We start from the raw sequence: 144,179 nt of genomic DNA on the forward strand, positions 1-144,179 counted from the left end.
CAATAATAAATTGTAATCTCTTAACATACAGAAAACATCAACCTCTTAAAATGAGATATCTATGAGTCTCCTTTTGAGGAAATGTATTCATTAATTTAATTATTTAATATATGATATTGCATTTGTATTTTTATAATACTTATATTTGTATTTTGATTTTATTAATTACAGATTCAACATATGCCCATAGATCTTGGCTGTCCAATTGTACATGCAAGCTGTGCTGATCCATATGTAGCATTGTTGTCGGAAGATGGTCAAGTGATGTTATTGACACTTAGAGAAGTAAGAGGTACAGCAAGATTGCATGCTCAAGCTGCCAATCTACTGTTTGTAAGTTTATTCACATTTTATAATTAATATTACATAAATGTTTCATACACATACATAAAATATTCTTAACATGTATACAATATGTATGTGTTTAGCGCCCTCAAATAGAGGCATTATGCGCTTATAGAGATGTAAGCGGGATTTTTACAACGCAATTACTTGAAAACGCGGATGAAGAACATACTGAAGAAGAATACAATGTAGAGGAACCGTCTACACTTAGCAATATCGACAATGAAGACGATCTGTTGTACGGCGATGCTCCAGCATTCCAAATGCCTGCACCATCACATTTAAAAGCATCGGATGGCACTATTAAGAAATCACCTTGGTAAAATTTTTATTTAGCTATTCATTATACAATATTTTTCTAAAGTGTTTGGTCAGATTTTATATTTTATTAACTACTTTTTTTTTATTAAATTAGAATATTGAAAAAATAAAATATATATGACTAAATATTTCTTAAGCACATTCTACATCTCTGGTATTAAAAAAATCATGTATTAATACATTTTTATATGGATTTTTATAGGTGGCAAAGGCATTTGCAAGAAATTAAATCTACATACTGGTTACTTGTATACAGAGACAGCGGAACACTGGAAATTTATTCCTTACCTGATTTACGATTATCTTACCTTATTCGTAACTTTGGCTATGGCCAGTACGTGTTACACGACAGTATGGAATCTACAACTTTGCAGTCAGCACCGATCAATGAGATCCCTCATCCTGATATGCAGGTAATTTATCTATAAATGTATCTTTGTAAAAATTCTAAAAATCTTGTGCTTTTCATAATATCTATTTTTGTAGGTTCGTGAAATTCTAATGGTTGCTCTTGGACATCATGGAAATCGGCCGATGCTCTTGGTACGTCTCGATTCGGAATTGCAAATTTATCAAGCTTACAAGTATCCAAAAGGATATCTAAAATTGAGGTTTAAGAAATTGGACCATGGAATAATCCCGGGACGTTTAAGGTTTGAGTAATTCTAATATACATATATATTCATATTCTATATTTTTTAATATATAAAATAACATAATTTATATATATTATATATAGAGCATATATACATATGTATAATTACTATATATAATAATATACATTTGATAATATATTGAAATAAATGTTATTTGCATCAAAATGGAGCATGCTTTTAATTGAATTTCCTTGGCAGTCCAAGACCCAAAGAAGAAGATATTCCAAGGACCAGAAACGTCACTCGCATCTGTGTCATGCGTTACTTTAGTAACATTGCTGGATATAATGGAGTATTTATCTGCAGCGATTATCCACATTGGATATTTTTAACCGGACGCGGTGAATTACGTACACATCCAATGGGCATTGACGGTCCCGTTACATCTTTTGCGCCTTTTAATAATATTAATTGTCCTCAAGGTTTTCTGTACTTTAATAGAAAGGTATGTTATTTTCATAGTATATTTTATAATAAGATAATAAGATAAAACAAAAGATGACACATAGATGTTATTTTCTAGGAAGAACTAAGGATATGTGTTTTACCGACTCATTTGTCGTACGATGCTCCATGGCCAGTTAGGAAAGTCCCTTTGCGATGCACTCCTCATTTTGTTACATATCATCTTGAAAGCAAGACATACTGTGTTATAACAAGCACAGCTGAACCTTTGAAAAGTTACTACAGATTTAATGGCGAAGACAAAGTATTAACACAAAAATATGTTATATTTTTCGATATTTTTCAGAATATTTATCAATATTTATTTATCAAATATCAAAGGTGATTAAAAATTAATATTCATAAATGCGTTTTTTTTTATTAATTAGGAATTTACAGAAGAAGAGCGTCTAGAAAGATTTCTTTATCCGTCTCAAGAACAATTTTCCATTGTACTATTTTCTCCAGTTTCATGGGAAACTATTCCCAACACAAAAATCGAGTTGGATCAATGGGAACATGTCACTTGCTTAAAGAATGTATCTTTGGCTTATGAAGGAACGAGATCTGGTTTGAAAGGTTACATAGTATTAGGAACAAATTATAATTACGGCGAGGATATTACAAGCAGAGGACGAGTAAGTTCTATATTTTATCAAAAATATCTTTAAGCTTTATCAATTTTAATATAATCTTATTTTTTAAATTTTCAGATACTCATATTCGATATAATTGAAGTAGTGCCTGAGCCTGGCCAGCCATTAACCAAAAATAGATTTAAACAGATTTATGCAAAGGAACAAAAGGGACCTATAACTGCTATAACACAAGTATCAGGATTTTTGGTGTCAGCTGTTGGTCAAAAAGTATTATATCCCTGTTTTAGATTTATTTCTATAAGAATTATATCTTTTATAAATATTATTAAAAATTGTTTTATTGCAGATTTATATTTGGCAATTGAAAGATAATGATCTAGTTGGAGTCGCTTTTATCGATACTCAGATCTACATTCATCAAATGCTTAGTATAAAAAGTTTAATTTTAATAGCTGATGTTTATAAATCTATTAGTTTACTAAGATTTCAAGAAGAATATAGGACACTTTCTCTTGTTAGCAGAGTGAGTATAATTTACTAATTTTAAATATACATGAATTACATATTTATGAAAGTTTGCATTTAAAATACATAATTTATTCTATTACAGGATTTTAGACCGGCGGAAGTGTACACAATAGAGTATTTAATTGATAATTCAAATTTAGGTTTTATTGTAGCTGATGGAGAGAGTAATTTAGCTTTATTTATGTATCAACCGGAGTCCAGAGAAAGTTTAGGAGGTCAAAAGTTAATTAGAAAGGCGGATTTTCATCTTGGACAAAAAGTAAATACTTTCTTTCGTATTAAATGTCGGATCACTGATCCAGCAAATGATAAGAAACAGTTTTCTGGTGCTGATAAAAGACACGTTACTATGTATGGTAAGTCCAAATATGTATTTTAAAAATAGTGTATCTTTTTAATGGGATATTTTAAATATTTAAATATTCTTTACACATATATATATATTAGGACCTTGAATAAGTTCTCGCTGTTTTCCAACATATGGTGTTAACAGAACTTGCACTGCGTGCATGTAGTTGAAGACATATCGATAAGAAACTACGATAAGCAAGCTTGAAATTCAGTGTATGTCATCTCGCCGAAGTGTAAACAACTTTTTGTTTCATAGTGTTAAACATGTCGAGTTTTGTGCCAACAAAAGAGTATTTGCGGGGAATTTTATTGCACTACTTTATTCAAAGAAAATTTGCAGCTGAAGCACACAGAATTCTTGTTGAGACTTACGGTATAAACCATGCTCTATCGGAAACATGCAGAGATTGGTTTAGACGCTTCAAAAATAATGATTTTGATGTTGAAGATAAAGCAGAATTGGAGGCATTACTGCATGAAGATTCATGTCAGACGCTAGCTGAACTTGTAAAATCATTAGGAGTTGATTACACAACAGTTTTTAAACGTTTAAAATTATTTTTTTAAATAAAGCATTACTTTTCACGACAAAAACAGCGAGAATTTATTCAAGGTCCTAATATATATATATATATATATGTGCGAATTTATCCTTTTTTAACATTTTAGCATCCTTGGATGGTAGCCTTGGTTATATTCTACCGGTTCCAGAAAAAACATATAGGAGATTGCTTATGTTGCAAAATGTACTAGTTACGCACATCTGTCATATTGCGGGCCTGAATCCGAAAGCTTATCGGCAAGTTTTAATTACAATTATATACAGATATATTTGCTAATTACTTCACTTGCTAATTTAATTAGTAATTGAGAATTTTTTTTTCTTGTATTTAGCACATACAAAAGTTATATACGAAATCAAGGAAACCCGGCAAGAGGCATTATTGATGGTGATTTAGTTTGGCGTTATCTATTCTTACCGAACAATGAAAAAGCAGATTTAGCAAAGAAAATTGGAACGCGAGTTCAAGAGATTATCGAAGATATTATCGAGATCGATCGACAAACGGCTCATTTTTAATTGCAATTGTATTATATTTATGTAGCCAATCTATTTTTTTATATTTTGTATTACTTTTACATTAAATAATGTAAGATATCCTTTGACTATAGCCGTATTTCAATATACATATTGCAATACGGCCCCTATAGAATATGTATGTACATCCTGAAATTATATTCACAGCATATCCTGCAATTGTTTAATTCATGTATCATATTATATTATTAATTGCATCTAAATTATTGCAATTTAATATCAAATAACAATAATTTTTATTATTAAATAATACAGATATAATTTATCAAATTTTATTATATTTTATAAAAATTGGTAATATATTTATAATAAAATTTTTTGCCATATATATATATTATATATATATATATATATATATATAAGCTCTAAAATTTATGCAAAATTAAATAAATAATAGAAATTATTTGCATTACTGTAAAAATATATCTTCCTAAATGAGACGACGATCTACGTTGCCCTCATTATCGCCTGGAAAGAGTATCACTGAAAGACGGTTAACTTTACGAAGAGAAAGTCCAAAATGTACGTACTAGTTAAAGATTTTGTAATTAATGTACAAATGTAAAATAAAATTGCTCAATTTTTTTAAACAAATATATGATTTATGTAAAGATAATTATGTGAGAAAGTTTTATTATAGACTAAGATTTCACAGATTACGGTTTCATATTACTTATTGATCAAACAATTCTTGAAACCTAATCATATAGAGTTCCTTGAAAATTATTCTTTATTCTTTATTTCCTTCAAAAAATTAAAAAATTTGATTTTCTAAGACAACAGTAAGTATATTTCAATGTTAATGTCTGTACTAATTTAATCATATTTAACAATTTTTGTATTATGTACTTAGTGGCTGTTGAACCATCATTGTTAGAAAGAAGACTTTACGAAGCATTTGATGTGTTTGATAATGCTAGAAGTGGAGAGGTAGATGTTAGAGATTTGGGAACTATAATTAGAGCTTTAGGTAATGTTCACAATACAAATTTCTAATAATTGTATATATATTTTTTATAAAATAGATACAATTAAAATTTTATTATATTATTTAACAGGATGTGTTATCACAGAAGCTGAGTTACAAGAAATACAAGTAGAAGTTGAAGATGTTGAAAATAATTGCGTACCAGTAAATAGATTTGTAGAATACATGAGCAAGGCAATCAATGAACGCAAGTGTGTTTAAATAAAATCTTTTCCATTATAAAAAAAAGTAGCAAATGCATGATCAGAAAGGGATAATATAATAATTTATACTTACTCGGTACCTAGATTCAAACCAGCAGAACCAGAAGAATTATTGAAAGCGTTTCAATTATTAGATCCTGAAAATCGCGGATATATCATGAAAGAGGATTTAGAAAAATCAATTATGGAAATTGGGGAGCCATTTACAAAAGAAGAAGTGGCCGATATGATGGCTGTAGCCTGCGACACGGAAACTGGAAAAATTAATTATGAACATTACATCAATTTGCTGATAGTGTGTAAAAATATAGATTTATTCTAATATTGCTAAAATTTCTTTCGACAAAAGTTTACATTTTATTTGAAAGATTTGTCGTGTTATTAAATTTATCATTTGAGATCTTCATCCAAGATATAAAAATTATAGGTAAAAATTCCTGAAAACATTAATGTATATAATATTGTGGATGAAATGGAAGCTGCAAAATTGGCAGAGCTGCCTGTAAAGCATAAATGGGAAAGAATTTTATTTCAGCGAGATAGTACCTAACATAGAAATATATATATATTATTTCAGTAAAAATAATTTTCATGAAAGGGAGATATATGATATCAATATAAAAAAAAAAGTTAAAATCTGTGATTAGAAAAGTTATTCTATATTTTGTAATATATATATAATATATATCCAAAAAATACATATATCCATTTTTTTAATCTAACATTAATATAAAACATTAATATAAATAATATATGAAATATCGATGGTAACACACATTGGAAGTATCAAGAATATTAAAATCCAGAATAAAATAATTTATAACTTTGAAAATATTGGAGGGTCACCTTTAACAGCCTGTGCCATAGCTGCATTCAAAAAATCTTCACTTTGAAGCATTGCCCTATTATGCATTGCCTGTGGAAACAAATACCAAAAATATACTATTGAAACAACTTTTCAAGTATAAGGAATTATTTCATGTGTTATTTATTTATAGTAAACAATAACTAAATTTTTATTGCATTTTAGGTGGAATAATCAGGAAAAAAGTACTCACAATATGATCTAATCCCTCTTGGACAGAATGATCTCTGGAATATACCAAGCTCATTTTTGAACCTTGCACTGCAACTGGACTCTTGCTTGCAATATCTTCAGCAACTTCTATTGATTTATTCAATAAGCTAAATAAAGAATACAAATGTCATTTTTAAAATTCACATCGTTCTATTTGAACAATCATTACAAACTTATTATTTCTTGTTTCAGTGTATTTGTTTTCTTACCTCTCCTCGTCATCTAACATGCGGCTTATGAACCCACTTTCTAGTGCTTCAGCAGCTGGATACTTTCGCGCTGTATAGACGAGCTCTCTTACCAAGCTGTCAGATCCTACAATTTTTGGAAATCTCTGAAGCGTACCTACATCGGCTGCCATGCCTATATCAACTTCCTTTATTTGAAAATATGCATTAGAAGAAGCATAACGTATATCAGCTGCGGATATCATGTCCATGCCTGCACCAATGCATGCTCCGTGCACAACAGCTATCACAGGTTTTGAGCACTGTTAAAATTATTCTGTGTCGTTAATTTGATCATACAAGTTAAAGAGACATAACGAAATATTTTCTTGGTGAAAACTAGAATGTATAGAAAATGCACAAATCATACTTAATATACCTTTATAAATTACATTAATTATCTGTGTGAATAACAAATTACCTTTTCTATAGCAGTAAATGACTCTTGATAATCCTTAATTTTAGACTCCAATAATTTAGATCTGCGTGCAATATCCTCGTGTTCTATTAAACTTTGACCCATTTCCATCACTCCTTGCAAATCAATTCCTGCAACATCAGATTGTGAGATTATAAAATAAATTTTTTTTAGTATTTTTATTAAATGAATAGGTATGTATATAATACTTGTTATATTTATTTTACTAATTTACCTGCACAAAATGTCTTGCCAGCAGCTGACAGGATAATTACTCTACAATCTGGATTCATTGACAATCCCTCAAAACATTCTTTAAATTCTCTAAATGAAAATAATTTGTAAAAATGTAAGAGTTTTTTTACAGTTCAATAATGAAATGACAAGACTGATAAGAGATCACCTACTTCCACATAGTTGAGTTCATTGCATTTAGTTTCTCTGGCCTATTCAGCTTGACCATGTAAACAAATGGTTTTGGGATAGTTATCACTAACGTTTTATATGTCGGTGACATCTCCATAGAATATCTCATTGCAGAAGCAGCTTGTAAATCTATAAGTATCAGTATATATACAATAAATACAATTATCGCATAATAGCTAGATTTCTATAACTAAAATTTAAAAATTATTTAATATAAAAAATATAATAACTCAAAGAAGAAACATTTGATTACATAATTAATTAAAAATCTACATATTATTGAGAATTTTTTAAATAATATACTAGATTTAAAAAAAAAAACTTAAACAGAAATACAATTTATGACATTAAAATCACTCTAAAATTATCACTAAATATAACTTTTCAGTTATTTATGATTTTAATATTGATATATTGTGACTTCTGATTAGGCAAGGATAGTAATTAAGTATCTATGTAACTTACATTTTCCAAATGATCCCAAACTATTCTTGACGATATTTATTGCCATGTCCTAAGTGTTCAACAAACAGACATGAAGTACAATAAAGTATAAAGCTAAAATAAAAAGTACAAAGTACAAAGTGCAAGTATATTTATATACAAATATGCAGTGATACTGGTACACGTTAATCAATTACATATTTCGATAAAAAGTGAGAATCATTACGTGGGCGTCGTCATACTGAAAATTAAACACTAGTACAATGCAAGGCTACGTTCGAAAATACTACCCGAGTGCCTCCGAGTATCATTTTATCTTTGTTGTTCATCCGAATATCAAACAAAGACAAAATGATACTCGGGGATGCTCAAGTAGTGTTTTCGAACGCAGCCTAGGAACTTAATATCCAGTTTTTCATTATCTGGTTAACTTGTGGTTAAACTTAACCTGATGTTTTACCCAATAACTTTAAAATTCATTTTTGACATTATTATAAGTAAAACCTATTAGATGAAATATCAGCTTAAGCCTAACTATATAAGTTAACCGGATAATAAAAAACTGGACCTAAAAGTCTTTTTGTATATCAAACTTTGTAAAATAGTCCACGTTTTCATGGTTCTCTTCTATACTATTAAGTCGGAATCATGGCCTCTGCCTCTACACGCTGGACTGGACGTGGAAACATTTTTACCGCGTGCGGCAAAATGTGACGCGGTAGCCAATAAGCTTACAGCTGCTAAAAATGTTCATTAGTTACCTCGTCGCATTTTGCCATGCGGGGTCTACAATAAAAGTCGCAACTTTTATAGGGTCTTAATAAGTCATAAACAATTGATCAATCATAATCAATTAATCTTCTTACATTCAATTGTAATTGATTAATTTTCTACGACTTCTATTGTAGACCCCGTGCAAGCATTTCCGCGTTCAGTTTGCAGAAGCCATCAGACTACACTGTATATACACATTAAAGATTGAACAATTGAAATTTGACCAATTAAAATAAAAAATAAAAAATTCTTTTGTCCTTATTGATCAAATGTCAATCTTTATAAACCTTTTGCTACATTCTTCGTAGCTCGAGCATGACCAGTCAGAAGAAAGAATTTTTCAAATGACCAATCAAAAAATGTTTTAAAGTATTTGCAGCATCGTATTGAACGTACTCTTAAGCCTATTTTACAAAGGGCTTTATGCTTCAATGCGTGGTTTGATTCCGGCTTTACGTGGGTTTAGAATTTTAGATCATAATTAAGTGTACGGACTCTGTAGATGTGTTACTCAAGATGTCATGAACCAATCAGAGAGCCTTATTATTAGCGTCTGACTATTTAAATTTACAAACAGACTATGCCTAACGACTTAAGTGTGAATTAAGAAACTGATAATATATAGACATATTAAACTTGTATATGCATTTAAAACTCAATATATATAAAACTTAATTTTTTTAATTATGATTTTTATATGTTATCGTCCAAGTTTGATACATAATAAATAGAGATAACTGAAGAAAAAAAAAAGGTAATTTTGCGACAGTACATAAGATATTATAATAAGTATACATGGACTATTTATATAATAAAAAATTGTGAATACATAACAATGTATTAACAAAATTTTTGTATACGTTAATAATCGCAAATTTATATCAATTGTCGGTAATGTAAGATTCTTCAATTACCTTCAAATCCTCGGGAACTCTTTTTATAAAATTTGGCCAGGGATGATGTACGTAAATATCTATTGGAGATAAATAAAAGTGAAAAAGTAAGCGCATAAAGCTTTTCCTAAGATTTCGTTAACACATGAATATTAATATGTATAATTATAATGATATGCAATCTTCATGAAAACTAATCTTTAAATTTGATGAAATTAGTGTTGCCATGTAGTACAAAATTTGGTTCACAAAATTACATGGGGTGCGTTCCACTTAAAGTTTGCAGTGCTCGCATACATTATTATTTCATCTTTGTTTAACATTTGATGTCAACAATGATTTTGGCCCCTCTGAATCTTACAAAATTAGTGAAAAAAGTTGTTCCTTGGAATCTAAAAATAAAATAGTAAAAATAGTTTTATATCTCCTAAAACGTGGAGAAAGTAGATCTTTTTTATATTATTATATCATATCTCTTTTGTGTAAGCCAAATTTGTGTATATCATAGAATTTATCATGAATCAAACGTATTACAAAAGTTAATGCATAAACAATATCGAATATTTGGTCCTGAATAGTTTCGGGTTTCAAATCAAGAATTTTATCCTGAAATTCGGGTATCCGGATATTCGAGACACGTCCGACTCAATCCGATCATTTTACCCGATCCGATTCGTATTTTTAGGTACTTGTATACTTTTGGTATATATATGTCTATACTTTGGGTACGTTCTGAGTTATTCATGAAACACATAATATAATATATGATTTATCTCTATATTGTTTACTAAATAATAAAGAAGGATAAAATATGATTATCATGCGCTTTATCTGTAAAATAAATTTAAAACACATCTTTTGTGATTGTATCTCATATATGATTTTATATACATTTTTTCTTTAACTTTATATATATATATATAATATATCTGTCAGCTAAAGTTCTTTTATATATATATATATATAATTTTATTTTATAAAAATATTTTATACATAAATATAAAAATGTACGTTTAAAATTTTAATATAATTTAAAAAATATTTTTTTATGGTCACAAGATAAATAAAAATTAATTCAATGATTGTTCATAATCTGGAATGAGCTCTCTATGACAGATGGAATATCAACCATCCTTCTGTATTTCTATTTCTACACGTTCTTTTCGTTCGCATTTTTACTCTAAAGAATACTTAAAATTGAGCCGAAACATGTAAAAATATATTAACTCGAAATATTATATTTAGTTAACAAGTTTTTTAAAAATATTATCTTTTTTTATTTTTGCTCATCATTTTCACGTGCGACTTCTAGAAACTCTTTTTTATTTAATTTTTGTCAATAATTGTTGTAATTTTTATTGGGAACTGATAATATTACTGCAACATGCAATGTTGCAGCAATGTTGCTCTAACTTTTATACTGTAGGGTGAATTGTGATTATCGTAATATCTTCGATATTATAATCTTTTTATTATATATTTATGCATGATATTTCATAACTTCGAAATATTAGAACAATGATAGCGCAATTTTAATTTCAAAAATTTTAAAAAGTCTGATTTCTTTATTTCTTGGAGATTTAAGAGATATTCAATTTTATAAAGGACTACTATACATTTTGTTTTTAGTTTATTTGATACAAAAACCTAAAATTCTAAATATTTTTAAGTTCGAAACTTAGATTTGAAGAGAGAGAGAGAGAGAGAGAGAGAGAGAGAGAGAGAGAGAATCTATTTTACTTCAATTATTATATTTTCTATCATTTTGTGTTGCATTCATGATGTAATAATTATCGTTTTAATTTTAAACCACATAATTTTGTAATAATTATCTTTTAATAGCTTTGCAAATATGTAGTTTAACACGTATATTTTTAGAATTTAGAGACGATTGTATCTCGGAATTATATACATTATGCATCTAGTGGAGATTGAAATGTCATCGCTCTTCAAACGAAGTGATGAAAAGTTGGAAGAAGAAAATATACGGGTGGAATGAAAAAAGGACAAATACCAGCGGAATGTCCAGTTTTTACGTGGCAGTTACTTATCGTAAACGAGCTAAGATTCTCATATAGAATAGCGGAGAGATTTTTCGATCCTCAGTCGCGATTGCTTCCAAAGATAAAATGCAATGCTCATCATTCTCGAACAAATGTAATTGCGATGCGGCAGCTATAAACTCTTCATAATTTTATCGGCTATTTATTCGTAATTCGTTACATTTGTTTTTATATTAATTATGAAATTGTTTATTCACGCCTGTCAGTTTCTTTGATAATTTGTAAAATTATTTTACTGTATTTTCATCGTAAGCATAGTTTGCTTTAAAATTCTTAAAAATAATAAAAAATAATAGAACTTTTGTCTTTTATATTAAATTTATCAATTCCTATAAAGGCTGAAATCTTGCAAACATTTATAGCGCAATTTAATTTAATTTATTATGCATTACCTTATAAAAAAATGTACAATTATTAATAAATGAGTCTCCGTAATCATTTATGCAATTCTTCTATAATATTACTGAACAGGAAGCTGTATTGTATTACGCTAATTATTACTCTATTTCTAAATCTATTATCGTCGTTCGTTTATTCTTGTGTTAATTATTCTGAACGCTATTATATGAACGCTAAAATAGCGCGAATAATGACGCGTTAAAGAATACTTAGTTTCTCGAATGTAGATGGCAAAGTTTATCAACTGTCATGTCTACACGAAAAAAAACACCAACCTTGGGTGTGATGCCCTTTTTCTATCTTACACTTACAAAGAACAAATGTCAGTCAGTTTTGAAATCGACGTACAGAATCTTAATGACGTCTCGTCATATTCGACATCGAGCAACGGCGGACTTAGTTAAACCTCTGATCGAGCATCTCAAGTGAAACAGAATATATATACTGTATACTTTAAATAAATTATTTAGTTATGAAATCATTTTACGTACTATTATTGATTATGTAACTTTTAATTCATTTATTAATGGTTATACAATAAAATCAGAAACAAAGATACAAGTGCACTAACAAAATGATTTATGTGAATTCATTATTTATTTTATATGAATTTATTACTGATTTTAAACGTGTTAATAATAGTAAATTTAATCTTGCCGAAAATTTTGGTCGTAATTATTTTGTACATTATTTATTTTATGATCATTAAACAGATGTTTTTCGACGCACAAACTGGTGACGTGCAACTTGTTATTAATTAAACTATGTGTTTAATGTATGAATACAATACATAATTAATAATTTATTTTATTACAATAAAAATATATAATGTATAATCGATAGAAATAATATGATTCTTTTTAACAAGTTAATGCAAAACTGATGTGCATATTTGAATTTTATACTGTGACAGTATTTTTTATAACATAAAATTTGCCAAATTTTTTATAAGAGTATTAGATAAGAAAAACGATAAATAGTATTATTAAATAATAATTATATGGATGTTACTACTTAATATGATGATATTTATGGAGAGAATGGTGAACTGAATACCGGGAAAAAGAAAATGATGAAAGAAGTAGCATCCTACGAAAAACCTGTAGGTGTCATTGGCTTAAAAGGAACTTGAAGAAGTTTAAATTACTGTCAGCTGTGCGATAGCTATTATGTTTTAATGCAATTAACCCACGATAATCTCTGCATTATTACCACATGGCAATATCAAAATGAATTACTCCTAAATCTTCTTCAATGTTTTTTCTTACCATATGGCAACGAATTATCAGTAGCACAATAAGTTTGGTAAAATTTGTCGCATCTATAATATTTAAAAAAAGCTTATCAAAGATATAATATCATTTTTTTACAATTCTTTTTCTGTTTTTCTTTATTCTATAACGTGGAATTTATTTCTATTAATGTATATGCATTAAATATATACATAATTTTTTTCTCATGTAGTGTTAATATGTGTAATCCATTACTATTTTTGTAATTGTTATAGATTTAGGCTTCAAGACAGCATCATGCTGGTACCTCATCTTTTGAAAAGCATTTCTTTCATTATTGTATATTATTTTATATTTACACACTTAGACCTCCCTTGTTAGCTTTTACACTTCAATAAAAATTATTATTATTATTATATAATTAATTAATTTTAAAAAAAATTGTGCATGCGTGAGCGGGACAGGAGACGGGAGCATGCGGTGGGGGAAAGAACGAAAGAGCGGAAACATGCGCGGGAGAAAGACGCAACCAGGGACCGTAGTATGACGAACGCGAGGCAACCGGCGACGATGGTGCGGGCAGTCTGCGCACGGACATCGATCGAGGTTCACGTTCCATCCACTCCCCGAAATTTCCAATTGTTTCTCGAGTCGCGATTACCGATACGTCACGTACAACGAGGAGAAAGATAGAAGAAAGATATAAGGAGGAAGAAAAAAGAGAAATAGAGAGAGAGTAACAGAAAAAGAAAGAAAGGAAGAGTGAGGAAGATAGAGAGAAAGATAGAGAGAGAGAGAGAGAGAGAGAGAGAGAGAGAGAGAGAGAGAGAGAGAGAGAGAGAAAGAGAGAGACATGCCGCGGTATCCTATGCGGCAATCGTGAATTGCGTGCGCCGTGACAGTGCGATGACACCTGTGCCTTTCCGAGAGGAACGAACCGTCAGTACCGCATCTGTGGGGGTGTTTTTCCGCGCTGCACCATAGGAATTTTGTATAGCGACCGGAAGACGTTGGTTCACCACTGTCTTCTTCGCGTCCGGCAGAGGTAAGTGTATTCGACACAACGGTCACATGACGTTTCTGTGAAATAAAAGGGGTTATATTGTGTTGTATTAATTATAATTGATCACTTATTGCTACTTTTTGATTATTTATTTAAACATGGCGCTTAAGCAGCGACAGTAGCGTGTTAATGCAACTCTGGGACTCCCTTCTGTTACCCTAGGTATGATGAACCATTACTGCGGTATTCCCTCGCAGAAATCTAACACAGGCCAGTTTAATGTTAGCCAATTTATTACTGAAAGACAGAAATAAATTATTTATTTGGATTACTAAAGGTACTGAATAACAGTGATTTTAATATTTAAAATGAAAATACATATAATAAGTAATTACTGCTTTCTTTTTTGTATTAGCCGGTATTAGATTCTGTATGAAGTTATAATAGGTTATACACGTGGTACAATCTTTTCAGTTTATTCTTAATGATACAATTGTTAGTAAAAATCCATAATATAGACAAATATTTGTAGCATAACACAATGTTATCGCTGGAATGTTTCCATGTTCGTATCAACAGTTTGAAGTATCGAATCAATTGCCAGCAATTATAGTATTTCTAAATATGTTTTTAAAAAAGACGGACATTCCATAATCTTTTTGTGATTTCTTTAACAAAGTCTTTAAAATAGTAGAGCTTTATAACAACATGAGTTTTGAGTGTGTAAATGTTAATGTCACATCAACTGGTATGTAAATAATATAAGTCTCAGATTAAAGAAAGCATAATTGCCGTAATAATTTGTACATCGTCTTAATAGTGTCGAAATTAAGTACAAAAAAAAAAATAATTACGGATTAACGACGGGTGAATTTTCACGTTATTGTGAAATGTCGCAATTTATCACATCTACCGCAACGCCTTCGTGAAAATAATGACTCCGGAGTGAAACATTTTACCGCAATGGAACGATTATAATTTCAATGTTCTCGCATTTGCAATCTCGAACATGATTGTGAAACATCTACGGCTGCGTTAGCAGTGGCGATATGCGACAGACAATAATGGTTAATTGGTAATAACGTCTGCAATAAGACGAGCACGATCGTGTATCTTCACGCCTCTCCGAGAAGCGCGAGAGAAATGCACAGCGAATAGAATTACACACATATCCTGATAGTTCGAGATAAACAGATCTTATTCCTTTTAAAACATTTATTTGAAAATTATATTTTAAAAAATATTGTCTGTTGAATTAGGTCGAAATATTGAATTGATTTAAAAGTTGGTTTTATTTATTTTATTTTTATACCAAGTGAAAGCAAAGTTAAATATTTTCAAAGCGAATTGCCGCTCTTCTTCTTCAACTGGAAAGATTTATTTTACAAGAGTTGATTAAAGCAATTGACCGAAGGGCGCATCAAAGTTCATATGCTTGTTGTTCTAAATTTCGCCGATAGTTAAGAACGGAGTTTTTGTTCTTTAACCTGTGAGATTTATCTCTATGAAAAATACTTGCGCCTATACTCATCTTTGTGTTTTCAGTTATCCGTAAGTGTCCTTAATGCAATGTAATGTTTCTTATTTTTACCGCGTTACACATTCGGGAAAAACTTTAAACTCGTGTTTAATAAATCACGCGTTCTATATGTTGAACTGGGAATAAAGGTAGAATTATGGAAAGATCGATAGCGACGCATTCATTTTACTGGACTATAAGCGCTCGTATAAATTGCAAAGCACGTGAAAGCGGTCGATTCGCTTTTATACCTATCGCAACGCCATTTCACACGTTCAGTGCATCCTCGTGGCCATATAAACGTCATGTATACGTACTTCTCAGAACGTATAATATTCATTTACTGTAATTTAGCAAGTTTCCGTCGCAATGTAATCGTCCCCGCATACTTTTTTGATAAATTTAGATTTATTATATGTAACACACGCATGTAGTACAAAATCAATATCGCAGACTTTAGCGTAAAATGATTTTCGCTAAATGCAGAAGCTGCCTATACCGGATGCGAATCTGAAATGGGATAAAGAAACGGATAAAGTTACAGCAGATTGGAGCAAAGCGCGCGTATATATACAGGCCCGTTCGACAAAGTGTTCCTTGTTCCAATATAAGCATTATCGTGATTCTCGGTATCGAAATTATGCACGACGTCGTGTAATGTAAAATACGGGTTCGTTAATTTTGCGCTGCAATTATTATTCCGGGCGGGCGATTTAAATACGACCGGGGTGTAAAAATTCAAATTACACGCGAAATCTTGTTATCTTTTCATCTTTAATCCCCATTGACAAGGCAAGCTTAATAGACTCGTGCGCAATAACTTAGTTGACGTACAAGCTGTATCCTCGTGTTTAATATGCAAAAGGTAGCGAATGGTTCCACTTAAATCGTGACGAGTAGCTTTCGCAAGGATTAACGATTACCGTCGCTCTCTAGGAATCGCCGTGGCTGCCCTCCAAAGCGAGCGCCATATTCACGCTGTATCTCTCGTCAACGTTTTTGTAAACGTTATTTTCTTGCGGAAATCTCTGGTGGCCATCTGTCAGAGGCACTCCGCTCCCGTGCGCCTCTGATGCGCTACTCGCTAGGTCGCGATAACCGCGAGTAAACCTGCTCGACGCGTTCTCGAGGTTTTTAATTGCGTTACTCGCGATTTACATTACGATGGAGCAATCTTTCTCGTGGGTTTTAATCGGTTCGAGAAATCCTTGAGGCGTTTAAGTTAACGTGTGCCCTCCCATTAGCCCCAATAAAATTAGGTTTTATAACATCAATGATACGTCGTCCGTTTCAATCTGTTCGTTGAACGAAACGAATCGTATATTTTCATACGGTATAAATACAATGTGAAAATTAAGATATGGGTGTATTTAATGTTGTATGTTTTTGCGATATTATGACACATTATTACATAACGCACATAAATATATATAAATATGAACGCCGCAGAAGCGAATTTAAGATATAATCTTAAATATCATGAATTACAAAAATTACTTGGGATACGCAACTTGGATGGGTAACTTTGCGTTTTAAACTTAATTTACTTAAAATTACCACTTGGTGGCTTCATTCACTTTTACGTAATAGCGTCCAGTTGTGCAACAATTTCTGCAACAATTTATTTTTTTCTTTCCTTTCTTCCCTTTTGCGAACTGCAGTACAGCGTTATCCATCGAGATGGGCGAAGCTGAGTGCATCGAACTCGGCGCATCGAAAGTAAGCGCAACGATAGGTCACTGTTACGTGTGGGATTCATTACAGATTTTTACGAGGGTTACTTTCTTCCACAGGCGAGAGATTTACAACCTTACGCCTCCATTGCGTACTTCTAATCTTACGATTTACGGGTTACGTCATGTACGTTCTCATGCAAAACTTTCCGTACACAGATAATGTCGTTGCGAGAAAAATTGTATAAATAAGCAGTATATCTTTTCTTAATTCCGGGAGTAGTGAAAATGATTAAATGCCATAAATGCGGACGTATTATAAATTCAGCGCACAAATAGAAGTAATAACGTTTTGCGAAACAAATTAATTAACGCTCGCGGTAATGAACTAGAAACTTTAAAATAGAATAAAGTGGTCGCGCAGAAGTAAATGATGTAGGGAAAGTAGCTCGGCTCTAAAACTTAAAAGGCATAAATTTAAACATGAAACACAAACTATAATATATTTTACTTCATATCTTTATTTTGTAGTATGAGAAGAGTAAGTAGGTACATATAGCAGGAATATAATTGCTCTGCTGTAAAAGCAGAGAAAATTAAAATTCATACATCGTTTTAGGTTTGATATATTGTTTATTATTTTACATTCACAGTAAATTAGAGCAAAACAACATTTTTTATCGCTTCAGATTTGACATTTTGCTTTACATTCGACAAAAAAATACTGCCTTTTTTGGATGACGCGAAAACGACAGCTCCGGAAATTCCGGAGTGTGTTGCTGATGACGTCCCGCGATGCATCGCTGCATTGCTGTCGGGCGCGGTGCGTTGTCGAGCAAATAAAAGAGAAGAAAAAAAAACGAGAGGGAACACAAATGCACGGTCGCTCCTATCGTAAATCATCGTCGAAAATACAATAATATGAGAGGGAAGGGATACGCGCTCGCGCCATAAACCAAATCGCATCGGTTGACTCCGCTTGACCTTTGAGTCTGGTTGACCTTCTTAAGGAGCTTTTGTGCGACACATTTTGGTCGCTTTATGCCTTTTTTCGACAGATCCCATCGCGCGGGGCCACCGGTTTGCAATTTTAAATAGATGCGTCTGCCGAGATATCCATTGAGGTTCCGCAGATTTGAGAGATGATAGGCTAGATATGCAGAGCACATCGTCTCGCTGGCCTCGAGGGGCAGATTATTCTGGAATTTTGATATTTGAGGTTGAGACAACAAGGAATTATTATATATATATATATATAAACAAGTTATTAATATACACTTCAATCTATGAAACAATGTTACAAAATCTCAATTAGAAGTGGTACTCTTTTCTTATCAACGCGATGTTTTAAATACCAATGCATTTAATTTACGATTGCGTGTTGCTAATTTTGAGAATTATCTGATACTTAGCTATTACGAAGTTAGTGTTAGAAATTCTCTCTCAGCATTTTACGCTTCGGATAGCCTTGATATGACTACACCAAATAATTATATATGAATAATACGCCTGACTTTTCAAATGCTAGCTTTCGCTTTTGTTCCCGCTCGAAATAGTCCCGCCCTGTGCCGAATCACGCACGCGCGATCATAAATTGATAATATCAGTGAATTAGTTAGCGCGGTCGGGTTAGTTTGCATAGCACAGTGCAGCGCGTAACTGTAGAATGGAATCGCGTTGTACACGCGCATACTTATCAGCTTATTTTGTTATCCTAAGCAGCTATTTAACCAGCGTATCTTGGAACATTAATCCAACTTCCAGAATTACTATCAATATATATTAATATATCATATATTATAATTATAATTATTTATTTTTTGTTTATATCGAGAGATTATTTAGTCCTATAATACAAATGTATATGTTACAGACGTAATCATTTTATTATTTTATAATTAGCATTAAACTTCGATCTATGATAATTAATCATAGTTAAACGAGGAAATACACGAAACGCATGAAAAGCTTTTTCATACAGATTAACAGTTTATCTAATAATTCTGTTATGTCCATTTCTATCAATCTTCGATTAATCTTTGATCTTGATTTAATTTACTTTTCGTCATACTTAGAAGAAAGATAAAAAATAAGTTAAAGCGAGGTTAAAGTTAATCTTTATTGATAAAAATGTACAAGAGTCGCTCACTGCACTTGTCACAGCGTCAGAAACGACCAACGTGCAATCGTTTTCGCGTGCGTCACTCAATCTAAACAAAATCTCCGTCCACTCTGCACTCGCTATTGTTGTGTAAGAGGAATTTCATTCTGCCTAAATGCATCTCGGGACCACCCGAGTGACCCGAGTAGGGCGGCCCACGGCGAGATCTCATCAACTTTCGTTCCCTATTATAGTCGTTTCAAGCGTGACACTTGGACAATAAACGCCTCCGCGACGATGTAACGTCGCACCTGTCCATAATCGATGGAAGTACAACGGAATGCATCCGCATTTTGTTTATGCATCTGTTTACCTGTACGGTAACAATTTTCAACTCAAAAGCGTAAGTCGAGAATTTTATTTTCATCGCCTCTCGTCGCTATACCTCCTCCCTCTTCCACACCACGGTCTTGACCGTTCTCGTGCTGCAGTTATCAGATCGTGCTGCACATATTGGGATACTTTCTCGGGGCCCGTCTCGCGTCTCTCAACATTCATGCCATGCCGCGTCGCACCAAGCGCCTGAAACGCAGTGAAAGTATTCGGAATTCTTGCGGTCAGTTTGACTCGCGAGCTCGCCACCGAGGAAACTTACGCAATCCGTAGAGTAACAGGTGTATTGCATGTGCAATAACGTGTCTGGAAGGATTCAGAGGTCGTTTGTACTCATAGGCGGAACGGACACACTACTACTGCTACGTGATGCGAGACATCTTAGAAATGAGAGTTACAAAGCGCGATTGATAAATTATTTCGTCGTAAACACCAATGTCGTTAATTGAATATTCGCGTCAAAGCGCGCGATCATCCGTGAAATTCACCTCCAGGGAAACACGACATTTGCCATCGCACTGCAATCGAGAGTTAACGTTACAGTTGGTGCATCGCGACAATGACACCGTCGCTCGCAAAAAAAAAAAAAAAAAATTGCGCGGATAAAAATCTTTTCGGGCTGGTTCTCAGCGATTTCACGATTTCACGACTTCGCGAAGACGCAAGCTGAAGCTCATTCTTACGAGATTGCTCGGATATAAATATATCGCGCGGCCTCCTACCGTATGGTGCAGATAAAGCTGGTTTTGCGTTTCTTTGATTTTACCTGAGTCGTAAATCAACTGCAAACTTGTTGCGACATTCAATCTGTAGCAACTATATACTGGTATTTTTCCAAGGAACACACACCGAGTCAAGAGAAATTCAAAATGATTTTATTTTGACGCCTGAAAGTCAAAATAATTATATTTTTCATTACAAAATTTTATTTTGATTTCTTTTTTTTGTTAGCTTCTTTTTGTATGTTCCTTGGGATATTGTCGTTGTGTAAATATTATATATTATAAAAAAACTGCGCACGACGACATCTTAACAATACTAAACTGTCGTTAAATTAAAGATCGGGTGCAAGGTTAGTTGCAATGTAAGGAGAACAAGTTCAAATAGTGTCAATTTGACGTATATTGATCGATTATTGATGAATTTAAGTCCACTTTGACATGATTTAGTCAATATGATATTATTTTGACTTTCTTCTTGTCTCCTGGGTAAGGGTTACCATATTTGAATTACTAGAGGAAAAAGAGAAAAGACATTATATATACTTTAAAAAGTAAATGATCTGAGGATAGAAGGAGGGAGTACACTCTAAAAAATAGCGGTGTGAACAGACATTATGCGGTGTCTATATAATTTTTACCGTGTTAATTTAACACCAACACGGTAAGAATTATATAGACACAACACGGATGTTAAATCTACACCCCAAAGGTGTTAAAATTCCGACATTTTCTTAGAATGTATGATTTTTTAATATTATAAATTTGGATATATTTAAAGAAATAAAGTTTCTGAAATATAATTTTATACAGTTTATAAGTTTTTTTAATGACTAGAAGTTTTACGACGTCGAAAAGAGTACGGCTGGGTGATCTTAATCGCAAGTCGGTCGCAAACTCGTTGCGATAGCCAATCTGAAGCGTCAATGGTGCTATTAACGCTCCAGATTGATTGCCGCAACAAGCTCGCGCTCTCGGCTTGCGACTAACGTATAGAACCAGCTTAAGGAGACGAAACGGGATTAGTTTTTCTGCGGGTTCAGAAAACCAGCAAGGTTAAACGTGGCGCGCGATCCGAAGAGTCGGAGGAGACACGAAAAGGATACTTCGCTGATCCACCGGATGCACGCGATCATTGCGGCGCGCGGCTCGTTCGACATGCATCGAGCATGTACCCGATTCTGTTTTCGCTGCAGAGCGAAGCGAGAAAGCTTGCGTTTTCAAGCGAGACGAGAGCGCAAGGTTAATCCAGTCGCTCGTTCGATGCTAATCGCGCTGCCCTCTTTAATCGTTTGAAAATCGACGTCGCAGGTGTAAAATTCAACCAGAATCGACTGTACACCTTGAGATTTTCTCTTCGCAAGAAAACTTTTAAGAAATTCCAGATTTTCTTATCTCAAATGTCATGTAATTAAATGTGTTTTAACCGCTTCGCTATGCAGTACGTGTGACACGTTAATATTGATAAACAGATAGTATCTCGTTTATTGTTATCTGGAATATCCGGCTTGTTATATTCGAATCATCTATAATTCAAGGAAAACATATAAAAAATCAAAATAATTTCATCTTAATGTTTAACGTCAGTATAAACTTGACAAACTTTACAATAAAGAATCATCATTTTTGCTTTTCAAGTCGAAATAAAATCATTTCAACTTCCCTCGGACTTGGCGTGCTTCTTATTGAGAACATTTATACACAAATTACGATTATTACGTGAGAGTGAGAAGCACTAATCTTTTTTTATACGTTGCTTCGCGAAGGTGCTGGTTGCGTTACTATTAAGGCGTAACTTTATACACGAAGCCAAGAAAATGTCGGTTGATCCTGTTCACTCGCTCCGGCAGAATTTTTCAGCTTATAAATAAATAATAGGATTTAGCCAATGAGAGGCGAGAGGCGGCCGAACGTCATTGAAACGGAGTTCCGTGCATCGACCTCTTGTCGTTATCCGAGCGCGAGCGCTTATAATCGCCGCGACGTAACTAAACGTAATTAAACACAGCGCACGTAGAACTGGATATATACGAACCAGCTTAGAATTATATATTATCGCCCGATGCACGGCCATACGTAACTGCAGTACGCTCTCAGGTGCAAAACGCTCCAGTTGCAAAATGTTGTTTGGAATACCTGTACATTAAATCATCATTCCCGCTAATAACATACAGTAATGCACCATTAAATTACCGATAACACTCGCGGTAATTCTAATTTGCGATAATTACGAACAGTTTTTACAGTACCATCGCACGTGGACTATGCCTATATATATAAAAGCCTGTTTTCCTTAAACGCGCAGCGTTTCGCGTGCCGCGCGCGGCTGAATTATTAACGGAGATTAACGGACGGTTACTCCAGGTCGAAATTGTCGTGTCAACCGTGCGGTTAATTATCCGCTAATCCTACATTCCTATAACGGGTTCCCCACGTTTACGCGCCGTAATAGACGCGGATTTGCGTTTACGTTGTTGTATTATGTCATTATCGCGTGCGTTTGCCGCGCGTATCGCACTTTTCTATACCCCGGAGTCTCCCGGCCGGCCGTCATCGGCTCGCTCACCGAACGTATACGGATCGCTTTTTCAGATCGGGACGGGGTCAGGATTCGGCGGTGCGACAACGCACGCGAGTGAAAACCTCGAAATAGCCGCCGCGGGGTAGAAACTTCGGGTTATAGTTAGCTCCTCTTATAGTTAGCCGCTGACTAGCGCGCTGCAGAATGCGAAACGAGTATGCTTCTTTCCTCTTTCCTTCTACCTGCGAGCTCATTTCAACGCACGCGTGCGCGTTTCCATTCCTTCCTCCTCCTAATTCTCGCTTCTAGACCTCGCCGATTTTTTTCTTCCTCTTTTTTTCTTTTTGCTATTTTCTTTCCTTCTCTCTCCTCTAGTCGTTGCAAGTGTTCATCTTCCTCTCTCTCTCTCTCTCTCTCTCTCTCTCTCTCTCTCTCTCTCTCTCTCTGTCGATCCGAACTCGCGCAGTAACGGAATCTCGCGCGATGGGGTGGAAGGGATAAAATGAAAAGGAAACGAGAAAAGGGGGTGGGAGTGCGGAAGGGGAAGGAAAGAGCAAATCTACATGCTGCGCGGATGTACTCTCGATGCGACGGATATCCATCTAGAATACGGCCGGCCCGTCGCGCGGATGCTGGAAAGTGGACCGCGCATCCTACTGCCGCGGGCACCATTTACGAAGCATCGTTTATTTACATAAATAGATGACCATTTATACGTCCGTCCGCTAAATATTATATTCGCCTCATTGGCTGCCACGTTAGTTAAATATAATTCGCTTCGGGTGAGGTGTTTTCCCGTCGACATGACTAATACGCCTTCGTATCAGCTACTGCAACGGACATCATGATATTCCAGCTTATTAATTACGTTCTCATTAGAAATAAATGATTGCTAAAGTTTATTAGGGTTGCCGTTAAAAGCACGGCAAATTTATTAAAGATGAAGAAGGATGAGTTCATAGCTAATAAATCTTTGCTTTGCTTTACAGCTGTTTAATGAAATTAATTAATTAATTTAATTTAACACATGAATTTAATATAATAATTTAATATAATGTGCAGCACAGTAAAAAATATAATATATTATAATATAATACATATATATGTCATGTAATCATCTTGAAAATATCGCAGGAATGATAATATTGCAAATTGACATCTCAACAATCTCCACGTAGCTCCATCTCGAATCAATAATTCTCTCCATCTCTCGCTTGCGAGTTTCGAGAAATATATTCCAAGTATTACAAGGGTGATTAATCAAGCAGCGTTACATAGAGGTATTTAAATTGATTAGCCAGAAATACGCGAGAAATAAATCCGTCCCATTCTTTTCGTTTTCGTCATTACTTTATCGTCGTCGTAAATCGTGGCGAGAAGATATCAGCGTGACACGTACTAAAAGGTTTGTACACCTCCTAAGTACTCCTTTTACTCGGGGCCCAAATTATAACCAGATCGAACTATCGCATTTATCATGCCCGACAGAGACATAAATTTAATCAACGTCGTACCTTTAACACCTCTGTGATGCGTTAAAGCACACGCTGTATCTATTCGCGTTGACGTTTGACACAGGTACTCGGGTATTTAACTAATTGTAGGTATCGATATTCTATGCGAGTATTATTATATAAAAAATTATCAGTTAAAAAATTAAAAAATAATAAACCTCCCAGGTCAAGGCCATTATCAGTTAATATCGAACAAAAAATAATTTTCATGTTAAGATTATAAATAATATTAGAGATTATAAATAAAGATTATAAATAGAGATTATAAATAGAGATTATAAATAGAGATTATAAATAAAGATTATAAATAAAATTCAGTTCAACGAAAAAAAGTATTTATCACAAAATAGAAAGGTTTTAGTGTCTAATAATATTGTTGTGTAAATTTTACAATTTTTAGTTCAAGCAAACTGCGCGTCGATTGTTTATTAATAATTATAAATTTTCGAACACAATTCTAAATTGAAACTGGAGTGCATGGTATTATAAATTAACAAATAATTTAATATTTATGATACTAATGAACATCTTTAAAATATTTTAGAGGATTATTTGTGTTAAAATGATAAATGCATATGAATAAATAAAAAACTATTTTATATCATTGATATTTGGAAAAATTAATCGAGTGCTTTGTATAATAAAAATTATATTTGCTTCATAGAAAATTATTCCATACAGACAATTTTGATCACGTATTTTCGACCAAAGCAGATCTTAAACATTTCATATGATACATATCTCTAATTCTGCAAAAATCGCAAGTTGAAATCTTTTTTTAATCTTGGAATCACAAAAATCATAAATAGTAATAAGGAGTAATATAACGTGACATATTAAATTGCCATACAATTTACTAATATCTATTAATATTAAGCATTTTGTAAGAATATTAATAATTTGATATTAATGAGAATTTTAAGACTGCGAATAATTTTTGAAACAAAAATCCTTTCCCGGATGCATATTTTAGTAATTTTCAATCCCGGTGTAAAAAAACAGACGGAAATCAACCGGAACCAACAGTATCATACTTTACTCTCGGCCGAGGATGAGCAATCAAGCAGTGAACATCTGGCATTATTTTTCACGCTGTCACTATCGCAGCTTCCGGCCATTTTATACCTACCTATCTGCCTGCAGTTCGCTTTTATGAATTAGCCGCGTCTGCTTTCCTCGATCGTTCCGAGCGCGAATCAACTCTTTCGTCGCGCTCGTTCTTCGTGCTTCTTACCTCTCCGATCCCAGGGTGTACCTCGATAGAAGCGCTGCACTTTTACGCTTACCGGGATTCAAGTTCGCGCGCGCGCGCCTTCAAGTATAAAACCGGCTGGTATAAGCAGCTTGGTGTTGCACCTACACGTATCGCCGTGCGCGGCTAAATGAATTCAGACGGTTATAGCTACTGGATACGGAGATTACGCCGAAGGTAATCCCGATCGTATTCTGCAGGAAAAGCCGGCCTTCGACTCTCCGCATCCTTTTTTTTTTTCCTCGATTTTCCCTCCTCCCTTCGTCGCTATCGTCGCGCTAGCCCCTGCAGGCCAGCCCTCGTCCTGCCTTCCCTTCCTCTCGTACTCTTACTCCTTTCCTCTTCCTTCTCTCTCCTTCTTTCTTCCTTCTCCCTTCCCCTCGCTATAACCATAAGAGCGAACGGAGGAAGCGACCGATTAAGTTTTTGTTCGTTCGAGAATTAGAGGTCGAGCGAAGCTGATGTCGAGACGGCGAGAGCGAGGCGAAAGAAAGAGGAAAACGAGCGAGAAGAGGAGAGGAGGAGCGATCTGCTCCAAGAAGGAACGTATACGCGAACCGTCGAATGGGCCGATTCTGAGTTGCTCTCGATTCCTCTCTCTATAATGTTAAGGATCGTCACGGATTCGGGAGAGTCTCCTCGCTTCACGGGACACGAGACCTTTGTCTTCTTTCCCACGGCAAATCTTTACTTTTCCGCTGGCGACGCGTCTTGATGTTCGGCGCCGTTCCCTGCGTTCCCTAAAACGCGATCGAATGACGACGTCATCGATACAACGAAACCAATACGAGGAACATCTTCTTTGAAACTAACGTCAGGACAGAATTTGCGATATCACGCAAACCGGCTATACGAATAACTGTTTTGCGCTAATCATCACGTGGATACTGAATCTGCTAGTGAAGTACTTAGTCCGATCGGTTGCAAAACGGTTCGCAAAGTAATAATACGTTCTTGCGCACAGATTATTTTCCTTGACATAATTTTTCGCGTTATCCGTCATTTGCGAAAGGCCTAATTTATTCATCGACACACGGCAGCCATATAATTTGTATTTAAGTATAGATTATATATTAACCGACGAGGAAATATTTACTCCGCGACACTTTATTATAGCGACATTACTTTTTATGAACTTTTCAGTATGCAATCCTTCGTCAGTATAGAGATCGGAATTGAATTACGCGCTCTTGACATATCGGTAGGGTTCGATTGGAAACTTTTACGTACTGTTTTACGTACGTATTGTTTCGTTCTTTATTTTATTATGAATATCCGCCTCTGCTGGAACACAATACAACCTTCCCTCTCCCAAGTCTTTCTCTCACGTTCTTCCTCTGTCTTCTCCTTGTCTTCCATTCATCACACATGCAGGGGGTGAACCATATAATTTAACCACCTTGAATATTTCCGTTGTTAGCGGACCGATGCAAATTTTTGTCGTTCTGAATAATCTGATCCACATGTGCGCTGACAATAATATAGCAAGACGCATCTTTTTTTCGATGATCGCACAAAAAAAAATTACCTTTGACTTTTCTCAAAGGAATATATTCTAGTCTTTTATTACATAGAGCGCGAAAAAGTAGCCTATTTTGGGAAATTTAAAAAAAAACGCGTTCTGAATGAGTCGAAAAGTATATTATAAATTTGAAAAAATATATTTAACGCTTTAAATATAATTATTAATTAGAATATAAAGAACAAAGATCTCTAATTAAAACAATATCCAGGTCATACAACAGATTCTTTTTTTACTTGAAATGCTTATACTTTTCACTCTTTTTCAGTCTACACTTGATAATAGTTACCTTTGAGTACATTGATACAGGGTATTAAACACTATATACAATTGTAAAATATCTATATCTCTATTATTTTATCAAACAATCTTTTTATAAATGATGATTAAGTAATGATTCTTATATCTAATAATCTTTTAGAAACTTTGAGACCTCTTAATTGTTAAAAACATGTAAAAAAAGTCGATTTTTTTCAAATTCTAGGTCAATATTCATAGTCTTTATTTTATATAAGACCGTCTTAAGTCCTAATATCTTAAGATGCTTATATGGTTCTCTGATTGATTCATGACATCTTAAGATGGCCCTATAAATATAAAAAAGATCTCTCTCTCTCTCTCTCTCTCTGATTATGAATACCACTCCTAGATCAGACGATCGTATCAGTCCACTAGCAACAAATACGTATTCAAAATGTGGTCAAGTCAATTTTGTCTTGAATATCAGGCGAGATATACGGTATAGCGTCCCAGCGCTAATTACTTACGCTCGTTACTTCCATATCATTGAATTTAAAAAATGATAGATCTTTTCTTCGAAACAAAGGACAAGCTGTTTTACTCGGACAAAATGTTCCGAAGGTCGTGCGTGTCGGAAATGTTCACTGCGGCAGCGGCGCGGCTGCCAGTGGATCTACATTCTTGTTCATGCGAGAGCCGCAGGTAATAGCGCGCGCAGGATGCAGGGGCGTGTACGCATAAATAAGGCAACATGCGTTTCCACACATCTTATATACCTGATCTTTCGTCAAACACGCGTTCCACCTGCTGACCCCCACGCGCAGGGTCAACCGGCACGCGCCGGTATATCTACCACGGGGTGATATATCCTTTGCTCGTTGTATCGTTATCCGTTGGAATTGCTTTTGCGCAACATCGTCCCTGCATACCGCTTGCGTATCCAGTTCTCGTTTCTTACATCGATGCGTATATTGATATCGATTATCATTACTGCGGTGAGATGTTCCAATGCGCCGTCTATAATGAACGGAGTAAAAAATAAGTGTGTACCTAAGAAATTGCCCAATCACAGTCAAATGTGAGAGGAGTAATCGACTGTGATTGATCAATTTCTTACTCTTACTTCTTACTCCGTGTATATTGCAGAGACGATGGATAAAGCTCATCGCACGTCTCGAGAGAGACCGAAGAGAATCCGAGGAGCGCACAAAGAGGTCGACAGAAAATCAGAATGACTTTAATTTGATTCTTGTGACGTCAATAAACAAATTTTGTAACGAGAAAGAAAAAAAATCATTATTTTGATTTTCTTTCGACTCGACGTCTTCCCGAGGAGAACATTCGTTTTCGACTATTTTCCGAGATTAACAAGGTGTGTTTTTAGATGGAGCACGGTGGAGCAGCGGATAACGTCGGCCAATAAAACTTATCGGTATTAAAGGTATATATATATATATATAAAAAGATGCGTGCTCATGCATCTTTCACTATTACACGCACGCATGCGCGTTTACATCACGGGAACAGAAAAGCTTATTTTACGCGCGTATATATATGTATGTATACGTGTAGATATATGCCTAGTTTTTCCTCACGCACCGCGTACACTCCATCCAGATGAATGATGCAGCGCGTTCCTCGCGCCGTTGCACAAAGGATTCGGTCCGCACTGTCTTTGATTCACCTGATTTTGCATCCTCTCGCAATCGCGCATTCATATACACACGTAAGAAGCCTCCTCGAAGTGTTTGCGGCATGATGCAGCCTTACGCGGTACACTGGCGGATTAGAGGGAACAGTTACAACGACTGTTGCGATCTAGTGTACCTCGATAAGCCTCGATAATGGTCAACTTTGGATAAGAAATGCCGTCTCGTATCATCATTTCCATTCAGAGACAATTTCTCTATCGGGCTGCATCCTGCATATGAGTGGTTACAGAATGTATCGTGTCATCTTCACCGCGATCACGCGCCAATTATTTCATCGTTATATCGCTATAAATTAGTAACTCATCTTTTATTTCAATAAACAAATCCTATAAGAAAAATTTAAAACCCTATTTTGTGCAGAGGACTGTATAATCGTGCACGTATTATAAAAGAAACGTATTCCTGTGTGTTTCATATCAATATGCAAATTTGTGCCCTTTTTTATGAATAATTTATTATTTAATTTAATAATGAATTATTATTTTTAATGAAAAACAGATTAAAGAATAGAAAGTGAATGTGATAAAATTTTAATTTATTTTCCATGCATATGAATTATTGTAATATCATTACGCTTATAAAATAAGATTTAAGGGTGTTCGTATATATCGCTAATCCTTATCAGTAATCTTATATAATCGTTGTTATCATCATAAATTAGAAACTCGCGCGACTCGATGTTTTAACTTGTTGATTACTGTGTGACGTTACGATGCAATAATAGTAGATTAATGTTGAACTTGCAGCCCAATGTACATTTCGGAATTTAATATTTTGCCGACGATGCGGTATGTGCGCCGAGAAAAAGAATTGCATCACCACAGAAACATAGTCCTGGCATTATCAAACTGGTTTCGCGAAAAGGATGCAAAATTTCTGGCGTATTAAATTTTGTACGATCTCTTTGGAAAGCGTTCCATTTTCGAATGGTGTTAACCATCAGTGTCGACGCTTTCCCTTGTCTATAGTGTGAAATTAAGTACGTTTAAAATTTACTTATTTTATTTTATATGAATTTAATGATATAATGAATCTAATCTTCATTGATTTTCTCTCTCTCTCTCCCTATCTATTTATAGTATCAGTCATAAAAGAGAAATGTTACACGCAAGAAATTTGACTATTTCGGACGCAACTTTCTCGGACTTCACTTTTGCCTGCATACAGCCTCAGATAAGAAGAACCGAGTCCGATATCCCCTCGTCATAGATCACACGGTTATTTTTAGGTGGAATATTAATTGCAAATTTTTGAAGCAGCTGTATATCCGCGGAAAAGGAAGAGGTCCCGCCACGCGATGCGGGCACAAACGTACACCGTGTACGATGAGTGAATGCATAATGGTGAATCATATCTTCACCGAAGAAACTAGATCATTAAGCCATGCAACCTTGGGTTTCTTGCCAAGTTCAGTGCACTGTCCGGTCGACTACGCTGAATATACCTATCCCGGCAGTATTTGCTTCTCTCGCGTCTCTCCTTCCAAGGTCTAGTCGCGTCTTTCCCTCTTCTTCTTTCTCTTTCGCGCGATGTTTCGCTTTTCTCTCTTCGCATCTTCCTCCCGGTTTCCCTTCCGCGGCATACATGCGTGAGTGCGTACACGCGCGTATAGATACACGAAGAAGACTGAAGCCTCTCTATGCCCGTCCCTCTCTCTCTCTCTCTCTCTCTCTCTCTCTCTCTCTTTCTTTTCCTCTTTTCCTCCACGGTGTGACCGCTGCGCGTTTTTCTACGCGCCACCATCGCCGGCCGTCCCGAGATACGAGGAGCCATCTAAGCTTATCCTAGTTTTTGCCTAGGCCTAACCAAGTCGCAACGAGAAAGTCTAGCCTGCTGTTGTATTTCAAGCCATCTAAGGCGTCGGACTACCCTTCCACCTTATACGATTATATCCACCGCGCTGTGCTGCACTGCGCGAATCCAGATGCGGCGAGCTGTAAGTAGAGAAGGATGAGGAGACGGAAGGGCCTTCGCTTCTCGGACGGTGATAATGACGTGAAATACGCCTTTATCTTCTATCGTAAATACTTCATTGTTTGTATTTCTTACTCAGTACCCAGGCTATCTAGCTTGTTCAGCAACAGCAGGTGCAGGAGAGGAAAAACGCTATTAAATTGACACGAGAGATCCTATTCGCAGGAAGTATTTGAAAAATAAATTCAACGTCGGAGTAATATATTTAATGAAACGTTGACTATTTTATTTTCACTGTACTTTTGTATTTATCGAAAAAAAAACTCAAATTAAAAAAAATTTTTTTAATTTCTGGTTTTATTTAAAGATTTCATGATCGAAAGGATTATTACATACTTTCATCTCTCTCTATGACTTCGTAACATTTATAAAAATCGTTGAAGAAGAATCCGTTGAGTTCCGAAATATTTGATATTTTTTTTATTTTTATGTTGTATTAACATTGTAAACTAGAAATTCATTTTATATAAAAAAATCTTATTACCGCTCGATTTAGATCGTTTTTTCTTTATACTTTGCATTGCAAAAAACGAACGAAATCTATTAATTATTACACTACTATAATGTGATTCAAATGTATTTATAAGGAAAAGAAAAAGACCTTTCGAACATGGACGTTAAAGATAGTAATGACGTACGCCATTATTTTCTATTGTAAATCTTTGATGGGGGCTTTTCTCTTTGAAAGCGGGGTCATCTAACCGCAACTATCTGGTGGTAGCGTTATAAAGAAGAAGAGAAAGAAGCTATCCCTCCCCCTCCCCCAGTTAAGAGAACTGTCATACTTTTACGATACTTTTGTGAAATTTTATGTATTTACATACTTCAGAAGCTCTTTGAACCGTGGATTCAAAGCTCTTTTACGACGAATCAGTTTCTCGTCTATTATATCATGCTTGCTGAACGCCCCTTTCTTTATCCCATTATTTTTAAAATCCTATATATCCGTAATAAAATTTTTGAGAAATAAAAATAAACTTCTTTCGTTAAATGAATTAACGTTCTGAAAAGCACACGTATCTACACGTGAGTCAGAAGAGGCGATAGCGGATAGAAGGGTCTTCCGGACAGGAAGTACGCGTCGGGCATTCTGTATCAGAGATATATAAAACACGGCAATAAACCCAATTATCAACGTCTTAATGAAACACGAAGTTCCAGCTTCAACAAGACCAGGAAGTTTCTTGTTTTTCGTGGCTCGCTGCAAATTCTCTCCCTCTCTCTCACCGTTGATTTTACAGTGGAAAGCGGAACTGCAAGCATTGTGGCATAAAGTTTATCGCCCGCTGAGCAAGCTTCTTAACAAAACTAAACTTACGTCGAATATAATTTTCTGCATCTTTTTTAAAAACCACCACGCTCTTCAAAACAAGTAAGGTAACAAGGCTTTAATAGTTACGAAAATTACGTCGCGCGTGAAACGGTACGGTATTACGACACGCGAGCTACTATTACGCGAAATCTTCCAAATACCTACTTCCAACGTTTTATGACAGTATAAAAAGGGGTATAAATGTGGAAAGCGTAACGGGCATGTTATTAGTATTTTAATCTTCTTCACATGAGTATCTTTGGTTGCGGGAATGTGTAAGTTGTATTATATATTAAGTAATATTCCAGACATTTTTGCGCTTGCATGAGCACGCATAGATGTCTTTAGAACCGCGTGTCTCTCGAGCAAACGTTATGACAAATATTGCTCATTTGTTACAACAATGACGTAACTCAAATTTGTCACTTTTTAGTTGATTCATTGATTGCAAAAAAGAATGGAGAAGCATAAGGAAAATTAAGAATATATATACTCTTAAAAAACATCCTTTCATTTCTCTGCAATTAATTAGACAATTCAAATTATTATGCCAAAATTGATTGCATTTTAAGATGAATATTTTAATGATTCCCAACGTTCAACTCATTACTCAAATCGTTCTGAAAATCTTTGCATTTGAGTGTCGTTGTAGCAAATAAGCGACACATCTCTCTTACCAATCATTCTTTTTCTTTTTTTAATATCCGTATATTTCACTGACAGAGATAAAATTACATTAAAAAGTAAAATTACTTCCGTTGTTATTATGTTCTACTAAAAATAATTGAAATAAGATTGCGTTACTTTTTCTACTGTGAAGACCTACTTTACGCTAAGAACACGAGATCTTCGTGTAAAAAGAATAATACATATAGAAAATAATAATAACAAAAATAAATAGTATACGTATATATTCTGTTCACATGTATATTTATCGAAACTATTTCTTTTAAACTTCTATCACGCCGATATAGAAATAAGGAACAGCAAAGTGCTCGAGCCAAGATAGCCGATACTTATTATCGAAGTACGAGGCCTCTTCGAAAAACGAATATAAGCCCTCGTAACGTCACCCTTATGCTGCGCAACATCCGATATCCTTCCGTCGGCCTCTCGTTACTCGCATGGACAATGTAATACAATACCTGCGATGTAGCAGGCGTGCTTAAATGAAGCGATCCTCCCTGGCGATCAGCGCGTGTGCGTTCAATGCGCATGTATATACAATCCACGGATAATCAATCCCTAAATGCGTCGAATGTAAAAAAGCTCGGGAGGGCCAATTTCCATCGAAAATAGAAATCGAAAATAGAAAGGCACACGTTCCTCTTAAAGTGTATAAGGAGAATGCATCGTCATTTCGACGCTCGCGGCATTTCGCGCGATTATATAGCTTCCGACTCGATGCTGACTCGCGAATAAAAAGCCACGGAAGCAGAAGTCATAACGGAGCATGAAACACAGACGTGGCGTAGTTGTACATAACGGGCATGCATATAAGTCAGCAATAGGACATAAACTCCCCGTGCACAATTGCAAAAATATAACTCTCTAGAAATAGAGGAGAAAGAGAAAGAGGAGCCGTGTGAATAATGTACTGTCGATAACACCTCTTCACGGCTGTTTATTAGAAACGGAAGGATTATTATGCCGGATAGAGGAAATAAGGGCTAAAGTTAGTGGCATTCTATTACCAATTAGTCGCACGTTTAACGTAGCAGATATCCGCGATAATAAATCTTAATATCCAATCATTAAGTTGCATTCTTTGCAATTATTATTATTATTACAGCTTGTACGGTAGCATGGCACGTTGTTATATGCATACACTGTAAAAAATAAAATGTTAATTTTAACTCAAAGACGTTGAATGGATTTTTTGAGACATGCAGAAATGTTAAAATTAACATTTTTGTGTTAATGTTAACATTTTTGCATGTCTCAGAAAATTCACTCAACATCTTTGAGTTAAAATTAACATTTTATTTTTTACAGTGTATAATATATACCTATACATATATATATATATATAATAAGTATTCACATCACACACATTTTTTTATACGTTTTATATGTAAAACCTTTCCTCAATTCACCATTCGTTGCGAAATTTTCGTTGCATTAATATCACTTGATAAAACAAATTCTCAGCTTTAAAAATCTGTTTTTCTAATTGCAAAATGATAATTTTTAACGGAGTTATGAGCAATCAAAATCAGAATATATACTCCTTTACTTAACTTGCGATTAACCCAAAAAAAAAATCGAGAGAAAGAACATTAAAAAGCGATTTTGTACAGAAAGCTTCAAGCTTTCACACTAGATAGTCGAAAATTCTCGTAAATTTTTGTTGACCACGTGAAAGACCCACGAAGTAAAAAGAAATTTTTTTATCTTTTTCAGCTCGCAGTTTTTTATATGTAAAAATTACTAAACTGACAGAAACTCAAAAAATATAGTAACCTTTCGCGAAAGTAGAAATTTCAAGCTTTTAAATCGCTCTTTTAGAATTCAATTTCTTTCATTTCCAACGAAAATATTGTAAAATGAAGGTCCCTTTATATATGTAAAAAAAACTTTTTCCCCAACCCAATATTGTATACTTACAAAAAAATGTTTCAGAAAGTGCCACTTCTCGCATTTGAGGAGTTCTAGATTTTAAATTCTAAACAGATGCGAATAAAATGTGTATGTGTGTGTATGTGAATATACCAAGTACGTATAGAATAGACGAACACGCATCATTCATCCTACTTTGCGATGTCGTTTACTACACATATATGTTGATTTCCATTTCGCTGTGTGAACCTCATTGAGAACTTAATCGCATGTGCGTACGCCGGAAATACCTCTGGGTTCTCCAATATGTCTGCGTGAGACACGAGACTCGTTGCGGAAGTGCAGCTCATGGAATGCAAATCTACCATGGGTATATCTCCTAAAATATCAACGTCGATGAGGTGGAAACAAGAAGGACTTATTCTTCTATATTTACCTCGTATATAATTAAAAAATAGAAATGATATCACACGTTGCGAACGTGTCTGAAAGGACTGTAATCTGGAATTAGGGTCTTATTAGTCACGCGTTTACAACATATATAATGTACTTTCTATTTCTTAATTGTAACCTTGCTCAGCTTAATCCGTCACACAAATGTGATATATCGCAAGGGCGTCCTAGAAAGCACTTAATAGCTGTCAACGGCCGGTGAAATCAGGAATGTCGGTCGATCTTTTCTCTTCCGCGCGGCGATAATCCTCATCGGACACCTCGCTGCGGTGCTGATGCAGCGCGAGCGTTGCCGAGCGTACCCGGCTGTGGCATATGCATTACGTGAAATCGTGCAATATTCGACGACTACAAAAATGCATACGCGAGCGTGCAGTTCCTGCACGCGCCATGAGACTTTCTCCAGCCTCGGGTATATCGCGCGTACTCATGGCGTATGCATCGCGTACCTACGTGTGTATCGTAAGTTTTGCTTATTCGCCCGCGTGGGGTGAGCATTTTTCTTTCTACCGTGTCTGGAATCTTTGACGTTACGACGTAATCCGCGTTTTTCCCTCGATCCTACGCACCGTGGACGTGCGGTTCGGTGCGGTGGAGGCTAACGGAATGTCCGAGAGACACGCAAAACGCGAAAATAAACGCGCGCGGAATAAATTATAGGATATCGAATATATGTAGTGTATGTTTAAGGTATATTTAATATCGCACAGAGAAAAAACGATTCGTTAAAACAATTAAAAATTTCATTAATTCAGCAAATTTATAGCCGTAATATACACACAGCTAGTTTTCTATGTTAAAGTAGCAAAGTTGTACAACTGAATAAAATTAAAAACTATATATAGGTAATTACATTATAGATAATTATATTCGTAATATCACAGCAAATTTGTTAATATATCAAAAATATCTTTCTATGAAAATCAATCAAATATATATGGATCAAAATTTTTAACAAAATACGCTAGTAAAGTGGAGTGTATATTTTACTGCTGTAATGAAGAAAACTTGTCGTATTAGCAACTTTTATTGTAGCAAAGAATTAGCTGAGTTAGCATACTGATGACTGCTTACAGACATAATTTCTTTGTTGAATCATCAAATCATCTTAGTTATAGATGTCAAATTCGTCCAGCAAGCTTTAGCTTTGCAGAACTATCCAATATATTTTTTTTCTGCGCGCCGTTATATACAGAATTAAAACAACAAACTTAATTCATATCGAGTCGCGACGGTAACAGCAGTTGTCTGAATACAACGAATAACGCAACGAGGGAAAAACAAGTTTGCAAAAAGTTCGAAGGAAGAGAGACGTAAGATAAGGATAGAGGATAGAAGCGTTGAAATGCAACAACGTCCATTCCAAGAAAGTTGTTTTCGCCTGCCTACTTCTTGCTACCCGTGTGTGTAAATCATTCACGTACACGTCACCATGAGAGTATGAGACTGAAATCCGGGAACCTTGACAAGGAAAAAAATAAATAATATAACAAGCGGCCTTCGTGGGGCCGATCTGCGTAAGAGAGGTTAATTCTATTCTCTCTTTCTCTCGCTCCTTTCTCTCGAGCGTATTTCCGACAAATTCAATACTTTTTTTTTTTTAAGATCATTAAAAGCAATAACTGCTCATTTAATAGATATTATGAAATCACAGAAAATGACTACTGTATCAATTATATCGGTGAATATAATATTATTATAGTGTCGGTATATTTCTTTGATATCACGATCATTTTGATTGGCAGTACGTCGATTTCTCTCGCGAGAGAATCTCGATATCATTATTCGAGTGATAAATAAAAGATCGCGGATCCACCGGTATCTTTTCGCGACTGCAAAAACATCCGCCGATCGCCAGACATTGAACGGTAAATCGTACTTGGAAACTTGCCGAGCGCGGTACGTCGCGCCGTATCGGCCGTACACTTTATAACGAATCCCTCACATTTCTTTTCAACGCGCGGATAAAGGATGACGTAAGTAATTCCTATCTTACATCCAATCATCCTCCACCGCGGAGGATCGTGCAACATTTTTATTACATCTTGTCCTCGTTATAAAATATTTCAAAGCATGTACATTCTCTCTCTCTCTCTCTCTAGAAATTTATGAAATTCATGATCTACTTTGGTTAATCACGATACTATTATAAATGTAATGTACTACCGTAATGGAAAAAAAATATAGTTCAATATATTCGAGAAAGTAGTAAGAGATAAAAAGTGTATAAAAACATCCTCAAACAAATTATTTAGAATTAATCCTTCATCACTATCTGAATTTATTTAGCACAAGCGGAATTTTACTCTCAAATTTTTTAGACTATGATTTTTTGAAGACTTTTAAATTATATTAGACAACATTTCTTTTATGTTATTAAAAATAAAATAGATTGACGTGATAACATAACCCTGAATTTTTCCGTATTTTTTTAAAATTTAGGCCGCAAGAAAAACAATCCAGATTGCAGATAAAGAAAATAAAAATATAATTGCAAACGGAGGGTTAATTTCAGTTTATTGCATCGTACAGCCGGGCTATTAGTACCGTGTATATTTTATCGGCACATTATTTTTGTATTTTCACAGCTAGACGATGTTTAAACGCTTGTCGAAGTCTCGGCGCCACAGCGCCGATGATGTTGCCCTTTCTTTGTCGAGCACGGTAGGTCCGCCGGACGAGCTATCAGCGACTTCAATGCCGCGGACAAAGAGTCAGGATCTGGAATCTGCCACCCTGCTGAAAATCTCCCGGGCCAAGTATACCCGGAGAAGCTGCGGCGATGCGGGTGCGATGCAGACGTTGCTCGAGACGAAGCAGGACAACGAGCAGGATGTCACCGAGGCTGACTATCAAACGGTTACGGCCGTGCCAGCCTTCATCGTCGAGCACGATCCGAGTAAGCAACGAGGTGAGTTGTCGATAATCTCTATCATGTCTCGACAATGAAGTACGCTATCGATTCAATCATCAGACATTAAGCGGTCTCATTGCGCGCGCTTCAGGAATGATTTCTTTCTAAATAATTATTTTTCTTATCTGATTCAAACGCGAAGATATTTCATTTAAGGCGCGTTACACTTGATAAACTTTAATAGGATTTTTTTCGTAAAAACGTATGTGATATTATTTATATTAATATTTTATTTTTATTTATATTTTCACTTGGGAAAAATATATAACAAAAATTTTTACATATTACATTATAATTATTATAAGTATAGGAAAAATAAAATGATTAATATTGTAAAGTGACACGAATTTTGGTGAATAGCTTTGTGTATTGCAAACACGAGAGTACGCAACCATAAAAAGCTTGCGATGTAAACTGCTGCATCGGACAATACACTGTACACGCGGACATCATTCTGTAGCGGGTTTAAATACAATACGAGTACAATACTTTGAAACTGGGCTTTATGCTCTGGTGACTTCCATGTCCTCTAACCGTCGGTGACTATGCACAAAAAGTACCGCCACTTGACTGTCGACATAGCTGATCTTGCTCCTATTCTGAACGGCCGCGAATTACTGCTAATCCAGGAAAACATCACATCCTTTCACTAATCACTCGCTTGGCGCGCTCGCCTCGTTAGAGCCCCATCGTCCGACATACTTGCCAACGCCGGCTTGCGTTCGCTACTTACTACGATAATATCACAGTGAAATTAGTAATTTTGCTCCTTCCGGTTGTATTTTAATAGAAAGTTTGCTTGTAATTTAATTCATGAGCTATTAAATTATTCTTATAAATTATTTTTTATTTTGAATAATTTAAAAATTTCAAAAAATCAAGTTTTAATCTTCTTCACATTCTTTAGAACATATACATAAATGGATTTATAGATATTTATTTTTTATTATACATTTTTTAAGAAACTTTGAAAAAAGAAACTTTATGAAGAATATTCTCTCTTTTCTTTCTTATGTTTATGGAATACGAAGCCAATTATCAGTAGACAATGTAATTTTAATTTTTTCATTTGCATTAACAATATGTAACTTTCTCATCAGTTTATAATAATATCTTTTTACTTAATATAATTTATAATTATATATTGAATGAATCTTAACATACAATTAATTATATTACAAAGAAATCATTACTTAGAAATATCGTTTTAAATTCATCTCTCTCTCTCTCTCTCTTTCTCTCTCTCTCTCTCTCTCTCTCTATCGTTTAAATTACTTATAAAATATTCTAAAGATACGCTATATATAATTGTACAAAATAAAGTAAAACACAACTCTTATTTTTTAATTATTCTTACAGAATCGATAACAAAAAAAGATGATAGGGAAAATTCAGGATACTTAATGATACTTGTCTTCCCATTCCTTTTCTCAGATACCTGCAATTTGCGCGATAGCGAGTAAAACATGCCAGTTGAGATATTCTAAATGCGTGATATTTTTGATTACGGGGACACGGTGATCGGGCGATAAATAAGGCTGTTACGACAAGACGCGATATAAACCGCCTTTTGCACGCGCATCGTACCGTATCGCAAAACACGTGTGCCCGATACTCGAGCAGCCTTTTAATCGTTTCTCGTTATGTAGAACCAATGTGTCGGTGTCGCAGGCCCGTTAGCTGCGGGGTGACACCTCGAAAAAGTAGTCCCAAACTACGCGGAACCGCTGCCTGCGAGTTCCTCGTATATGGCGGCAGCGAATAGCCGCCGCAGCTCTCGGAGAACCACCATATGTCGCACGCGGGTGTGGGCATCGGGCGGTTTTTCGTTCTACGAGATGGCACGCTGCCATTTCAATGTCTTACTCCCTTCTACCATCCGTCCGTTCCCATTGAGGACTGAAACGTGAAAAACGATTCCGTTCTGCTCGTTATCGGATAGTCATTATTGTTATTAAATAATGAATTATCTTTGCTACAATTTATGATGTAGCATTGTTAATTTATTAGTACACATTATCGAATAGTAACAATGGTAAATATTTTATCATTTTCTCTTATTATTATATATATAATATATAGAACATATAATTATTTATGGCTCAAAATATCTTTTTCATTTAAAGGTAAAAAAAATTTGAAAAATATAAAGTTACACAGGCCACTTTCTGTTCACTTATAAATTATTTAATAGACTTATCTTAAAAAAAATATATTTACCATTATAATTAAATAATCGTCAATAATCATATTAATATTATTTTCTTCTCTGTAGTGTTGGGTCTAGGAATTTGGGGTCGCAGGATGGGCAAGAAGATCGATTCGTTTCGACGGACTAGATCTCGCGAGACTATCTGCTCCATTACAGAAAGATCCGATGGTGTTCAACACAATATCAATAGTAATAATAATATCAACAATAACGATACCAGTACAAGCAACAATAACATCGATATCCACCAATTAAGCAAGATACATTTAGATGAGAGAACGAACAGGAAGTTACCGCCAGTTTGTCAACGGTCCCCATCTCCCTTCAAATCATTCTTCATCCGGATGGGTTCCACTGGCATGCTCAACTCGACCAAAAGTAACAAAAGATCTCAAAATATCGACGAGAGAACCATACCGGACAAGGAGTGTCTGTTCAGAAGCTGTAGCACCAGTCAATTGAACAACAGTCCGACTTACGTGAAGGGAGACGATCCTTCGGAAGGTATAGATCTACAAATAGCCGCGCGAAAGGACAAGACGGTGTCCTGCGACAATCTGGCAGGACATCGGGGCAACGATCAAGAGATGTTCGAAGTTCGTGCACTAGGCGATCCTTGCGCCTCCACGTATTCGTTGGGTAGTCCTTCGGTGAGTTTCAGCACCTGCGACCTCGAGAAAATGAAAAACGAATCGTTCATGAGGAAGAGCAGCAGCTGCGACCTGAAGGAAGCGAAAAGGTCCAACTTTCCGTATGCCTTCTTGCGATCGAAGCTGTCGGTGTTACCAGAAGAACGTCACGCATCGTTGGTCTCCAAGGACGAGAGGCTTTTCAAGACTGCGTCGGAGGAGCACTTCCCGACCCTGCAGATCGAGGATTCTTACATCAACACCACGACCCTAGGACGGAAAAGATCGAGGATTGGGACTGCTAGTAATTGCGGTCTCGATGCCGTAAGGAATCAAGAGAATATCTCGCGACTGGGTCGGATTTCCTATGCCGAATTTCAAAGGAATTCCAGTAGATACGAAGCAGACAGATACAGCCTGAATGCCAGCCGCCTCGAACGACTCGAAGCCGGACTTCAACGGGAGGTCAGCAACACTGGTTGTTACAGCTTGTTTGACGGCAGTTTACTGTCTCTTCGGGAAACCAACGAATTTCGACACAGTGAGGACATTACGCGCGACAAGACAGATTTCGCTGTTGGCAGAATCGAGACCGGCATAATGGAGAATTGCAATGCCGATCTCGACATGATGACCGCTATCAGAAGCAATCGACGGAACTCGGTGTCGAGCTGCGAGCAGAGACTGTCGTCTCACTACGTGAGCTCGAACGAGTCCGGCTACGACAGCGATGGGCCACGTGGTGAATCTGTAGCGGCTTTGGAAAATGAGGGATTGAAATGTAGTTCGGACACTAGCAGCGTCATTGACTCAGAGGCAGATAAACCCATAAGGAGTTCGACACCGAGTGAGTGCCAAGATCAGGAAAACGTTCAGACCGCGGGCAGAGTCAGACAGAATTCCGACGTTGATGATAGCAGGCCGGATGCGCTTTCTCGGATGAATTACGAAGGAATAGATGGTCTCAGGTGGCACCAAAGTGGATCCGGGCGAATGCTGCCAAGTATTCACGGTACGTCTTTCGAGGAGGAAGCCGTGTCACGACTGGAGAACACTCCTCTTCCAAGTTGCGAGGACAGATTGAGTATTCTGTCGGATACGGCGAAGGCGCTGGACGTCTCGTCTCATCGCACGAGGTTGCAGCAGGACAAAACGAGGTTTTTGAGCGACATTATCCAGCCGTTAACGAGGGTACGGCGATGTTGCTTGATACAATTGCACAAGAGAGATCCTAAAGATAGTTTAGGGATTCGATTGGCGCAACAGAGACTAGGAGATTTGCGATATATTGTCGTACAACTCGAAAGCGATGGCATTGCTCATAGGTAAGTGAAACTCATTGCGGACATTTCCAACTTATAATATCACAAATGCACTAAAAATGTATAGCGACAAAAATATATAATAACGTATAATTTTTCTAACTTTAAATTATTTGATTTTAAACAACTAACTCTTTGTGAATCAGCGATTCCATTTGAAATGATTCTTTATTATATACTTTGTAAACTGCTCGTTTGATAGTTTTATATACAACTTAACTTATGGAGTAATTTCATAATGTTCTTTATTCGAATCTAAGATGAAAAATAAAAATTCAAAGTGATAAATTCAATAAGGAAGACAGAATTTAAAAAAAATAATCTGATTATCGCAAAATTCAGTTTTAGGGAATTTTTAACAGCAAATTTCTAAACTCTGTTTATGAATTCTATAAGATTTTTCTTTATTGGAAATTATTAATCGTTTGAAATTCAACAACTTTCAAGCTATTTGAACTCAGTTATATCAAGAATCGTCTAAAACCGAGTTTCACACGATAGATTTTTATTTTCTGAAATGTGAATTTCAGAATTCTAAAGTTAGAATTCAGTAACATCGTAAATCCTTAAAAAATAAGGTCCTCCTTAAATCTCTCTCTTAGAAAAGAAACTTCAAAGAAATTAATCCTAGTTCTTTTTGTAGATTTTATTTTAAAGCTTTTTTTAAGATAATGTTATTGCTTCGATTGTAGGGACGGTAGACTAAGACTGGGTGATGAGATCGTCGAAGTTGAAGGTAAAGAGCTAAAAACGCTCGAAACTCTTGAAGAAGTTCAAGAATTTCTGAAATCCTTTACCGGCAACACAGTACGATTAACGACGGCATACGAGGAGACGATGCCACAAGTATACGAGAATGCACCGCCAGCCGTGCCTGGCGAGTACGAGTACCTGGAAAACGCGAAGAATCTGTCCAGCATGTCGTTGATCGACACCGAAGCGAATCACGTTTCTTCATCGGTCGAGAAGAAGAAGAAGAAGAAGAAGACAAGCGATGGCGACGCTGAGCCACTTCAGTCGAGAAAGAGGCCCGACTTCCTGCCGCTTTTGTGCTTATCTGAAAATCAAAAGGACACCCGTAGCGGCCTGGAATCCGCTACGGAATCGCAGCACTACTTGACAAGACACGTGGCCAAGTTCGAGAAGGGCTACGGCAAGCCCAGTCTGGGCTTCAGCGTCGTAGGTGGCAGAGATAGCCCCCGGGGTGACATGGGGATCTTCGTGAGGAGGGTTTTTCCCGGCGGGCAAGCCGACATTTCCAAATCGCTGTTTCAAGGTAAACTCTATTAAAAAAAAAAAAAAAAAAAATTCCATTCTCATTTTCCGCTCGTAATAATCGATACGCTAGATCGTAGTTTTTAATTAATACGCCAGATACACATTGTGTGTTATAATTTCGATTAAAAAAGAAAATCAAATTAATAGCGATTAAATTGTTGCATAATATTTAGTATACGTGCAGAATTAATTACTTTATAATTAGCAGGCTGTCGAGCCTGTCACTTTTATGATAGAGCGTAATACTCGCTTCGTTTCACACGTTGACGTGGCGGCGCGAATACTTTTCGCTCGAGAGTTATCAATCGCGGGGATGAGGGAAGGCGCATCGACGACGCGTCGAACGCACACGTTCGGCGGACGGCCTCGTGTATTCATGACGATACGAGGATCCCGCCAGACAGCTGTCGAATCTTTAATCCGACAGCTAACGCCACATGCATATCTAAACAGTCGCGGCATGTTCTACCGTTTTTCCTTCTGGTCCTTTTCTTTTCTTCTCTTTTTCTTTTCCCCCTTTCGCCGTCCTAGCTTTCTTTCAACGGAAGACGGGCACGATACCTCCGTGTCATTGACAGCGCCGGTATTAATGTATCGCTTCCTGATACCTTTATCGCGTTGTTATGATGTATCATGTACGAAATAATTACATGTATGCAAACAGCGACTCTTTTATTTTAATATTCGAAATTCTATCACGACTTGTCGTCCTAACAAGTATCAAGAAACGACATGAGAGAAGTCGTTTCAGGCTGGTCAGATGTTTGCGGGAAATTGACGTGCCGATAACCAGAAAGGTCGTTAGACGCGTTTCGCGTTCTCATGTCTCGAATTTCAACCGAGCACCGCTTTTTACACCTGTATCGCGGTTTCCTCGTTGCCCACCGTTCCTTACCGCATACTTGAGTAACGGGTTGGTAGCTGATCGGCTTGCATAAGCGCAGAAAATAGCGCAGAAGAATCTCACAAGAACATCCTCGTCGCGGAGGTCATTGGCAACCTCGAAAGTTACTCTTTGGTCGTTAAACTTTATTGATACTATTCAAAATGCTTTTAGAGAGAGCGATCCCGATAACTTTCAGCGGAGACTGCGAGAGTAGTTTTCCTATTCCTCTTTAATTAGTATAAATTAGTAACGATTTTCAAAAAGAGATTCGAAGAAGTGTATTTTGTGGACTTTCAGGTGATGAAATCTTGAGTCTAAACGGACAAATTTTGAAGGGCCGCACACATCAGGCAGTCATTGAGTTATTTAAGACGGTGAGAGAGGGTATAGTCGAATTAGAAGTTACAAGAAGACACAGGTAAAACATTGATAAATATATAAGAGGCAAAGCATTACTGAAGTATTGGAGACATGACGTGATTAATGAAACTAATAAATAATAATTTTGTTGCAGATATCCTAAAAGTACTGTAAAAACTATTACTGCGCCGTACTAGACGTAATATGGACGAAGAAAAAACTGCCCACCGGAAGTGCTCTTTAGATTTAGATCTATTATGATGGAGAAAACGGCATTTTAGAATTCTAGTCTATCAAAAGAAATCTATGACTTTTCTCTGACGTTTTTTCTTTTATACATAATTTATTTCGCGCGACATATCTCATAATTGCCTGATAGATTAATAGTTTTTATTATTAATGTGGACTATTCGCGTATTATAATATTATGACTATTATAAAGTATTACGTCTTTAATATTAAGATTTTATACAAATAACGTTTCGACAACGTAGAATCCATTATGCATTTTTTTTTTAATCGTAGAGAATAATAAAGAGAATGTTCTTCACAGGTACTGAACGAGGTACCGTATCCAGAATATTATTAATTAAATAATTGTTATTAAATAACTGTTTTATTTCTAATGAATTCTAAAAAAAATGTACAGTATATATACACGATTTGTATTTTACATAATTTGCCATGCTCTCTGCCTCTTTTTCAGCGATCGTTGCTTTCACGTGTCTATCAGCAAAAGATCTGCACACGACTTGGCTTTCGATATTCTGAAACACAAAAGCAAAAAGTGAAGTAAAAGGAATTTGTATAAATTCAAATAAGTGATACATAAATATATATAAATAATCTTTGCTTTTTTCTATAAAAGTTTCTAATAGCTATTTTAGTTTTAATTAAATATTGATTACAATAATTTAAATATTATTTCTTATTTGTAATTCGTCTCTCATATATTAACTAAATCAATATTTTATTTGAAAACTAATGCGCTAAAAGTGCGGCGGTATTAATTCATTGATTCGATTAAATGTTATATATAATATTTAAGAATCGCTTACTGTGATTCACGATTTTTCACACGTCTACACAGATGCAAGGCAACCGGCCCACTTTTAATATTACGAAACAATTGTACGGCTTCACGATGCGTCAAGTCGTGGCAAACTTGGCCATTCACAGCTAAAATCTCATCTCCTGCGCGCAAACGGCCATCTTCGGCGGCCTGTCCGCTAGGCAGTACCGACTTTATGAAGATACCTGTGACAAATTAAAGAATACAAAATATAGAAATAAGTTCGAATTTATTATAATCCAAAATCGACTAAGGAAAAGTTTAGAACTTTTAGGATGATCCATATCAAAACAATAACGTTAAATATCCTAATTACACGCATAATAAGAGATATATTATATAATTTACGTTCAGTAATTGAAAAAAGTATACAGCAAAAGTATATTCGTTTATACCAATGCTTCCTTTCGGGCTGTCTCTCCCGCCAACTATGGTAAATCCTAGGGACTTTTTACCGGCACCCTTTTCGAAAAGCACCGTAAGGAACGTAGACACCGTGTTCCTTGGTCTTCGAGGAAGAGTACAGAATTTCGAAACACTCTGCGTGAATCCGTTATCCATGTTCGTCGCGAATTTTGCGGACGAGATCGATCTATTCGACTCGTCCTTCCTGTCTCGATGAGACCTGGTCTGATGCTTCCTGAAGTGATGCGATCCGGGTGAACTTTCGACGATCGCTCCGTGGCCATCTTCCATACTAACGTTCTCGTAGTCCACGCTGCTCTCCTTCAACTTTTTCGCTTGTTGATCGACGCCCGAAAATCGTGAGACTACGATGTCAATGTCACCGGGACCGCTGTCATTACCCAGGATCTTCTTAGCCTCTGCCATACTCAGACCACGTAATCTCTTCCCGTTGACGATCAGAATCTCATCGCCAATCCTCAGTGTGCCCTCCTTATCGGCCAATCCATTCGGCACTACGTGAGCCACCAAATAACCCGGACTGGACTCCGCGGTTTTCGCGATGAAAATACCAAGACATTGATCGGACGTTTCCTTGAGAAGCTTGACAACCATCGTCTCGGTCGTGTAGGCTCTACTCCTCACCACTTGTAAACCGGAACTGCGTTGCTTCTGTCTAGAATCCTCGTTCACGATTTCCCTCTCTCTCTCCCGATCCGTATTATTTTCCATGGTGGCTCGACTCGTTTGACGATCTATTAACATACTGTTTGCGGCTTGACAGACATTTGAATACTCCTCGGTAAGGAGACTCATTCCGGAGTCCTTGTCCTTGGTCTTGTCATAGTGCATATCCAAACTCGCGAAGAGTCGCGCGGTTCCGTCGACATCGGTGGCGGACGAGAAAGGTCTTTTGGGCGGAAGCTGAGGCGGCGATCCTAGGCAAGAGTCATTGTGGCTACTGCTGTTGTTCAGTGGTCCGGAAGCGCCGCTGCTACACCTGTCATCTAGGAGGGAGCTAGTGGCGGAATCGTTGTCCAGAATCCCAGAGTCGTTGTCGTCTTGATCCTGTTCTTCGTACAGCGGATTCGTCCGGAGCTCTTCCAGACCCGGCAACGTGCCGTAAGAGAAACTACGTAATCTTCGCCTTTCGCGATCCTTACAGTCCTTTCTGTAGATTTTCGCGATTAACTTGTTCGTCGAGCTCTTGAGGTACCTGTCCTGCATCGCGCGGAATTTCGCCGCTAGGCAGCTGGATGGCGTGATGCTGTCAAATGTCGTTGCATCCTTTTTGAAAATATTCTCACCGGTAAGCCTAGGTATTCCTGTATCGACCATTGTCACGTGATCGATGGATTGGCCAGCGTCACGATTCACCTCGAGGAAGCTCCGATCGGTCCTCTCCCATCGGTACTCGTGAGGCATCGCGTCTTCCCGGACTGAATCCCCCTCTTGCGGCTGCCATTCGGGCTGCTTCCGAGGCGTCGAGGTGCGAAAGCCCAAGAAGGAGAACCGCTCTTCCTGCTGCTTTTTGCACGACAACCTGCTCTGCGACTTGGCGCGTCTCTTCCTCTTCGCGTGGCCGTTCCCCTCCTCTGTGATGTCCTTCAGGTCAGTCTCGCAGACCGAGCGTCGGAACTCGTTCCTGGTTAGACCGCGGTGCCTCAGCTCGCACATCGAACGGAACTGGACTCGTCCCATTTCCTCCTCGTCGCCTCCATCGTTCTCACCCTCGTCGGAATCGCGATCCTTGAAGAAACTCAGTCTGGTGCTCTTCACGCGGTCCAGTAGAGGATTTCGCTTCTCGCACACTTTCCGCCGTTCTTCCTGAATCTTCTTCTTGTCCTTCTTGCTGGCAGTTCGCTCGGTCGTCACTTGGGAGGTTTGCACGTTGTAGCAGTTTCTCTCGGATTCGGAACTCGATGATTTTCTCCGGGCCCATCGCACTGGCGATATGTCTGAGAGATCAAGATGAAAGTATTAATAAATGTACACAGCGTCAGGTAGAATAGATATATAAAATTAGAAGATGTGCACAGTTTATTCTTTGTAGTGAAATTATCATTTCTTTATTTTTCTAATAACTTTACAACTTTTTATGTACTCTGTATGTATTTTTTTTATAAATTACGGCTTTATATTCTATAAAAATATGTGTAAGTACATGTATTCTATAATAGAGCACCGTACAAAATCTTAGGTGAATAATAGAACACAGTAGATTATGTATCCTCATTTCCTACGATCTGCTTATGAATAAGAATGCAAATGAGACCCGAACTCTACGACTTCTAATTAACTCGAAAGTGACCGCTTCCACTGCCAGCCGCGATGATATTGACACAACTGACAAATCTGCGTTCCGTGAAACATGACGTCTTGTACAGGATATGTGTAAAACAGGATACATTTATTATGAGCAATTTATTTATACTACTATAAGATATTCAGATAAGCTTAAGGACGCTGTATAGCGATAGCTTTTAATTAAGGAATAAGGTAAATAATATAAAAATACTTTTTATATATGTGTGTTAAGGTGCTTTCTTATATTCATTAAAAATAAAAGTAAAAACCAAATTATATCTTATTATAATACAATATTAACAAAATATTTATTATTCAAAATAATTATATACCATAAGTATTAATATATTTTTTTGTTCTCAAATAAAAGAGAAGAGCAAGTGATTTATATTCTTTCTTTAATTTCAGAATCCTCTCTGTATGAGTTCACTTAAAATAAGATTTAATCAAATAAAACAAATTTCTTGCAATTGATAATAATCAATATATAGAAGTATATAAAATCGTTAATTATGTTTTTTTCTTTATGGAGAGATCGAACAAGATTCTACTTGATAAAAAACGCAAGTCTTGTAATACTAACAGATGTGAATGTAAGAACACGGACTTATACGTGTCATTGTAAAGTATGTGTTGAAAGCTACACCGATACTAATTTATTCTCTAGTACTACAAGCCGTAGTTTTACGGTACGAGACCCTGACAGCAATCGAGATAATGCAGCCAGTAACGACAGTTGCTATCGCGACTAAGACTCTTCGGTCTTCAAGGTGAGTTTGCGGGATTTACTCATTTTAAATTAGTTCGTCATTATGTACTGCAAATCGTCAAATCATTCGCTCAACTATCCTTGACATATAAAAAGTATGAGCGGGCACTAAAATAAGGCTCGCCTTCATATAGTGTCGAATAAAGCCGAAAACAGCTGGTATGAGTAATTTCGTGTGTACGTTATCGTGCGGAATGCGTAAACCGGATACTATAAAAATAGATCGGACAGTCGAGTAATACTTTATCGTTCTTTAAGTCATATCTGACGTCGAAAGCACGACCATTTTACCTCGATATAAAAGTTCTCAGAAGCAGGACATGCGTTTCCTAACGTGCAATGTTTCATAATTATGTGGTTAAATAATTATATCTTTATCCGCATCACTTAACCGCCTGCAATCTCATACTTTACGAACGTGAGAAAAAGAAATACTTTCTAGATATTTAAATATTTCACATGCTACAATAAACAAAAGATTGCCACATTCATTTTTGCATTTTAATAAAATACGAAATTGTGATATTTAATTCTTCCAAAGGTGAAGAAATAAAGGCAGAGAGAACAACTCGATCTTTTTTTTTTTTACAATGAATTAGGTACCTATATGAGTGAGCAGAAGATATCGTATTAGAAGGAGAATTTTTTAATTACACAGCTCGTGTTTTCCGACTACCGTTTTAATTAGCAGTTACTATAATTAGCTGGACAATTCAATGCGGATTGTCATTGCCGCGCGGCGCCGTTACCGCGTCAATCGCGTCGCACGGCCCTATGCAGGACGCGTACCACGGTCACGCATGGCCTACGGATTGCGCGTCCTCGACAATGATCCTTTATATATGAACGTTGCAGTCGCGTAGGCCGACGTAGTGTCAATTTGCTTCTATTCTCGCTTTCCAGCCAGTCACTCGGGGGACTCAGCTTGACGGAACGTTGAGTCCGTAATCCCGGCATTCAGGATGGAATCCCGATTCAAGTTTCACCGCGTACACGGGGCGGGACGGCGCGCAAAAGACGCGTGTACGCGCGGCACGCGGGACGATACGGCATTTTTGCGGGAATTAGGCCGATTCTCTCGGCGACGAGGATAAACGGAGAGAATCATCACGGCTGCGTCGCGTATCACCGAGCATATACTTTAACTCTTTCTACAGTGGCTAGATGATCGGCGCCGCCATTTCAGGCAACTTTTACCTCTGCATCGAGACCTCGCACGGAAATGGTAGGACGTTTCGTCGACGTCTTCGTCGGCTCGAAGGGGACTTAGGCGCAGGAGTCTCGGTGCCTCGGCGTGGCCGCGAAACCAACGCATGTCTGTAACAAATTGGAAAGTAGTCAGAGCGTGATTTTTGTACGTGAAAGCAATCGATGAATATTTCAGTGGCATGCTTGAATTTATTTTGGCGTTCGTCGAGTAGAAACTCCCACGAGTAGTTAAACTTTAATTTTTGGAATGAAAGAATCCTCTGGCAAACCGTCGGAGAATGGGTGTTGAATGTTTAAAACTGGGCTCGCGCGATAGGAATATCCCGTACATTTATTATTCTGACATTCCAGTAAACAGAAAGCGTCCCTATTTATCAAGATTTCAAAACGATGCATTGGTACGCGCGGTGAAGATTAACTGCATAAAAGTGAAACGGTAAAGCTTAGGAAGTGAATGGAATTTACTGGATGTCGATGGCGACAATCACCGCTGGATTCAAGCTCTTTTCACTTCGTTATTGCACTTGTTGCGATCTAATAACGAGATTGAGAAAATTACACGTGATGATTCTATTGATGTACATATGAAAGGAATGCTGATAAATTTAATAGATAGCGCAACCATATTTCTCAATTAATTCTCCAGGCAAACTCTAATAAAATTTTAATTTCAGATTTAATTACAAAGATAATGTTAAAAATGGAAAAGTGTAAAACCTTTCTCGAAAATTTGTTTAAAAAGAATATATTTCAACTTGAATAAAAAGAATCTCTCGATCAAATTCACTAGTAGGATAGCTTGTGTATAATATATAATTAAACAAATTTAATAATAAAACGAATTTTATAATAAAATATATAATTAAACGAATAATTAAACGTATTTTATAATAAAACGAATTTAAATGAATACATTATATACATTTAATTTAAAATTTTAAACGTCAGATATCAAATAATCGTAAAACAAAAAATAAAACATGTTATATATTCTATATTGTTTGTTTGAAATAATTTTCACAAAAGAGAAGAGTATTGCATTGCGAAGCAGGTTCTATTAACATATGCATTACTTTTATCTGTATCGTGAATAAAGCATAAAATATTGTTACAAAAGAATCATCACATTGCATTTTTTTTACTTTATCGTTATTATTATAAAGGAATGCGAAATGTAAGTACCTTTCGTTTAGTCGCTATACGTACGTATGACATTCAATATCGATGCTAGATTTATGCCTATACGTTCGAACGAAGTGGTACGTGAGTATCCAGCATCACCGTCGCTTCTCGCAACGGTACTTCCAAGACAAGGAGGCCGCATCATCTACGTCGTCTAGCTCACAACTTTTCAAGCCCGCGGCACTATGTGATACGCATATTTTAACTTGAAGATTTTCTCAATCATTTACTGTTCTCTTGCGGTACGAAAGAAAAAGGACCTTACACGCGTTAAACAATAAGAAATGAAAGAAAGTACAAATTTAATTCTTTCTCGGCCTTCATTATTCTCTTTTTATTCGCGTAATAATAAATTTTTATCCGCGCAAGATGAGGATGATAGTTTTATCGTCGTGATGAGGGTGATATTTTGTGTTCTCCAGGGGCGTTTATTCAAGTTCTCGCACAAATGGCGTTCGTGCAAATTTTTTCGAGTTTATGGATCTTTCCTACCTTCCAGGAATGTCGGCGACCGGAATTGCCGAGCGCATTCCATGCCAACTGCACGCGTACAGTTGAAGAAAGCTTCTTAGAAGTTCGCTTCTCAGAGGATTTTACATGTATTTTGTATTAAATATTACGCACTTCATCGCGGTAGACCGATCATTGCGTTTAATCGCAGTAAATGTAATTATTACGCTATAATATCATGTTAATTGTCATATTGCGAGTCGGATTGATTTTGAGAGAAGCGGTACTTTATAACATGGTCTTATTATCTGCAGCTGGACCGATAAAGAAATTAATTCGTTTATACCGTTGCTAGCAGCCAAACGGTAATTCGTTCATCTTCTTCCCCAATAAATGCATTGGATAGAATATTTGCAAGAGGCAATACCGTTTGTCTGACCCGCATATAGTATCCGTAATATTTTTCTTACTAATCGGCAAACAGGATGCAATTACAAATACTGTGTGTATAAATGTGTGATATTTATTACACTAAGAAAAAGATATTAAAAAATTTAATTGTGACATACAATTATTTTACTAAAATAAATCTTTATTTAAATATATATGGCAAAATAAAATTTTATTCCTGGCGAATAAGTTATTTTATTTTTTTTATGGTTAATAAAATATATTTTATAGAAATATATATTTCGTCATTGCATTCAAAGCTTTCATAACTAATAAATATCGAAGAAAACTACGTAACATTTGCTTCGCAATACTTTGACATTTTTCTCTCAACGTATTGCCGAAACGAGGTTGTTTGAGAATAGAGGAATGCATGATTAATGAAATTATGAAATTACGTGGACACTTACACAAAATAATATTACATAAGCAAGAATGCTGATAACGAACGCAATTGTAAAATACTTATCTAATGACGTGTACAAAATATATAAAAGAGCATTCTGAACTCAATAAGTGCATATTCATGTCGAATATGTATTGCATAACGATAAAGCAAGAATATGCGTTTCGACAGATTTAATCTCATACACGGCGTTTCAAATTAATTATATTTTCACTTAATTTAAAATTCCAGATCTTGATCTTGAATTAATTTTTTCTTCTCGCAAATTTAATGCATTGTTCTATGATACTTTTACATTTTTTATTCAAGACAATAATTAAACTTCAAAGATAATATATTTGAAAAATATAGTTTTATTTCGAAAATTTTATTTCAGTTCAAAAAAGTATATCTATTATAGTTTAAGATTAGTTTTTTATTTTTCCAATTTGCTTCAATAAATTAAAAAATACGAATATCTCAATGAGTTCATAACAAAAATAAAATTAAAAAGATAGTCAGAAAATTGACAATCTCAAAAGAAAATTCATTCCTTTATAACTTGCATTTTTTAAAACTTGCATTATGTCTTTATCTAATTACATACAATGAGCAATGTTGAGTTAAGTCGTACGGTTCTAAATATCTTTTGGATTATACATTTCACAATTTTATTTCTGTTTCGCGCAATATACTATTTGGTGCACAAGCATAGATAATCGATTGGCATCCAGAAAAATGCCAGCTGCGCATTGACCAATAAATGTACTATAATCTTACCGTTACGAGACACACTACATTACACAAAACGGAATAACTCAAATTATAAAAATATTCGACATGAAGTTCGTAATAACACATTCATGGATTATTCTAACATATAATAATTCATTTTAACGTATTAATTAATACGTGTTAAATTAATACAATTTTTAAACTAAAAAGAAAAATATAATACTTGCAATTGTAATTACAAATATTGAGACAGAGAAAGTTGGATTAATATATTTTACAGTTATAATAATAATTATTATTACTATATTCATATATAAATTATACGCGGAAGATATAATATTATAATTACGAGAGACATATGTACATCCATATATTATGATTTAATGATAAAATATTTAGTTACATTATACAAGAAAGTTAGAGGCCGTATGAACGTATCGAGCGAAACAATATTTCATTGGACGGGCCTAAACGACAGACGATACCTCGTACGTTTAATTAAACCGCGGCGCGTTATGCAAGATGTTAAATGCACGGTAATCATTATGCCCGCGTAAGTGTGCGTAACCGCTGACTACGAGGACAGCTATGGGAAGGAGGAGGAAGAAAAATTAGGGGTGGGGAAGTATGCGTACGACTTTCTCCGATGCAAAATATGTGTGCCATCACCTTCTTAGCTCCTTTCCGGAGGCTACGCCTCTCCACCTTTTCACTTTTCGTGGATCCCAGCCCACGCGCAATCACCGGCGGTGGCGGTCAGACTTAATTAAGTTTGCAATCAAGAGCGAAACGAGATAAGATCACTTCGGAACACCCTGGCGGATCTATTTATCGGGATGTTTATAATAGCACATGTTCTATGATACGCTTATTTATCTTTACTTATATATATCTAGATTGTAGATGCATTGATTATACCTGTACCTATTTATTAAGAATTCATTCGACACAATCTAATTTCTTGTCATAAAGTTTACCATCCCGTAATTTCATTAAAAGATAAGATTTTATATTGATACAATTAAAACTCGCCGATTGGATCAGGGTATATACATCGATTGCGGCGCGCATTGTGATAAATGTTGCAGAAAAGTCGAGGTTGTTAAACGCTCGAAGAATGCAGAAGCTAAGCGTCCAGTTATTCCAGGCATAGATTTATCGTTCCACTTTCGTGGCTGCCGATCCGTTCCTCCGGTTGTGCGGCTGCCAGCGGCCCGGACTTTACTTCGTTGGCAAGTCTAGCCGCCGTTCTATAGCACCGGATTGTAAATCTTCGCGGCGTGGCGAGACGCGGTTGTTATCGTCGCACGTTACACCCGCTCCTCGCACGAGATCCATATTATTTCTTCCTCCGAACATCGTAATCCATACGCGGTCCGTATAGTGAGAGATCAAGATTCTTAATGACGTCGGATGCCTCGGTACTCAATTTATCGAGAGGCATGAATTTTCGTTTGCGTCAATAGAGAACTAGAAAATTCGCGTGTCATAAAAAAATGTTTAAGACTGCGATGTCATGACTATATTTATCCGTTTTTTGTCGTACAACAAATTTTTCAATCATGTTAACTGTCTGCAGGATAGAGAACTCCTCGGATCTCTCTATCCTACAGTTAATCGAGATTTAAAACATTTGTTGTATCATAAAAAATGGACAAATGTAATATCAGCTTAAGAAGTTAATGCACACGATCGTATAAACGATTTTGTATTTATTATAAATACTTTCCGAGCTATGCAGATTTCACGACTTACGACTAATCCGAAGTATAATCGGAAAATAAGTGAATGTGCCGTGCAATCGAACAATGTACGTATTTCAGTTTTAAGAAACAAATGATAACTTTCCTTTTCATATGCAATTTCAATAAAGTTTGTAAAGTAATTGTAATATTGTAGTATTCGATCTCACGAGGACGTTATTCACTTGTTGCATGGTTCTTTTTCGACTGGATCGAATTGTCTTTTGTTGGAAGTATAAATAACTGCAACAGTATGTATATCCGAATTGCACTTGCAGCTGCTGGTGAATGTTTCCTTTCTAATTGTAAGTAATTCAGTTGCAAAATACTGTCAAGCACGTCTCGCAATGAACGGTAAAAACAAAATGCCTGCGGTTGCTGCGTTTCTCCTGAAAACATGTATTTTTATATGTAATTACGCAATTAAGCGCACGAAGGTGTAAAGTGTTATCGTATTCTCGCGTAAAATTATATTCAAATGACAGGTGTATTTTTGGTCAACTATATACAGTTTTACATCCGAAATGTTGTTCGGAATCGTCATTACTTGTATTTCATGTACGTATCAATACGATCAATTATTAATATAATCAAGAAGAAATTGGTTTTATATGAAAAATAATTTAAAAAGTATAGAATAATGATTTTGAACACGACGCTTCACCTTGGAGAAAATCAAACGTTTCCTGCATATAGAAGAACTATACATTTTTTTCTTTATTTTAAACTCACACATGTAGTTTCCAGTTCATGAATCCGTTTTAATATCAGCTTGCTATTAAAATGAAAAAAAAATATTTGCATACATTTATATTCTATTTGTCAAAATGTAGACATAAATTACTCAATGTCTTTATAACTATCCTGGTACTATAAATTAATATTATACGAGAGTATGTATATAAGATAGAAGATTATGTAAAAATAAAAAATATAAATGTATATATGTATATATAAATGTACACCTATATAAATACCGGTTGGATGTCAATCACCCTTAACGGTTGGAGTTAAAACGGGATATTAAAACATGAAGATGACAAAACAAGGACAGGAACGCTAGTCGGATTTATCCGACAGAAAATTCATCATTCTACGGGAATCGACGCGCGCATCGCTGCATGTGAATGCAATTTGAGGTAAAGTGTGACGCGTACGTAAAGCGTGACGTGCCCCGGATGCTCGTAAAAACATTCTCCGCCGCGTGGCTACCGAGTCGTAACCTGCTCCGCTTCCTAGGTATTGTTATCGAGTCCGAGAGATTCTTGGCTCCGCATCCCATTATACCGCGGACGAATCTGGCTTATCCGCGCGGCTCTTCGGAGCCCAAACCAATTTTTGGATGCGATATATTGTTCAAACTAATAAAGTCAGTATCGATTCTGTAACTATTAACAACGATATCGTCAATATCGTCATATTATCGCAAGCATTAAGCTGATACTTCATCAAGTATCGTACGACGAACTTTTTAAGCGCGTGGATTGGCTGTAAGCCAGAAAGATCCGAGAATCTCTCCATTTTGCAATCAGGCTTGAAAAGTTTTATCGTACGGAACACGAAATAACAGTCTTATTCTCAAGAATCACACACAAAAGCCAATAAAAATCAACATGACTTTACTTTATTTCTTAACGTCAATAAATAATTAAATTTTCTAACAAAAGAATTCAAATAAAAGTTATTTCAACTTTCGTTTGACTAGGTGGATTCCTTGGGTATGCTCTTTATAATAAAAAAAAAAAGCTGCACAACGACAATATAACGATACTGATATTGTTTATAAAGTAACAAAATTGGATATAGAAGCAAGCTTCTCTCAAGAACAATTTTATCGACTCTCCATTTTCCGTACCTATACCAATCTTTCCAAGAAAATATAAAAATCTCGTACGTAACATAAACTTTCCGTTCATATTACCCTTTCTGAATATGATGGCGAATCTCTCCGAGATCTTTCTACATCCCAAGTCATGTTATCTCGAGATTCGTCGCTTATCTGTTGTACAGTATACGTTTCTTTATTTATCTGTTTGCAGATGTAATCTGACCTTTTTGATTTAGAGCGTTCCATGGTCTTGAGCGTACCTGTAAAAATCTTATCTACGCTTTTTATCGTGAAATTTTTCTAATGTGCGCAATTAATGCAATAAATTTTGCCGCGATCGTACGACGTAACATTGCGGCATGTATCGCGATAGTATTTGGCGAAGGAATGCTCTTGGGACTCGAGTCTGACGATGCATTAAGAAGAGTGTGTGTACAGAGGTCTATACCCGTAATTTAGGGAATCAGATAGCGATAAAAAATGTTCGAGGACCGGTTCGGCATAACGTTACCTTGATGGCTCAGTTTGGCCGACGACAACGCGGGATTTTACGACGGGAATTCTTTAATGAATGTTTTATAGCGAAATAAAAAGTAAATGTCTCGCGCGAATTAAACGGCGTGTTTTATTATTAACAATACGTATCTGAATTGGGACTTGATATCAAGAAGCATCCAAGTAAATTCGATACGCTAATGCACATCCATAATTTACAAGCTGTGGCTAATTCATTAATAAGATTCTTTATAACCAACGCAACAGCGTTTTGCAAACTTTTCTTGTCTTTTGCGGACTATTTCGTTTATGATTTACCATATGTTTTTTTTTTATTCGGCATATAATACAGCAGTAAGTTTTAAACTTTATTACAATGCGAAGCACATTCCCTTCAAAGTACTAATTATTTTTGCTCCATGATAAATGACATTCCGTGCGAAACGGAGGAAGACATTCACCGCCATATGTTACCAAGCCGGAGTAAAGTATACCATCTTCTTTCCACCAAAAGAATTAACTCGAGGTAATACACTGGCGTGTCTCATAGACACGAGACAAAATATACAGAACAAGTCTACGATTCCCGTGGATTTGCGACACAAGCCACTTTCAATGATTGTCAAGTTAATCTCCCGAGATGACTTTTGAATGGTATCTTGCGGGTAACCGGCTGGAGAAACAGAGAGAGAGAGAGAGAGAGAGAGAGAGAGACCCGTGTCCACTAGGCGCGTTCTATCAAGGCCGCGGGCCGAGGTAGTCCTTTTATTTTCTGGCCATTTGACGAGAGCGACATGCCGAGCATTCCTCGCTGGAATAGCCGTGTAACTATGCCCTCGGCATTGCGGCCCGCCTGTGTGTGTTCGAGCGTGTACGCTATCGGGCCGATGCGCGCCGCGGCCGCGGCCGCGGCCGCGGTGAACGCATGCCACTTATTCGCGTGCATTCGAAGTGTGGCGCGCGTAATGGTGTGTAGGTGCGTGCGTACGGCTAGATACGCGTGCACGTATATCCTATACGTACACGCACGCGCGCGCGCGCGCTCATATAAATAAGACACGCGACACACGCGCGCGGCGCGTATATGCGTAAAGGACGGAGCTCCAAGGTCGATTACTGCGGCCAACCCTTCCTCCGCCATATTACTTCGAGAACTCGGCTCCGGGACGGAAGGCGAAAGAGAAAGGGACGGGGAGAGAGAGAGACAATGAGCCGGAGAAATCGGGCGTACGATTTTCAGGCGATTTCTGCGGGTAATAATTGGCTCTTATACTTCAACGCTGGTTTGCAGTTTCGGTGACACCAATTGTCATACTGATTGTTATGTTTCTCCATCCGTGAAGAAGGATTTTTCTTACCGCTACTTTTATAGAGTTGAGTTTCTCTCTCTCTCTCTCTCTCTCTCTCTCTCCTGTCGAACAGCTCTTGGACATTATTATTGTTCAATGTGACTGTTATTTGAAAAAAATCTATTCCATTTTTTTTAAATATTTATTACAGAACTATCGTTTCTGTTATCTCTGCATCGAGTGGCGAACGGCCGAACGTTCTCCATAGAAGGTCAATAGCCTCTTGGTTCCACGTTGGGTCGTGTGTCACCGCAATTCGGGTTGCTCGATTTCGATTCGCGACCACGCTAAATCTGTGCCTAAAACGCGAAACCTGATACTGCGTCGGTTATGTTATTGTGGTCCGACACCCACGAGGGGTACGTCAACATCCCCGGAGTATTGGAATAGCTTTCGCCGTGGATCAGGACCGGAAGCGGGATACGTGCGCGGACAATTGCCCGGCGGGCTGCAATTAATCGCGGCCGCTCGTGGAAGCCGGTCTATCCGCCACAACGGAGCACAATCCGATGTAGCAGTTTTGCTCCGGCGACCCCCTTCAACCGCGCGCGCTCGACTTTCCGGTTTAACCGCTCCTTCTTCTAATCGCTCCTCTTCCTGTCGGTCGATCCCTTCGTCCTTGGTCTTTCATACGCACCTGAAGATGTAGCCATTAGCGAACCACGTCTTAAGCCATTTTATCCTGTGTTAAAACCGTTTTGCAAAATCTGGGGAAAGACATCTTTCCGTAATCTACAGTATCTATGAAAACAGTTGCCGGAACTTTGTCGTTGTCAATATTAATGTATATAACTCCCTGAAATGTATAACGATTCATGAACGCTCTCAAGGATTACAGAATTCTGGAATCATTGAAACATATTAACCCTGCGGTATCTATATCGTTTTATCACGTACCTATCTACGTACCACATAAGTATTGTGTAAAAATGTAGTATAAAAATATAAACATATTTATTATAGCTTATTATAACTCGTTTTTAATTTAAATGCCAATTAAAGAATATAAATATTAATAAACAAATGAATGTATTTTTATTGAAAAAATTGTAGCGTATGAAAAAGAAACCTTGCGTATATATCATATTACAGCCGGTATTTATCGGTTTTTATATTTAAAATCATCCCAAGTACAATCTAAAGATGTTACAAGTTTATCACAGAGTCGTATTATAGACATTGCTTGAGACTTAAAGTAAGACCAACTGTGAATACCGACCTATACGTGGCATTCCGAAGGATTAACTTAATTTCAATGCCCCATTTTAATAGATACGAGCAAATATTTATGTATTTCCTAATACTATCCGTTTTCAGTCTTTAAAACGTGATGGTCGATCGGCAATTGCGATTTTCTTTTCTCGCGAAAAATTTGATAAAACGTAAATACTCTTCATTTTCCCAACCTTTCTTTACCGGCATAAATACAAGTATTTCTGACCTTTCGAGTCACGCAGCCTTGAGTCGATCGCAAACGATACGAAGTGGCTCATATCCGCGACGACGCGACGGTCCACATTCATGTGCAGTAGTTGCTATACATATTACGGTCACGTGTTGTCGTCAAGACGGAATAACCAATGAGACTTTTCCGATATGTCGGCGATGTCGCGGTATCGCCGACACTGAATTTTACTGGAGCGAACGTCCGTCATAAACAAATAGTCGGGTAACGCGCTGATAGCGATTGAGGTCGCACGCGAACAGAGACGGGATCATGAAAGCTCACCTGTTACCGGGTTAAACCCCACCTTACGTTTACTTCGTCGGAGACCTATTCTGGGACACAACGCGGCTTAGAGCGTGTTTCTCCAATATCTGATTAAGTTAATCGGTAATTAAATCAGTCATCATGATTGCCAATGTAAGAATGTTGAACACAGTGGTCTCAAAAGAGGAACAGAAAGGAGAAGTTCTGATACGTTAAACTGCTGTTGGCTCTTCTGCTGGTTAACTTAGCTGGAGGTTGATGAAAGAGGCCCTTAATCTTTTAAACGTCATTATAAAAGGTGAAGAAATCAGGAGAGAAAGAGAGAGATGACGCCACGGGATACAACAAATTCGGTTACTTGTATTACATAAGATTAATGCATCCTAAAAGCTGCTACACATGAAATTGGCAAAATTGAAGGTAGAAGCATATAAATATTTTTAACGATTAAATATCTAATAGATAATATTATGTGTGTGACGTTATTTAGCAAAATATACACATATTATTTTATATGTATTAGATGTCACTCTCTACACGTAGATACTTTATAGGTATAACTCAGTCAGTCTTTTTGATGTGTATTAATTCAGTGTAGTATAACTAATGACCGAATTCATCATTAGTTGTAGTCTTTCGGGTACAATCGCTTCTCATTATTGCGGAGGGCACGATTGATTATATTGAAGTGAAACGGACGATGAATTTAACGGATCTCGTTAGGACCAGTGATGCTTTAACTTTCTCGATTACGTAATCCGTGCGACCGACCATATATTACACGAAATTCCTGCGTAGTGGCGGGCACGCGTTAAGACACAAACATCCGTCAGCGATGGCCTTCCCGACCGGCCGGCTCGAGGTTGAAGTGTTCGTCGCGTCGGATCACTATCAGAGCGTAAGAGGAATGTCGTGTGCACGCGCGTATGCAAACCCTATGTGTGAGACACACCACGGGGTGATACACGTACCGGGATACGCGATACCGTGAGTCTGCAGTGCTTTCTACCGTGACGCACCTTTAGGTCGAGATCGAATCGAACGATACAGAACTAGTCCGGTTTGATGCTGAGTTAAATGGCATTTTTCATCGGGAATCCATTCCGACTTACAAGCTATTTTGTACCCCAGCGCGTTTTCAACGAGCATAACGTTCAACTAGACCTCCATCATAAATTTCCAGGGTTCCCTATCGCGGAGTAAACCCCTGAAAAATGTCAGAGCATAAATTAGATGTAAAGATGTTGGGAAGACGTCTGATAAATTCTTAAGATTTTTCGTATTTTACTCAATATAATTTATGACAGAATTTGAGAACCTTGTAAACTAATTTAATATGTTGTATAATAGAAGAAACACAAAAATGTCAAGATTATATATTAAAAGAATTCCAGTTGTATTTTTGAGAGTAAAAGGTATGTGCCAGAAAGATATGCATATGATAGAATTAGTATAATATATATTAGTAATTACATGCTTAATTAGTAATTATATACTAATATCTGCTAATTAAAATTATACAATTTTTTATAATTTATGATTTTATTAATAATATTTGCTTGACATCGATACTTTTAATGTCACAGAAAGAGATGAACAACATATTTATATAATATTATAGAATATAAAGATAACATTATTTTCTACAGCAATGAATAGCAATAAATAAAGTCTATACAATCTTTATTTTACTGCTCTGTGACGACAGAATTAATAAGGAAAATCTCAAGCACGTGACGTATCGTAATTCACTTTATATGAAATTGTGTTTATTATGTAATTATTATCATTCATAGATACTGAAACTATGCAAAAAAAGAGCCCGCCTGCCTTTTTATTTCTGTCCGGATGTAGAAAACGATCTGAATGTGCATTTTATGCCGCATGAAAAAACGTATACGCAACTACTTGCCTGTTCGCTCGCCACGGTTGCTTACGCACATTTAAGAAAAAAAAGCAAGAAGAAAAGATAATATCGTCCAAGTAGCGCGTGGAGTGAAAGTTTTCAACGTAACAAGCTCGCTTGCTACCGATACTTGCTATATGTTCCAGATAATTAATGTCGTTTCGCGTATATAACAATTTGTCCTATAGAGAAGGGAAACTCACTTTTATTTGACGTGACTTATTCCCGCTGAAGAAAACTATGCAACACGCAATTAATGTGTGAGAATATTTAAAGGAAAATGAAAATTTGTGTTATCAGATAATATAAACAATTATCCAAATCAGCAAACAATATTTAAAGAAAAACATTTTTTTAACATTTATTTAATATTTTTACTATATTTAATATATTAAATAAATATTTAACAAGTATGTTTTTTAATATTGTGTGCTAATTGAATAATGTGATCTTATTCGCATAATTAATTGACCTTTGCTTCATTCGTGCTTCAAATGTTTACCTTCACAAGTTTCAGATAATATTTGTTGCATTTGCTGCTGCAATCTGGAGGAAACTGTCGGCGATCACTCGAAGGTTTTGAAATTTTTAAGCCGAGATGAGAATGTTCCATGCCCCCCCTTCGCATTAAGGCACTCTTTTTGCGTTCCTTGGCTGGAAAGTGGTCGGTCATCCGTGATGAAACGCTATCAAATTACATCTTTTTTTCAGCGGACACCGCGCGTTGTACTTTCGCTTTGAAAGCTCTTCCTCGATTTATGAAGCGTGCGATACCGAATTTGCGATGCGCGTACCAGCATCGCGTTCTTCACGCACGTGTTTAAACCCGGCGTAAAAAAAGAGCAACCGATCTATGTGCCTCGTTAATATCCCCATTGCAAAATCGTGCTATTTGTGGCTTCATAAGCTTACACAGGGCGTGAGGAAAGAAAGGAATTTATCTTTGCAAATCTCTTCGAAAGGCACTGCATTAAAGTCGCGTGAACGGCAAAGTTGCAGATCAAATCAGTTAATATATCTTTGTGAGGAAAGATATGCATTTTTCTCTCCGATTTTGACGAACTCTGGACACGTTGCGGAACCGCATGAAAGCATGAACTGTTTGTTGAAAATAAGAATGATCTAAGAGCTATGGCACACAGAAAAACGTAAGGCAAGTAAAGCCTGATCTACAATTGCGTAAATATAACTGTAAAATGGTTGTAATTGTAAGAATTCTCCAATCACAGAGAGATATTCTCTTCGTACTCAACTATAATTGGTTAATTGTTACAACTACAACTTATACGTTTACGCAACTGTAGATCGGGCTTAAGACGTAAGCAAATCGGCCAATTCGCAGTGGAGAACGTAAGGCAATAAGTGGCAATAACGTAAGCAGTAATAAATTCAAAGTGTTGATTACTGTTTACGTTTTATTGCTTAAGTATTTTGTGTGCCTTAAAATTATTTCCTTAGTGTATACTCACTGAATCATTCGTGTCCCGTGCGCTTCTTTTCTTTGAAATATTGGAGTACCCAGTTAAATAATAGTTTCTATTCTTCCCTTTTTTAAAACACAATCTTATTTTAATAACAATCTTACTCTGTAGTGGGTCTACAAAGCTCTTTGTTCCCTGTTTCTTGTTTTTTATCTCTTCCTTTTTTTTTCTCTTTGTGATCGTTTTATCGACAATTGTATTTCTTACCATGTATTTCCTGTTTCTTTCGAAATTAGTTAACTTTTATCTCGAGCGACAGAAAATGAGAAACTAGATAAGAGAAGGACAAAATGTAAAAAATAGCAGAAAGCGAGAAACGGAAAATAATAGGCACATTGTAGAATAGGCTTTAAATTTTTTAGATTGAAACTCTGAAAAGTGAAATATCATTCTTGAAGATTAAAAACTGAGTCTTCTCTTTCAAGAATGGCTTCGTTTTAACTCTTTAGAGTAATACAAAGAATTTAGAAAGTACAAATACTTTCTAAAACTGTTAAAGTATATGTAAGAATCACTTTTAATAGTTTTTGTATAAGTGGTGAAAATTAACTCGGATACGAACAACCCATCGTATAATAAAAATCATCTGCGTAATACAAATTAAAGATGGAGTCTAGCTTAAACTGATCATTCTACAATTGTGTAAGCGCAGTTAAGTAGTAAATAAGTAGTATAGTAAATGCTTATAGCTGTAAGAATTGATTAATCACAGTCGAATATGAAAAGAACATTAAACTGTGATCAATTCTTACAACTACAATCACCTACAATTACGTTTACGCAACTGTAGAATTGGCTTTAGAAAAACGTGTACTTTGAAAAGAATCGTCCAATCCTTAGTAGTCAAATTCTCAGTCTCTCGCACATTTATTTCGAATACGTATATTCTCGGTGAGGAATGTTGAAGATACCGTTCATTTTTTCATTGCCGAACGTTACTATATTCGTACAGCTTGAAATTTGTGCGTTAACCCACATATAATTGTGGTGTAATTTCTTACGCGGTTGGGAGCAGCGTGTTTATCGATGCCGTGGTTTACGAGACGTCGTTAAAAACGCTGTTAAAATCCGCTTCCTGGTCCGCGCGTAAGTACGTCCTAAAACGCGTGCGTATGCTGAAGAGGAGTCTCTTCGGGCGAGAAATATGCACTCGCGCGATACGTGCGAGCGTTTTCACAAACAACTCCGACGCAAATAAATTCATTATAAAACCGATGCGACAGCATGTTTACAGAAATTAACAGAGTAAATCCATGGAATTGCTGTGCTCGTGCGGTGTTGTTATGCACATATATAGGTTTATAAATTCTCGTTCGTGTTCTATGTAACGATATTCAGTAATAATCGATTTACATGAATTTTCTTGGTGAAAAAATTCTCACAATACAGATCTAATATATATTCATAATATTTTCAAGAATTTTTTAAATGTGAAGATTTCTAAAAGAAAATACATCTTCAACTTCTTCAGATCTGATAAATTTTCTTCGAAAATTATAAAATAAAAGATCTTAGAGAATACTTAAAAATTTACACATATAAATGTAAAAAAATCTATACTCTGTTAAATCTGTAGTGTCAAATTGAACCTAATGTGAGTCGCCACTGCTTCTATTCGATTATACTGTTATTTTTTTTACTAAATCATTAGTTATATTTGACACTATACAGTGACAATTTGACATTAAATAATATCAAATTGACACGATATAGTGTCAAATTTAATTATCGTTTTAGTATAAAATAATGATAAACATGTATAGTATAGGAGTGACGATTCACGTTAGGTTAAACTCAACATTATGGATTTACCTGTACAAAAAACTATAAATATTCTTAGCACTTCTGAAAAATGTTTCTATTGATACAAAAATTTGAGAATTTTTTAAAAAATTATAAAATTATAAATAAATTGAAGATTTCAAGGACAATAATTCAAGGATAATAATTAATACGTTAAACAGGGTAAATAAGAGTCAAATTACAATTAAAAATCTAAATCTAATCCGGGATGAAACGCCAAAAATTACGTGATATTCTTCGCAATATATTAGAATAAATTATTAGATTTAGATTTTTAATTGTAATTTGACTCTTTTATTTGCCCTGTTTAACGTATTAATTATTATTATAAAATTATATACAGAGAGAACTTTTAAGAAATATTTATATATCAGAATTTCAATACGAATATTCGTCGAATGAAATATCTTCGGGAAATCGACTCGAGACAATTTATAGAAAACATGTTACTGCGTATATTTATCATTGTCCCACGTACGTAGCTCATTGTTAATGAAAGAATGACGTTCGTGCAAATACACACCGCATCATAACGATACGCGACTCGTATGAACACACAACCGAAGTATATTTCCATCTCTGACAGAGAACCGTATAATTTGAAGTCCGTTAACCAAATCATATCCGTGAACCAAACAACTGCACAGGTGTTATCCGTTTCACTTTACTACTTCGCTGCTACTTTACGCGGCGGATGTCGGTAAAGCAAGGTAAATAAAAAGGGAAGAAGGGAGAAAAATGGCCGAGCGCTCGTGTGCATCCCGACTGTCTCGGTAATAGTCAAGTACATTCGGATAACCGTGATAATCCACGTCGTTTCACATCGTTAGGACTGCAGGCACGTTCGGCGACCGCATAGCTCGGCGCCGCTCCGCTCCGGCTCTGCTCTCCGCGCGCAAATCCCAGCTAATTATGAATAATATAATTAGACGGGATTCCCATGGTTTCCCTTTTGTGAGATCGACGGATGAGGCGGAATGAGCAAGCGGTCGACGAAACGACGATTCATTGCGGCCGCGGGGGAATCGAGGGTCGGCGACGAGTGATGCGCGATTGAAATAATAGCTCGTGTGAAATTTAGAATCATGTCAGCCGGAGGGACGTGTAATCATGATGTAATTCTTAAGTGTGCTACTGCATTACTGTTACCGTAGACACCTATTCAGAACATCAATGCGCGGTCACTCTAGAATTGTAAATCAAAGTGTCCGGAAGTTGTGTAAGTATAGATTTTTCTCTCTCATGCACTCGCAACAAAATGTTATAGAAATAATTTTAAAAGCTATATTCAATAATATTTGAATTTAAAATTATTTAGTTATTTAACAGTATAATAACATAATTTCATTGATATCGATAATACCTCATTCTAATCATAATCTCATTTCTAATCTTGATAATAATTGTCGTATCTGAACTACAATATCTAGTATTGACTCATATTATTTATTTGCCATTTTTCTGCGCAAACAGTTTTTTAAAATAAATTATAACTTGTATCTGTTTTAATTTTAAAACTTGGTGATTTTTTTATCTATTTGAATAGATTGACTTACTTATCTGTACAAAATTAAAAATAAATTAAGTAATATTTTTTTTCATATAAATGGCACGTAATAAATGTTAAATATTTAAGATGTGAAAGAAATCAAAAGATTGCCGCTATAATCAGAGCATAACTAAAGTAATTACAATTGTAGTTAGATTCATGTAAAACTTTCTTAATAATATCTTCTCTTTCCAAAGAGAGATATGATTACTTTTATATGATATCTAATATTATCAAGAACTGCAATAATGTCAAGAATCCTCGAGTAGCATTAAATAAATTATTTGATATTAGACTCCGCTTTAAAAAGACCAGACTTTATCCCTGGAATGAAACGCGCTCCAATTTCTCTCAAATTTAATATAATTCATAATGAAATTTATGTCACACAGTGTTGAACAGCAATTTGAAAAAGAAACGTTTATAGAACTGAAAATGTATTTGTAAATCTAGATATTAATATCGTTAAGTATCTAAATTTGCTTCGATGGAAAGTAGGATTCTTTTTATACACAAAAAACAAAATACTTCGAACGCGTGTATTGAAAATGAGACGTTCCGTCTGCGTAATTGTGCCGTACTGCAAAATCCGAATTTTCCCGGCAGCAAAAGTCGCTTTTGAACGAGCCTGAGCGCCAATCAACTTCGAAAGACATTTAAAAGTCCTTGGTAAACGTCATTCTTAGGCAACTATATGTTATTCAGGATCCCAGGATATTAACGAGCGGCGCGGCGCGTCGCGTACTCGCGGAGAGGAATTCTCGCGCGACGGTAGTGACCGTAGAAATTCCTTTCGCCGATCTCACCTGATAGCCGATCCGACGTACTGATCTATTCAATGAGGAATCCGCTGAATCATTATCGACGATTTCCCTTCCCGATGGATATCCTGATATTTCTGTTTCCCACGGAGGACACAACGTCGCGATATCCAGTGACGTGCGGTTTATTTGATTTCTTCTTCTTTCTTTTTTTTTTTTTTGTTCGTCGATGTTGAATACAATCGCGAGAACACGACGGATCGGACGGCGCGAGCAGATCCCACTCGATACCACCTGATCGAGCGATCACGGAGAACTGAACTCAGGACGCTGAACACCGGAACGCACCTCCGTCTTGCTCCTCGACGTTGCTCGTTGCCGTAGAGCGGGACAGAACCGTGACAAGCCTGATCGGTGCCCTCGACCGAGCCATTCATTGTCAGTTTTCTATATCCTGATTTCTGTTATTTCTTACTTTTGTTATTTTCGCATACCTCATGTATACGATACTTTTGGAGAAGCTATACGAGCTATTGTCCTAGAGAAAATAAAAATTGAAACCAAATGTAAGAGAAGGATGACAAATCAAAAATACACAGCTTCTCAATTATACTGTTATTTTATATTAAAACAATGGTTGTATTAGACTATTATATGTATATTGTCAAATTGACAATATACTGTTACTATATACCGATACTATAATATTTGAATGTCGTGTAACAGAAATAACGATCAATGAAAAACAGAATCGTTTTGATTGGGATAGTTTTGTATAATTCTATGGCAGATTTTATTTGTTGCCTTTATACAATAACTAATAATAATATCTGTATAAATTATTGCAGGTATTCGTACATTTTTTACAATGTTGATTGAACTACTATACATAATTTAACTATTGAATATCTTTTTAAGTCCGTTATTTGCGGAAGAGATAAGACTTAAAAAACATTTAAATATATTCGCAGATGGTTTTCATGTAAATGCATATTCGATGATAATTATAAGAGATAATAAAACAGAGCACTGTATTACGTAAAATAAGGCAGGAAAGACAAAATAATGAAATATGAAGAATCTCGGTTAGATTTGAAGAATCCGCTTCTTCTTGATCGGAAACTGAATCGTGATATATTATTGCTCATTTATCGGATCTATTGTGCGCTATTGTGTAATAAAATATTCTCAAGTTTGTTATAACGTATCAGTTACCTGCGGAAAAATCGATATCTGTTTAACGTTTAAGAGATTAAGAAATAATTCGTCACTCGCGTAACGAATAAATTACAGTTAGAATTACCTTTTTCAATAACTGTAACTTAATTAACTTCGTTCTTTTCCTTTAGCTATAACTGTAATTTAGTTTACAAGTTGTATTTTTCTGATTAATAAAATTGATTTTATAATTACTTTTACACTTACTTTATATAATTCAAACCTCTTTAACATATAGTCTGATCAAAATAAAATGCTAGTAAACAATCAGTAGTTGTATCAATTGAAATACATTTTATCCCTGATAATCATTAATTGAATTTTCAATTAAGAAGCTTTAGTTAAAAAAATCTTTATTCTTTTTCATTTATTTGTCAAATAAAAAAAAGCGGAACTTTAATTAAAAATCTCGTTATACATTTATTATTTAAAACTTTTTATACAAAACTATATGTTTTTTATATTAAATATCGTTAGCAATATTAGCAAATAAATTACTCATAGATAAATATTATAAAAGATTAAATATATAACAGATACAATTAATGGTAATTATACAGAATCACTCGAGCAGCTTAAAAATCGATCAAATTAAACTTATTCGGTGCGTTTTTTGAATGCATTCAATCGATGCGTTTTCGCATAAAAATAAAGATTTGAAAAGAAGAAAAAGAAGCGTCGTCTGTCCTGTGAACTGAGATAATAATCATTAAAGTCGACAACTATTTAAATTAGGAAATCTGTCACAGCAGTGATTCATTGTTTTTAAAACATAAACTTACTGTTTTAACATAGTATTCGTTGCAAAAGATTTGTGTTCTTATAGCAGTGAACCATTGCTGTGACAGATTTCCTAACTTGAATAGCCATATTGACTTTAACGATTAATATTTTGATTCATAAGGCATAGCGACGTTTTTTGTTGTTGCCAAATCTTTAGTTTTACGCGAAAACGCATTGATTGAGTATATTTTTATCAAAATTTGAGGGTATATATATATATATACATTTTAGAATATGTTTCTAAAAGAATGCTACTTTCCTGACATATCTTCATAAAAACTTTTCTGAAACATTCATGAATGTTTATCAAAACTTGAGGCGGCCGGAATCTTCTTAACATTTACCATAATCTTATACCTCTAGATTTATCATTGAATTGGCAGAATCGTGTATTTAAGATCGACGATTTTGAAAAATGCGCCAACTGCCAGGAGCCAATATGGCGGATGCATATTGCCGCCTAATATAGAATGGACAGAGGTCAGAGAGCATGAAGAAGGAAAACTCGTAGCACTACATGTAGTCGGGAAGACAGATTTCCTAACCTGAATAGTCGTCAACTTTAACATTAAATATCTCGGTTCGTAGGGCAGAGCGATGCTTATTTCTGCCAGATTCTTTCGTTTCATGCAAAAACGCGTCGAATAAGCCTAATTTGATCGAATTTTAAGCTGCTCGAGTGATTCTGTATAATTACCTTAATGGATTTATATGGATTGCTTGGTGTGGAGCCAACAGCTTCTGTACCAGAGGTTTGTACTTTTAATTTGTTTCTCAAGGATTTGGATTTACTTTACAAATATGTTTACGCTTTTTGTAATGAGATAAAATATTTTATAATAGGAAAGTATTGAGAAAGAAAACACTCGATGTTGTTCGTATTTTCAGATCAAGAAGGCATATCGCAAGAAAGCTTTGACATGCCATCCTGACAAAAACCCTGACAATCCAAGAGCCGCAGAATTATTTCAAGAACTCTCGAGAGTATTGGAAATATTGACAGACACAAACGCCAGAGTAAGTGTATCAACATCTTCTCAAAATTTATTAACATTTTTATCATCAAACATCTGTTTTCTTAGACTTCTAGAAAGTCTCATAGATGATCTAATTTGTTAAAAATATGTTGTGAAACAAGGTAGCGTATGATCAAGCCATTGCTGCCAGAAAGCAGGCAAAAGAGCGAGTTAGACAGTTTGATGCCAAGAGGAAGAAATTAAAGGAAGACTTGAAGACACGTGAGGAAGATCTTTATAAAAGATCGCTGGGGAAGCGAACAAAGGTATACCAGTTTAATTACTTTGAGATACTTTTTGATTGTTAATTCAAATATATAACATAATAATTATTTTCAGGCTGAAGTGAAAAAATTGGAAGAGTGGTATCATAACCAAATCAAAGAGATGATGTTTACATCAACATCTAATGTGAGAGACTTTTGAATCAAAATTAGATGGAAGGTACAAAATGGTGATTTGACAAATGGTGGATATAATTATGATAATTTACATAAAATGTTTTCCAAGGTAATATCATGTTTTAATTCCATTTTTTTAGTTTTATGTGTTAAATATTTTTTTAATTATTGTTCTGCAGTATGGGGATGCAGCGGTTCTTGTTATATCATCTACAAAAAAAGGCAGTGCCATGATTGAATTTGAAGATAAAATTGCAGCAGTAAGTTCGTAAGATACTGATAAAGGAACAATGGCTGTGTGTAGCAGAAAAAGCAGTTTTACAATTGCTGTAAGAGTCTTTAATATAATCGATTTATATGTTTAAATTCAGTAAGAAACTAAGGACAAAAATCAATTATATCAAAGAATCTTTAAATTATTGTAAAGTTGCTTCTACTAAATACAGCCAATAAGACTGTATATACACAATCCGAATTTATACAACAAAATTCTTTAATAAAATGTTTTGTTTTAGGAAACAGCGCTTATAGCAGAAATCGGTTTAGCCGAAAATCCATTAAAATTACGTGGATTATGGGATACACAGAAACGTTCAACTAGTGCTGCAAGCAGTGTTAATACCTTGTGGAAGTTGCGTTGTTAATGGAGATGAAATAGTCACAAAATTCAATTCTTTAGAACCATAATGTACCGGCATTTGTCTGCCTTTGCCGTCGTCCTCGCAATTGCCATAACATTAATTCATAAACTTTTCTAAGGGTTGCCCACGATGCAGCAACACGCCTGTTACATATGTCGATATACAATATTTTAGATTAGCGTATAACAATAGATGGATAATGTAATTTCATACCAGCCTCACGATACTGATCCCATCGTAAGTACAGACGCTCTTAAGGTAAGCCGGTACGCGCGTTGTTTATAAGAGCATCGGGAGATTTGTTGCTATGGGATACGCGGCAAGGGGGGACAAGTAGGCGTCAACAACGAAATCGGCCCCAAATGTGCAACTAAATTTAAGCACTGATGTAAATTATCATAATTATATTCACCATTTATCAAATCACCATTTTGTACCTTCCATCTAATTTTGATTCGAAAGTCTCCCACATTAGATGTTGAATCATCTGATGAGCTCTTAAGCTTTTCCAAAAAAAGTTCTCGTGTAAACATCATCTCTTCTTCTATTTGCTTATAATACCACTCTTGCAATCGTTTTACTTCAGCCTGAATATAATTATATATGTTATATATCTGAATTAACAATCAAAAAGTATCTCAAAGTAATTTTCAACAAAATTAAACTGGTATACCTTTGTCCGTTCCTCCTCAGATTTAGGATCAAGCGATCTTTTATAAGCCTCCTCACGTGCCTCCAAGTCTTAAGACTTATAAAAGATAAATAATTAAAATATTCCTATTTGTATTACAAATATTATCGCGCGCTAACTTTATTATAAGCGCGTCTTAAATACGAGCCAAACTTTTTAATTTTCCAGTTGACATAACGTATACAAAATACCGGAAGCGCCTGTTCCTCTTTTGCACAAGAGTGCCTATTGTCTATCGTTTCCGGAAAAGCGGAAGACCGATTGGTCATCTCGAGTTATTCCCTAGCGCAATCATGTGCTGCGCACAAAAGCCAGCAATCATCTGCGCAATGCAAAAAGTAGTTTGAGTTTCGTTTGCGTTGCTCTCAGCGAAAAAAATCCTCAAAAATTCTTGCATTTTTGAAACAAGATACACATCTATTTGAGCATCGCAGGATAAAGAAAGCGAAGACATTGAGTGCAAAAAATACAAGCAACGCGAACAAATTCATATATTAGGGGCATTAAAAAGAAAGAAGAGAGAGACACGCAGAGAGTGTAAAAAGTACAGATAATACGAACAATCTCATAGGGTAAGTAGATTCGCGTCGTTCGGTCGGTACGGAAGAGACTTGTGCATTTTCTAAACTGCGGCGACACTGCTGCGCTCGGTGATTGACGTGACTGTTGTCGCTGGTGCGAGAGAATAGACATTCATTCGTCCCTTCTTCCCGTTCCTCACTCTCTGCGTGGCATGAGTGATTCTCGCCCTGTATTCACGTACGATTTCTCGATGTCCCGGATTAGTCTCGCGATTTTTTACGTGCATCGTATCCCGATATCTCTCCCGCAGACGCGTTGGTTTTCGCGGTGAATCTGTGTGCACGTTAAACGCGAACGACGAGAAGACGCGAGCCTGAATCGAGTGCGGAGGTATACCGCAAGATCCCATACGTATTCCACCTTCGCCCGTTCGTTACGTCAGCCGTTGCATCGCGTCGCACCGTGCCGCGCGCGTCTTCTGCCGCGCTCGGTTCACCGCGGGGTAATCGCGCGAGGAGGTCATCAAACTGGTGGGGTCTGGCCATCTTGGATGAGACATGTCGCTTTGGAGCAAACGTCAACGGCACAGTGTTTACCGTACGATAGACGCTCGTGCCGGTTCCCTCTAATAACGACACCGTCTGTGACGGATACGGTCGTGGTTGCACGCGGTGGTGTATCCTCCCCGGAACACGCGGACGTACTTCCAAGCGGTGCCGTCTCATCGTGGTCTCGTCTGCCCCGCACGATGAATCGCGGTGACGGGCTGGTGCAGCGACGACGCGTGGCGAACAGCGGTGGCAGCGGCGCCGGCGGTGGCAGCGGCCAGGATGGTTCGAACATGGACCTCGTTGGGAACAACGACAAACAGTCTGGACAAAACTCAGACGCGATCTTGGGGCCAAAGGATCTCAACTGCAATCCCACCACCGACGATGATTCGGACAAGGAGACGCGTCTCACTCTCATGGAGGAAGTCCTGCTGCTGGGTCTCAAGGATAAAGAGGTTCATTTATGTCCTAAGAAATCTCCTTCTCTTTTGCGAACTCCTGGACTGATTGACGTTTGACCCTTTGTCCTCTTTCTCATAGGGATACACGTCCTTTTGGAACGATTGCATAAGCTCCGGATTAAGGGGATGTATCTTAGCGGAGCTCGCCTTTCGGGGTAGGGTAGAATTGGAAAAAGCTGGTATGCGTAAGAAGAGTTTGTTAGCTAGGAAGCTCCTTTTGAAAAGTGATGCGCCTACGGGAGATGTACTGTTGGACGAAGCTTTGAAACACTTAAAGGATACAGATCCACCTGAAACTGTCCAGAGTTGGATAGAATATCTCAGTGGTTAGTTCCTTTATTATTATACTTATGTGTAAGATGTCGGTCCTAAATTGTCTCGCATGGTTGCAGGAGAAACATGGAATCCTTTAAAATTAAGGTATCAATTGAAAAATGTCAGAGAACGGCTAGCAAAAAATCTTGTTGAAAAGGGTGTTTTAACTACAGAGAAACAAAATTTCTTACTGTTTGATATGACAACTCATCCTCTTACTGACAACCTTGCTAAGAGTCGTCTCGTAAAAAAGGTAAATTTATCTTTGTATTCTTCTATAATACTACTTTTTAGTTATCGATATATATATACAGTGAGTACAAAAAGTGTTTTTAGAGGGAAAATTTTTATAAAAGCCTTATTTAAAGAAAATAAATATTGATTAGCAACTTTATGCAATGAATCCATTCTGTTCTCATATAGACAAAAGAGCTTTGTTTATTTTTGATCTTCAAAGTTAAATTTCTTGGCTGTACTTATTATGCAAAATAATTTTCAAAAATATACGGACAATTTTGTTCTTTGTTAATAAATTCTTAATTAATGTTTATTCTTTAATATTTCCTCTGTAGGAGTACTTTTTGCACACTCATTGACATGCTTATAGAATAAATTAGGGAATTATTAATTATATTTCAAAGTGGAGAAGATTCATACAAGTATAGACGCGATATAGATATGCAATATAAGAATTTACACGCACAAACAATTTACATTATTTTTATGTCTATACTTGTATGAGTCTTCCACCTTGAAATATAATATATTAATATATGTCACACTGATAATATTTATGTATTTACTGTGACTGTTGCTACATAGTGTAATAACTGACTTATCACACACACATCATAAATATTATTATTAAATTCTTTCAGAAGTAAGTAGTGTTTAATCAGGAAAAAGGTTTCCTAACTTACGACCTATTCTCTCATGCAAATTCAATAGAAAACTTCTCAATATTTGGACATTTATAACATTAAGCACTTTCTGTGCTTAATGTTATAATGTTGTCATCCTCTACGGAAGTAATATCTTATCTTTACATATGCTTAATATTCTACATTGATTAGCAGGCATGTATATACACATATAAGTATGGAAAGATAACAGTTCCCTAATTAAATACATGTATATGTGTATGATATTATATATATATATATATATATATATATATATATGTATGTATGTATGTATGTATGTATGTGTATATACATATGTACATATATATGATTTTATATTATCTTTGTAGTATGCTTATTACCAATTTAATTTATACATAACAGAAAAATTAATATATACAAAGGAGGTATCTAAATAATAAATTATATGTTTTATAAATTCATGTTGTTAATTGAAAATTTAATTTTCAAATTAAATTTGTAACGTTAGATATTTCTACATTTCTTATTAATTATATTAAAAGCTATTATATATACATTGTTCCTAGAATAAAAAGTAAAGAATAAAAAGGGACATCTAAGTATAAATGTATAAAAATGAAAATAGATAATGGGCAAGGACAAAAATACGTTCTACATTTTGCATAAAAGAATACCGATGCTAAATTGAGTTTATTACATAATCTATGAATAGAACAATGGCATATGTTACTTTTTGTCTTTCAGATCCAAGAAGCTGTATTAGGTCGTTGGGTAAATGATGCCGCTCGCATGGATAAACGAACATTGGCATTAGTTATTTTAGCTCACGCAGCTGACGTATTAGAGAATGCATTTGCGCCATTGTCAGATGACGATTATGAAGTAGCGATGCGAAGAGTACGGACATTGTTAGATCTTGATTTTGAGGCGGAATCTACTAAACGTAACGCGAACCCAGTACTTTGGGCTGTATTTGCTGCATTCACCAAGTAACAGTTACTAACTCTTAAATTTCGTGGACGCGGAATAGTTTTCTACTATTAAATTCTATTATTATGTATTATACAATACTATTATTCTTATACTAATGTGAATAATGAACTTAATGATTTTGCATATCGTTTAGTTGCCAATTATGTCGACAATTATGTGAAATAGATACAATTCTTGTTATATACATATGATTCAGACCAAATTCGTATTCAACCAAATAGAAAATTTTTTAAATTAATCATTTTCATTTTTCGTTATTATTATTTAATTTTAATACATATTTGATAACTGAATACAATGAATATTCGTATTTAAATATCATAAAATAATAAGAAGCGTGAATGCTTTGTGCTGGATAGTAATATTTCATTTGGGAAGGAACGATTACATTGCGTTCAACTTCAATATTTCTTGCTCGTTCATTGTGTTTATGAATGTATTGGTTTATAGACATAATATAAGACGCAAGACACTATGCGGGGTGCCTCAAAATGGATATTGGGCGTGTTGATATTGAAGAAATCTGGATTATATGTTTTTAGCCATAATTTTGTGAAATATACAAGTATGTACATATATTCCTTTAAATTCTAACTTTTAATATCTAGTATATACATGTGCCTCTTTCTTTATCTTATATAGAATTTCGCGTTATATCCGCGAGTCGTTTAGATCAAAGCGCGTTCCTTTAAATATTTTAAGTTTAATCAATCTAAACATGCATTTAAAATCTTTCTCCAGAAAAGAATTTTAGATATATTTTTAATATCATTAATTATTTCATTCATTATGTAGATAATATTAATAAATATGATTTTACACTAATCTCGTGGCTAATCTCGTACGACATTATGTAAAGTGCCACATTTCTGATAATTGTTTAATTATCATAAATTCTGTAAGAAATTCTCTGCACAACTACTCTATGTAAATGTTTCTTATACAGATCATTATAATGTTGCAATGTCTTCTGGTATATATAAACAAATTGTATTGATAGTATTACTATGTGGCAGTAAAGTGCTCAGTTTTGAAATAGAATGATGACAAATTTATTATTGGTCATGGAAATTTTCTGTTATCGAAACTTTTCAGATAAATGATAATTTTATTGTAATTTAATAGTTGAACATGTACATTAGTCCATGTATAATATTACAAGCTGCTTGTTCTGAGATTATTAAATATAATAACAAAATTATCTTTTAGTAGTTGAAATTTGTTAATTCCTTTGTGAAATAATTAATTAGACCAGGAAAGCATGAGGCTAATCTCCTTTATTTTTTTAATAAAATTATTTTTATATTTATAAATTTATTTTGATTTATTTAAAAGAATGTATCTGGAGCATTTTTTAATATTCATAAGAATAAACATGATGTATAATACCAAGCATATTTTTTACAAATTATTTGAATTATTCTACCGTTGTTTCTAAACATATTTTTGTAAATAATTGTGAAAGTAATTTTTTAGAGTTTATTAATAAATTTTAATAATCTGCTACTGAACATTATTAGATTCTACACTGGACAGAGCATATACAGGATGTCTCAAATGTTTTGACACACCGTTTGTGGACAATTAGAGTGAACTAAACTGAGTTGAAAAATCTTTACCATTTTGCAATTTGTCAATAGTTAACGAGAATATTTTCTAAAGATTGTCAAACAAGTAGAATAGACACATAAGACAATTTTGAGATACCTTTCAGAGATCTTTACGAAATATCTTTAAGATATTAATTAAAGAATTAATTATTCTTAAACATATTTTAAAATTGTATTATGCACAGGTTTTATTTAGACATTTTGCTTATTGGGTAACTAAAAAAAATTGCAAAATGGTGAAGACTCTTTGATTCAGTTTAATCCGTTCTATCTGCCCATAAGCGGGATGTGAAAAAGTTTAGGACGTATATAGGATATATGTGTAAGAATAGTATAAAATGTATCAAACTACTTGCAGAAGTCAAAAAATTATTGTAATATAAAGTCAAATATTTTTGTTTATTCATATGCTTTCTTAATTACTGATATATTATATAGCATGCATATAAAAAATGTATAGATATTAAACACACAATATTTGGAAGTAAATGCTAGTCATAAGAACAAAGAATGCATTTTATAATATTAAAAAATTTTTTTTAAGTTTTATTTTTTTTTAATTTATGTTCTAATTCTCTCTCTTTATTGAAAATGAAGTAGGGGAATATAAATAGTAATTGCTTAAAATTAATTTTCAGTTAATATTTTTTAAAATATTTTTAGTTATGATCAGCACTTACTTTCCAAATAAATTTTGTAGAGCGCATTTTATTGAATTGAACATGAATAGAGAGATATAATGAATTTCGTAATATAGTGAGATATTAAGTGATATAGTGAGATATTAATTAGACTTTATAATCACTATTTTACGTATGATAATATTTTATCTAAGATAAAATTTTAATTATTAAATTCAATTTTTACATTTATTTGAGTCTAATAAGTATAATCTATACTAATGACTATTTTGTATCATTTATGCTTACATATAAAAGTAATACTCGTACGCAGAAATATTATACACACATATGTACACGTTCTTCATAAATTTTTATTTCTCAATATTAAAAATTGTCTAATGTTATGTTAATAAAATACTGTTTCATCTAAAAGTGCTTGCGGGACAAGCATATGTTAGCATATAAATCTAGTTTATTTGTGACGACAATAATTAAATTCTAGTGCATTTAAATTATTTATTAATATGTATTATATTAATTATTACTTCATTTTTATTGTAGTGATTATACTTACTATGTTATAGTAGTATTTACAGTATAATGAATATATTTACAAGTATCTAATTAAAGCAATCTTATTCAAAGTTTTGTGAGAATACTCTAATATACACGTAGATTTTTATTACATTTAATCTTAAAATCCATTGATGGGAGAGCTTTATTGCCACTTGGTAAAATATCTATCTCTTTCGTGCTTTGATATGAAAAGTCGAATACAGTGAAATAAGTTTTACTTAATTACGAAGTAAATATTTTATATCACAATAATGATAAATAAACATTTGCAACTGATGCTATGTGCGAGATTCGACATCTCTTTTGAAATCTATTATCTACAACTATATATATATGTATATCGCATTATTCACGGTTGAAGTTTTACAATGAAGAACATATCTTTATATTTGAATATGTTAATCAGAATATGTTATAAAACTTAAGAATGAAAAATTTTAACGAGTTCTGCAAAAATATTTTAACACACCAATTTGAAAGATTGGTCTTTTATTTATTTTAAGAATAATGGAAGTATGGAAATTAAATTTTAAGAATAATGGAAGTATGGAAATTAAATCAGGTCGTATTTGTTGAAATTATATTTTAGAATTTAAAATTTATTTACAGTTTATTGTGATAAATTTATTATACTTAAAGTATATATCGCGTCCAATTAATATGTCAAATTATTTAAATCAAAATATAAAAAATTTAATTTTATATTTTTGAATATTTTGTAGATATAAATATAGTATTATATCCTTACAGACTTGCTTTATAATTTTATGTGCACATACGTATGTAATATACCGTCGATTAAAAAATTCAATAAACAAGAATTTATCAACATTTATTACTTTTTATTAAATTTCTATTTCGACTTATATATGTAATATGTTCAAAAAGTAAAAAAAAAGTATTTGGTCGTAGTTTGATAACAATTAATATGAAATAGGATTGTGAGCAGCATTTTAAATTATAAGCATTGTATGTGTAAGGGCATGTCATAACTTCAGGATAGGCAATCAACAACAGAAAATAATTATAACTTTAAACATTCATGTAAGAACGTATTTAATTGTATAATGAGGACGAAACAACAAGAAATTTTAACACCACAATTCCTTAGCACTTTTATTATACAAATTTTTCAAAAAATTAATAATAAAAAGATAATTTACTATGTACTGACAATTTATAAGTAATTATTAAGAGATTATTCTTATCGTGTTTTTATCATTACACTGCATAAATTAGTTACAAATCAGCAACAACATTTGTATTAATGGCTGAATTTATAATAAGAAAATTGATTTTACACGAAATAACTGTATATATCAAAGTAGTTTACCAAATGTAGATGAAAATTTACAGTGTAAAATACTATAAAATATTTGTAATTAGATATAGATTTTATTTATGTATATATATATAGAAGTATGTATAGACTATAACAGATCAAATAATTAATATACAATATATGGCATAGAATAAATATAAATGTATTATAAGAAATATAAAGATTTTTTGAGTTCACAAGCTCAATCTGGAGATATGGTATTTCTTTTACAAGAAAAATACAAAGATTTTTTTAATGAATATTATTTGAATATAGATGTATTTTCGTGCATATCTGTATATGTACAAATGTGCTATATAACTTTATATTTGTACAGAGATAAACGTATATAGTTACAATTATCAATAATTTAAAGATATTCAACAATTATTATAATTTAAAGATTTAATTTTTATTTTTTTACAGAATGGTCTAGTAATTTAAATGCTGAACAAAGCTGCTTGAATGATGGCATATTCTCCGGTTATCAATTTATCTTTATGCTTTTCAAAGAATTCAGCCATATCATTTGATAATCCAACACAAATATCGGATTTCATAGTGCGCAAGCTCAAAATATTCGTAGGTTGAAAATTTCCCAATGCAATTGAAAAGTTTGTATTGTACTCAAAATTTATATCACCCAGAAGCTTTCTATAATTCAGATCACCTTTAAATATTACTAATTTTGCGTCGGACAATTGAGCATACACATTTTTCCCTCTTTCTTTCATTTGTCTAAAATCATATGGTCCTGTCCAATAAGGTTCTTCCTGTGTGTATAATATAAAGTTTTAATTATATTTTTATACATAATTTTATACGATAAAACAGTTTCAGAGAATACAACTTAAATGTACCTTAATAGACCAAATTTCCTGATCCATTAGATTCTTGAATGTCTTACCCAATAATTGTATATTTGGATGATCGTTTAGTCTATTCATGTAATCTAACATCCAGAGAAAATCATGAACAGTTGTGTCACTCACGTACCATGGATATAATTTTACGTGAAACGTTATCTTAGTCGTGGGTGCAATAGTAACCAAAAAAGCTGCTAAACATAGATCAGTGAAGAGTTCATATCCTGCGTTATCAAGTACTATATGAATGTTATCGTTTTCTTTCATACTTTTGTTCACAATATCCCACACAACCTCCCAATCATTTACTACTATATTTTCGTTTAAAGACTCCACTATTACAAGTGGATTACCAGTCTGACTAGAAGGGGCTCCTGCAGTTGCAGATAGATCATGTCTGTAAATATAGAAATCATTGTTTATTGATAATGCAGCATAAAAGACAGGCATATCAGACTTAGATAGAAATAGTACAACCTGTTACCCCATAAACTCAATTTCAAAAATTTCAGAAAATCATTCTTTGAGTTTTCCTTATTATATTCCTTATTACACAGTATATCTTTTATATACAAAGTAATCATTAAATCCACAGACTCAATGGAATTAATAAAATCAGTTTGCTTTTGGTATTCAAATGGATCGTAATTATACATGGTGTTCCTAGTATCACAAAATTTTAGCTTATTCTATACGAATTTATGTTATATTTTGTACAACACAAAACTTACAATAAACTAATTTCTTGAGCTAATACACGATACATGTGGCATTCACAATATAACCAGTCTGTATTGAACCATGTAGGTACTCCATCTTCTACACTTGTTCTATATTCTAGATATTTATTCCATTCCTCGGCATCATTAATTACTTTGGTATTTAAACGCAGTGGCTTCAAGGCTTTGTTAGTAAGCATCTCAGTTTTCAGTTGACTTATAAATCCTATGATTTCTTTAATATCTTTTTCAGCATTCTATAATTCAGTAACATGTATTTCAAGACATATACATATATAACGGCAAACTGATTGCTACGTCACATATATATTTATAAATATTTTGCTTATATGATTACCTCACTGTATGTATCTATAATTTTGTTCTTATTCTGGCAGAGGGTATCAATAATTTTCGTTAATATTACCGGCAATCTGTCCTTGATTGTCACATGAGCATAACTCCTATAACATGAATAAAAGATAACATTTTTATATCTTTGTATCAAAGGTCAGCGAATTGATAACAAGTTAACGAGCAAAACGGAGTTAAGCAATTCAGCAATTACCGCTTATACACTCCAGATAATGGTGTACCGAAAGGAGTAAATGTGTCTTGTAAATTTGGGATTCTGGGATCGTTTTGAGCCATTGTATACCCTGATTCAGCCTGAACAGACAACAAACCATAGAGATAACAAAATAAAGTAGTAACAACACTAGCAGCACTTAAAATCATGATGAAAATAGAGAAGCAGAATCTCTTAGGCATCGCACATATATCGTGTTTAAAAACGAAATGAACATACGGCATGAGTCGTTCCTTCTATGTTTTGCTATTTATGTAGAATTAAAAAAAATATATATATAGAAGTGTGCGTGCGTATATCTCGAGGAGAACAAGGTTACGCGAACACAATATTTATAAACAAAAAATAAATAAATAAATAGTCGCGGCAATGTCGAACTTTCGCTCTTGTAACTTATCGCGGCAAAACATCACTGTTTACCACCTTATCGCGTTCTGTTCCCACCAGACGTTCTCGGAAGACTGCGGAGGACTATTCATGAACGTAAACACAAATACTATGCGGGAGTAAGCTGCGTGTGTTGTCGTCGGGCCGTGATATTGCACGATGTGACGCGCACGCGCAGTCGCGCGAGACAATCGATTCCTCGCACGAGAAAAATCGATCCTTCCCCTGAATCCGAATGCGATCGAGAGTCGTCGGAAAGCGCGTGAACGCGCGGGGACGAGGCAGATAATCGGCCGTTTGTTTTCCGCCGCCCTCCTTTATTTCGTCTGCGGTTAACTGCGCGCGGTTTTGCGGCGGTTTCTTCGCCGTCGTCGCGCCGCCGCCCCCGCGGCGAAGTTTTCGCTCAAAGAAATTTCATCAACGCCGAAAGTTTCCAGCAAAACTCCGCGCGCGCTCTCTCTCCTCCACCGAATTGAGCGCGCGCTCCCGCTGTCACACTTTTGTCCGACCGACGGACGTTCCGCAAACTCGCGCGGATGCGGATGAATAACGAGATTCCGGCCTGCCGACATCGTGCGTTTCCGGTGTGGGGAAATTGCCACCCGCGGTGAGTTTAATTCTATATGGACGTAACTATGAGAGCGTTCATACTTTTCTCTATTTTTTTTTTTTTTTTTTTTCTATTTCTTAGACCAGCTTTTCTGTTCCTTAATCGGTTCCACCGAGGTAAGATTTATTTTAATCTCGATTTATTTATGTTGAAAGTTGTTAAATCTGAAAACAGTGTATTTAATTCTTCACTGTATTCGCGCAGTGTTAATGCTTTAAATTAATATAATTAATATCATGTAATCAAAACATTTAAACTGTATATTTAATTAATACAGAAACAAAGCAAACTGTCATATATGGACACAATAATATAATTTAAGTTAATCATTTATAAATAACAATGTGCGTATCTTATATAATGTAATCAATTAATCAATCATTGACAAACCTTTGAGTGCAGCGCAACTTATCTGTAAATTATAATCGTGGATCTAATCACGCGTGTGAAGCTCACCGGAGGCCTATGGGACGATCAGAACAAAAGAAATTCCGAATATCACAATTCGCTGTTCGCGCATGTCTGATCAATTTAAACTATATACACTATGTGTAACAAACTTACAAACTTGAAACGCAATTAATTTCAACAATTTATTATACGTATATATTTATCTTTTTCCAATTCCTAGAATTCTTACAATTAGAACACACCAATGTAAAATTAATTTTAATCTTAGTTTAATTTACTCTTTTCTTAAAATTCTTGATTTTAATATCTTTGTCCAATTTACTTTTTATCTAATTCTTTTATCTATATCCGCAATTTTTACTTTTTCTTTTCTAATTCGTATAATTTTTAGAACTTTCAGAATTTAACTCAGATTAAAATTATATGTATTTTAACGTTGGTAAAATAGAGTCTAAAATTTTTCTGAAGCTAACGCTAGATCTTGAACGCATCCAAAATTATAAACCCATACAGTACAAAAGCCTGCAATCACGTTGCTGCAACGTTTGCAATATTACTACAATATTACTAGAACGTTGCAATGTTGCTGCAATGTGATCTGTATTATATGAGAAATCTTTTTGTCAAAAATTTTAAACAATTTCATATTCTTATTAAAATACACTTCATACTTATTCTTTTTTATAACAAGCTATATGTTATAACGTTTCCTTGAAATTAATTAGTGCTTTTCAATTAACGTAAATTAAGTGGATCTCATGTATAGAGAGACCCAGGATCGGCAACTGTGTTAGAGATTCTGGCGTCAGTTTTGGAGGATTAAAGATGCAAATTTAAGGACACTGGAAATCGAGCTGTTCGCGATCGCATTTCTATCGTCTGCGAGGATTTGTGGAAAAATTGTAGGTAAACAATCTGCGCACGTGACTCCCTCGCGAATTCTTTTCCTCCGGGAATTTGGTCTCCGAAGGGCAATCTTGATATTTGTACCATCCCAACGAACAGCGGACATCGGGTACACGATAAATGAATTGATTAGCTTCCGTGAAAAAGTTTCGCTCGCGTTATAGCCCGGCGGGACGCTCTATCACACTTGAATTTACATAATGATCGTTGTGAGGGTACATTAGCTTCGGGGGTAATGGCGCGACTGCCTGCCCCCCCCCCCCCCCCCCCCCGCCTGGCGAAAGTTACGGCGCTGATACGGGAGGGCGGGATGCTGCGCGGGAGAAAAGTAAATTCGAATAAGGCGGTCAAATTGTTTCGTTCCCGCTGCGCGCCGCGCGCTTTTTGCCGCGGGGGAGCCGAAACAGGAAACTCGGGCGATAATTCAGCTACAGCTGCACGGCGTTTTAATAAACTTGGCGGGAAAGATGTTCGCACAAGTAAAACTCGGTGCGTCTTATTTCGGCTTTTCTCTCGTGGGAATCACAGAGAATTCAGTTAAGATGCCGGTTTTCATACAGCCATGCTTCGATATTACAATCTTCGCATCTTAATCCTTTATTACTTGCATGGAGTGTCTGGAACACCCAATTCTTATAAATTCGCTAAATTGTATGAATGCTTTATACATGGAAAAAAACATATGATTTTTCTGAAATACGTATTTAAATATTTAAATATATACAGTTCTAAAAATAACTTTGTGGAACTATTCAAATAATTACGTAGTATGAACCACAAAAAATGTCTATGTTATATAAAAAGAAGAAGAACTGATTAATTCTTCAATAAATTAATTGTTTAACTATAGAATAACTGATGATATTTCATCAATTACTAATGCAGTATCATCAGTTATTGATATAAGTAATCAGATTATTAAAATATTTTAATTAATTCTTTTGTCTAAGACTACGCCATGTTCTTCATACGTATAAATCATAAAACAATAATATCTGATATAAACTTAGAAAGAAAAGAGTACTAGGAGTTAAGCGCAGATAACTTTACGCAAATAAACTTTACGCTGATATATATCAAGCAAAACTTATTTATTATAATAATCATACTAATATAGCATAATTATTATAATAAATAAGTTATCTGCGCTTAACTCCTAGTGCCCTTTCCTTTCCAAGTTTATATTTGAATTGTACAGGAGTTTTTGTTATTTAAAAATTATTATACGTTTTAATGATATCTGATTTATGAAAAATTCTTAAAGAGGCAAATATAATTTACTTCCCAAAAACTATTATACTAGGGCTTTAAAAGTTCATATTTTACTTCTTTTTTTGTGCGAGAGAAGATTACAAGAGTTATGAAAATTTGATGTTATTGAGCTGATGAAATTTTGAGCTGATAAAAAATTATGTCATATGAATGATATGTTTGATTTAAAAATCAATATCTCAAAAATGGAAAAAATATACAGAAAAAAGCTTTTCGAGGATATTCATTTAAGCATCTTATGCGATGTGTCAGAGAAAGAGTTACGAGATAAAAAAATGAATCCTCTTTCGACCGTTCTATCCTATCAGATCCGAATAAGTTTTTTTGTTCGCATTTTACGCTATAATATTCAGTCGGAACAAAAATTCATAGCGCTATTTTTTCGTGCCGTGTCTATATTTAAATTTAGCAATGATATCATTTAATATAGCAAAGTGTCAGCTTTAAAGATTTGTTCTTTGAATTATACGGCACGATGATTTTTAATGGCGCTATAAATAAATAATAAAAATGCTCCTTTCACTTAATTTACGCAATTCATTAAAAAATTTTAGGAACATTTAAAAAAAAACGATTTTGTAGGAAAACTTTAAACTTTGACATTAGGAAGTTGAAAATTTTTCCATTTCCAACTTGTAGTTTCCTATTATGTAAAAATTATCAAACTCACAGAAATTTAAAAGACATAATAATCTTTCGAAAATCGAGATTTCAAGTTTCAAAAACCTTTTATAAATTTAAATTTTGTTTATTTTTAATAAAGTTATAGCTGTTTAAATTCTGAGGTTCATAGCGCTCTACGAAACTTTTTTGTCGTGTTACTTGCACTTTTTGCATTCAGTATTTTCGCTCTCTCTCTCTCTCTCTCTCTTTTTAATATCCAATTATATATTTATCTCGTTTTAAGAGCGAAAATTTTTGGCAATTTTAAAGAACGCGAATGAAATCTTACAATTGCGATTGCACACTTCTTCGAATCGAAAAGTTAAGATTGCGACAATTTTTACGCGAGTTTTATCAAAAATTCGTGACATCATACGCGAAGATGCCACTAGACTAAGAATGTGACGGCGTTGTGTTTTTGTTTCGATTTCCGGCGGTACTGTGAGAACCGCGGTATGACCGATTGTTAAACGTCACAGGAGCAAGATAATATCGCCGCCACTGCGTTCTATTCCTTCGAAATGAAATCTGTGCCGGCGAATCTGCCGGCCCCCCCGTTCGTCCAGCCCCTCGCTCGGCCCTCAGCTCGATCCTCCCCATCCACGGGAGATCTGGGAGCAATGTTGCTAATTACTACATACCACCGAATGCGGCATAACCCGCGACCCATGAATTCCACCGCGCTGTAGCCGATGGTGTACAGTCGCAAGAGTCAGTTTTCATCCGTGTAATTTGTGGAAATTGCGGTTTCCTATGAGCGCGAGGCGAACTGATAATGCACTACCGAACGTCAGCTTGGTGCCACACTTACATTCTCTAATATTATGCACGTGCACATACACGTCTATACGAGCGAGATAATCGCTGGCTTTTTTTCCTCCACAATTTGGTCGGCAAAATCCGGATTACGTCGCAATAGCGAGAAAGACTAAGTATCTCCTTCTTTCGATGTACCTTCAAGCTCATACTGTAGTTTGCGAATCATCATTATTTAGATTTACAAACTAAGATATTAACTAATTTAATTTAATTTAACTGCATACTGTTTCCACATAGTACATTTTATCCGAGGGACGTCCTGGGAACATCCTTTAGGATCTAGGGACGCTTCTTCGAGGTGTGTGTTGGGTTCTTCTAATTTTTTAATTAAAACCGATGTTTCAGTAAGAGTAAAAAGAATCATATTTTTCTGATATTCTTCACGTGTTTTGTAATTTTTATTTTAGAATATAATGTTTCTTGTTCTTTTAATGACAACTGATACATCATCGTCATGATCTTACGACTTTCTGCGCGAAATTGATTAAACGGTAGAGCGATACAGAAACGATTATTACATGTAGGATAAAGTTATAAATACGAGGGCCATATGGCCAGTGCTACTCCTTGAAATGAAGAAAACCTGGAACGCGAGAACGACGATACGCATGCGAGGATATCGAGTTGTAAAAAGTTTTAGTTACGTGTAAATTGATGTAAAAAAAAACTTAAACAATTTTAATAGAGCTATTTTTCATTATTAAGCTAATTCTAAGCTATTCCGAATCGTCGTTTATTGTTATTACACGTAGATGGTAACATACTTATATAAATAATATATAAAACAATTAATAAAAAGATTTATATATAAATTTTTTATTATATAATTATTTAAAAAATTGAGTTAAAGATTAATCTATTTATTTAAAAATGTTGTATATGTACGAACGTACATAAATTACTTGATATGACAGGAAATATAATAAATATAACTTTAATAAAAATAATAAAATTCACACAATTATAATTTTTATTATATATAACATAAATTATATAAAACATAATTACAAAAATTTTGATTCACGTTTGCTATCTTTTCTCAAGAAGAAAAGAAAGCAAACATAAATGAAAATCTTTTTAATTATATTTTATATAATTTTCCTTTATAAAGAGAGCTAGGCTTTCCTCTCGAAATGTGTAATCTCTGCTTGACGGTAAGAATCAGTCATATGCACTTTTAGACATTGTAAAGATATTTCTTCGTACCGGTGGAAAGTTTTCAACGGACGTTATATTCTACGTCATGCCGAAGGTATATTCCAAAGGGCATAATTTAAAGAAGTTTCTCTTGGGGTTGTCGCGAACCAGCGCAGCAGCCAAACGAAAACCCAGTTTGAATGTAAGAGTATGTAAATGATAGGAGCTGCCAGGAGAGAGTTCATTATAACCGGCATGGTGCGACCACAAAATTGTTCGTGGAAACTTTTGTGAATGGCAGTTAATTATAATTAATTCCGTATTGTCTACTCGACAGCTCGTGCTAATTCCTTGCTGCCGACGAATCGCACGCGAACGCAAACCGCGGAGTTTCAGTTAGCACCCTCTAGTGCAGACAAATTATTACGAATGTTCAATTAAATTGTGCGTTTTCAAACTAACTTCCGTACGGCAGTCTTTTCGGCAAATTTTCCATTTTCTCGGCCGTTGTGTCACGTCACGCGTTCGTCTAGGAACTTGTTAAGGAACGCTCTATTTAACACCATTTCTTACATTTCCTGTATCCAGAAACGCAAACTCATATAATACCGTAATTAAGAAAGATTAATTTTTTATAAACTGGCTAATAATTTCATACTTGAAACAGTTTTGAATTCAAGATTTTAATTATAAAGAATTGAAAAGTTCACTGGAATTCGACACACAATTAAGTAGAATTTATTGAGGAAGATTTGTACTTCATCCTGGTGTACTATGCAGAATGTATTCGATAAAATAATATATTTTCCATCAGTTGTAAATTAAGGTTATCATATTCGCGACATTTAGCATAAAAATAATTTAACTGCTGTATTGGGGAAATTGGACAGTGATTAATTCAATCATAGTATTACGTCGTTAAAAGTACAATGCAACTCATTCGATGCAAGTGCCCCGATGCTCTGTATCCGCAATTAGAACGATTTCGCGAGTTTAATTCCGCAGAATTAGGAGTGCGGAACTGGTTCTTCTCATCCGGGCAACTCTCGGAAATTTCAAGAGTTTATCCCGACGGAGCGAGAGTGGGATTACAGGAGAAAAAGGGGTAACAGAAAAGGATGGCCCGGCACGAAAGAAAAGGGAAAAAGAAGGATGAACTTTGTCTTTAGAATAGCTGAAACCTCCTATTCTTTTCCAGCGACAAGTTTCGGCAATGATTTTTAAAATTGAAAGAACACAGCGACTAATTCAGTATACGATAAACTCTTGTTTGGCATTGTTTCTATATATCTCTTACAAAAATTTTCTAAACTCTCGGTACGATTTTTCTTCGTCGAAGCAGTTTTCTTAACTTGTAAATGTAAGAAAAGATAGGTCAATGTGTTTTTTATTTATGAGATTCGATTTACAATAATTATGTTGTATACAACAGGTAATATAATAAAACTGTATTAATAAGCACATAACATATTGTGTAGTAATACTTTTATAAAATATTATAAAAGTAATATACCTATTCTAATAACAATTTTCGTCCTTTTCATAAAAGATCGTCGTCTCTCTTCTAAAAATATCAAATCAAAATAAAGTTCATCGACGCCTGACACAAATGGTAATAACGTAGAAGGGCAAATTAAACTTCAGCGTTGATATCTGCTTACGGGACGAAAAGATTTAGCCTTAATGGAAGTTGAGAGTATATCGTGGAACGGAAATGTGCGGTATATAGGCCCAACGAATCGCCGCGGTGGTGTGTGCGAAATAATAGGGTAATTGTTATGCTACGGCACGGTAGGCGGAGGATCTGAGCTCCGTGTCTTCGATAAGACACGGCTCTGAGCATACTTAACGAACTTAACTTTCTACGATCGTATGGGCATCTAGTTTTCGGCGGTACTGGATATAATAAGGGAAATGTAATAAAACCAGCTAGTGTACCGGATTTTATTATATTACGTTAAAGACGCTATTGCATGTACCATAAATTTGAAGACATTGTAAAATGAGATTATAAAATTTCCTTCCTGATTAACACTATTTCGTTATGTTCATTTAAATAAAATTGAGCTGTCAAGCTGATGAAAGTAGAAGTCTCTCATCTTTCATTTAATATGATACTGCGATTGATTTTAATTCTATTTCTGAGAGAATAATATATATTTCGTAAAAAAAAAAAGAGATTACTGCGTGGTTTATTTAATTTTGTAACTTTTATAAAAACTTTGATTTGTTCGAAGGCGTGTACTGTCAACTTTTAAACATATCGTCACTTGAAGTGAAATTCCCTAGATGACACGGTTGTTCAAATGCCTTAGTTGTACTCTTAGTTAATTCGATAAATTTGTCGTATGGACAAAATACTTCACAACCAGAAATGTTAACTTCTATTATTTTCGGTGGAATACCGAGGTAATATAATACCTGTAAGAAAAGTAAGCATAAGCCATTGGTTATTTGTTAGTCAAGTGACAAATACTTCCATTGTCACTACCAGATAGAAATGACACTTACTTTGACAAAATACTTTTTATTTTTTTCGTGTAATTCTATAATAACGCAGCTCGTATATTGTGGAAAATGATGCTTGGAAATATTTAGAGCAAGTAGCAATGCAGATACATTTATGTCATGTCCGGAGAAGAGATTAATTCTGCGATTTAGAGTTCCGTTGATCACTTTGTCCATGTCATTAATTAATCTATTCAATAACACACCTGCAAAAGATTGTATGAATGTTGTATGGAAATATATAAAAAATTAATTAATATATTATATATGTATAATACTACAATTAATTGAAGTCTTAGTTTCCTGATTAAGCTCCTTCTTTAGACTTTTCAACAATCTAAGATTATTTCTTAATAAATATATAACTTATAAATAATATCACATATATATTTTTTTATTTAAACATGCCTCCATTGAGATTATTTAATTGATCGTAACTAAGTAGTTCAAAGAATAAGAGAGCCGCATCTAAAAGTTTGCCGTTAGGAAATATGTCTTGCGTCCATTTAGGTAAAGTTAATCCCATAGATGATTCTGCATATAAAATATTATACAAACTAACAAGGTCTACAAGACTTGTAATATTATTTCCTGTATACTGTGACGTTATCTTCATCAAATCTTCAAATTGTTTTATTTTCTTTTTCACTTCTGCATTTTGTAGTACATTTTTGTAAGCTTTATTGTACCTATTAAAGACAGACACATAAGAAGAAGTTTTTAATATTATTATCGAGTAATAATTTAAATAGAAATATATATTATATATATACAATTTATTTAAACAGACAAAAAATTATTAAAATGATATCAAAATGGCTTTGAAATTATTATTACAGTCGAACCTCCATAAAAGTAACTCGTCAGGACCAACCAATCTCCATAAAAGTAAATAAATGCGCTAGCATATGTGCTTGATTAGTATATAGGAGGTTAAAATAAAGGAGTAAAATGCGACTTTTATGGAGGTTAAAATAAAAACAGAGGTTAACTTTACGATGGTTCAACTGTAAAGTTATTTTTCGATTAGAGTCACGATTCATTTTAATGTCATTTTGACATTATCGTAATTTGTTTTGGTACATAATAATTAGAATAATTTGAGATTTATTTATAGTTTATTTATCGAAAGTTATATTATTACTTACATTAAATACATATTTCTTTCAAAATATAGTGTATCTTTTATCAAATTTTAAGTATCGTTAAGATTGACTTTAAGTATACGCATCAGAAAGATATTTTTATACAATATATTAATTGTATTATTATAATTATTTAAAACAAGTATTAATTATTTAATTGCTGTATGTTTGTAAAGAACAAAAATAATCGACTCGTCCAAAATATTCTCGTGAATGCAAGCATAATCGAACATTATTATTGATCATACGACGTATAAGTATTATTATTAATATCGATTGAAAAAAAAAAAAAGAGATTTGCTTACTCAGAACATTTCATTGAAAACAGCAAATCATCTTCATTCATTGGAAAGTATATCATATCTACTGGTTGCCAAGAAAGCTCCGAGTTCCACTTTTGAATATCTTCAGGCGGAAAAAGCCCCGCAAGGACTAATTGTAGGGTCATTTTGGTTCTACTTATCCATGTGCTACGTGCGTAGACATTCGGTGGATAATACAAATTCCCGATGAAATTTTCGTATTTATCTCTTAACAACAGCCCTAACTCGTACGCTCTTTTCTTGCCAGCCTTAAATGTTGTTAATAAAGATAAAGAAGAAGAAGAAACTGCGACCATGCTATTAATATTTCTTGCAAGAAAGTGGCGCAAACTTAAAAATAAGGAGCAATGTTTTCTTTCGTAAAAACGAAGAAATGAGAAAAATGTCGATCTTTTCGCTATGCCGTAGACGTACTTACTTGTGCGGCAGTATATTCGCTGCTACACTACGAAAAGCTTTACGAAAAGCAGAAGATGCAATGCATGCATTAATACTAATTTATGTACACAAAATGTCTCACTTTTCGCGCATATTTCAACAAGAGATTTTTTTAAGTACATTTTTTTCTTAGCGTTACTATCAAGACATTTTTATGATTTTCGAATTAAATGTAATTAAAAAAGGATGAATTTTTGCAAAACTAAACTCAAATAAATAACAAAACGTTTCTAAAACAGTTTCAAATTTTATTGGACCGCGAGTTTCAAATGGAATTCTAATTTGAGATTCAATTGAAAAGCATATGATTAAAAAAAAATGTAAAGTTGTATGAAATTGTAATTTTCACCTTCGCTATGAAAAAGTTAACTACAAATTGATAGAGAATCTGTCGTAATTTTAAAAAATGCATAGCAAGTAAGATAATTTAAATATATGAATATAATTTTTGAAATTACTTTATCAAATATTTCAAGAAATATTAACCAACAGTAACGCGCGTAACGTCAATATTATAATTTTCTATTCAACAATGTAACTATTACGCACAATGTGTATTATATTATATTTACATTGTCGAATAGGAAAGTGTAATATTAATGTAATTACGCTGTTAGTATATTATAAAATGTTTACTGGATACATGATGCGTCACGTCATAAAGTTATTTTAATAACAAAAGAATTCACAAAACGACGTAATATGTCTATGTTGAATATGTAAATTAGATCTTACATTAGTTAACTCTCCGTCGCCAACTGGATAGAAATTACGAAAGTTATATGGATCATTTGGATAATATTCGCGATTCTTCCTGTCCATTGTACGATCGCCGTGTCTGAACACCTGAAAAATTTCACATTTTAATCATATTTAGTTTTACGTACATTGAAGAAAATACCATATATATTTGTGAAATCTGATTTTTTATATCACTATACCGTGCTGACTAATCGTAATGTCAAATAATCATCCGCTACATCACTATTCCGCTTTCTAATGTCGGATAATGTCCTTGATGCTGCAAATAAGCAGGAATGAAATATTAATGCGATGCTTAGGAGATAAAATTTTGCCATCTTCTAAACCGAATTGCGCGGTGTAAATCAATCCCAGAGATATATTTGTGATGAAATATATCTATAATAAAAATAATTCTTCACACTTATGTTATACTTTCGATAATCTTAATGTAAAAATGAGAACATCACTGAATGATGATGTTATTCAAACTGACGATGTGGATTTTGAAAGTATAAACGTTATGTAGCAAATAATATACTTTCTTTTCACCTACACTTTTTGCATGAATGTTTACTGTTAATATATTTAAACTTTATGTTCTCAACGTTTTTCTAGGCATCTGTTTATAAACAATTAAATTTCTATTTGCAAACGGAAAAGTTCTTCTTAGTAAGGATACGAGTATAGTCGTTATAAACTAATATTCATATCTATAATATAATGATTAGGAGATAAATCACGAATTTAAAACAAATACTTAACACAATTATATAAAATGTATATATTTTATTTTTTATTGCAGAGAAAATAATATTTTTAGATTTGTATAAATATTTTAAAACGATATATATGTATAAATTTTCTAAAACTATATACGAGTTGCCAATGAATCAAAGTCTTTTTCTTTGTCTCAACATTTCTACAATATAACGTCAGAGATTTATTCTCTACTGTAATAACAAAATTTTTAATTAAAATTATAATCTCGTTGACATCGAAACATCTTTATGAATCGCTGAAGAAGGGCCTGTGAGTTCCGAAACGTTCGATATTTTTATATTTTTATATATATTTTTTTATATTTTTATTTTATGTTTCTTAGTAATATTGTGAACTATTAATTAAAAAATCTTATTACCGCTCGATTTAGACCGTTTTTCTTTATACTTTGCATTGCAAAACGCGAGCGAAATTTAATTAAAATTATAGTGTGTAATTTATATATTAATTTTTATAAGCAGTACGTATATGCTTTTTTAACATGACATCTTTAATGGCGTTTTTTATGTAGAATCATTGTTTTGCTTTATATATTATATATAATCTGTTCATTCAGTGCGTAAAATCTATAATTATCTTCATTTGAATTTGCAACGAAATAGTCTTTATATTATACATGATATCTATGAAGATATACAGGGCGTCTCTCGATAAATGCCGTTTGGAATAACCACAATAGTGGATTGGAAAAAGCATAAATGTAAATTTTCTTTATTATTCTTCAGATGGAATTTGATAATGCAAAAAATTATTTTTTGGATTTTTGGAATTATATTATTACGAGGATAAGTTAATAAGTTCTTAGAAATTCTGTCAGAGGGCACTCGCAGTGTTATGCCACTTGACAAGTAGTATCTTTCATTGATTACTGTCAAATTTTGAGCGGAATTTATCGAGAGACGTTGGTGCAATCGGGCTTTAGTGTGTTAAAAATTATCTTGAAATCAAGCAAAAAATATTGTCCTTTTGCGCGTTAATAGATTAAAGAAAATGTTCGAAATTCTTGCTAAATGTGTAAATTTAACTTCCAAAATATTGGCATGCATTTATTAAATCATCCTGTACGTCTATTCAGCATTAAAAAATGTAGGACAGAGTATTATTGAGACAATGGGTTCTAATCGTATGGTGTTGTGAGAGATTACAAATATCTTCAGTATTAAGAACGTGCTTCGTTTATTAGGTTAGTTTATTATTTAGGTTTCTATAAATATATATTATGTTTGCGTTACCTGAAAGTCCCAAAATTTTTACATTTAAAACGAGGCAAATATAAATTTAGGTGTTAAAGAGACGTAAAAAGAAGATTTTGAGTTCAAAAGGTGCAAGCGATGCAAACAGATTTTATATATTGTATCTATTAATTAGAAGGACATAAAGTTATATAAATAGGTTTGTTCGTGATAGCAAACTAATTTAACTACATAATCATGATGCTTTTTATTGAGACATTTACAGTATCTCAGAATAGTGTCATTTATGATAAAATTGTTATTGCCACGGATTATGATTCCACGAAAGAGAGAAATTTTCCTTGATTTTGAGACTGATTGTGAGTACTCGAGCAATTCATTTTGAGAAAAGTTATTCGCGGATTAAATTTATTCAGTAAAAACAGAACGTATAATTATTTGCAAATCTTAATGGTTTCTCTATGTTAAATAAGACTTTTGTTTGTTACTTGCGTCTTGGTTAATCTTCATAATGCTTTCGGTAATTGGAGAGAAAGAAAAGAACGTTTAAATTGTAATTTCTTAAAGATTCTTTATAGAAATATTTGGATTTTGTATAACTATATGAATTGTTACAAGAAAATGAGATCCACATTATTAGTAGCGACAACTTACTAGCGACACTTAATTTACAATTGAGGTCACACTACTGGCAGCGACAACGTAATAGTCCCTTGGACAACTTTTTAAGCGTATAATGTTCGAAAGAATAAAAAGAATCGAACTTAAATTCAATGAATTTAAAATATATCACCTCTCATTAGAAGAACTTACCGTGCTAGGAGTTTAAAAGCGAATGAGGAAAAGTATAAAGTAGTTTCGGACCGAACCGTGGCTAACTTTCTTTTTAAGTTTAATACTGATGAACTACGCGAATACCCGAATAAAGATATGAATATCGAATAAATGGATGAACACGTATCTACAATGGGACTTTCTTAAATGTAAAGAGTAATAATAATTGTAGTGATGGAAACTGTAAAATAATATTGTTATCTCTTTTACATGCTAGATAATAAAGTCGATAATTTTTTATGTTTTTTAGTTAATAATAATGACGGCTACTTTTTTGAAGACTATTTTCTTAAAAAGATTATTTTAGAGTTCTAAAGAAAGTAAATTTATATATGTCTTTTATCCAATTCTGCTTTATTATAAAAAATTAATATGCTCCATTTATCCAACAACTTTAGAGTCCAAATCTTAATGTCTTTATTCCATTTGCTATTTACTTATTAAAGTGAGTTTAATTTTATTAAAAATAAAAATTGAGAAGCGTTATATAAATGGAGTACTGACGTTGGCTAATCATCTTTGTCATTTCTTTAATTTTATTAAAATAATTTTATTTATATATTACGAATACGTTATATTTTAATAACATACAGCTATTCTTAAATTAATTTAAATTCCTTAAAGAATAATATGGTAGGAATAGAATATATTGTGTGTGTAATGTGTGTGTATATATGTGTATTATAAGATACACATAAAAATTTATTCTCTTTACTTAAGATAATATTTGATTTATATTTTGCATACTTATATGCGATAAAATTTTTCGTAATACTCAGAACTTAATAATATCTATAGTAATTCATTCTTTGTCAAAACTCGCTGATAGTAGTTATTATCTATTTTAGCATAACGGCTTAAAAAATCAAGAGGAACTTGAACTTTTTTCAGCGTGATATGATTACTCGGTTGCAATTGACTGTTGCACTTCTGTTGCAATACGACGTTTCTTAAGTCTCTACAGACGTACGACTGACTCGGGCGACTAAAAAGCTGAAAGCTAAAAACAAAAATTTTAGTGAGAAAAAAATAGTGAACTGCATTAACACATAAGTATTATAATTTGAAAGTGTTCCTCTCTTTGGAAAGAAACATACGTAGAAAGAAAGGATTTAACTGTAACAGCAAAACTATTTTAATGTTCCATGAAATATTTAATTTAAAAATAATCAAACTTCATTATTATAATCACTCTTTATTAAGAAATTTTGTTAACTAAATTAGGTGAATTATTCATAGAAATTCGATAATTTGAAATAAAATAGAGAGAATCTTGCAACATTATTTTTAGCAAACAAAATTAATATTCTTAACAAATATTTTTAACAAATCTGTTTGTGTAACAATTAGCAATAGTTAATTTGCTATGACAGCATCAATTATGTTAGATATATATTAATATCAACAAAATTTATACTGATGCAGTGTACATTTTGTTTGTATTAATATATATCTAACAAAACAATTAAATTATTAAAGCATTTTTTTTAGTCTTTCCTTCCAAATTCTGAAGTAAATGGGAAAAATTAGGACTGATCAAATCCAGAATTACGATTGTGGATTTTCACTTTTATGTAACAAAACAACTTATATTTTTTTACGATTATGTTGTATCTACATTAATGTCATTAATACATACATATATCGCAGAGAACTAAATTTTATAGCTTCCATGCGCTCTTCGTTGTCTCTTGCGTATAATCCTCCGTCTCATTGTTTCAAACTCAAATAGACATTATTCAACTAATAAATAAACAAGGGCTATTTGACCTGAGCTAAGTGTTTCTACTAATGCATACATCAGTATTAAACAATGAAAGACAAGAATAATAAAACAGATGTTTTAACTTTTAATATAGTCATTCTTAGTGTTAAAGTATAGATTATAAAATGAAAATAATAATGAAATTTTGCAAAAGAGTTTTGATAAATATATAGTGTTTGATATAAATGTTGAGTGTATGTATCATGTTCAGCTCATATTACACATATTCGATTATTTTGTTTTCGAATGTTTAACATTGATATGTTTATTAGCAAAAATACTCCCTTCAGCTCAAATAACTCTTGCGTATTTATTATTTGAATTTATATTCATTAGAATCTTAAAGCAGAGTTTACAATGAGATTTTAAAGGCGTAAAATTTAAGCAAGCCGTACAAAATTGACCAATCATAACATTCATAATTAATTGTTTTCCACGCATTAGACTGTGATTAGTCAGTTCCTTACAATTTAAGACTTAAAACTTAAGTTTTACACCTTAAAATTTCATTGTAGACACGTCGCTTAAAGTGATTTATAAATCAATCGTTAGACATTTATTTCTGATAAATTCTATTTCAACCGTGTGTGCTCGAGAAAATTCATATTATTTTTTAATTACACTAGAACTTTCAAGAATTTCCGACTCCATCATTCTAGCTATTATACTACAAACATGCTTTCAATTATTTCTTACGTTCTTAATTTTTTATTTAAAATCTTTGTTTAACAAAATCTAATTTCGCATAAAATCTTTACGCCCTGTTTAAATACATACGATCTAAAGATATATGTGCTGTCTGTATATGATGTATGCGTGCATGTTTTATACAACAAAAGGATTAAATTTTTACAGATCGTCCGATTATTCCTAACAGCTTAATGATATATTATATACGTTATGTTTCGATATATATAATTCATATTTTAATAATTTGCCAAACATTTCTTCACGATTATGCGTTTTATTCTTGAGATACATTCACATTGTATCTCACTCTCCTGATTATATGTCGCTCAAATTTTTAAATAATAAAATATCCAGCATGTTGGATTATAATCGCAATATGTCTTCAAATTCCAGGAAAAATAAGGAACAATTCAAGTAATAACATATCATTATAAATTTTATTTTCATGATTACTATTGTAAGATCGTAAATTGTGCATGATTTAAGTAGCATATTATTCGATATCAAGAATACACGAAGTTACATTTTCAAAAGTTCCGAAGTGTGTTATTATTCACATGGCTCCTTCAATTGCTTGAATTTTTACGCGCTCTAAATTAGCACATGTATGATGTACATAGCACATGCATTGCGACCTACCTCTCTTCGAGATATCCGAGTGGAATAATGGTGCAAGTAGAACAGCCCTTCAAAAATTCACTGAGTTTGATTACAGTATCGTCTCTCTTTGCCGGCGGCGTATGGACACGATTTTATGCGGGCGCGCGTATCTTCCCAAGTATTTTCTCATTTTCTCACTTCGTGGACGGAACCTACGTCACGTATACAAATAGTGGCTATTTCGGCATCATAGCTCTGCAATTTTCATTCCGACTCGCGAGAATATGCCGGTTTTCATCCACTATGAAGATCAAGCGTAACGTCAAGTCCGAGGAAATTTAAAAAAGCGCCGGCTTATCAACTCTTTTACCTGGTGGTGCACCATATATGATACATAACTTCAATTAGCGTTACAGTCTGTGCATGAAAGCTTTTCATCATTTTCTGCGTTTCCGTTTTACATCTAGAAATTAATCTGCATACCGTAATTTGATATTTTTACTGTTAAAAGAGAAAAATGTATCATTTTTATCTTCTATTAATCCTGTTTAACATAAGATATTCTAAAATAATTTTTATCAAAAAAAAAACGTTTTATCACATAGGAAGAGTTAAAAATCAAATACAAATGCTCAAAACTACGAGAATAAACAGTATTTTCATACAGATTTGTTTCTCGCTGTACATACAAGATAACTCATCATCAACCTTCTCAATAATTTTTTTATTTAAAAAATCAGAATTGCTATTTAGTAAAAACATCGAAGAGAGGAATATTGTTTCTTCGCGATTTCCCAAAATTGTATTGCAATAACAGTGTTTCATTCTAAATTATAAATTATAAAAGTAAGCATTCTGCTTAAAATGTAACAAAACAAATGAAAGAACCTTATCATACATTTTTGTTATAGAATTTAACTAAAAAAAAAAAAAAAAAATACTTTCAGCGACCGCTAGAGTACATGTCGTTTTTTGATTTTTACAGTCAAAGGCAGCATCAATTCAAGAGGTATTACGTGTCATTAACTAAAGAGTAATACATCATGAGAGAGCACATCACGCTCTCAGCGCGACGTGACGCGACACAACGCAAGGCGCCGGGGCGACACGGATCGAAGGTAAGTAATTAAAATGGAATCCGACCGCATCGTAACCACTCGCGAAGACAGGGAATAGAGGTTGAGGGGGTGACTACGACGTGCGTAGAACATCCCCCGGTCGAATGGAACTGCGATTACAATTCCAGAATGCTGCCGAACAGGTCGGAAACCGGTTATATTCGCTCGCACGCGGGTCAACTGCCAGAGGACGAGGTAGCCCCCGTTTACTTCTCCGCTTCTCTCCATCCGTTTGCCGCCGCGCCGTATCCCACCTTACTCCAATATCCGTATCTCTTCCCCTTTCCGCGACTTCTCCCTGTCCAGCTCTCTCTCCCCCCCCTCTCTCTCTCTCTCTCTCTCTCTCTCTCTCTCTCTCTCTCTCTCTTATTCGCCCCCGTCGCGTCGTCGGCTACGGCAATGGAATTCGAATTGTAATTTCTAACCGCGCGACTACGCACGAGCCATTACCTTGCCGTTCGAAATTCGTAAACGGATTGCAGATTCCCGGACTTCCACGCGGCTCGTACTAAGAATCCATCCCATCGTGGGCTTCCGTGCCGAATATGCGTGATACGTGCTGCCCCGAGAACCCGAGGGGCTTTTCGTTCGGCTCGCCTTATGTCATATTTCGAGTTGTATCGATATGGTATTTCGTATTTGCGTCATTTGCCTCCTACGAAATGCTTCTGCGAATGCATCACCGCCGTTCTCAATCGTGAATACGTCCTCCACTGATGTGACGTAGCCAGTCATCACACTAATGGCACTCCTGTTATTTAATACCGTTCGTTATATATTCAATGTTACAATCACAGAGCTACGAGCCATTGACTGGCACTTCAGTAATTAGATCAAGAATATTCGCTAACGTAATAAACAAGCCGTGATTGTTAATTGTGGTATTGAAAAAAGAACAAATTCTTTTATGATATTAATAATTTTGTCATACACGATGGACAAATCTTCTACGAAATATATACCAAGTAAATATTCATTTATTTTATAATATCCTTTTACAGATATAATTAGATACATTTGTGCCATTATTTTCTACAAGTGTATTGAAATAAATGTGTTATAATTGTTCTTAAAATTACATATATTATTATTTTATACGTAAATAAGTATAATGATTTCTGTCTTAAACATTTTTGCATGTTACTCATTTCATACAAAAAAATTTGCAGATTTTTTTTATATATTTAATACATGCATTACTGTTGTCATATAAATTCGGAAACATTTGCGATTTGCTTACATCTCACGAAAAATTAAGTGCCTCGGTGAAAAAAAATTATGGAGAAGTTTTTAAAAATGCATTTTAAAGAGGAGAGATAGAACTGTAAAAATTTCTTTTTCATAGTTTTATTTCTATGATTTATATTTTATTCTTACAGAAATAAAAATTTTTCAATATTTTTGTTTTACTTTAAAGTGATGTAGCTTGATGAAACATTATCAGACAAAAATTAACGAAAAAGTATAAAGCTTGTTATACTTTTAATGGTATTTGAGAAAAATCGATGTGATGATTTTTAGCAGTGATATTAAATTTTTTTAATAAAAACTTATTTTTACAAAATGCTTTTAACTTGAAGTAGAAATTACAAAATTAAAGAGTTCATAGAATAAAAAAAATTTAATGTAATGTTCCTAATTTACATAAATTAAAAAAATTTTTAAGACGTTTTTTGAATTTAACTTTTCATGAGAAAGATGCAAGAAAATCGTAAGTATTCTTGAACTTATAAACGGTAGCATATATGCATTTTGCTTTTCTCTCTAATTTGTAAATGATGTATTAATACTAGACAACGGGAAAACGCGTTTCAATAAATTAATATTTATATTAAGATAGTATTAAATATCTACAATTAACTATAAATACTAATATATTAAAACATATATTTAATCTATTAATAAATACTATGGTAGGTATTAAATTACGAGTTACTGTCTCTTGTCTGTTATTTTCTATAAGATATTTAAGAAATAATAAATAATAATAAGACTCTGTAAGTATAAAACAAAATAGACTCTTGAAGATCTAAGAGTCAGTTAAGTAACAAAAAACTTTTAATTCAACACAAAAATAAAAATAAAAATCATTACATACAGCACAAACGTTTCGACGCTGACCGTGTCATTCTCAATGTTACAGAATATTATAATTGTAAAATTATTGGAAATTTATAAAATATATAATTTTCAATATTCTCTCTCTCTCTTCGAGTCTTGTATTATAATGTAGCGAGTCAAATAAATTAAAATAATCAAATTAGTTGTTGAAAAATTCTCGGTAATAGGAAAGTAATAATCTTATTTTAAATAAATGTTGAGAGTCAGTTAATAAAAAGGAACGCCGAAAGGTGATAATCCACATCGTGGTAATAGACAGTAGTTTTTTTTTTTTTTTCAAATTAGAGCAAGATTGCAAATGAAGTATTAAAGAACCAGTGATTTCGATAATGTCAGATAATGTAATGCTATTTCCAATAATTATAATGACCCGATCGGCGTCGAAACGTTTGTGCTGTATGTAATCATTTTTATTTTTATTTTTGTTTTTATGTGTTGAATTAAAAGTTCTTTGTTACTAAATTAGCTCTTAGCCGTTCAAGTGTCTATTTTATATTTAAGAAAACTATTTCACATTAGGACAGTCTTGCTCAACACCATTATCACTTCATTACGAATGACTTGTTCGTTGTTCCGGAACATAAATGTAACTAACGTACGGAATGGTGCACTAATTTCTTTTAGTATTACTATAATAAATATAGCAGAATATATGAAACTTTCGGTCATTTACGGTAAAGATATTTTCCTTCCCTCTGCTATAATCGAGATAACGAATCTCCGCTGAGGGAACACGATTATATCGATCATTTCATCGTACGTGGCATCCAGTAACTTTGTGTCTTGTGCATCCAGCCCCTTCATCTCTTCTTTTCTTTCATCGGTTAGCTTTTATCAGAAAAATCTATTACTCATCCATCTTTAAGGTTAGTTAACAAGATTAAGTTTTACGCAAATAAATAATTTTTCATTTTCTCTCTTGATAATATAATAAAACAATTGAAAAGCTAAACTTCCTCTTTTTGATATATAAATACTTAATTTCTTAATCAATGTATAATTAAAGCCGTGAATAAAGGTGCAATAAAAATTTTACATAATATCATTGCATTTTATAAAAACAAAAATATATCATTCTACGATTATATATGTATATTGATAACAAGATACGATTTTCTTAGGGAATTAATTAAAATTTGCCGAGTTAATTCATATTTATTCATTTCATGATACGGCGAGTATTTTCCGGCGATTCTCTCGAGGGGAAAAGAACACCCTGACAATGAAGCTGAACGAAAGAGAAGCAGGCCATTGGGGGAAAGAGAAGCTTGAATGAATGGTCGACGAAAATGCCTGACGAGGCGGCCGCTCGCCATGGATCGTACCTATTATGAAGTAACGTAAAAGAGACTAAAGAAAGAGAGAATAAGAGAGAGCGTGCGCGCGAGTTGAGAGTGAATTTAATTCATAATCTGCTGCAATGCCTACTTGCCGGCAACTCAGCTCATCAAGATTTCAGAATGTCTTTCTCTTTTTCCTTCTCAACCGTGACAAGTTCGCCCTCTGAATATCTTAGAGACTTTTGCAACTTTATCTCGTTGTGGCGAACAATGTAACAGTAAATCTATTTTGCAAAACTGCCATATATGTATACAGATAATATAGTCTTTTTGTCATTATATTTTTTTATTAATATAGTCAATAGAAATTAAAGCTTAACGTAATTTTTAAATAATGCTTAATCTTAAAATAATCACTTGGAGTATTTTTACACTCCAATGGCAAAAAAATGTAAATTGTAAAAATTATTTTGTACGAATACTATTTAACATATTTTTTCTTTTTTGATAATTATTCTTTACGAACATTTAAATATGCAATTTTATAAAAAATTCGTAATAAAGAAATGTTATATTAATTAAAATCCTTATTTATCAGAAATACTAGATATCATCATAAGCTGTTTAACGTGCTTACACCGTTTAATATTTGTTTGATTTCTACTTATTTTTTCAAAAGATTGTGATTAAATCCACAATATTGACAAATGCTAAATAATTCTTTAAATAAGTCAGAAAACAATTAATAATACAATATGTTATTTTAATTATGATATAAAACTTTCCAGATAATCAGGTAACTGTACTCTCAAGTTAAATGGCCGTGTAAGGTAATGTAATTGTCATCTTGTTTTTCGTCCTAACATTAAAAAACTATATACAATAATTGCTGAGAGAATCAAATTTACGTTCTGATAATAATAATATGTGAAGCTTTTGCATTAAAATGACAACTCTTTGGACATTTTACATTTGGAATCAATATTTCCGCGAACATTGTCTATGATGTATAATCACGGCAGAGTGATGAACGTAAAACGGAAATATACAGCACGAGGTAAGGATTTCAGAACGTTGGAGCCGAACGAAACGAACGGTGCCGATTAAGCGCCGCTAAACTTCGCCGTCGTCCCGTCCCAATTCTCGGACGGAATGGCGCGGTTTTAATTAGCGGCCGCCGAGCGAGCTTACGGGCTTATAAACTGATAGTAACTTGTCAGTGGGGGGAGTGCCGTGTTATGCGTAAAATGATTTCACAAGCCGCCTTGGGCTGCACGAGTAATTAATCCTCTGGTTAGTATGCCGACCGGCGAGTCGCGGCTTGTTACAACATTCGCGACAATAAACGGCGAAATATCGCGCAAAGGTTGACACATTCCCCGCACGCCCGCCGATCTCCATTATACAGCGCGGCGTGTATTCGCTATCTTTGCTCTACCGACGTATCCGACGTTGTTGAACTTTCATGCCATCCCTCTACGGGCTCTGCCGCATAAACACAGTCGGCCTGATTTAATCCGTCGATCGTAGATAGAGTCTCACTTCGCGGATTCATGCGACTTCACCATGCGACCCAAATGTTACGAGCACCCTTCTCCTCAACACCTCACACTAGATGCCCCCTCCCCTCAGCTCCTGGCTCTTCTATTTAGCTCACCCACGGCAAACAGAATCATGCGTGGGGGGATAAAACGTTTGCGGAGTTCCCCATAATCTCCGCTGCGTTGCAATCCGTGGTTGGCTGCAGAGTACTTAACCAGAATAGGAAAGTAAAATTTTAATGATAAATTAGTAATTATCAATTGTTTATCACGTACGAATCAATTTAAGAATGACTGGTTGTGTTTTACAGAAAAAGCAATTTTGTGTAATTGTAAAATTTTAATATGCCTGATTTTGTTCTTACTTTCTCTAAATGTGTGAAACAATCACATTTAAGAATTTTACAATAGTTTCAAAGCTGCCTTTTCTGCTGAATGCAATAAAAAATTATAAAGATTTGTTCTTTTGCAATATTTAACGTATTCATTTATCTTTCATTTATTCTGCTATATATCGGACACAACAAATAAAAGATAAATTAAAAAATGATAAGATATTTGATATTTTTCATTTATATAAAATATTATAAAATATATGTATTTGATAATTATTTCTGCTTCTTAGAGATTAGAGAAAGGATTAAAAATCGTAGGAAGATGAGGAAAAAGGACACTGATTGAGAAGATAATCGCGATTCACATAGAGTTCTTACGTAACCCGTTCTTTTATTACATATGTCGAGCATATTCATAAGAATGTCTCGCTTCTTTGGTTTTCTTGTAAATAACAACATTCAAATCAACGTCGCAAAGCATAAATATTATAATAATATATATATTATATAACATATATATATTTATATATGTATACCCAATATAGTCCCCCGTAATTCGTATATTTATATATTTATATATTTGTATTTTCATATTTATAATTTGCGTTATGTATACATATATACCTTCGCGTTTAATACGTCTCATCACGCACTTACAACGCTAAGACGGCGCATTTCATTCACTTTTCTTTTTCACGACAATCCGCTTTTTTTTTATTACTTTAGAGCTACGGTCAAAATATCTCTCGCTAAGATTTACCCTTCTTGCGCGTTTCTCCGCGCGTGAGAAACGATGGCGAAAGTACGAAAGAACTTAAAAGTGAAAATTTACGAAACGGAAAAATGGATTAATGATGTTGGTGTACGTGACACGTCGTACACTACCATCGCTGGCTGCAAAGCTTATTCTACGTGCAATTCTTATCACTGGTATACTTCTATTTACAGGGTTCGTTCATGACGAGTCAACGTTCGAGCATTACTTTAGACCGATAATTCGAATAATTCGCATCACCATTTTCCCTTAGTCATTCACAAATTTCATTAAAATCCTTTGATTGTAGTAGGAGTTTAGGGATAACTTTCAAACTATTTCTTTTCATACCATTTTTTTCTTTTACCTTTGACTAATCCACTGTCTCTCAATTTCATTGATTCCGCGTGTGATTCGTGAGTCCAATAGCGGTTTTTATTCTTAATGAGATCTATAAGTTAAGATTTAAAAGAATTGAAAATGAATTCTATATCTAAACCATAACGCTAACGGAAAACGGCATTACACATAGGTGCTACAGACAAGAAATCACTGTCGTTTTACATGCAATCGCATACACGCGTATACATACACGTACATACACATGTACAATGTGGATTCTATTTGCATCATGGGCAGTGATTGGTTCTCAGTAGGCTTTAGAGTTTTTAAATAAGGCCTGAAACTAACGTCTTTACTTGATGTTCTATATTTTTCTTTTATATAAGATTGTAAAGCATAGAGCGCTTGTTATTAACTCAATCCATTAGGTAACGAAATTTTCAAGCGTTATTTAATCCTTCATCGGCAATATTTCATACTTCGTCTGCAATCTGAGTCTTCGAATTTTAGTGTAGATTTTTATATTATGTCGGATTACATAAAAATCTAAAAAAATTCTTACATTCTTATAAAAGCTTTAATAACAAATTTTTACTAACATATTAGAAGTTGGATTGTGTTTTACTTATTTTTTACAGATTTAAATTTGTCCATCAGAATTCACGATCGAAAAATTAACTTTAAGACCAACATTGCCAGCAGAGGGTTAATTAATCGTGCCTATTAGTTTTGTGAAATAAATATTTACTATAGAATAATAAACGAATTTAATTATCTTTAAGTTTGCGAAAGAGTTGCAAAGAGTGATCGTATCTATTATATCTCTCCTACTCAAAATTATATAAAATGAAAATATAAACAAGACTTAGTATATAATTAGAGAGTAAACTGTGATTTGTTAATATTAATATAAAGAAAAATTCAAATACTTATGCATCATTTTGATGGCAAGTAATAATAATAATTGGTCTAAAACTTTATTTAAAGCCTATCGACGTATCGTCCAGAACAATCTATATATTGCTGTGCAATATATTGTGTTTAATTGCTTTTTACCACAATTTTACTTTTATCACACAAACTATGTATAATGTATCTATAAAAATGCTTTTTAATCAGAAATATTGGTTAATCGTTCATGCGTAAATGCACGCAATAAATATGTTTTAATCGATAAGTTGAGAAACAATCGTAACGTTGACCAGATCGGGATTTGAATTCGTCGCAGTAATCTCCACAGATTGCAAACGCTGCGATGTTCCAAAGGCGCGTGATCCCCTCATGTTAAATGCTTATGACTTTTAAGATCGCTAGTCTCGCGAATGATACGATTACAGACCTCATCAGAGTAAGTCTGCGTAATCCCTAAGTCGACCCGTTCCCTTCTTTAATCCATGGCGGGCATTAACTCCTTTGCGCTCCGAGTGCAGGGACTCTCTCGAACCTGTTGCTTTAAACAAGATGTACGCTGAATAATGGATATTCCTAAGTAGTTAGAAGTCCGCTTAAAACCCGGCACGGCCGAGTCGGCCTCTCTCACGACCGCCTACGAATAAATCCCAATTTGATCAATTAATACGTAAATAAATTGATCGCGCGATGCAACAGCGTGAAGCATGGCTCCGATATTTATAGCAAATACCATGGTATGTAATTTACCTTGCAATTATTTCCTGTTGATTCTATCAAGTGGACATTCAACCGGAAAATTTTTGGTACCGATTCAGTTTAATTACAAAACGAATACACGTCGATGTTTTGCTATGTGTAGCATCGATGAACGTAAATGCGTATGAAAAGTTACCATCGGTATTTATTTTAAGACCATCTTAAGTAATGCTTTAAGATACTGATACGATTCTGTGATTGATTGATGACATCTTAAGAGACTATTTAAGACAGTCTTAAATATAAAAATCGAATATGAATATCGATCTTAGAATTTCTTTCTGTTTGTATAAATTGCTTATCTTTAACGCGTTAAGAAGTGATAAAAGATAATAGGTAACAAAAGAGATTCAATAATATATATACTTCTAATAATAACACTTCTGATCATAGTCGCCATCCCCGTCAGATCATGACGTCAGAAGCGAGAAACACGAATCGCGCTTGCATCAAAATAATTTTTTTACATTATCGCAAATATGCTCCGCTAGATAACATAGATATACATATAGTAAAATACGAAAATTCTCTTTACAATTGCATAAATAAAATATACATATAATTTGGTTTACACGCATCCTATATTTCGAGAGAAAATGGATTTTATACAACAGTTGATCGAGATGTAGAATTATAATTATTATTTCATAGAAGTAAGGGGTATGTCGGCACATTCGATAAATATTTTCCATTCAAGACGATTCTCGACATGCAAGAGAGTTAAATTATTTTGAGATACAGAGTATCAAGAAGAAGATAAATTTTAACGACTTTTCACTTCCGATTGTGTATGATTGCGCGCATAGCAGGTGTAATTGGAATTATAATTAAAGGAAGAACATGTGCCTGTACATAACGTGAAAAGTGGATTGCTGCATTCTCAGAGCAATACCGGATTCGTTTGCAACTGGTAGTGTTCGACTTCTTAATGTTACGATATATCCCTATTTCTTTCTTCGCAAATTTTTCATTTTCTTCTTCTTGCCCTCCATTTCCCCCGCTGTTCGTATTTTCTTCGACTGCCTCGCCAGATGAGAACGACTCTCCCGTACCGAATCTGACATTTTAATCTCAAGTATCCAGATGGGCTCCATGATTTCGTACGTAAGGAGGTAAGGATAGGAGATGGAAAGAATTGAAGAATTTAAAATGTACTTGGCAGAACGAGAAAGTTCACCGCGAAGTAAAAAAGTAAAATCGATGGTGAAAATAGTACACAGATTTTATACGTTTTATACAAATTAAAAAAAAAAGGCAGAAATAGTCGATGCTTAAGAAATACATACGGTCGGGCCGTGAGACTACGCATGCAGATAGAACCTGATGTTGATGGAGAATTAACTTCGCTCGAAGCGTGACTAACGCCCATGAGTCGTCTCGGGACACGTATCACCGTGACGAATCTCCGAACACAAGCATTTCTACGTTATTGACGAAATTGAGAACCCTCACTCTCATCGATCGTACAAACGAGAGAAGAAAACTATTTCGGAAGGGGGATATAAGTTCAAAATGTTGGAAAACTAGTTGGCTCGGTGAAACTTTAATTCAGTATTAAGCTCGAACGATTTCGTTTTGATATTCCAGAAATGTCATTTGGTTGCGCGACTGAAATACTCCCCATGTAATGCGGTTTAAAAAACGTAACGACTCACTCTCACACACGTTCCAGGTCGCACTCTCTCTCTCTCGCGGAGACGAGATCACTGGTATTTCTTGGTTTGGCGTCATTGTTACGGCGTTATACAATATATTACACTGAAAGCGATAGTCGTTGCACTTTGTTAATACCCTTTCCTCTCGTTCTCGTTATTCCACCTCTCTCTGTGCGTGTCTCATCCCTCATCGCCGGGCCACACAACGCACAATCGGTGAAGAAAAGATCGATGAGGACTCATGTTCTTTAAAATTCTTTGCCACTCGTGGACTGTTGTCGCTACACTAACTTGGCACGCGTAAATTACTCTCCGTCATTTAATACGGACGCTATCTACTCCAGTCAGTCTTTGTGTTATCTTTTGTAATTTCGTAAGTGTGTGTGTGTGTGTGTGTGTGTGTGTGTATGTGTGTGCGTGTTTGTGTGAGCGCATGCACGTGTATTACTATATACGAGCGCCTGTCTTCAGTGTCGTTTGAATTCTAACTCTTCTTCCTTTTATTTTCTTTATATAATTGAGTCCGTTAATTAGGGAAACCACCGTCGATATCAACGACGAGGTCGTCGTTCGCTTTCTTTTTCTTTTCGAATCTTGCTTATCGAATTATTGTTACGACCAGAGTAATTAGTAGTGGCGTCACCGTCGTCATCACGCCCGTTGCTGAACCTGAAACTAGACAAGATATTTCACTGTTTAAAATTGATACACTGAATGAGGACTTTCTAGATTCAATAGAAGCTATATTTCTCATTGTCAGTTCAAGTACATTTAATATTGATAAGAATCGATAATCTACTTATAACTATTGATATTTTGAACTATTTTAGAACAAACGTCGCACAAATTTCGATACTAATATTAATAAATAATATTAATAAATTTTTGTATTATATTGTTAATAAATTTTTCTAAATCACTTAATTCTTTTTAAATAATTTATTTAAAACATAATATTATATCAAATAAGGGAGCTTAATGAGGCAATTGCGAACACAAAGTAAACATGAACGATAATATATTAATAATATCTATTAGAGTAGTAATAATTTCTCGGATCCAACGATAGTCCGATATACAATCAATTTCGTACTACAACATGTAATCATAGAACACGCTGCTTAAAATAAATACTATTACATGTTAAATAAAACCAACAACTATTTATCAATTATAAAAGTCTTTATTCAAAAATTATTTGATTTTCAACTACATAATTAACTACATAATTTTTTTATTATCAACATAAAATTCAGTTTTAATATAGTTTATATTGATAATATATAAACGTTAATTATATGTAGTTTAAAGTCAAATAATTTTTGAGTAAAGACTTCTATAACTAATAAATGAACATGAATGTTAATTATTGTAGTTTTTAAAACTAAAGTATTTCGTTCGAATAAAAATTTTTACAATTGATAATCGTCGGTTTTATTTAACTTTTTCTTAGTGTTTGCGCAGTTCTTTCGCATTCCCCATATATATGTATATTGTACCAGATTCTAATATCTCGAGAAAACTATAGTATGGAACAATATGAGTAATAATAAGGGCAATGAGCCAAATACTAAACGCAAAAAAAATTTTTCAAATTAAGTATAATATAAAATTTAAACGCGATTGACGAGATTAATAATTTTTTAAAAAATGGATACCCCCTGGATTTTATATTTTCGACTGTTAATAATAGATTAAAATTTCATTTAAACAACACAAATTCCGTTAATAATAATGTTGGTCTCAAAAAGTTTTTTACTGTTCCTTTTGTAAAATAAATTTCAGAAAAATTTACACCTATTGCCAATTCTGTCGACTGCAAACTCGCGTACACTATTCCTAATACACTTAAAAGCTATATTAAAAGAGGTAAAGACAAACTGGAACAAACGCAAAATCGTAATGTTGTATATAAAATTTCGTGTAGTGATTGTGATGCTAGTTATGTTGGGCAGACTAAGAGGCAATTAAAAACTAGACTCAATGAATACATCTCGGATATCAATAAATTATCAAAGTCTCCATCAGTTGTTACTAACCATCGAATAGACAATAATCATAATTTTAATTGGAATAATGTGGAAGTATTAGATGTGGAACCTTCCTACAAAAAGAGGTTGATATCCGAAATGGTTTATATTAAAAAACAGACACATGGCATAAATAAACAAAACGATACGGAGTCATTGCCCGATATGTACACAATATATGATACAGTCCTTCTCTACCTCTTAGACTGTTTTCAGTTGGTTTTTGCCTCTTTTAAAGAATTTATTTCTTCATTGCGTTTCTTGACATTAACATAAGAAATCGATAAAGTTGTAAATTGGATTAAATCTGAATTGTTATAACATTTTATCATTGTCGACATTACATTTTTCACATCATGGAATCTTACATTATTGACATTAGTTATTACACAATTTTTAATAAGGTAACCATCTTTTAACACTTGTTTAACATGCTATTTAAGATTCTTATGACAAAGTATATAAATTTTATTAGATTGAATTTACTGTATTGGATTAACTTTTACATGATGCGAACAATTTCCTGACATTATCTATTGATTAGCGACACCGAAATTTTATAATTTATTTATGTTTGTTACACTGAAGATGACCCGATCGGAGTCAAAACGTCACGTCTGTATTAATGTTTAAATTTTATATTATACTTAATTTGAAAAATTTTTCTTGCGTTTAGTATTTGGCTCATTGCCCTTATTGTTACTCATATTGTTTTATACTTATTGGGCCTTATTTTATATTATATAGTATGGAGATCTTCGCTTTTGCAATATTACGGGAGAAAAAGGGAAGGGTTCTCTCGCCATCGGTAGCCTCGAGAGAGGTCAGTGCACAATCAAGGGCTTGGGACGACGAGAATCTGTCGTTACCCCGTTGCAGGAAGGTTGCCACGGAAGAAACCCTCTCCTTGGAGGGAGGATATGCCGAGAGAACGGAGACGAGTGCAAAGGGATGAGTGCCGATTAGTCGACGGCCCAAGCGAAGTAGATACAGAAGAAGAGAAATAAAGATAGACGGGAGGAGAGAAGAGGAAGGGGGGGGGGGGGGGGAAGAAAAAAATAGAGGTAAAAAATGGGAGAAAATGGGAAGTCAGTTATTCTTCCGGTTGGCCTGCACTGTACCGTTAGCTATTACTCGCTTGGAGAGAAATATATTCTCCGGCCTTTTCCTGGCCTCACTCATCTCTAATTACGAATCAGAAACAACCTGGTGGGCCGTCGCCTTCGTTGGCCGGATCACCCCTTCCTCCACCATCTCCTTCATCCTTTTCTGTTCTCCACGGCCCTTTCTAGAGTCTTCCCGATTCTCATCCAAGCCTCGTAAGCAGTAACTTGCCTCCCTGACCCCCTTTCCTCTTTCTCTCTTTCTTAGTCTTTCTTTTATCCGGTCCCTGACGCTGCCCCAAGAGAATTCTTCGCTTCGCTACTTTTGTACGATCTTACCTACCTTCAATTCGCGATTTCTCGCCCATCGTTCTCCTTTTTCCTCGTTCCTTTCCCCTCCTTTCATCTCTCCTCTCTTTTCATTCTCCTTTACGAGAGGAAAATGCGTTATGTTTGTGTCTGTGTGTGTCGATATTTATATTTCATTGCTGCACGCGAAAATACGAGAATTTCCAATTGCTGTCTCGTCTCATTAGATTTGTTTTTTCGAGTTTTTAACTCGCCGTACGTTTTTCTGATTTACAACACACCGTCCATACTCGAGATATGTCGCGTCTATACGTTTACTTGATATAATGAAAAATCGACATATGACACGTGACATACAATTTCTTATCTTTCGCGGTACCAAAATAACATCGGACGTTGAACTCGTCGTGACCATATCGTTGTTTCATCGAACAGTTAGCAATTTGACGTTAATCTCACGACAAAATTTTCCATAGAACGTCCGATATTTCTGGCATTCCTTCCATCGCACTTACATGTGGCAGCTTGCAACGCAGTTTCCCTCGTTACTGGTTCAACCCGCCTTTTTCCATGCGAAATTACCTTACTTCCCTGAGACTATCGCGATCGTCCCCGCGGAGAAAACGGATTTTCACACTACGCCATTATGCAAATTCCTCTTAAAAGTAACCGCGGTCGAGCGAGATATTGAGAGACGGTAGCGCAGAAGCGTAGAAGGAAGGAGAAAGCCGGGACAGGGATCGAATTACTGAAGAGACGCGGGGGTGAAGACGGATCGTGGAAGGAGGAAAAAATGCGAGGGTAGAAAAGAATTATCCGATAATGCCGAAGGCTCGGCGGAATTATGAAAGGTGCTACCACACCTGGCCGCGCTCAGAAATGCGGTAGACGCGGCCGCTCAAATGCCACGGCGGAGCCGCGAAATGCCGCATAAACCGCACCTTCGACAGGAAAACTTGTTCGCGTTTTGTCCTTTCACGCGTAGGGGCTCGTTATTCGTCCTCCGTGTATGACGAGGGATTGATAAAAGCTAGATTTCATTTAGTAACGGACAACCTCGTTTGTTTAATGCACGTATAATATATTTTATTGCGTATACGTCACTCAATCGGTTATATGTTATATTGTATTATAAATGTATGACATTAGTGGAATATACATATTTCTTTGACATTATATTATGCGTTATATATCGGTGTCGTATAAAATATGTTGCGAAAAACGCAAATGTAATTGTCATGCACGATGAATTATTCCAAAGAAAAATATTTTGTTTCTTACGGAAAAAATATGTATTTATTAAAAATCGTAACTCTCTTTCTGTTTTAGATGTATGCCATTCTGGAAGTATTATTGTGTTTGTCGATTATATAAATATTAGATTAATATACATACTGAAAAGAAGAGTCTACCTGAGTCAAAATTTTAATTCTACTTTTAATCTCTTTCAAACTCAATTAAACCTTTCAAACTTTTTAAACCTGTTTTGTTTTCTTAAACAATTAAATAGAACCTTTTTAAATATTAAATAAATATTAAAATTATTTAACGGGCAACAAGCTGAAATAAAAATATTACCAATTACAAAGAGAAACAAAGAAGATATATTTAAATTAAAAACAACAAACGTTTCGATACCGATCGGGTCATTTTCAATGTTAACAAATTATTAAAATCTTAACGGAAATTTAACATAAATTATTATCTTTTTAGTGTAGTGCGTTTAAAATTATCATGTCTTTAGTTTAGTTTTAACTTAGTGTTTATTAAGATGCTTGCCGTAATGTTAGTCTCTTTTTAAATTACTTAATCTATAGCTTCTGTTTAGGAAACTTCTTTTGAACCTAAAAATACAAATTTTCTAATATGTAACTGACATTTACAGACTCAACGTAGGAGCTCAATTCATTAGATTAGAATTTATTATAACATATATAAATCTCTAGAATGTACACACGTCTTAAAACTAAAATTCAAAGTAGAAGCAAAATTTCGACTCGAGTAATAGCTACCAAATGTTGAATCAAATAATTTTAATCAAATATTTGGTTAATATAACTAAAATTAAATTTTACTTTTCCAAATATTTAGTAAGTATTACGATTGGTTACATTATTATGTTTGGTAATACTTGCTGAATATTTAGAAAAGTAAAATTACTTTTTATTAATCAAACATTTAATTGGAATTACATATTTCAACATTTGACTATTGAAGATTCTTTTGTTAACGTATGAAAAATTTATCTATGTATCTACGTATTTATGCATGATTATCTACATATAAAATTTCAATTCAATTTATTATATTTTATTTAATTTTGATTATGTTTTATACTCACCCTTATCAGGCCAGTTGTAATTTCTTTTTCTATCTAGTTCGGATGACTTTTGCTCCGATTTTCCAATTTCGTTCAGATTCGATTGAAACTTGGTACCTTGAAACAAAAATACGAAACGAATGTTTATGAAAAACATCGTATGTGTCAACATTACGTATAATATGATGCGGACAATAGGTTAATAATAAATATACAAGGATATTCCCAAGAAAAATATTTTCTCACGTGGAAAAGTCTACCGCGAACTGGCGACAATTTGTTTCCCGGATGTTATGGGAATGAATCCCGGACGTTATGGGAATAAATTAAAAATTCAATCTCGCTTCGAGATATTATAGTGCAAAGTCGTCGGTAGAACAGAGGAGATGAGATCTGAGAGAACAGAAGGAGCGAAAGGAGAGACTTGCGTGGTTCGCATAGCGGAACCACGGACAAAGGGACGTACAACGAGTGGCCCTCTCGACTGAAGATGTTTACGAGCCTGTTACGCATAAAGTGGGTGGCAAACGCGTTAACTAGTATGCAAACTCCGAGTAAACACAATTCCCTTATCCGCGCCAAGTAGATTCTATCCATGTCACGACACACGCTTGTCACAAGCTCGCTGCGTTTTGGATTACATTCTTGCAGCGAAACAGCTCGTGATGAGTATATATTTTATAATAAAATTACACACAGCCAGCCCTTACGTGTGTCAGTTTTATCATGTTATCGTGGATACGTGCTCGCCGTGTGAAGCACACCACTGTGGATGATATAAGTAAAAATAAATATCTTATTGCTCAAATGTACGTTTTTGTCTCTTTGTGTAATAATCATATAGATATAAATATACATTATGATTATTATTATTATTATTTAAAAGATAAAGCTTTCTCTTATATAACATCAATAAATAAAATTTCGATTTCTCTTATTATTAAGGAGATGCTGGAGTTACCGATGGAACGCGCATTCCGTATTTTTTCATTTACTTCGTTTTCCTTATACGGAATAAAAAAAACCTCTTCTGTATGGAAAAAAATAATAAAAAAAAATAGCCGTGGAAAAATACAAATCTGTATTTAAAAAAATAAAAAAATTGTAAATTACGGTTTCCTGTCATCATGTAGATTATTTCTTCATACATGTATAAATGAATTCAAGTATAGATATATCTAAACAAAAAGTACTTTCTTACATTTGAATAATGTATAAGAATATAATGAGATCTTCAAATTATGATTTGGAAGCTCATAAGAGAATCAAAAGTACGATCACACACTGCATATACATAAGCATTTATGTATAGGATATAGCAGAGCAAAAAGTATACGTAGTTTTACTTAATGATTTTTTTAATGTAACGTTTTATTTAAAAATAAGAATCTGTTTTATCGACATTGATCAAGTTCAGCCGTAGCTTTAGGATCCCCTCAAATTATTATCTTTTCATTTATATTTATTTTTTTCTTTATTCTAACAAAGAAAGAAGCACAGCCTATAACAGTCAAAGCTGGATCAAAGTTCTATAATTTGAATAAAGTTATTATAATTTTATGATTTTTATATACTACATATGTAGTCCCCTTTAATGTATTCTTTATTCTAGTTGGAAAAGGTAGTAACTATAATGTACCACTGTGCCAGACATTACGATTCGACTTTAAATTAATCATAACTTTTTTTATACTTATTAAAATGTCACTGCAACATCTGGCACAACGACACATTATATTAACAATTATAAACAGTTGTTACATATAAGTTTTGCCATTTTTCCAAGTTCATCTGTATTTTGCATTTAAACAGATATTGCGCATTCCTTGTTATTTATCGCAAGATTACAATCGTTCTTCACGCATCAATGTTTGCTCCATCAATTTTCTAAATCCGCATAAACGCGGGTAAAATTTACATGTCATCGTATCAAGTTAGCTGAAACGCTACCGGTAAACGCAGCTTTACTAACGTGAAGAACGAGCGGGTCAAAAGCCGCGTGTAGAGCGAGCTTCCGGCTTAATTTTGAGGTACCTACGAAGCAAGGTGCTTGCGAATATCGCTTTGTGTCTTCATTCCCTCGCGATTAGATTTGTAAGTTCATGGCCCCGCGGCAGTACTAGTCAGTTTAGGTAAGGGACAAGGCGAGAACTGTGAGGCAATGCAGGGAAAGCACACGATCTTGGCACGATAGCCTATTTTGGGTAAGGTAATGGGCGATCATGACGGCGTACGCGCGCGCTTGCGTAGGTCGCTTGTACGCTCGTGTGTATAATACCGAGCTGATAGTACAGAGTAAGGTCGTCGTCACCGCCACCGCCGCCGCCGCCACTACGCCGGATACACCCTCGGACAACGAGGTGAGACAACCGTTGTACGGCGACGGAATGGATAGGCTAGACAGACGTATGCAAATCTCGGCCAAACATTAGCAGTGACAATGTGTAACGTGCGCTGTACGTATATCTATGCGCCTGGGCCAGTTCTATAGTTTCCTATATGCGAGAATCTCTATCACGATGTGGCTGTTTCTGTAACTATGCGTGGGCGACGACGTGTTTAGGGAACCAGCCTTCACCGCGCGAGCATAGACGCGTGTAAAGCTCCACGGGAGCGTGTAAGCTTCGTTATCTCTAATAGTTCAGGATTTCGTTGCGAAGCGACGAGCAAGAGCCAGTCACGATAAAATTGTGCGTGAAGAAATTGTCAAGCAAGAAAGACGGTTAAGAGAGGGAGAGAGAAAGTGTCCATCAAAGGCGTATATACTTGAAACAAAAACGCAGATATCAACAGAATTGATGTGTGAAATTTTGTAATAGCTGCGTCTGATATCATTGATCCCATGTAAAATGGTCAGGCAAATTAAAATACTCACTTCGTCATGAATTCACCCGTGGAAAATAAACGTGCTGAAGTGCACATTATTATTGTTGATCGACACGTTGCGAGCTATTAACCTGGCGGGAAAATCCGACACTCTTTCGCGTTGCAATAAAAGGAGATAAAAATATTGATAAACGTTGTTTTCAGACAATCTGACCTGAAAATTCGTTTATCGCATATAAATCTACGATATATGTTGTTATATTTGGTGTCTTTTCGAAATAAGAATTTTGAGATATTTCGAAGAGAAGAGCACACAAATTGCAATTTCTAAAGATTTAATTTGTCAATAAATCAGTATTTTAATATTGGACATAGTTCGTAATGTAATAAAGAGGATGATGAAGGGAATGAAATCGATGTACTTAATATGATAAGTTTCTCACGACAATTTGATAGTATTTAATAAAATATTGCAGCACTATTGCACAAAAGTGTTTCATTTAGAGTAGTCCTTCACTCGAGACTGACTGACAATGAATCGTGCGGAAGATTATATTGGGTTATAAAAAAGAAAATAAAAGATAAAGCTCTTGGTGGCCATGCATCGATTCGATCGTCCCGTTTGGATTTGATAATCCCGGATTCTGGCGATTCTGCTGTCAGAAAGAAACTACTGTCGACACAAATAAGTCCCCCCCCCCCCCCCCATCATTGATTTTACGTCCAGTAGGTCATGATATTCCTGCTCACACGTTCGCACGATTCCAGGCTGACGGGTCAGTGCAGACGCGTTTAACTATTTTCGATGAGATTGTGGATTTAGCTTTCCGTTCTGCATTCCATGAATATCAAATCGTCTCGGTGTTGACGCGTGCGTGTATATTTGCCTTGGAATATCAGACAGACCCGTACACGCGATAAAGTCAATGATATATTCCTTGTTCCCGCAGGTGATTGACCGCGATCGAGAAAATTAACAGAGAGGTCTAAAGTCCCGCACGCTGAGATCCAAAGTTATACGGCCGTGTCATGCGGCGCGTAATATTGTCACGACGTCACGAGCGCGTTCTAATTAATGTGCCTTTACAATGTTAATTCGGGTCGTAAATAATTTCGCGCGGTAGCGACAGAGAGTGCAACGGCGACGTGACGAATAAACACGATAAAATGATTTTCGACTTGACGATTTGACGAAGCGATTCGATCTCGCCTTACAAGTCACAAGTGCAACAAGAGCGCGTGATGTTAAACGGCGCTTTTACGCACCTCTATACTCCTTCACCTCTGTACGTGCGCGCATACAATAGAATAGGGGACGTGTTAATCGTACGAAAGCACGCGGCTAAACCAATCGCTATACATGCTCTCCCGGAATTACAGGCGGACAACGCTGCGCCAGGGAATTAAGCGACACCTAAGGGCATATGTGCTCCGGGAGATGTCACGATACCGCGACAATACTTGTCCGGTTTCCCATCGGAACCTCAAAGTGACTTATCGCCGTAAGCTGCGTGCACCGCCGCTTCTATACGTAATTTGCCATTCGCGAATGCGCGCGACGCGACTTAAGAGACAAACGGAAATGAACGAGTGCTCCGCAATGCACAATGATTCTAGTTCCTTTAAAAGCTGGCCAAAACGTCGTTTATCAAATTATGATGAACTTCTTTAAATAATTTTATTGTATTATATACTAAAAAATTATAGAACTAATTAATTTTCTAAGTTATTTCTTTGTAGAATTATCATAGTTTTCTCAAGCATGTAATATTTGTTTCTATTTTATTTTTTCGGATACAATTTATGTAAGAGTAGTCAATTTTAGGCAAATTAAGCGTTGATATATTTAACATTTATTTCTTCTAATTCAATAAGTCATTTAGAAATTTTCAAAAAAGTCCGACGATACCTGATTAAGATCTTATTTTTAACACAATGTCTTGAATTTTTTAAATTCTCTACAGAAACAAATTGTACATCCTTACTTCTTTTACCGATATTGTAAAATATTCAATAGAAACATCTAACATATTTATCACGATAAATGAATATGTAATATATTATCTGTATATGTAGATGTTGTTGCTCTATTAAATTTTAAAATCAATTTTACAGTCAAAACGTCAAGTGTTTTTAATAATGATGATAGCGAATAACTTGTAAGGTAAATTTTTAAAACATTATCATGACTTTATTACACATTATATGTATGGAATTTCTATTATTTTAAATTACAAAAACCATTTTAAACAAAATTTGTTTAAAAATTAACATAAATAATATATACAAATTTTGGCTAAGTTTAGAGATTGATAGAATCATTGTGCAATGGCAATTATACTGTGACTTAACGTATACTTAACGTATGCAAAAATTAAAGAAAATATCGAGAAAAAGAAGCTCTCAAAATTGTATATCTTCGTCAATATACGCTTCAATAATATATTGACATAATGTGCATCTGATATGTGTGAATATAAAATTTTTATATTGTTTCGTATTGTAACTTTTGGCGAGCAAAGTCTACCTTTTCTCGTGTAATGAATAACACCGTCTTCCTACTGGGAAAAGTTAAAACGCACCACGTTATGTTTAGATATTCTCGACAACAGATTGTCGTAAGTTACTACGAGCAAATAAGGCCTGTTTATGCTTGGGTTTCCGTCCGCGTGAAGGAAACTCAAGCAAATCTTCCGTTTAATCTTAAGCGTACACTTGCGCCCTTGAATTTTCAACGATACGAATAACGAGAAATAGCGGCGCAAATAGGCGGCGACCGCTAGATTGTTTAAAGAGGACATTACAAAAAGACGACAAGGTAGCGAGGCGGAGGACTGAGATAAATTATCTCAGGGAAAAAATGTACTGCGAAATACGAGAGAGCTGTTAGAATCGTAACGAGCGTAACCGTAGATATAAAAAGAGACGCCGGCAGACTAAAAGGGAATAAGTCAAACAGATATGTTAAGGAAAGAAGATGACATAAAAATAAAGTGCTTAAAAGAACTGGGAGAAATGGAAGCAGACACGGTTAAATGTAACTAGGATAAGGAGAGGAGAAAAAGAAACAATGCGATAAGGGAAAAAGGCGATTCTCTCGGCGAGATCGAGGGGAGGAACGGAGGAGAGGGAAACAGAGATGAGGGCGAGCGAGCACGAAGGGAGCAAACATTAATGCCACCTTGCAGACCGCAGATGTTGCACCAATTACAAACCTCATCCTTCCTTCGCAGCCCGTCCTTTCCTTCCTCCCGACCTCCGCAAATAGAGAAGGAGAGAGACAAGGAGACATATGCCGTATTCAAACTTACCACGTCTCGTCGCATTCACCATCTTCCTCTCTCTTCGCTCCTCAGGCCCCCCCCCCACTCATCTTTTCACTCTCACCTTTCCGCCGTCTCTCAACCCGCCCCCGGGGCGATGACATTGGTTATACGGGAGGAGACACACGGTAGACACAGTAGAGACGGCGAAGCTCAACGAGACACGAATTTTCGATTAAATTTAACACAGGGCGCAAAAGGACGCCAGGGCGCTGCACGTTGCTGTTTTAGGTGATAGAGCAAAGCGAAGGACAAAGAAAGAAATAGAGGGGCGAGGAGGGAAGGGGCGTGGATGGGGACGGAGAACGCGGTCTACACAGCGGCGGCTGATATTATTCTTGGGTCTTCCTCGCTGGAGCATTATTAGTTCCGGCGTGTTAGCATACATGAAATATTGATGTTACACGGATCTCTTCTACCCAAGTCAACCCCAGTTCCCGGTTCCCAGTTCTCTCTCTCTCTCTCTCTCTCTCTGTTTCTTTCTTGCTTCTATCTATTCATCTATCCTTTCTGCTCTTGCATATAACCACCACTCATGTGTGTATGTTACGAACATCACTTCAGTTGCCTCTCTGTTACCTTTATGTTTATTCTGCCATTCTTTTTATTCTTCACACTCGTTCCTCACCTAAACTTTTTCGACAGTCACTTCCGCGTTTTGATTTTCTAAGTAAACACTTGCAGTTTTCTAAAGTAGCGCGATATATTAAATTGAAGTCTTTTTTTTTTCTTTAAATCTTCTTTGATAGATTTAATCTATAAAATTGGTTTCAATTCTTCTTTTGGAGATATGAATATCACTAATAATGTTTATAATTGAAAGTACGAAATACTTTAATAATACGTCGTGTGGTTTAAAACAGTTATGTTCTCATTTCGATCATTTTGTATAGTAAAAGAAAGATTCGTTCTCGGAAAATTCCAATTGTTATCCCGTTACAAACCTCATTTCCGTGGTTCTCTTTTGCCCTCTGTAGAGAGCTTTAAAGCGAACTGCTTACCCTTCTTCAAACCACTCTTAAAGCCGCAATCGATTCCTGGGATTCCCCGGTGGGTCCCCTGGCTCTAGTTAACATTGAAGTTAATCGCGTCGGAGATTCAAAGTATGTTGCTGGAAAATCCAGTTATGGGATGGCATTTGACTATACTACGTGATGCTAGATTGAATATGTAAATCCGTTCTAGCTAGATTGCGATTTTACTAACGTATAGGGTACACAGGTTGAAACTTTTGAGTTTTTTCATGTATCCACCAAGATAAGATGTCTCCTAATGATGATAATAAACGATTTATAAATATATTAGAATATCTCTGTACATTTAATGCACATAATGCTACAATTAACGATCCTTCATAATTCGTGGAAAATATTTCACTTAACAGATTTCTCCTTTTATCATTCTTGACATTACGTCATTTCTAAATTCTGTTCTCTGTCTCATTATTTCTCCCATTTTTTGAACGTGTAAGAAACATCTAAATGATTGATGTGTTCTTTTCAAATAAAGATATATAAAAGATCCAAGAGAATACTTTTACCAAATATATCTCGAGTGCTTGTTATTCTTCGTATATTATACGCTCGCATGACAGCCGACGAGTGCACCACTTCGTTGAAATGCGAAGTTGCGAAATCAATCCCATAATTCGCAAAATTGCGATGATGTACGTTGGAAATTACATAAAAAGAAGATATATGCCGCTCTGAGTACTCACCTGTCTTGATATTCTTCTCATTTTGAATTGTCAGCGAACTTGGATTTCCGTAAACAGAGTTATTCATCTCCGCCATGAATTCCCAATCTGCAAAAGTAAACGCGCGTTGGAAAATTAGATTCAAGCTAGTGAATACGACATGAATAATATCAATTATAGTATATATGACAGCAAGTCTTATGACGTAATTCTAATGAACTACAATAATTTTGCAATTTTGCAATATTTTATGCATATAACCATCGTCAGGAATCTGTCTCTAATATCTACCTTTTTTAGGAACCTCCGTGGTAGACGGACTAGGACTGGTGCTTGGTGGTGCAGACACTGTAACAAAATAAGTTTCTATCTTTAAAAATCGTATATACGTTACAAAAATTCGAAATATTCGTATATTTCTCAATCGTACAAAAAGTCTTTCATCATTCATCATTTTTTTTCGTAATTTTCGTGAAAAAGAACACAATTATTTTCAATGTTTCAAAGAGACGTACGTGCTTTCTCAAACCCTCATCCTCGATTCCAATCTACAGTACGCTCGCGTATTTCTTTTTGTTTTCGTTCCTATTGTTACCAGCCTGTCCCGCGACTGCTTACATTTTTTTTTACGTGGATTTAAGGAAGGTAAGAGAATATTCATTATTTTGAATCGTCGCGTTTATTTTTAAAGTAATTCGAGAAATCACATAAAACAACTATAGAATTAAAATGAAAACGGACCATGTAGGATTACGTGTTATAGTTATACCTATGTTATACATACATATTTACACGCAACCAGACAAAATACTTTTGTCCTCCCAGATTGGGTAAATTCTACACAGTGCGATATTATGGATCGCGCCACCTGTTACTAACTTCTCTCCCGGAACGTATTAGCCGCTGTAACGCCGGCCAAGCCGGCCAAACTCTACATCATATTTTACTCCGGTACTACCGACATCCGCGCCTTCCACCCCTAAACACGCCTCCACGCGTAACTTATCCGAGTGTATATACCTGAATAATTATTCGTAATTTCGTCATTTGTCTTTAGCGAATGCGTCGTCGACGGAATTTATTACTGGCTACAACTGTCCGCGGCTGGACGTGCTTACTGCTTACTATAGAAATTTCAACTAAAAATTTTGCAGAATATGATATTAATTAAAATTAGCTAGTATTGATAACTTTGTTATAATTGTTACGCTCATTGCTGAACATATGAGTATCGGTATCGCATTAGCAACACTATATAATTATTCAGTCTGTTTCTATTGCTAGAAAATTTACTTTAATTATATGCTATTATAGTACATTTTTATTCTTTTATGTATAATCAGATTTTTTTAATAGACATTCAGGAAGAGTAGAGGAATTGCAAACATCTAGGAAAAAAATTTATAAATCCGACGTTTATTTATAATTTAAAAAGTTTCGATTTAAAAGATACCAATTATATGGCTTTAAATATAATTATATCCTTGGAACAAAAACTTCTATAATTGATAGGTAATTGAGAGTTTCATTTAATTTTTCCTTAGGTACTTGCAATTTCGATTCTACTCAAAATTATCGAAAACATGTAATGTTATTTAACAACGTATACTATGGCCACGTATATACAGTGTGGCACTAAGCGTAGTATCGGACTACTACTGGATATACGCGAGAAATGAGAGATTATTACTACTCCTCTAATATATTGCAATAGAATATTGTTCACATTTACTTCGTGTACATATATTTCCTCTATACTATAAGTATTTTTAATCAACTCTCTATTTCTAATTAAATTTCTGCACGATATGGAAAGCAAAGTCTTGCTGAAACAGGCTATCATAATATATTTCAATTCAGGTGTATTTGAAAAAAAAAAAGCGCAATATAAAATAAAAGGATTAAGAGCCAGATTTTGCACATGAGAAGTATGTTCTCTTAATATATCAATATGAACACAAATGCTACATTAAATATCCGTTCTGGAAAATGAATAAATTATCTATCCCGCGCAGAGTTCCGCACGATTATTCCTTTGCTCTACGCCATTCTACGGCATAAGTTTAAAGAGGCATAATTTAATATCTATTGATAGCCTCGATACGGAGGATGTGTCCACAGCGAAAGAGGTCATTGCTATTTGTCACAAGCACCTGAGCGATTACTAAGCGACAAGGTTGTAGAGAGGGTGCACGCGATGCACGCCGTGAAGGTGCGTTCTCCCCAAGGTAAATAGGATAGGATGACAAAGTATGCGCCTCAGCAGACGTGTTTACACACGCGAACGTAATGCAAATATGTAGCCCCTGACGTCTTTTCCGTAAGATAATACCTAAATGACTTTCAACCCCCGTTTTACTTGTGTTCGAGTGGCGATGTTTACCGCAAAAATTACAACAATGACGTGTCGACGTGCAACTTTATCTCGCGACGTGTGTCACCGTACACACGCACGAGATGGGAGGGGGGGGGGGGGGGGGAAAAATTTGTATTATCGAAAATTGGATGGCGAGACACTGAATTTGCGATTGTCATTGTCGTTCATAAGCTTCTCCACGTATAAAGATCAATATTTCAATATCTGTGCAAACAAATTACGATTGTTGCCATCAAAATTGTCATCGTTCGTCATTGTGGTTATTATGAGGCTACTATCCAGTTTTATAGATATAAATATGGCACGCACGGCGGATGAAATTCATTTATCATTTTTGCAAGTCACCGATGGAAGGCAAAGAGATTAAAGCTGAGAGCGCAATGAGGAAAAAGCGAGAAGGCAGAAGAAAGTAAGAGAGAAGAGAACGATAGAGAGGGAAGAAGGAAAGGAAGAAAAAAAAGGGCAAGAGGAAAAGAGAGAGAAAGTAAGGCAGCGACTTTTCACCTTTGATTTATCGCACTAACTTTTATTTTCCTCAGGAGATATTAAAACCCGTTGTCCTGACCATTTAGCTTCACTGAGCTGATTGATGATTGGACCAGTTAACGTGTCGACCTCCGTCGACGAATCAGCTCTTTAATTATGCCCAATTAATATGCATTTGTAGCATACTAGAGTCTAGAGATTTAGGTGCCAACCTGATCAAAATTTAATTCAGAGGCGGTCGCAACTTTGCAAGATTCGTTGATCGTCAATAATAAATGTTCAGACGCAGATATAAATGTAGAAATGCTCTTTAATTTAGTGTTCTGTCACAGAAAAATTAATAAAAAAAGTTAATAAAATCTAGTAAAGATACAGAAAAGAAATATACAATATATATACTGATTTTCTACATATATACCTACTACTTGTAAAATTTATACGAAAAGTCAGCTGTCCAAAAATGCATCGATTTAAAAATAATTATCGGCAGTCAGCGTGCTAGGAAAATTCATTAAAATTTTAAAATGCCTTAATTAGTCTAATAGCATCATCCCTTTTCATCGGTGCATCACTAAACGATCTGTTTCCCCTTTTCTCGTTCGCTCATTTGCCTTCCGTCTAATTTCTCCTTGCGTCTTGCGATGAGTATACGCAAGACGTTCAGATGTCTAATGTAAATGTTATTCACTAAGCGAGTAATTTTGTTAGCGTATCTTAGTTAGCACTATATGAATTACATACAATTCGGAAACCAATGTTAATAATCAAAAGGAATCTACTTGTAGAACGTTAAATATGTACATCAAGGTTTGCAAGTTTAAAGTATTAAAATCGATTCACGAGGGATAAAATACGTTATAGAAGATTCAAAATTAAATAATAATGGCAATTATTAGTTTTTAACAAAATATCATTCAAAGTATTAGAAAAACAAAGCTTTAGAAATAATTGAATTAAAGTTTGTAATATCCATATAACGTCTAAGATCGATATTTATAGTCAGTTCTTATGTTAAAAAATTGTCTTAAATAATATTTCAAATAATATTGGTAATATGGCTTTATATTATTGGTTTATGACCTCTTAAGACTGTACTTAAGATAATCTTAAATATAAGAATCGCGACTATATGGGTATCGGTCTTTAGACAAGCGTGATATGTAGAACAATGTAATTTTAAAATACAAATTACTCCAGAAGGGAAACTACTTAGAAACTTCTTTAATTTATTTTAACATCATTTCTTAAGCGAAAATATCCAGCGTAATCATTGTTCATCATACTTTTTTGATTTCCAATCTTATATTTAAAAATAGCTTTAGTAAGCTACACTTAAATATCCATTTAAAACTGATTAAAGAAAATGATTTCATTTCTTATTTCTTTTTCTTTTTTTTTTAGCGTTCGCCATAGGTTTCTTATATTTGCAATTATTAATTCATCGAAAATCATTACAGTTTCTCGATATCTTTATGAGAAAAGATCAATTCCGAATTAGTCAAAGAGTCGATAATAACTTTCAATAAATGGCCCGAACTTTTCAGACCTCATAATTCGTACCGTATCGTACATTCTTTATCTCACGTATCGCAGTACGGCGTAGTTATTATACGCGGTCTAAATTGTAAATCATTTAGAGCATGCGTTAGGCGTTAGGCGACCAGGCCGATGGCCACCAATTGTCAATGCTGCCATTATTGCGGTTGGACCGCGATCATTAACTAAATCGACGACAGATCCGTAGGAAATAATTTGCCGTAGGCGTCATCGAATCTCGGCGCAGCACGACAAGCAGGAAATTACCAGGCTTCGTCGAGTTACGATCGCGTAACCTAATTCCGTGAAACAATGGTAGTAGCGGGCGCGCTGACCCGCTTTTGTCAGCAGCTGCCGCTACATGTCTGTAATTACTCGCGACGAAATCTCTCACTAACATATCGATCGAAGATGGTTCGGCCATTTGATTCAATTAGCGATTGGAGAAGTAGATATACAGGTGGTATTAGCAGATCCTCGGACGATACAACTTCGATCCCGTCGACCCTTGCCCCTTCGTAAACACGAAGTCAAAGCCCTCTTTGATAATTATCAACCTACGGCTCGTCACAGTAACGCGCCTTGTGACGCATCGATCCATTAACGCGTCAACTGGGTCAGTCTCAAGGCGGATGTTGTGACGATCCGCGTTGATATCCCATGGGATTATCAATGTCGCTGGTTGGAAGAGTAGCTTGGTTTCCTACCGACGTGTTCCACACGTGATAAAACAATGTAAAAGGTATATCGCGTATATCAGTTTTCCTTTGACAGATCTGCGAATGATTCCGAGCAGTTTCTCCGTGGGATCTTTTCACGATAGGGGTTCCTGCGTTTTGTCGGGTCTCCAAGTTAATAGGATCCCGTAACGATCAGAAAGGGTTACGGTGGGCCATATAACGTAGTTATAATTCTATCAGGAACTGCCTTTGTTCGGGACCGTATTTCCAAACGGTGATCTCGATAAAGTAGCCAATGGTGTCCGCCGGAAGGCATTTCCTTGCGGAGCGGTCGAGCGGGAGGGCGTGGATGCGCGCGGTTAAGGGTGGCTAAAACAGCTCGTAGATGCCGGGGGTGACGAGGGGAGGGAGGGAGGGAGGGAGGGAGGGGGAGCGCGGTTAAGGGTGGCTAAAACAGCTCGTAGATGCCGGGGGGGACGAGGGGAGGGAGGGAGGGAGGGAGGGGGGGCGAGAATAGCGGGAGAGAAATGGAGAAAGACAGACAGCGAGGGGAGAACGAGAGAGAGACAGACCGAGGAAGGGTGTGGGAGGTGGGGAATTAGTATGCGGCGGCTGTCACGACGCCATACCTCGACTGCGGCGCCTTCCTGCACCTTTTGCCCAACCCTGGACCATTCGGGCTAGACCGTTAATTTTCCATCCCGTGACTCCAATCAATCTTACCGCCGTCAGCGAGTCTCCCTTATGGCGATACCTCGTGGCCCCTTTCTCTCTCCTTTGGCTCTCGATACGTTACTCGTCCGCCACCTCGGATTCCAGTCGCTGTCATTTCCGGCTTTCTGATTCTGATACGCGACTACTAAATATACGCCGTTGTATTTGTGGACCTGACGCACATGGGCGATCCAAGGGCAGAGAGCGCTCGTCACCCCTACCCTAAATTTTGGCAAGCGATTAAATTGTGACAATTATTTTTACGACGAAAAGTTAAACGCTCGTTGACCATACGTCATTCGTATTATAAGAAAGTTCGCTAAAAATTTTCGAAAGGTTTAGTATAAGTATTTTAATAAGTTATATATGTGTAAAGATATAATTTTGGCCTCCTCCCTCTAACTGAAATCCTACGCCCATGCTAATGCACGTGGTAGCCGAATGTTCATTCGAATTGCAGCAGCTAATAAGGATCTTGATTTGATCTAATTAGCGTCCAAGAAACTACAATAGTTTTCCAACGACTTTTCCATTAAGCGTGTGCTCGAAGTAAAACAAAAAAGGACGACTGAAGTCTCATTCATTACATGTCATTTACAAATAAAACAAATTATATTGGTTTATTACTTACTGTTATGTGAGTTCCGTGTTATCATTATAATTATTGCTGATCTGTTATACTTCTGTTATACTTTAAATTGAAACAGTTTTAAAAAATATATCAATCCTCGTAAATAATAAGATATATTTATGTAAAAATCTAACAATAAGTTCCATTGAATACAGATTTTAAAAATAAATTTTTAAAGTTCATAAATTTGTTTTGAACGCAGAATTTTTTAAGTATCGCGTTTAATGTGTACATTCTATCGTAAAATTATCTGCTTTCTTTTTTAATTCGGCTTTAATTCATTTTAATTGAAATTCATGTAATTTAACGGAATTACTTCAGTTAAGCAACCGTCGCCCTTCGTAATAATTGCGAGAGTTCTCTACCTGCGCGTATCGAGGATTATTATTGTCTGAGTTTCCTATCCATATTATCTGCTTTCGACACCAGCCTCAGGGCTGATCCTGTCGTGAACGAAGACTCGCGCAACACGTAGCGTAATCGACAAGAGCGTAAACGGAACGTTGACTTTAATGAAGTATGTCGGTGAGATGGCTGATTTAACTACTAGATCGCTATTCATCTCCAACCAGATCTGCGCAGCTAGAGTTTCTTTGCTTCAAATTCAATAATGTTTTGTCAGACTTTATATCGCAAATTATATCCCAAGTGTCATCGCATAACGTTTTCAATATCTCTTTGAAGATGCGAATTAACAATAATCCTATTATATATAATGATGTGTTAAGAAACGTAAATAGAGGCAGTCAGAAATTCATCACTCGATGTGCCGTTATAATCTTGCAGTTTTCGAAAGACAAGCTCGCGCGGTACTTGCGAAATACTTCTCTCGAGGTGGGTTTATGGAGAAGTTATATATTTTACGGCGCGGGATGAAATCGCGTTGACGTCTGAGACTCGGCAGCGACAAACCGCAAGGACGGATTTCGGATTCTGGCGAATCCACCGAACGAGAACTAACATTGGCTTTCCCTCGAAGGCATCGTCTCCGCGGATTTTATGGAAATATTTTCTCCTCCTTCTCGGGGATTTTCTTTTTAACGCGCGTTCCATCTCTCTCTCTCTCTCTTTCTCTGCTCCTCTTTCTTTCCTTCTCTCCTCTAGTCTCCTGCGTTCTCCTAGATCTCCCCCTTTAATCGCATTACCGTACGTAGATATATATATTTCCATTCGTCGAACTGTTCGACGCCGATTGAGGCAGCTCTTTTACCATCTTCGTGGTGTTTCATCTTCCGCTTGCTTACTCGTCGTCAATGTTAATGGTAATTGGAAGCTTGTACCATTAAATGAGTGTGAAGGCAATTTCGCAGCAATATAACCGATATAATCGAATCGTTTTATGCATTAACTGTATATTTTACATATTTCATTAACCAAAATATATACACTATGGAACACTTTATTACACAAGATTGGAATCTTAGTGGAAAAACAACGATGTTTTTAATCGTTGACTAAATTTTTAGATTAATATTACAATTATCTCGTTAATACTTGTTTTGATTAAATTTCTAAATCGACAATCGAGAAGAAGATCAATCCGAATATTACGTTACTGTGTTATTACAAGGAGTACTCGAATATTACAAAATTAGTGTAGAAACTTTCGACGAACGATTTACCCTCCTCTGTCTCGCAAATCGAGTATTATTGTTTGTTCCTTCAGTCTTGGCACCGAGAGTCTTCCTAGCCGAATTAGCACTCGCGCAAACGCAAAAGGAGACGCGTAAAGACCCACCAGCACAGAGTGAGACGAAGTTACAGCGCATTAGTTTGTTTAAGAGACAGACGCCGGAGGGAGGGCGTAGTCGCCCAACAGACCGACGTTACTGGCCGTTTGAGGAACGACTTTCGGAATCGACTTTCCTGCCGGAGCGAAGAGAAGTTTGGCAATTTCCTTGGGCTAATCTGCTGGTCGGTCAGCATTGAGATGCCGAGGGGGTTACTATCGTAGGGAGACCGGACGAAGGAGGGGAAAACGAAGAGGCGTAGTGGCACGACCGGGGTTGATCCATCGACCACGAATGCCGGGTGGTCCTATGAATTATACAAGCGACTCTCTATCGCTCTCTCATCTGGCGTCTCTTTCTCAGAGGTATCCCCCGTGGTGCCGACGAGAGGCACGACGAGAACGACGAAGTGGAAGCTGAAAAAGAGACATGAAGAGAGAGAGAAGAGACAGACGCGTGCCAGAGTATCTGACTGTGAGCTTACACATCGCCGAGACTGTCTTGACGTGACAACGAGTGACCATCCAATAAAGGATGACAATTAAAGCTTGACACGGACGGCGACACTTTTTCTTTCATTATCCCCGGAGCGCGTTCGTTGGGCGGCGCGCACGACTGATAAAAGTCGCAGACAGAATCCCTAGATTGATGAGTTTTGGCCGTTTCGAGCGGCTTTTATAGGTATTAGCTTTACGTAGAACTCTCGTCGCAATAGAACGTAAGTTGTCGTTTTCTCATCGTTAATTTGTTTTTCCTATATCCCGTTTGATTTACTGACAATCAGTGATAATATTGCGTTGAAAATGTATTTCTTGAGTCATATCTTGATTATTTACGAATATCTTTATAATAAATCAAATTAACACGTGACTTAATGATAAAAGCAAAAAATTAGCGAGTACACTTTTTCGATTATTTAAATAAGATTTCAGAATTTATTATCGAAAAAGATTTTTCAATAATTAAAAAATATATTATAATAAAATAACATGGTACAAAGTATTACAGTAGATTGGTTTTCTTTCCTCTATGAATCAAACATAATATTCTAGCCTTATTTCGGAAATAATATAACTCAAAAATTGTGATTTTCAAGTAGGTAATTATCATGATTGAATTAAGCAAACGTTACTTTATCAATTAAAAGTGAAGTGACTTCATTAAAAGAATTGTCAAAATTGCAATTTAAAAAGTAGTTTTTTAGGGATTGTGAAACGAAAAAAAAAAATTTTAAGTTGTGTCAAAAAGCTTTAACAGGAGCTTATATTTATTAAAGCATAAATTCTGTTATATTTAATAAAATATATTCTTACGCGTCCAATTTTTAAATATGCAATATATGTATATTAAGTATCTATTAATCTTCAGTATTCTAAAATCAGAAATTAATCGCTGTATTGTATAATTGTAGTAAATAATCTTAGCAATATTTTTATCGCGCAAAAGGGTATATATCAATCCTTCTTTTTTAAAAAATTTTAATCAAGGATATATAAATATGCATTGAACTTTTTATTGTAGAAGCTAGAATAATAAACCTACAAACAATATGCAGTCCAGATATCAGGAACAATGATAGCTTAACAAAAAGAAAAAAAATATACACCAAACACAACTAAATACGTATTGATACATTCAAGGCGATTGTTGTTTTCCGAAGATATTCCCCGCCGATTTTTCCGCCGACCTATTTTCACAGCGGGTTTGCGTGACGATAAATCTGGGACGGTCTCTCATAAAAAGTACTTGTCGCCCGCTTCCACGCTTATACATACGCAAATACGTGCACGCATATTGTCCGCGTGTACGGCGAGAGAACGAGACATTTAACGAATTTACCTTTCAGGAAGTAACGAAGCAGTGTCCGCTACTCCGCAATTAATTCAACCGTGCGACCATTAAAAATACGCCACGTGAAATTTGCACAGTAAAGAGACAAAAATGTGTCGGGAAGCGGCAACTCTTTCCGTCAAGCTGGCATCGAGGCGTGAAGTTAATTACCTCTTCACGGGCGCTCTAAGATTTTCTCACTTTCAAAAATACGTCACAAAGTTGCCATGAATATTCATGATCGCTCCGGGAATGTGGAAAATCGTTCGAGACGCGCTAACAGATTTTGATTTAGTTTCACGAGCGAAAGCTCATCTCCGCTATTGTGTGTGTGTGAGCGACAATTTATATATCTATAGAATTCGAAAGCTACGTCGTATAAGCAAGTGACCTATCTTTTTTTTATTCTGCAATCAGAGTGAAGCACATGTAACGAATTTGGGTAACAAGGTCGCTGTCCATAATTATTTCACACATATATGTAGAAATGCGCCCATTAAAAATAGACTCTCAATTTTCAGAGCACACAGTCACGAGAACGCGCCGTACCGCGACAACGGTGGACATTATTCCGATTATGCAACATTAGTGCGATATGATAACGTGAAATTATTTTTCTGTCGTAATCTCGTGCGTAAATGAAGTCATTTCGGTTACAGAATGTATATCACACCGTTACACGCGTGAAATATTTTTTCCGTAATCATTATCTCCGCGTTTCGAAATACAGATTATTTTTAACGCGTATCTCACGTTTTAAAGTTCAATTTATTATAGGTTCTCGGAAAATTTCGACTCTATAAACTCTATGAAATAATGGATCATGTTTCACTAAACGTTCTTCTTGAATTTACTAAATGTTCTTCTGGTAAGAGAGAAAAGAAGTGCACGCACATATCAACATATCAGTGTTGATGGAAAGAATATCGACAAAGTTACAGCGCTATACAGCGTTACTGGAGCGTCGCAGTTTCGTACCTTAGGTATAGTAAACGGGGGTGTAAGATTGCTCGTCCATTGCATCATAAATAATTTATTGAATCGGGGGTTACTAAGAATCGCGACTCAACGAGAAGGACAAAAGTTTCGAAGCGACCCCGAGGCTTTCCACGTTAAAGTTTCGGCCGTGCGGTACGAACTCATGCCCCGAAGGTAGACAGCAGGTCTCCATACAACCCGGTACAAAATTTTTACGCCTTCGCGTGCTGACGAAGTTATAGAAAGGTGTGCCATCGGTGGGACGTCCCGTTTTGTGTCTGCTGAGTTCGCGGAAGTCTGATCAATTCATAATTAAAGCAGCCGAGGTAATAGAGAACTTCGTGATATCGCACACCGTCCAAAAGTGCCCACGGAGCAAACAGTTATGTTCGCTCGCGATGAACAATTCAACGGCGAGTTCTTCGACGTGAAATCTCACGTGATTTCTATTGTAAATTATACCGCAAGAACCATTTTATAGAGAAGAAAATTGTAGTTTTAAACCTTTATTATAGAGTTTACACACGTACACACAATATATTCACAAAATTTTACGTTACACTATCACCTTTTATTATAAATAATGAATTAATTAATAAAATAATATGTTATATAAAACGGATATCAGTGTAGCTTTTATGTTATAAGTAGAACATTACACATCGCATCTGACACAACTTAAAATTTTTCGAATTTTTTATTATTAATATACATATACGGACTATGTTTTAAATACATCAGCTTTTCAGAAAAAAGTAATATGATTAATTTCAAATACTTTTTACGAAAAGGGGCAAATCAAAATAGAAATAATTTTTAGGAGAGTGTGCAGATATAATAATATATTATAATATACAAATTAATATCAACATTATTTACTCCAAAAAGCTTAAAACAAGCAAGATTAGCTCTCAGTTAACTTGTGTTTAATATTGTTGTAATAAATAGGTATTCAATTTAAAAATATGCAATTTTTTTCTTTCCTATAACAATATTATATTTTTTATTGAGTCATTTTTTATGAGAGTGCGAGCATGTAACATCATGATTATTAAAAAATTGTTTTATAAAAAGTTTTAAATTTTATTGTTCTTTTAACTGTTTTTATGGATTTGTTATAAAAATATACATATACATGAATAACAATAGTTTGAATACTATGTATGTTTCATTGAAAGCCTCCAAAAACGTTTAATTGCAATAATGTCATAGTAATTGCATGATTGACAATTATAAGACAATTATAAGACAGTTATGTTCTTACGAGATGCAATTTATGATACATTCATGAGAGAGAAAGAGAGAGATATTCCAAAATTGTTCAAGAAATAGAAATATCAATATAGCTGAAAATCTAGAAATGAATATTTCTTCGGAGGACACCCCTCGGATAAGTTAAGAATATAACTTCTCATGGAGATACTATCTGCGTGAATATCAGCGAGAAAATGCTTGCCGGCAACGTTTCAAAATCTAAACGAGATTTTCGGTGAAATTCGTTCCTCGGTGCAACTCCGACGGCAAAATTGCTAAGTGCCGCTGCGTTAGCAGCGTCCGGAATGCATGTGCAGAAAGAGTTTCACAACAAATTTATCAAAGTCACGCTGGGCCACGACTTCGTTTGCATCTTACGCTGAAGAATTCGTTAGTGAAATTCTCAAATCCAAATGAAAAGCTCGTAGAACTTTGCGAGCCACGATACCACGCGACCGCGAAAGTTTTCAAAGTCCGACAACTCAGTATGGATTTGCAGAAGGAATTTGAGTACAACGAGAAGTTTTCCGTTTGCAAGAATTTCATCAAGAGCTTGTTAAGCGTTAAGGGATTTTTACTGTCGCCAGTCGCATTATAATTGTCTTTCGAGAATGTTTTACGGTATCAAGATTTGTTAAGTGTAAAAATGCAATTTTTGGAATGTATACATCAATCGTTAAAACGATATACTTCGTCAAATAAAATGATAAAGTGATAAAATAATGATAAAATCGATTTCTATATATATATATATAATATATGCACAATGATTATAATTAACTAATAATTGCCATTTGTTAGAAACAATCAAATAATTATGACAAAGTGATAAACACACTATAATGTTGCAACATATTTTAAGATCATATGAAGAGAAAAGTAACTTATTATTTAATATATAGTTTCCTTTCCTTATTTAAGAAATAGAATAATTAAAAAAATATAATTTTCGAGATATTATAAGGAATGTTCCGATTTCTACTCGAGTTCCTATTTCTACTCACTATGAACACGTCTTATTAATACAAATATTCTATTGATAGGTTATTTATATTAGATTCTATTGAATATTCTATTGATAGGTTATTTATATTATAAATAATTTGAAATTAACCTTCCTGCAATTTATATTCTATCAATAGAATATTTATATTAATAAGACATATTCATAGTGAGTAGAAATAGGAACTTGAGTAGAAATCGGGACATTCACCTTACTATAAATAAATTAAGTAAACTTTATGTCATCAATAATCAAAGATAATTCTAACTCCGTAAAAATAGTTACAATTCGAAAAATTTTTTTAAGACTTGTGTGAAACGAAAACGACAAATATAATTTCCCTCGAAAAAATCTTGGATACATCTCTGGTTAAGAATACATATTTTTTGTTAATTTGATTCATCAATTTTCTATCAAGTTGAAAAACAGTGTCTTCTCTTTTCTGAGAAACATCATTTTTAAATTATATTACTTCTAAAATAAGACAGCGATATCGTTGAATAATAAAAGGCAATAATTGTCAACTGACTCAAAAAAATGTCGCGATGTTATCTATTTAAGTGTTACGTTATTTGCACTAATTTAGTGTTACACCCTTTTCTTGACGGATCCCATGTTAAGGGATAATGTCCCATGCATAAGCAAGCATGTCCGAATTAAGGGGAATAAAAAATGACATTATGGACGTCGACAAAGCAGCCGCGTAACGGCCGTTTATTAAATCCGCGTCTTAGCAGCGACACAGAGCGGTTGAACTGGCGGATGCGGTAGGGGTGGACGTTGCATTATGTATACGGCGCTCGGGCTAAGGAAATCACAAGGGAAGAGTATGCGGTAGAGGGAGATAAAGGAGGAGTCGAATGAATACGATATTGTTACTATCCAAGCGAACGCCGTAAGTTTTGCTCCTCATTCTATCTATCATTTTGCGTGCCGAGCCCACGCTTCAATGCCGCCGCAAATAGCAGTTTGACTCGACCGCGGAATAAATTAGCCAGGAAATTTGAGCTTTTTCAAGTAGGGCAGAAAAGAGGAGAACGGGTCTCTCTCTGTCGCGATGGAAAAAAAGGGGCCTCAAGGGGGTAAAGACGAGGTAAGACGCAAGCACAAAATGCGCTCGGATATCAAGAAACAGGGGTACTTTGCCCCTTAGGCGGTTCTTAATAATAAATTCATATCTCGGTCCCTTGTCTGTTTCCCCTATTCTTTACTGCCGCTGTAGACGAGTTCCGCAACCAAGGAATCGTCTTCGCTTCGCGGGACGACTTACCCCACGAAGTAAGGTATCCCTCTTACCCTCCTATCCTCTTGCTCTCCTACTCGTTTCCTTCAGTCAGTCTACAAATCTCTTTTTTTATGTCGCTTAATAAAACTCGTCTGACATATCTCTAACTGCCGCTACTTAATTTCGAGCCGGCTCGACCTTCTTCAAGGAAGGGCTCCGTTACTTCTGCCGGTTGTTACTGACTGTACCGAAGTAGGTTTGTTTGCTTCTCTCCCCTGGACCGTCGTGCATCTCCACGAAGCCTTCGTGGGACCTTTTCGAAGTTATTTCTCCGCTTCCTCTTTGGAGAAGCTCTGAGAAATTCGAATTCCTTTCTGGTCTGACTTTTTCCTCGTATTCTCATTCTCCCGCTCGTAGACGGAACAATGGGATGGTCACAGTCGATTCTAAATCGACAATTTTAAATGGACGGAAAAAGGGCGCATCTCTCCTTATTTGTTATTTGTGTCCCTCCGTACAAGATAAGAATGTTAATTTTTGTTAAAAGAGTAATTTATATAATAATATAAAATTTCAAGATCAATTTATTAAATATTTCAAGATTTTTTATATTTTTTTTATCGGGGATACTTTATATTTCTTTCGCCTCAAATTTATCACATATTGCTACATACATCGATATACAGTCGATCATAAAAATCGTTTATGCAAGCAATCGTAGATGCAAGGTGGTATTTCTGGCTTTAAACGTAGCAATAATCAACAATTACGTGTCTTAGAGTAGAATAATAACGATGTTCATATACAACGCATTTGATTGCGAGACATGACTCTTAGTACGTGGTTAATCCTGCATCCCTTTCGGGGATACCAATAATTCAGCATTAGCGCCACGCCAATAGTCCAACGATTCATCCGACCGGAATATAGGATTCTGCCGTGAAAATGCTTTTCTCAATAATTTACCCTTGTGATATATCGTAGTTAATTTTGTTGCAACACAAGGAAAAAAGAACGAATTTTTTCATCTTAAAAAAGGAAAATTTATTTGCAAAGCTAAAAAAAAGTCTTCGAAAAATTTTAATTTCGTCTGTTTTCATCTGTTTCGCCACAACATGGATAGTATGCACGGCACGCGCGAATTTTGCGACTATTCGTTTCGCACAGCTATGTTTAAAAGTAATATCAATTTTAATAGAAACAGACTGTTTCGGTGAAAAGAATAATATTTTTAGGTGTGTAATTAATTAAGAAATATCTATTTTATAGAAAGCGTATATAACGCAAGTTTTGTTTTTAAAAATATCTATTTCTCGCGTAACTATTTTTACGTTTAAGTAATTCAAATATTCAAGAAAATTTTAATTTGTTAATTTATTAATTTGCAGAGATTCGTACTGAGACTGACGGCAAAAAAAAAACAGAATATATATCAAACATCCCACATATATCAAATAATCGTTTTCACCCTTTATTTTCCATCGAACTAGGGAGGTTTACATTTCACCACCTTCTCTCTTATCGGTAGTCTTTTATGCTAAATGTTCGCTTCATTTGAATATTGCTAATGCGAAAAACCGATCCATACTAATGGAGTGATCCCGCATTCGTTTTCGTAAGCGCCATCGATTCTATTTGCTCGATTCTACATGTCCCGATTCATACTCTTTTTCATGAGATACATACGCGCGTCCCCATATTTCATCCATACCTCCAATTTTATCATAGCTGTAAGCCGCAGATGAAATCCTTGATTGTATGCATTTTATTCCCTTCACCTCGCGCACGACGAAGGTAACGTATAACGTACGCGAGGACTAACGAATCGAAGAAAAAAAGAAAAAAAGAAAAATGAGAAAAAAGTACGCGCGTCATATGAAAAAAAATGTAGGAATATTGAGACCCAGTCAAGGGTAAACTCTAAACGGTAGTACATAGAACTGTTTTTTGTATTTACACAGCCGCGTTAAACTGTAGCCAACTAATGTTGCGATTTAATTCGAGGAAAGTGCCACTGCGAATCGCGATCTGTTGGCAAATATTAGGCAGAGGTAATTAACGTCGGTATATTTGTCTAGCAGGAAGATCGCGTGACGCGCGCGCGTTCGCCGTGGAGTTTAACCGTGTCAAACCATATACTGAACGCACGTTGCCCGAAGAAACCACGGTATCCGTCAACGGGTGTGCTGTAGAAATTACGTAGTTCGTTGAGAACCGACCGTCTTCGTCGACTTCGTAAACAACCGGGGAATGACAGCACGACATAAACGCGCCAAACAGCTCGCGACGAACCGTCATTACCTTGGTAAACGGTACTGAAGGGATGGCTCGGGGCGCATGCAGGCAAAACGAGACACTTACTGTACAGACGAATCGTCCCGTCGGTTTCTCCACGTGGGTTCTTGGCGATACACTTGTAGCTACCGTAGTCTTCTCTCTGAAAGTAAACCGACGCGAGCAAATTATTCTCTAAAATGCATAGAAATTTTAATGAAGTAAATACAATAAAAGTATTTCTTGTTAATTACTAATTTAAACTTTAAAACGAAACGCTTTATCATATTTCGTATAATTATAAATTTTGTTAAATTTACTCTTTTATAATTAATAGTAAATAGAATCATTTTCTTCATGCGAAGCATTTCTTTACCCTTAATTAAGAAGAAAGCATTAACAATCTAATCACAAATCGCTCTTGTTTCGTTCTCATTGCTTTTATAATCGTAATTTAGTGCTCACTTTCTTTTCTGGTAGACGTTAAAGTAGCAAGTTTCTGTTGGTGTCTCATTTTGCGTATTCGTTCATTTGTTTTCTCATCTATTACTATAGTAATTATTATTCATTTTGTAATTCTTTATCAATGCGTAATAAATAAATAAATAATCAATTATGTACTCGGACAGTTCAGAGATCCTTATTATTCTTCAGGCAAAATTTGAAATGTGTTACACGCACAAAATATATAAAAAAAAAGAATTATTGCAAAAAATTATGAATTTTTCTGAATTTTTTGACTCGAGATTTTGACTTTTTAATATTAAATAAACGACTATTAAAACTATTCTTCTAAAATATTAATATCGTTATTATTGAATAATGATAAATTATCGTGGTGTATCTATGTAACCATACATAATGCCGTATATAACGCCGTACATTATGCATTTTTATTTTGTATACGCAGATACTCTAGACGAGTGCTTTATTACTCTCATCGTCTGTCGCGTTCATCGCCAGTGTGCAATCGTGATTTACGATATGGTGCTATTACCCAATCGTGAATTTTAACGCGGTGTACATGATTAAGCCACGCGTTTTTTTTTTTTAACAGCAATTATGTTACATTTTATCGTGCAATTCTAATTCATTAAATATGCAGGAAAAACAGCGCTTAATTTTCATGTAACGTATTGAAAAAAGTAAAGGTACCTATTTTTATACCATTTATACCGTTAATGATAAAGTCTCGTTCAATTAAAGAAAAATTTGTTTTTTTCCTTTCTTCGTGAATCGTTTTTACACGATTGAAAATATGAGGAATTTGAGAATTTTTGAATGGGCTATTTGAAAACCAAACGGAATTGTTGATTATCGATAAGATAAATGCCACTTACCTGTATATCGTTTATCGTGAGCATCATATGCGTCTTGTAAGATGGCTTATCGGGTAACGACACAGTCTTGTATTTACTGCTCTCGTGAATCATTAAGTTGTCCTCCCTCGCCCAGTAATTCAAAGAAGTCGGATGAGCCTCGGTATAGCATTCCAGAATAACGGAGTAACCCAAGGGTGCGCCAACCAATTGGTGCGGTATCCACAGCATAGGGGGGACTGCAACAGCAGAAGTGATTGATTGGCTCATAAATGTTCCAATTACTAACAATACACGATGGGCCTACGATCGATATCCCTTCCACACGTCTATAAATCTCGCTCACCGGTTTGGTTGCGAGCGCACTGCAAAGGAATGACTTGAGATTAATTTTTTCGAAAACTCAGTTTTTGGGAATATAATCGAACGAATTTACTTCTCAAAGTATACAGATCTCGAATCAAATTCTGCTATATCCTCAAATCGGAGTTAGCAGCGATTGTCTCTCATTGTCAGTATAAAAAGAATTTTCCAATTACATGAATTTTAATAGCATTATTACTTAAATATT

At 34.9% G+C, this 144,179-nt stretch overlaps 10 protein-coding genes and 1 long non-coding RNA gene across 15 annotated transcripts in view; 5 read left to right on the forward strand and 6 right to left on the reverse strand.

The window, feature by feature from the left end:
* CPSF1 (cleavage and polyadenylation specificity factor subunit 1) overlaps positions 1–4,414 on the forward strand; it is an 8,509-nt gene extending 4,095 nt beyond the window's left edge. The window contains exons 10-21 of the mRNA XM_018539634.1: positions 172–333; positions 429–664; positions 869–1,079; positions 1,153–1,319; positions 1,521–1,767; positions 1,846–2,031; positions 2,156–2,404; positions 2,480–2,632; positions 2,712–2,888; positions 2,976–3,249; positions 3,914–4,043; positions 4,139–4,414. Of these exons, the coding sequence (XP_018395136.1) occupies positions 172–333; positions 429–664; positions 869–1,079; positions 1,153–1,319; positions 1,521–1,767; positions 1,846–2,031; positions 2,156–2,404; positions 2,480–2,632; positions 2,712–2,888; positions 2,976–3,249; positions 3,914–4,043; positions 4,139–4,325 (2,379 nt within the window). The 3' untranslated portion in view covers positions 4,326–4,414. The remainder of the gene's footprint in view (positions 1–171; positions 334–428; positions 665–868; positions 1,080–1,152; positions 1,320–1,520; positions 1,768–1,845; positions 2,032–2,155; positions 2,405–2,479; positions 2,633–2,711; positions 2,889–2,975; positions 3,250–3,913; positions 4,044–4,138) is intronic.
* Positions 4,415–4,777: 363 nt separating this feature from the next.
* LOC108773746 (EF-hand calcium-binding domain-containing protein 2) lies at positions 4,778–6,084 on the forward strand. The gene is made up of 5 exons (XM_018539662.1): positions 4,778–4,865; positions 5,197–5,313; positions 5,402–5,522; positions 5,619–5,829; positions 5,962–6,084. The coding sequence occupies exons 1-5, from the start codon at positions 4,778–4,780 to the stop codon at positions 6,082–6,084; spliced, it is 660 nt and encodes a 219-aa protein (XP_018395164.1).
* Positions 6,085–6,305: 221 nt separating this feature from the next.
* LOC108773745 (delta(3,5)-Delta(2,4)-dienoyl-CoA isomerase, mitochondrial) lies at positions 6,306–8,793 on the reverse strand. The gene is made up of 8 exons (XM_018539661.1): positions 8,721–8,793; positions 8,149–8,197; positions 7,665–7,812; positions 7,493–7,581; positions 7,261–7,388; positions 6,822–7,102; positions 6,593–6,719; positions 6,306–6,450 (listed from the first exon to the last, which is right to left on the reverse strand). The coding sequence occupies exons 2-8, from the start codon at positions 8,192–8,194 to the stop codon at positions 6,352–6,354; spliced, it is 918 nt and encodes a 305-aa protein (XP_018395163.1). The 5' UTR covers positions 8,195–8,197; positions 8,721–8,793; the 3' UTR covers positions 6,306–6,351.
* Positions 8,794–14,300: 5,507 nt separating this feature from the next.
* On the forward strand, positions 14,301–45,905 carry LOC108773727 (uncharacterized). The gene is made up of 6 exons (XM_018539638.1): positions 14,301–14,533; positions 38,544–38,866; positions 41,145–43,035; positions 43,725–44,308; positions 45,494–45,614; positions 45,711–45,905. The coding sequence occupies exons 2-6, from the start codon at positions 38,551–38,553 to the stop codon at positions 45,751–45,753; spliced, it is 2,955 nt and encodes a 984-aa protein (XP_018395140.1). The 5' UTR covers positions 14,301–14,533; positions 38,544–38,550; the 3' UTR covers positions 45,754–45,905.
* Positions 45,906–46,242: 337 nt separating this feature from the next.
* Positions 46,243–69,451, reverse strand: LOC108773729 (uncharacterized). Its single transcript, XM_018539641.1, has 5 exons — positions 69,191–69,451; positions 51,307–51,426; positions 47,024–48,991; positions 46,615–46,813; positions 46,243–46,323 (listed from the first exon to the last, which is right to left on the reverse strand). Exons 2-5 carry the CDS (start codon positions 51,422–51,424, stop codon positions 46,275–46,277), a joined length of 2,334 nt encoding a protein of 777 aa, XP_018395143.1. The 5' UTR covers positions 51,425–51,426; positions 69,191–69,451; the 3' UTR covers positions 46,243–46,274.
* Positions 69,452–71,781: 2,330 nt separating this feature from the next.
* LOC108773755 (dnaJ homolog subfamily C member 17) lies at positions 71,782–73,180 on the forward strand. Its single transcript, XM_018539678.1, has 6 exons — positions 71,782–71,898; positions 72,035–72,163; positions 72,285–72,428; positions 72,502–72,672; positions 72,743–72,823; positions 73,079–73,180. The coding sequence occupies exons 1-4, from the start codon at positions 71,848–71,850 to the stop codon at positions 72,586–72,588; spliced, it is 411 nt and encodes a 136-aa protein (XP_018395180.1). The 5' UTR covers positions 71,782–71,847; the 3' UTR covers positions 72,589–72,672; positions 72,743–72,823; positions 73,079–73,180.
* Positions 72,709–74,076, reverse strand: LOC108773756 (uncharacterized). The gene is made up of 3 exons (XR_001940703.1): positions 73,878–74,076; positions 73,186–73,791; positions 72,709–72,773 (listed from the first exon to the last, which is right to left on the reverse strand). It is a non-coding gene; the product is annotated as an uncharacterized LOC108773756 (long non-coding RNA).
* Positions 74,077–74,848: 772 nt separating this feature from the next.
* On the forward strand, positions 74,849–77,695 carry sau (Golgi phosphoprotein 3 homolog sauron). Its single transcript, XM_018539681.1, has 4 exons — positions 74,849–75,423; positions 75,509–75,755; positions 75,822–75,997; positions 77,373–77,695. Exons 1-4 carry the CDS (start codon positions 74,968–74,970, stop codon positions 77,619–77,621), a joined length of 1,128 nt encoding a protein of 375 aa, XP_018395183.1. The 5' UTR covers positions 74,849–74,967; the 3' UTR covers positions 77,622–77,695.
* Positions 77,696–82,185: 4,490 nt separating this feature from the next.
* Positions 82,186–85,370, reverse strand: LOC108773749 (putative protein-glutamate O-methyltransferase). 4 transcript variants are annotated; one of them, XM_018539667.1, is made up of 7 exons: positions 85,313–85,370; positions 83,905–84,005; positions 83,695–83,800; positions 83,349–83,593; positions 83,095–83,280; positions 82,612–83,014; positions 82,186–82,524 (listed from the first exon to the last, which is right to left on the reverse strand). In XM_018539667.1, exons 2-7 carry the CDS (start codon positions 83,985–83,987, stop codon positions 82,192–82,194), a joined length of 1,356 nt encoding a protein of 451 aa, XP_018395169.1. In that variant the 5' UTR covers positions 83,988–84,005; positions 85,313–85,370; the 3' UTR covers positions 82,186–82,191. The 4 variants fall into 4 exon arrangements, with proteins under 4 accessions (XP_018395169.1, XP_018395168.1, XP_018395171.1 ...); XM_018539666.1 differs by lacking the exon at positions 85,313–85,370 and adding an exon at positions 84,349–84,414; XM_018539669.1 differs by lacking the exon at positions 85,313–85,370 and adding an exon at positions 84,346–84,359.
* A 7,007-nt stretch (positions 85,371–92,377) lies between these two features.
* LOC108773708 (venom acid phosphatase Acph-1) lies at positions 92,378–95,623 on the reverse strand. Its single transcript, XM_018539613.1, has 6 exons — positions 95,486–95,623; positions 95,280–95,390; positions 94,089–94,354; positions 93,047–93,327; positions 92,642–92,844; positions 92,378–92,551 (listed from the first exon to the last, which is right to left on the reverse strand). Exons 1-6 carry the CDS (start codon positions 95,621–95,623, stop codon positions 92,378–92,380), a joined length of 1,173 nt encoding a protein of 390 aa, XP_018395115.1.
* Positions 95,624–111,583: 15,960 nt separating this feature from the next.
* Positions 111,584–144,179, reverse strand: part of LOC108773722 (lachesin) — an 85,634-nt gene continuing 53,038 nt past the window's right edge. Inside the window, exons 5-10 of one of the 2 annotated variants that reach the window (XM_018539632.1) lie at positions 143,630–143,847; positions 142,377–142,452; positions 125,863–125,919; positions 125,593–125,679; positions 117,748–117,843; positions 111,584–112,639 (exon numbers count right to left, since the gene is read on the reverse strand). In XM_018539632.1, the coding sequence (XP_018395134.1) occupies positions 112,563–112,639; positions 117,748–117,843; positions 125,593–125,679; positions 125,863–125,919; positions 142,377–142,452; positions 143,630–143,847 (611 nt within the window). In that variant the 3' untranslated portion in view covers positions 111,584–112,562. Of the gene's footprint in view, positions 112,640–117,180; positions 117,251–117,747; positions 117,844–125,592; positions 125,680–125,862; positions 125,920–142,376; positions 142,453–143,629; positions 143,848–144,179 lie in introns of those variants that run through there. The other variant, XM_018539633.1, reaches the window with a different exon arrangement.

The sequence above is a fragment of the Cyphomyrmex costatus genome, unplaced genomic scaffold, assembly GCF_001594065.2.
Source record: "Cyphomyrmex costatus isolate MS0001 unplaced genomic scaffold, Ccosl1.0 scaffold219, whole genome shotgun sequence".
In the NCBI taxonomy this organism is placed as follows: domain Eukaryota; kingdom Metazoa; phylum Arthropoda; class Insecta; order Hymenoptera; family Formicidae; genus Cyphomyrmex; species Cyphomyrmex costatus.

Coding starts and splice junctions, on each gene's coding strand:
- LOC108773746 (XM_018539662.1), top strand. CDS start 4,778: ATGAGACGACGATCTACGTTGCCCTCATTATCGCCTGGAAAGAGTATC. Junction 4,866..5,196: donor ACGAAGAGAAAGTCCAAAAT/GTACGTACTAGT, acceptor TTATGTACTTAG/TGGCTGTTGAACCATCATTG. Junction 5,314..5,401: donor AACTATAATTAGAGCTTTAG/GTAATGTTCACA, acceptor ATTATTTAACAG/GATGTGTTATCACAGAAGCT.
- LOC108773745 (XM_018539661.1), bottom strand. CDS start 8,194: ATGGCAATAAATATCGTCAAGAATAGTTTGGGATCATTTGGAAAAT. Junction 7,582..7,664: donor ATGAACTCAACTATGTGGAA/GTAGGTGATCTC, acceptor ATTTTCATTTAG/AGAATTTAAAGAATGTTTTG. Junction 6,451..6,592: donor AAGAGGGATTAGATCATATT/GTGAGTACTTTT, acceptor TTGTTTCCACAG/GCAATGCATAATAGGGCAAT.
- LOC108773727 (XM_018539638.1), top strand. CDS start 38,551: ATGTTTAAACGCTTGTCGAAGTCTCGGCGCCACAGCGCCGATGATGTT. Junction 38,867..41,144: donor CGATCCGAGTAAGCAACGAG/GTGAGTTGTCGA, acceptor TCTTCTCTGTAG/TGTTGGGTCTAGGAATTTGG. Junction 43,036..43,724: donor AGCGATGGCATTGCTCATAG/GTAAGTGAAACT, acceptor CTTCGATTGTAG/GGACGGTAGACTAAGACTGG.
- LOC108773729 (XM_018539641.1), bottom strand. CDS start 51,424: ATGCGTTGGTTTCGCGGCCACGCCGAGGCACCGAGACTCCTGCGCCTA. Junction 48,992..51,306: donor TGCGAGGTCTCGATGCAGAG/GTAAAAGTTGCC, acceptor TTGATCTCTCAG/ACATATCGCCAGTGCGATGG. Junction 46,814..47,023: donor CAGCCCGAAAGGAAGCATTG/GTATAAACGAAT, acceptor AATTTGTCACAG/GTATCTTCATAAAGTCGGTA.
- LOC108773755 (XM_018539678.1), top strand. CDS start 71,848: ATGGATTTATATGGATTGCTTGGTGTGGAGCCAACAGCTTCTGTACCA. Junction 71,899..72,034: donor CAACAGCTTCTGTACCAGAG/GTTTGTACTTTT, acceptor TCGTATTTTCAG/ATCAAGAAGGCATATCGCAA. Junction 72,429..72,501: donor CGCTGGGGAAGCGAACAAAG/GTATACCAGTTT, acceptor AATTATTTTCAG/GCTGAAGTGAAAAAATTGGA.
- sau (XM_018539681.1), top strand. CDS start 74,968: ATGAGACATGTCGCTTTGGAGCAAACGTCAACGGCACAGTGTTTACCG. Junction 75,756..75,821: donor TTGGATAGAATATCTCAGTG/GTTAGTTCCTTT, acceptor GCATGGTTGCAG/GAGAAACATGGAATCCTTTA. Junction 75,998..77,372: donor AGAGTCGTCTCGTAAAAAAG/GTAAATTTATCT, acceptor TTTGTCTTTCAG/ATCCAAGAAGCTGTATTAGG.
- LOC108773749 (XM_018539667.1), bottom strand. CDS start 83,987: ATGGCTCAAAACGATCCCAGAATCCCAAATTTACAAGACACATTTACT. Junction 83,801..83,904: donor TTATCTGGAGTGTATAAGCG/GTAATTGCTGAA, acceptor TTCATGTTATAG/GAGTTATGCTCATGTGACAA. Junction 83,281..83,348: donor GCTCAAGAAATTAGTTTATT/GTAAGTTTTGTG, acceptor TTGTGATACTAG/GAACACCATGTATAATTACG.
- LOC108773708 (XM_018539613.1), bottom strand. CDS start 95,623: ATGGCAAAATTTTATCTCCTAAGCATCGCATTAATATTTCATTCCTGC. Junction 94,355..95,279: donor GCGACGGAGAGTTAACTAAT/GTAAGATCTAAT, acceptor ACAACATTTAAG/GCTGGCAAGAAAAGAGCGTA. Junction 92,552..92,641: donor ATAAAAAGTATTTTGTCAAA/GTAAGTGTCATT, acceptor CTTTTCTTACAG/GTATTATATTACCTCGGTAT.